General features: G+C 39.7%; 15 protein-coding genes across 17 annotated transcripts in view; 9 read left to right on the top strand and 6 right to left on the bottom strand.

Annotated features, from left to right (window-relative positions):
• Window positions 1-51,300: 51,300 nt before the first annotated feature.
• LOC115564957 (uncharacterized) lies at window positions 51,301-71,279 on the top strand. 2 transcript variants are annotated; one of them, XM_030389849.2, is made up of 6 exons: window positions 51,302-51,616; window positions 61,376-61,432; window positions 61,560-62,136; window positions 62,196-62,346; window positions 70,705-70,821; window positions 70,905-71,279. In XM_030389849.2, the coding sequence occupies exons 1-6, from the start codon at window positions 51,611-51,613 to the stop codon at window positions 71,020-71,022; spliced, it is 1,026 nt and encodes a 341-aa protein (XP_030245709.1). In that variant the 5' UTR covers window positions 51,302-51,610; the 3' UTR covers window positions 71,023-71,279. The 2 variants fall into 2 exon arrangements, with proteins under 2 accessions (XP_030245711.1, XP_030245709.1); XM_030389851.2 differs by lacking the exons at window positions 70,705-70,821; window positions 70,905-71,279 and adding an exon at window positions 63,501-63,589 and having other exon boundaries at window positions 51,301-51,616.
• Window positions 64,660-68,661, bottom strand: LOC149090615 (uncharacterized). Its single transcript, XM_089263899.1, has 2 exons — window positions 68,169-68,661; window positions 64,660-67,471 (listed from the first exon to the last, which is right to left on the bottom strand). Exons 1-2 carry the CDS (start codon window positions 68,335-68,337, stop codon window positions 65,247-65,249), a joined length of 2,394 nt encoding a protein of 797 aa, XP_089120025.1. The 5' UTR covers window positions 68,338-68,661; the 3' UTR covers window positions 64,660-65,246.
• LOC108658669 (uncharacterized) lies at window positions 71,270-72,408 on the bottom strand. Its single transcript, XM_018111322.3, has one exon. The coding sequence runs from the start codon at window positions 72,170-72,172 to the stop codon at window positions 71,465-71,467; it is 708 nt and encodes a 235-aa protein (XP_017966811.1). The 5' UTR covers window positions 72,173-72,408; the 3' UTR covers window positions 71,270-71,464.
• An 836-nt stretch (window positions 72,409-73,244) lies between these two features.
• Cdk7 (Cyclin-dependent kinase 7) lies at window positions 73,245-74,487 on the bottom strand. The gene is made up of 2 exons (XM_030389176.2): window positions 74,316-74,487; window positions 73,245-74,247 (listed from the first exon to the last, which is right to left on the bottom strand). Exons 1-2 carry the CDS (start codon window positions 74,379-74,381, stop codon window positions 73,264-73,266), a joined length of 1,050 nt encoding a protein of 349 aa, XP_030245036.1. The 5' UTR covers window positions 74,382-74,487; the 3' UTR covers window positions 73,245-73,263.
• A 122-nt stretch (window positions 74,488-74,609) lies between these two features.
• Ran (RAN, member RAS oncogene family) lies at window positions 74,610-78,493 on the top strand. Its single transcript, XM_030389174.2, has 3 exons — window positions 74,610-74,793; window positions 76,791-77,308; window positions 78,173-78,493. Exons 2-3 carry the CDS (start codon window positions 76,874-76,876, stop codon window positions 78,386-78,388), a joined length of 651 nt encoding a protein of 216 aa, XP_030245034.1. The 5' UTR covers window positions 74,610-74,793; window positions 76,791-76,873; the 3' UTR covers window positions 78,389-78,493.
• Window positions 78,494-79,734: 1,241 nt separating this feature from the next.
• Window positions 79,735-80,436, bottom strand: LOC115564628 (uncharacterized). The gene is made up of 3 exons (XM_030389177.2): window positions 80,280-80,436; window positions 80,033-80,195; window positions 79,735-79,957 (listed from the first exon to the last, which is right to left on the bottom strand). The coding sequence occupies exons 1-3, from the start codon at window positions 80,344-80,346 to the stop codon at window positions 79,876-79,878; spliced, it is 312 nt and encodes a 103-aa protein (XP_030245037.1). The 5' UTR covers window positions 80,347-80,436; the 3' UTR covers window positions 79,735-79,875.
• Window positions 80,437-82,486: 2,050 nt separating this feature from the next.
• On the bottom strand, window positions 82,487-84,047 carry LOC115564626 (uncharacterized). The gene is made up of 3 exons (XM_030389175.2): window positions 83,823-84,047; window positions 83,623-83,755; window positions 82,487-82,706 (listed from the first exon to the last, which is right to left on the bottom strand). The coding sequence occupies exons 1-3, from the start codon at window positions 83,962-83,964 to the stop codon at window positions 82,574-82,576; spliced, it is 408 nt and encodes a 135-aa protein (XP_030245035.2). The 5' UTR covers window positions 83,965-84,047; the 3' UTR covers window positions 82,487-82,573.
• Window positions 84,048-86,931: 2,884 nt separating this feature from the next.
• On the top strand, window positions 86,932-87,595 carry LOC115564623 (uncharacterized). The gene is made up of 3 exons (XM_030389172.2): window positions 86,932-87,123; window positions 87,199-87,331; window positions 87,394-87,595. Exons 1-3 carry the CDS (start codon window positions 87,018-87,020, stop codon window positions 87,494-87,496), a joined length of 342 nt encoding a protein of 113 aa, XP_030245032.1. The 5' UTR covers window positions 86,932-87,017; the 3' UTR covers window positions 87,497-87,595.
• An 891-nt stretch (window positions 87,596-88,486) lies between these two features.
• ssp7 (short spindle 7) lies at window positions 88,487-89,032 on the top strand. The gene is made up of 3 exons (XM_030389173.2): window positions 88,487-88,640; window positions 88,713-88,818; window positions 88,880-89,032. Exons 1-3 carry the CDS (start codon window positions 88,574-88,576, stop codon window positions 88,992-88,994), a joined length of 288 nt encoding a protein of 95 aa, XP_030245033.1. The 5' UTR covers window positions 88,487-88,573; the 3' UTR covers window positions 88,995-89,032.
• A 1,150-nt stretch (window positions 89,033-90,182) lies between these two features.
• On the bottom strand, window positions 90,183-91,825 carry CDK2AP1 (CDK2-associated protein 1). Its single transcript, XM_030389183.2, has 2 exons — window positions 91,673-91,825; window positions 90,183-91,596 (listed from the first exon to the last, which is right to left on the bottom strand). The coding sequence occupies exon 2, from the start codon at window positions 91,573-91,575 to the stop codon at window positions 90,673-90,675; it is 903 nt and encodes a 300-aa protein (XP_030245043.1). The 5' UTR covers window positions 91,576-91,596; window positions 91,673-91,825; the 3' UTR covers window positions 90,183-90,672.
• Window positions 91,826-92,104: 279 nt separating this feature from the next.
• On the top strand, window positions 92,105-105,202 carry Klp10A (kinesin-like protein 10A). 2 transcript variants are annotated; one of them, XM_089263274.1, is made up of 5 exons: window positions 92,105-92,358; window positions 93,770-95,112; window positions 97,888-98,134; window positions 98,221-99,009; window positions 101,820-102,062. In XM_089263274.1, the coding sequence occupies exons 2-5, from the start codon at window positions 93,983-93,985 to the stop codon at window positions 101,898-101,900; spliced, it is 2,247 nt and encodes a 748-aa protein (XP_089119400.1). In that variant the 5' UTR covers window positions 92,105-92,358; window positions 93,770-93,982; the 3' UTR covers window positions 101,901-102,062. The 2 variants fall into 2 exon arrangements, with proteins under 2 accessions (XP_089119400.1, XP_030245038.1); XM_030389178.2 differs by lacking the exon at window positions 101,820-102,062 and adding an exon at window positions 102,771-105,202 and having other exon boundaries at window positions 92,106-92,358.
• Window positions 99,889-101,765, top strand: LOC149090614 (uncharacterized). Its single transcript, XM_089263277.1, has one exon. It carries the CDS (start codon window positions 100,533-100,535, stop codon window positions 101,544-101,546), a length of 1,014 nt encoding a protein of 337 aa, XP_089119403.1. The 5' UTR covers window positions 99,889-100,532; the 3' UTR covers window positions 101,547-101,765.
• A 562-nt stretch (window positions 105,203-105,764) lies between the features above and the next one.
• On the top strand, window positions 105,765-129,264 carry Unc-76 (fasciculation and elongation protein Unc-76). The gene is made up of 5 exons (XM_089263275.1): window positions 105,765-106,885; window positions 126,084-126,544; window positions 126,608-126,823; window positions 126,917-127,006; window positions 127,967-129,264. Exons 1-5 carry the CDS (start codon window positions 106,344-106,346, stop codon window positions 128,047-128,049), a joined length of 1,392 nt encoding a protein of 463 aa, XP_089119401.1. The 5' UTR covers window positions 105,765-106,343; the 3' UTR covers window positions 128,050-129,264.
• A 1,554-nt stretch (window positions 129,265-130,818) lies between these two features.
• LOC115564876 (tyrosine-protein phosphatase non-receptor type 11) lies at window positions 130,819-131,978 on the top strand. The gene is made up of 3 exons (XM_030389644.2): window positions 130,819-130,993; window positions 131,574-131,761; window positions 131,848-131,978. Exons 1-3 carry the CDS (start codon window positions 130,872-130,874, stop codon window positions 131,976-131,978), a joined length of 441 nt encoding a protein of 146 aa, XP_030245504.2. The 5' UTR covers window positions 130,819-130,871.
• A 10,249-nt stretch (window positions 131,979-142,227) lies between these two features.
• The window catches only part of csw (protein tyrosine phosphatase non-receptor type corkscrew), a 16,834-nt gene continuing 15,735 nt past the window's right edge, over window positions 142,228-143,326 (top strand). Inside the window, exon 1 of the mRNA XM_018109324.3 lies at window positions 142,228-143,007. Coding sequence (XP_017964813.1) covers window positions 142,319-143,007 — 689 coding nt within the window. The 5' untranslated portion in view covers window positions 142,228-142,318. The remainder of the gene's footprint in view (window positions 143,008-143,326) is intronic.

The raw sequence follows: 143,326 nt of genomic DNA, 5'->3' as shown, positions 1-143,326 counted from the left end.
ATGGGAAATCAGGGTATAATGGTTTTGTTAAAGGTATGCAACAGGCAGAAGGAGGCGTGGCTGACCAAATAAAGTGTATATATTCTTGATTAGGGCGACGAGCTGAGTTAGCCCTGTCCGTCGGTCCGTATGCCTGAACGCGTCGATCTCAGAAGATATAAGAGCTAGAGACTTGAAATTCTATTCCAAGGTCCGTGTATACCACGCGCATATCGAGCTTTGCTTCAAAAATCGATAACTTGTCCCGTTATTTTGTTATCGAAACATGATCGAATACATTATTGGCAGTGACCACGGGCTTCAACGTGGCAATAATTTTGTTACGACATTCGTGTTGAGACTGTCTTCTTTTTGATATTTTGGTGGTTCGGAGTCTGTCCCTGCAATAGGTAGAGCCGCAGTAGCGGTGGCAGCGGAAAGTCTGTGTAATCATATATAATAACTACATCTATAAATATAAATTAATGCAGAATCATTAGAATATCAGCTGCGTCTGTGTCAGGGTCCAGGGTATCTCCAAGTCGAGCTTACTTACTTTTTACTTACTTGTTTTTTATTAAAGCTTTCATTTTTTTCTTTTTATTTGTGTGCGTTTCTTGGCTCATTAGTGTGCATTGCTTGTGTTGGGACAACTCGTCTGCCTCACTCTCCCCTCTCTTTCTCGCCCTCTGCCGCCTCTTGCTTTGAACATTTGTTGCTGTCACTGTTTATTGCATTATTTCACGTCCCTGGAGCATTTTATAATTTGATTTCAAGTTGTGCAACTCTTGGAAGTGCTAAAAATATTTGTATACAGATATGATGCATATGTGTGTATATATGTTCTTGATCCGTATTACCTGAATACTTGATATAAGCCTCTGCTCTAGTCATTCTTGCCCATTTTACTTTCTTCTTATTTGCTTTCACTCTTAAGATCATTCCTCATAATACTTTACATAAATCTATCGTACATACATACATTATATAATAGTAAACTTATATAATACTCTGAAAACATGATATATCTGTCTTTGTATATCTAGCTTTACCTATTAATAATATTATTTATAGATAAGGGTAAGGGTCTATATGCATTAATAGATATATATATCTACATATGAAGGTCGGCACATTAATATCTTCCTCTACCTCTCTCTCTCTATCTCTCTCTCTCTCTCTCTCTCTCTTTCTCTCTCTCTCTCTCTCCCTTTCTCACTCCCTGATACTACTCTCCCTCTTTCTCATACTAATATGTCAATTTCTTGTTCTATATACAGCAAGTGCTTCCACCTGACTTCCTTAAGTGCACTCAATCTTCGGCTTGCCATTGATCCTAATATCCCATATTTCTTGTACTTTTGCTAATTTCTTTTCATTTTCTTGGCTCTTCGTTCCCCCCTCCCCCCTTGCCTGAGCAGCGGCTGCTTGCCACATTTTGCAATTTGATTAATTTATGTTGCACGTTGCTGGGGCTAAGAGCGACGCCTGCAGTGCCAATTAGAGCCGAGAGCCACAAGCCACCACGAGCACAGCCTTTCACCTACTACACCTACTACATATACATATACATATAGCTTAGGCACCCCCTCCCTCCTCCCTTTGCGCCGCACTGCTTGCGGCTCACGCCCTTGGGAGTGTAATCGATAAGTGGGACGCTCGATGCTCGCATTGGTGCCGGCGCTACTTGAGCTGTCATCAAAAGCTGCTCAATTTTTGATTTTGATTTTGATTTCGGTTATTGTGAGTCGGGCCACGCATTGCTCTAGCCAGCCATCAGCTGGTGCCCGCTCCCTGCCAGTCGCACCCTGCACAATCGCTGATTGCGCGTACAACAACAACAGCAGCAACAACAACAACAACAACAGCAACGAAATATCCCCTTTTGGCGCGTTTATCAATTTCCGTCATCAACAGCGACGATGGCATCCACATTATTGTTGTTGTTGCTCCTGCTCCTGCTGCTCCCGCTGCTCCTGCTGGCTGCTGCATGGGTCGCCCGCACGGCCTGCCGGGATCTGTTTCTGTGCCTTAATGTTATCCCTTTTTGCCATTGCCTCCGGCCAACGTCAAGTGTCGTTGTACAGCGCATATCCTGTCTACTTCCTGTCCGGCCCTGCCGTCCCCCCTCCACCAGCTGCCTTGCTGCGTTCAAGGAATACCATTTCTTCGCTTTACTACTCTTTACATTTCTGTTTCGCCCTTTCCTCCTTGTTCCCTTTCTTCTTTGTATACCCTCGCCCAAAAAGATGTCCCGCAAAGTGCTGACGACGCCTCGCGCAGAGCACAAAGAGCTGATTAGACTGGGGCGCTAGGTATGAATGTGAATGGGAGTAATGTGATTGAAATCAATCAATCAATCAATCAATCAGCCCATTGGAGTGGGAATTTACATTCAGTTACAAGCAAAGTCAGGAAACTTTACTTTACTTTACTTTAGATTCCCTTGAGGCGTAATATTACAGGGTATTCATGGATTCAAACTGCCCTGTTTGACATCACACTCATGTCCATCTACAGGGTATCTCACAGTCAGCCACTGCTCCCGTTTCATTTCTCCTAGGCATTCGTGCCTCTTATTGTCTTGTTGTTCGCCTCATAACTGCTGCGCCCTCTGCCAGGACACGTCGCCAGCTGGCCGCTATTAGCCTCAGCTTTGGCTCAGATCGATCCTGGGGGAGCTCTTAAAGTGGTTTCTGCGTTCAGCCCGCCCCTGGCACATTGTTGCCGGCTGCTGCAGCTTCACCTCAGCGTGGCCTTTTGTGCATAACGCGCTTGTGCTTTATCCACTTGAACTCTTTCATTTTTTCCTCCTCTCTTTTTCTATCTATTAAATCATGATTGGCTACAATTTACACACACAAGTGGGCGACTCAAGACGGGAGATGGTCGTTGGGCGGTGGGCGGTGGGTGGTAGGTGGTAGCATGGGCGCAGTTGAAGAGTTTAGCTGGATTCCGTTTGGCGACAAACGACTTTAAGCGCTGCGCCAAGGGCTGCCATGTGCTTCAAATCGTCCGGGGTATCAACAGCGGGCTCAACAATATCCACTTCAGCGCCAAGGTTATGACTGCCTCAGGGGCAGCTATACCGAGCATTTTCTTCTTCGCATACGCTGCCCCACTACGGGGCCACAACTCTAAGTCCATCATAATGTTATATAGAATTGCCTTATATGTGCATATATTAGATTCTTTACTTTCAAGCGGAGATTTGTCTTCCTATGCAACCCAAGTTGAGCTGCAGATCTAAGACAGTTTGTGATGACTATATTAGAATCTTACCTTTATCTACCTTTCTCTGCACTTCACTCGCTGAACTTCTATCTCTCTGATCCACTATAAAGACACCTGTTTCTTTCTTAAGATACCTCAATATTTAACTTTGATTGATATCGCTCTACAATAGTATTGGGTTCCTCTTGGTATGGCTAGTTTTTATATCATACTACAACAGCATGGAGCTCCTCTCTTTAGAATTGACTGGGAAGGGACAATTTTTAGGACTACCAAATGCTGAAACGTCCTAGGCATCATGGTAAAAGCTAACATCGTGTAGCTCAATCTAAAGATAAGAACTCATCGGGTCGATCTCTCTTTCTCTCTTACTCTCTATCTCTCTCTCTCTCTTACTATCTCTCTCTCTCTATCCCTCTCTCTCTCTCTCTTTCTCTCTCTTACTCTCTCTCTTACTCTCTCTCTTACTCTCTCTCTCTCTCTCTCTCTCTCTCTCTCTCTCTCTCTCTCTCTCCCTAACCACCTTCCGCAAAGGACACTCAGTATTCGTCTATGCAAGAAGCTTCCCTTGGATACTTTTCGTTGTCCCTACTGCAAATACGTCGGACTAGTTGCCCGCTTCCCCTGTCCCTGGCAGGAGTTATATCCGCTGGCTCATGCTCAGCCTAAACCACAGCGGCTGTTCGGGCTGGTTACACCACATTCATTGGCTGACATTCAGTCATGCGTCGCTTTGCGTTATTCATTTTGGCCTCGACTCTGGCTCTGGATTTGATTTGGTTTCGCTCCGAGTTTGAGTTTTGGTTTGGGGCGACATTGAAATGCCAACGGTAGAGGTTCCATTTCGTTGCTCTGATTGCTTCTGCCAGCGCTTTTAAGCAAATTCGTGAGCAGCGACGGCTCCTCACTGCCAAAAAAAAGAGGAAAAGAAAAGAACCCAATGCGGTGACAATTCACGAGGAACTGCAGCTGTTTACCACTTCCTGTCAGCTGTCACTCCACAGAAATCGTTGCTCCGATTGAGATATGTCAGTGCGTTATGCATACGCCTTGGTTATATTATGCATTACCTCCTGACAATATTTAATGGATCAACTACCTCTCTCTCTCTGTCTTACTCACTGGATGTCCCACTCTCTCTCACACTTGGTCTTATTCAATCTTTCTCTCTCTCTCTCTCTGTCTCTCCCTCTCAGTTATGGCAACAATTCTAAACAACAGTGGATGCTACAATAATAAGCCAATCAATCAAACCGTCAATTCAAATGAACCAGTTCCGGAGGAACAGCGAAAATCTTGTTAGATTTGTGTTTGAGCTAGACGAACATTGAAATATAAGAATTACTATATGTTTGCTCTTAAATGAATTGTAGATGTGCTAGAAATACTAGAAATTATTTTCAGACTATGAAGTTCATAAGAAAATAATTAAAATATCATAAATAAACGGAAATTGTGATATTTAATGGAAGGAATATTAAACAGAAGATATACATTGTAGGCTGTGCAGACTGTTATTAATATATAAATGTATCAATATTGAACCAGATCCAAAAGTGAACTAGTTCCAGTTCAATTTCATGGCAATACACAAAATTATCGATAGCTTGAAACTTGATCATACTAGAGAAGGAAATGCAGACCAATTTCAAAGATTACAGACTAAGCTATATGGGTAAACAGATAGTCTGGGCTACAAAAAATCTCGATAAATACGAATGCAGCTCAGCAACTGCTTCGTCTGTTGCCTGTAATTAAATAGCAAAAGGAATCGAAATCGAAGCGCCGCAAGAAATGTGAATAAAAACGCATAAATAATAATCAATGCTGACAGCAACACATGCAGGAAGAGCAAAAACTGAACAGAGAAAGAGACAGAGAGAGAGAGAGAGAGACAGAGAGTGCAAATAGAAAATGGAAAATGGAAAAACTTCATCGTAAAATGCAACATTTAAAATAATTTTCACAGCATTTTGCTTGATTTTCAAATCGACTTGAACAATAAATAATAAATGTGTGCATAAAATGCATGCGAGCTGTGTTTGTAGAGTGACAGAGTGAGAGAGAGAGAGGGTGGGAGTGGGAGTGGGTGTGGGTGTGGTAGTGGTAGTGGAGCGAGGCGAGCTGGTTAGCATTCAGCTGGCTGTTGCTGAAATCACATCGCAAATCGCATCTTGTGCTGTAAAATTTATTAAAGCGGAAATTATTCATTGCACGATCGAACGAGCGCTCTGATTGCAACACCAAGTCAACTGTGACAGCCGGGTGTGTGTGTGTGTGTGTGTAGTGAATACACCTACACACACACACACTCAGCTGTAGAGCTGGCGTTGATGTGCCATAATTAGCCTGCAATGTGCCAATGAAATGCGGCAATTGATGGAGACGATTTATTTATTACTCATACGCCACGTGCGACAGGCCAAAATCCGCCTTAGCACAGCTGTGTCTGTGTGTGTGTGCGTGTGTGTGTGTGCGTGCATTTATGAATATGGATTATATTGGCTTTGGCATGCCCAAACCTGTCAACTTGTCAGCCCAACCAATATACCCTGTAGCAGACATCGGCAAGTCGTCATTGGATTACTACTCCTACTACTCTTGGCAACTTGAAAGCAGTCCAAGGCAAGCAGTCAGGCGGGTGGTTCACCTCATGGATAAGCAAGAAAAACAACAACAAAAAACGAATGATATTTATTGAACTGATTCATTAACTGATTTCAATTGCAGTTGCAATTGCTGCGCTTGGGGGCATATTAATTTTGAAATTTATTGACATTGCGCGGGCATTAATATAAATGCTGGACGGACGGACAAGCAGACGGACGGACTAACTGTCTGTTGTATTCATATTAAATATTTAGTGAAGTTTTTATTGCTCGCAGCTATCGCATATATTAAGTGCTTAAATATTGTAATGCGACCGAACGGATGGACATGGATGTGGCTATGCGTGTGTGTGTGTGTGTGTGTGTGTGTGTGTATGCGTATTTCCATGCAAGAAATGAACAATAAAATCAAATGGCATGGAATGAAACGTGAAACATAAAATTGTGGCTGACATTAATAGATGCACACACTAAACCTGAATGTATGTGTGTGTGTGTGTGTGTGCATTGTGTGGTCATTCGTTTCAATTAAACTGCGCACACATTATCACATATGCACACACACACACACACACGCACACACAAATCAAACAGGCTGCAGCTGCCTCTGCAGAGAGCAAGCTCTACTCAATCATCAGATGCATAACAATTGCAACGGGAAACCCCAAAAACCAAAAGTCCAACTGGCCCACCCAGCAAATGCCAAAATGCCATGCAATCGCATAATCCCCACAAGTATACACATATATATATACAACATATACATACATACATACATATATGTATATCATCCTCAATAAGAAACTCTCTGCAATTTTCTTATTGTTCCACTGGCTGTCTGGCATATTATATTGTATTTGCGACGTTTATTACGGTCTGAGTGAACTATGCAAATAATTAAGCCTTTAAGTTCATAATTTGTCTATGATATATTTTGCAAACCATTTCAACTGTTCATTCGTCTATTTTGTCTTCAATTTGCTTTGTTCATCTGGCTGAGAAGAGTTTGCCTTTCATGAGATTTGAATGTTGTTGAGCTTATCAAGTTGCAATGTACAGAAACTTTTGTAAGAACTGTTGATGCCTTTCAAGCTGCTGTAATTTTTGATGTAAGTAAGATTCGCCCCTTGCTAACGAAGTAGAATTACTTTCTATAAACATTTGTAGTTCCTATTATATCTATGCATTATTTCATGAATACTTTGTATTAAGATTATACCCTGAGCCCATTGAAAATGGTAAATCAGGGTATAATGGTTTTGTTAAAGGTATGTAACAGGCAGAAGGAGGCGTGACAGACCCCATAAAGTGTATATATAGCATTAGTATTAGCATTGTCATTTGTATTAGCCTTGTCATTAGTATTAGCATTAACATCAGCATTGACATTAGCATTAGCATTGTTATTAGTATTGGCATTAACATCAGCAATAGCATTAACATTAGCATTATCATTAGCATTAGTATTAACATCAGCATTATCAATAGCATTAGTATTAACATCAGCATTATCATTAGCATTTTCATTAGCATTATGATTAACATCAGCCATACCATTAGCATTGTCATTAGTATTAGCATTAGCATATTCATTAACATTATAATTAGCATTCTCATTATCATCAGCATTAGCATTAGCATTGTCATAAGTATTGGCATCATCTTTATCATTAACATTATCATTACCATCAGCATTAACGATAACATCAGCATTAGCATTAGCATTGTCATTAGTATTAGCATTAGCATTAACATTAGCATACGCATTATCATTAACATTAGTATTAACATCAGCATTATCATCAGTATTAACATTAACATCAGCATTGGCATTAGCATTGTCATTAATATTAGCATTAGCATTGTCATTAACATTATCATTAGCATTCTCAATATCATCAGCATTATCATTAGCATTATCATTAGTATTAGCATTAGCATTAGCACTAACAGCACGGCATTCAACTGTTTCTCTTTTTTCTCACATTTCTGGTAAGTTTTATAGTGTTTCGTGAGGCAGTTCATTGACTTCGCAGAACTGCCTCCTGCACCTGGCTGGTAAATAATAACTTGGCCATTTTTATGGCAGATGCCCCACCCGAAGGGGATGTCACATTGAAATAGTTGCACGCCATTTGGGCGCCATAATTTTAAGTCGCCCTCAACCGAAAAACGTGAAGAAAAAGAACGGGAATACACACGGAGTCAACTGACACAGGACGAGGGAGAGAAAGGGCGGCGGGCCGATGGGGAAGAGCGGGGAACACACTCACATCACATACATAAGTTATGAACTCTGAAGAAGAGTGGTCGCACGAAAAAAAAAAGAGAGAAAAGAAGAAAGAAAGCGAAGAGCAGGGAGAGAACTCGGGTAAAGAGTTTGAAGCACGCGCCAAATGCAAAACGAAGACCAACTCGAAACTCGTGGCCGAAACATCCGCAAGGCCATTATATATGCTGCCCCAGCACTGCGACACCTTTGAGGGGAAGAGGGCCGGGCGCTGGGCACGGAACGGGGTGCCGGATTGAGAGTATGCAGCGTATAAAATATTATTCCACTGGCATTCGCAGCGCCAAGATAAACACACTTCACACACTCTCTGCCGTTTGCCAAAAATAAAATGAAATCAAAACAAGTAAGAAAGCTCTAGTCGAGACTGCTCGACTACGAGATCCCCTGAACCCTACAAGCAACTGATATTTCAAAAATAATTAGCAAACACACACGCACACACACACACACACGCATACATACAAATACACGCACACACACACGCATACAAACAAACACACGCATACACACACTCACATATACAGGCGATTACGCTTGGGTTGCGCTGCAGTGTTGGCAATATAATGAAAACTTATTTAATAATTTAATTTCTAGACGTACGATCGTAATGAAACTTTCAGAACGTAATCATAATGTTAAAATGTATGTGTATACCGAAGCTCAAGTCTCTAGTATTTGATATACGACTTTTACAAAGATGAGGGTGAGGGGGTGGATTTAGGTGTGGGGGGTAAATTTTAACAAAAACCGAAATTGTATAAAATTCATTCTTAATATACATTTTAAATTTGGAGACTCTAGCTTGAAAGATGTAGGAGATATAATTATTTAAGTGATCTTCGATAAGGTTTTTTATCGATAAAAAAATATCGGAATGAGTTATCGTTTTTTAGTGATAAACTCGATCTGCGCGTGATATATACGGACATTTTAAAAAAAAGTTGAAGTCTCTAGCTCTTATATCTTCTGAAATCGACGCGTTCATACATACGGACGGACGGACGGACGGACGGACGGACGGACGGACGGACGGACGGACAGACAGACGGACAGGGCCAAATCGACTCAGCTTGTCGTCCTGATCAAGAATATATATACTTTGTGGGGTCTGCCACGCCTCCTTCTGCCTGTTACATACTTTTAAAAAAACCATTATACCCTGATTTCCCATTTTCAATGGGTTCAGGGTATAAAAATAAAAAGAAAACTGAAAACGGAAAAAATAAGAAAAACAACATTTGTTGCCCAGTTGCAGCTTATTGTGCTGACGCTCTCTCTCTCTCCCACTGTCGCTCTCTCTCTCTCTCTGTCTGTCTGTCGCCATTTGTAAGTTTTGCTTACACTTTGCTGGCCATTACTTTTGGCATTTGCACTTTAATTAAATTGTAAATATTTTGCCCGACTCCGTTTGATGATCTGGGAAATGGGAAATTGAGATGGAGCTGGAGATGGAGATGCAGATGGAAATTGAAATCAAATAAATTGCCCAACATGAATTTACATTTCATTTCTCACGGCTGCCTGCACAACTTGCCCACAACAATTTCCATTTGCTGTGTGCCAAAGGAAAACTCTACTCGAATATATTTCATTCATGGAAAATGCGTCAGGCCTCAAGCAAAACAAAAAAACAAAAAAACAAAAACAAAAAACTAAAAATAACTGAAAATATAAGAAGAAATTCTTGAGCAAAGTCAATTGTTTGCCCATATATCATGAATATTTGAATTTTAAATAACTTGAAAGTGCAAATTTGACTAGGCGAATAAATGACAGAATCTTAATTGCAAATATCAAGCTGCTAGTAAACCTATGCAGAGACAGAAGGAGACAAAGAGAGAGAGAGAGAGAGAGAGAGAGAGAGAGAGATAGTGAGAGAGAGAGGAGCATATACATATATCAAGTTTATTTTATCTACTTGCCTATCCACATTAAAAGTGTTTTATTGAAGCTTGAAGCTAAATGAAATTCACTACAGAATAAAGAGAAGACGAAGCTTAACTCTATAATGAACTCTATTGATAATACCTCAGGCATACAATGAACTTGACGTGGCTAATGAGAAAAGCCAGTTCAGCAATCTATAATCATAATACAGTTCATTTTCCAATTCTAGTTTCGGACTCTGTAACGGCTTCAGCTCTAAGCCTTAACTAGATGTAGGATATCCATATTCCTTATCAGAAGATGCCTATATGAAGACTCACTTGACCAGGAAACTGAAGTTTAAATCAAATATACCTTAACCAGAAAATCGAAAATTAAAAAAAAAAAATGAAAATTAAATAAAAATAAGTAAGGATGCTCTAGAGATACCCTGAGTCCTGCTAGCTAATGCTCTATTGATGCTGCACGCATAAGCCCGCACTCTACTAACTGCGACCACCCCAGGGCTAGCTTAAATACAATTTCACATGAAGAATTGCGAGGCCGAGTTTATGAGCTTGAAAAGAGTTTTATGGCAAGCCCGATAATTCGGGGCTTGTCCCTACTCAGCTCAGTAATCCGACGAGCCCTTTAAAGTACGTAAAAGTTGATTGTTTGGCTAATTAACCCTTAACAGGTCTGGGGCTCCGCCGTATCGCTCTGTGTGATCTGTTCAACTCAGCTCAACTCAACTCAGCTCAGCTCAGCTCAGCTCAGGGCTTAGTTTCAACTTTGAGTTTCGTGAGAGCTGCTCTCAGAATTGTTTTCGATTCGGGCGAACTTTAATTAATTTTACTTTTTATTTAACTTTCGCTTTGCTTTTTTAATCTTAACAAATAAATGTTTTTGTTGTTGTTGCTTTCATTGTCTTGTTCTGAAGAAATTCCCTTCATTAAGGTTAATTTCGCAAAAAATCTGCCTAATTTATAAGATTTATCTGCCGAGGCCTGTCTGTCATCATTTTTGTTTTTTCCATTCTCTTTGTTTTTTTTTTTTTAAATTTTTATTTTGGGTCTGTAACCCCAACATCCGCCCCTAACATCCTGGACATTTATTGTGCTGCTCCTAATATGTTGTCCCTGAATTTCAAATGTCTCTTCCTGTCCCCTTTTCTCCCACTCTCTCGCCCACTATCTGTATCTCTCCCTCTGCAGCTATTCTGTGTCTCATCTCGAGTCTTTATTTTCTGTTATTATGCGCGTTATTTTTGGGTGCCTTTGGCTGAGGCGCAAGTTTTTCGTTGCCCGCCTCCTGCTCCCGCTGCGCATAAATTAATAAAGTGTGTAATTACAAAGTTCATAAACTTCAGATACGCTCATCTGCAATACATGGCCAAAGACAACGACAGCAACACGAACAACACCAGCAACAACACCAGCAACAGCAACAACAACAATAGCAGCAACCGAAACTTGATTTGCAGCACCCCCCGCCAGCCTCGCAGCCTTCTTTCTTTGCCCTTTTCTTTGATACTTATAGCTTCGCCAGGCCATGGGGTGTATATGTTTGAGACTTGAGTTAAGTAAAGTTTGGTCTGATAGACAATGTATTGCACAGTTTATCTGATGTCGATGGAAAGGGGGGAATTATCCTATAACCTCCCTACATAGGAATGCACATTTACTGGATCTAATGAAATTTAAGATAACTTAATGTTGTTTTCTATCGATTTCGAGGACTAACGATTTCTTGACATTATCATCCCGGAATACCCACGCATACAGCATGAAAAATCTAGCTCTAATGAATTTCCAAAATGGATTAGAATTAGATGATATATTGCTGATGTGCTTTATAGACATGACCACGCTCACATATACCTGTGGTACCCCATTCCGATTATGTTATATATGTGAGCTCAGAGAACTGAAGTCTTAATGTCAAGCCATGTCAATTCGATATTTATCGATTATATGTATCGAGTTCTTGCGTACTACATAGTTAACTTAATTTTAGCATACCTAAAAAATTTTCGAGTTTAGATCGAAATTAGCTATATGAATAATATACTTTATGAGCATAACCACGCCCCTTATGCCTATGAGAGCCCTTTGTGATTCGATCACATCATATTTTCATATCAATCTCAATTACAGGGTATTCTAGATGCGACTCTGCGAATTGAGCCACTATTATTTGTACTTTTTATAGTATTTTCCTTTTTCTATGCTGCCTTCTTCTTGTTGTTGCTGCTGCTTTGGCACTCAATTATTTAATTTGGCCAGAAGACGGATACATCGGCTGGCGTTCACCTTTTCTGGCCCAAGGTGCGAATCGTTAGCCATTGTGCATATTTTATGAGCTAATTAACTGCCGCATCGGCCGCAGGCAATTGGCTTAAGCAAGAAGCAGATACACACACACACACAGAGAGAGAGAGTGAGAGAGAGAGAGAGAGAGAGAGAGAGACAGAGAGTGAGAGAGAGTCTCGAGCAATTTGTGGATTATGTTATCAAATTTCTAGCGCGTTATTGTTGTTGCCATAAAGTTGGCAACGCGCTGCGCACGTTTGTTGCGGTTGCCAGCATTTCGTTGTACAGTTGTTTGTCTTGGCCCGAAAAACAACACGAAAGAAGAAACTGCGATTTATGTGAAGCAGACGAAGAAGCAGAAGAAGAAGAAGTCAGTGCACACACGTGTTGTCTGTGTGTGTGTGTGCGTGGGCGTCTGTCTGTGTGTCTGTACACAATTGCTAATTAAGCTGAGCTGAGGCAAACACACACTCACACACACACACACACACACACACACACACACACACACACACACACACACACACACACACTCACACACACACATTCATACTCAACCACAGGCAGGTCTGAGCCGAGTCGAAGATGTTTCGCGCTGCATACGCTGCGGCGGCGCTTGTTAAGAAAAATTGCTCAACTGACACGACTCGGCTTCAACAGCTCCCTCACTGTCTGTGTCTGTGTGTGTGTGTGTGTGTGTGTGTGTCACTGCCTATACCACAACAACAAGCGGCAACAGCTACAGCATCAACAGACACCTCAATCGCCGCACTCTGCCCGCCCCCAGCCCAGAGCCCCAGCCCGACCCGGCCCGCCGGCACACCCCCTTTTGCAGCTACCGCCGTCCGCCCTTGTTGGCCGCCATCGCTGCATGCATGTAAAACATTTCCGTTTTCCGCTACAAAAGTTTCGGCTTTGGCTTTTGTTTAATGCACCCTACGCGCAGCCGAGGGACGGCGACCCGCTTAGTTGGCCTAACTTGTCAGCGCTTGCTAATGCGCCTCAATGAGGAACTTCTCTGGGCCCTCTATGCCCCAGTCACTCTCTCTCTCTCACTCTCTCTCTCACTCTCTCTCTCACTCTCTCTCTCTCTCTCTCTCTCTCTCCTTCTCTTTCTCTCTCTGTGTCTCTCTCTCGCTTACTCCCACTGTTTCTATATACGTCTTTCTGTTTTCTTTCTTTCCGAGTCTCGCTTACTGTCCTCTCTCTCACTTCTTCTTTTCCCAATGATTTTTCAATATATTGTTTGCTATATCTCTATGTTTTGCTCTATCTTTGTCATTCAGTTTTACTTTCTCTCTCTCTCTTTCTCTCTCTCTCTCTCTCTCTCTCTCTCTCTCTCTCTCTCTCTCATCATGCTCATTTTTTTCATATTCTATCTCTCCCTCTTTTTCTTTCAATCTATATCTATGTATTTTTTAAGGTCTCTCTCTCTCGTTCTCTTTCTCTCCTTCTCTCTCTCCTTCTTTATCTATACAACAAATCTCTCACTCTGTTTCTCACTCTCATTTTCTTCTCATTCTTTCTCATCTCATTTGCTCCCTCTATATAACATTCGTTAACTCTCTTCTCGGTCTTGTAGTATCTCGCTCTGTATCTCTCGCCATCTCACTCTCATTATCACTCTCTCACTCTCTATCTACATATTAATTTTTCTCTCACTCTCTACTATATCTCAGTTTTTTTCATTCCAAAAAAGTTACTTTCACTCTCTCTCTGTCTCTGTCTTTGTGTCTGTCTCTGTCTCTCTCCCTCTCAGTTTTCCCTTGCCATCACACACACTCGCTCTTTCTCTTATTTTACTTTCTGTTCTTCTTCATTTCACTCTCCATTCATGTCTTCTTTATTCACTTTCTTATGCATTCTTCTTGAACGTTTTACTGGCAACTCCGCTCACATATTTTTGCATAGAAATTGTATTCTTCAGCAAACCAATTACCTGTCTTGTTTCCTCTCAGGTCTCAAAGGGCAGCTGCCCTCGTCTCTCTCCCTCAGTCCCTCTCTCTCTCTCTCTCTCTCTCTCTTTCTCTTGATTTTCCCTGTTTATGGCAGAGCATTGAAATTTCGACTAGAGCTCATGAAAAATTCATTTCTATTTGTATTTTTTGGCTCCGCTACTGCTCCTGCTGCTGCGGCTCCTCCTGCAGCTGTTGCTGCTGCTGCTGCTATGCGTGGCGCAATTTTTGTTGCTGCTTCCGTTGATGTTGGCGTTTCTGGCTTTTGGCAGGGCGCGCTCAGCGAAACATCGTAAATTTGTATAATTTGAGGTTTTTTTATTTTGCCAAACAGCAACAACATCAGCAGCAGGAGTAGCAGGAGCAGTGGCAGCAGGAGCAGGAGGAGGAACAGTTAACAACGATAAGGACCACGCAGTTGGGGCTTGGCTTTGCCCCACAGCCAGCCGAGATGAGCTATGGCTCCCCTCCGCCTGATCGCCTCCCCTAGCCACACATTTCATCTGCCACGCCCACTGCAGTTGAGTGTGTTTTGGTGCAAATATGTAATTTAAATTAATTTTTGTGTTTCAAGCTTTTCACAGACGACGCCTGTTTATAAAATGTTGCCGCCTTGTCTACACAGCTGCACGGCCCACGCATCCGCTTTGCAGTCAGTACACCTCCTCCCCCCACCGCCCCTTACCCTTCACCGCACATTGTCGACGGCTGCGCCAAACTTTCTTCATATAAAGTTTTGGCCAAGAAAGCAAAGGCAGCTGAAAGGCATTTGCCTAACAGCAGCAGCTGGTGAGATAGGCTGTGGGGGGAGGGGGAGGCGGGGGTTGAGGCGGTGTTTTTGGTCTGTCTATAATCTGTTTGGCTGCAGCCAGCCAAGGGTGGGAGTGTCCGCCGCCCTAGGCAGTGCTCGGCAATTGTAGAATTTTCATAAATTACGCATCATTAATATCTCACGCCCAGCCAGCCACGCCCCAAGCGCCGCCTGGCACGCCCAGTGTCTCGCTAATGCCAGCACTCAAGCAAGTGTCTCTCTCCCTCTCTCTCTCTCTCTCTCTCTCTCTCTATGCATGTGTGTGTGTGTGTGTGTCCGGCGACCGCATATTATTAATAAGCGAACACATTTATCTGCTCGGATTAAGTGCAGTGACTGCGACGTCGACAGTGGCAGCGACAGCGGCAGCGACGCTGGCAGTGCAATCAAAATTATAAATTACATATTAAGGACAACAAGGACTCACAGCAGCAGCTGCAGCTGCTGCAGCAGCAGCGCTAACCATCTGTGCAGCTTACAGCTACTGTTCCATTGCCACTCGTTCCACCTACCGCCCGTTCCGCCCTCTGACCATCAACGTTCTGCGCCATTATCAACGTCATTTGCAACACTTAAACTTTGCATTAATGCAACGCGCTCGGGTTGCGCCACTGACCAGCCACTGTGTCAACTGGCCACGCCCATGCCCACGCCCACGCCCACACGGACACGCAGTCAGCCCTGGTGCTGGCCTGCCATTCGCTTAATTTCGCTCATTCATTTCAAGCGTTTTATGTTGGCCAAGGACATGATGAACGCGAATTATCTCCTTAAAGAGCGCCAGCTGTGCTTCCTCTTGCTTTTAGTTATGTTCCTCTTCTTCTTCTTCTTCTTCTGTTTTTATCATGAAAGTGAAACCAAAGTGATTCTGTGATAAATCAACAGCCGCAATGAACCAGTGGTCGGAGCAAATTATGCAAGGCCTATTACATCATTCATCATTGAATCAGCCATAATAATTATTCAACGATAGCTCAAATCAGGCTTAAAACACTTTTAGCGAGAGAGCTGGCTTGAAATGCTCATTTAAGTTCACAACCGGAACTGGATCCGTAATTAGAATATGCGCTCTTGCAGAAATATATATTAAATACAAAAGTTACATGTACATATATCACTAATAAAATGCAAGTCAGTGCTGGAACCAGTAACGGAACCGGAACTGGAACCGGAACTGGCACCGAAACTGTGAATAATGTTATGATACAATGCTTTCTAAGTACCAAATTTTCTGCTAAGCTCAGCAATTTGAGGAGAACCGGAACCGGAACCGGAACTGGCAGCGGAACTGACACCGAAACTGTGAATAGTGTTGTAATAAATTTAATTATAATCACAGTAAATTGTTTTCTTGCACCAGGTATATAAGCAGATCCGGAACTGGAACCGGAACCAGTACTAGAACTGCTAACGAAACCGGTGTCTAAAACTACGATTTTTTTAAATGGATTTGCAGTCATGCACAGAAATTAGTTCCATAGAACTTATAGAAATAGAACCGGAGTCGGAACTGGAACTACATTGTACAAAAGAACTTAAGCGTAAGCAGCAACCGGAACTACTATAGGATTCGAAAAAAAAGTAAATGAACATCATTAATGGCCAATGAGCTCAATCAAATTCAGAGGCAACACAAATGCTGTGGCTCACTTCAAATGAACTAGTTCTTTTGCGGCAATGCAGGCAACCACACCTAAAACCCTTTTGCGAACCACCACGCAGAAACCTTTGACAGCCGCTGCAAAGCCCACAGAGTCATTAATTGGTTGAGTTCCTTGAGGAAAAACTGAATTTGTGTCCGGAGTTAAGTCGAGCAGCTCAACGGAGACTCAACGCAGACTCAACGGAGGCTCAACTGAGGCAAACGGTTTCCTAGGCGCTGAGCTAATGTGGCAGACGAGGCAAATCCTTTGCGCAAATGCCTTGACGTCAATTCAAATGGATGCAGCTTGAATGGCAGCTGCGCTCCAGTTGAAGTTATGTCCAAATTGCCAGTCAAAGAGTGTGTGTGTGTGTGTGTGTGTGTGTGTGTGTGTGTGCCGGGGTCGACTCAATTACGGCGGCAACTCAGCCGCAGGAGCAGCAATTGGCATCGATGGCAGCGCAAATAGAAATTTAAATGCGTCAGCAAATGGAATACAAAGGACAAACAACAGTTGGGGTCTGAGCTGTATGCTAAGAAGGGGGCTTCCCATTATGGAAGTGTGTAATAAGTCAATGGTACGCACACACACACATACGCACGCACACAGATGCTGATGACAACAACAACAACAAATTGCCAAACAACAAAAGTGACAAAATAAATTAAATTGACTTCGCTTTGTTCAACTGTATGCATGTGTGTGTGTGTGTGTGTGTGTGTGTGTGTGTGTGTGTGTGAGCTCTGTGTATGTGTAGCATTAGTTTTCTCACACACACGCACCAAAACTTGGCAACGCCAGCGACAATTGAGGCACGCACCATGGCAAAGAAAATAAATAAAACAGAAGAAAAAAAAAAAGGGAAGGAGAAAACAGAAAAAGAAAACGAAATGAAATGAAATGCGGAACGTCAAATGTCAGAGAGCGAAACTTGTGAACTAAAAGTTGGAACTAAAGAGGCGGCTCGCAACTGGAGCCCAGCAAAGCCCAGTGGGTCACGTACGGCCAACTGTCGACAGTCAGCGTGTGGATGAGGCCGAGGCCAAACTCAGACTCAATGCGACTGAAGTCGACTGAAGTCGACTTGACTTGACTTGAAGCGACTCAACTAGACTCGACTCGACTTCAGTTTCAGCTCATTTCAAGCTGAACCCAAAGCCGAGAAGGCAGCAAACCAAATTAAAAACCCAACAACAACAACAACAGCTAATGAACAGCAATGGATGCTGACTGAACTGAGAGGCAAATAGTGAATAGTGAGTAGTGAATGCTGAGTAGTGAGTACTGAGTACTGAGTAGTGAATAGTGAATAGTGAATAGCGTTAGGCAGACATGAAACCAGCTGCCCCAGCGAACAAACGAACCGCAACCAAAAACTCAGCCAAGTCAGTTCGTGACTCGACCCACAGGCACAGGCGACAAAAGTGAAGAAGATGTAGTCTACATATGTGTATAGAGAGATAGAGAGAGAAAGAGAACAGACTATAGTTATGCGGAAATAAGAAGAATCTAGAATGTTCTGAAAAGGCTTAGCGTGAGTATGCATTATATAGTGTGAAAGACTCGATTATAATACTCGCTTTTATTATTCACTCAGCTCTGTCTCTGGTCTTTTTAATGAAACTAAATGCTCTTTCTCTTCTGGTAATGGCATTCGCAGTGAGTATCAATGACAGCATAGTCTAATATCGATAGACTTATAGTTGGTTATCGACAGTTAATTAAAGCGCCTCTATTCTCTCGAATCGAGAATCTAAGCTCTTGTTGATCTACCATAGTATAATAATGATTGGATCTATTGGAAAATTGATTTAAGTACAGTTTAAATAGATCAATTTCATCTATATAATATAAGCTATTCTATGTACATTTATCGAATCAATCGTATCGCTTCCATATATAACAATATATATGTCGGGTATTTCTGTAGATTGGATAATTTTGTGGAGTGCAGCGTCTTCCTGCACTGTTGCCCTTCTTCCTCTTGCTAATCCACTCTCTGCCTTTTCGCTAGCACACTCGATAACATCCAGCGCGGCAACCTCCTCAGCACCACACTCGATATTAGTGTTAACTAACATCTCACTCAATCAATATTACCCAATAGTATGCATGAGCCGATATATCGATATGATATGCCATTCGAATTATATCAACTCCGGGATATACATATGTATATATTTCAGATCAAATTCCCATTTCCATTCCCATTGCTTTCCATTTCGTTTTCGACAAGTCTGTCGCCTGTGCCGTCTCTGTCTGTTGTCTATTATGTACACGTACACCTGTGTTTGCACGTGTATTTAGCATATGTGTACATGCATGCATGTGCCTGTGTGTGTGTGTGTTTATGTGTCTGCATGCTTGAGTATTTGCGGCTGCTTTTCCGTTACTTTACATTGACTTCCGCAGCAGCAGTTGGCGCCGCATGCCAAAACCGCCAAAGCGCCAAGCGCCAAGCGCTGCTCCAGACAGACGGATCCTTTTCCATTGCCCATTGCCTTCACCTGAACAGAACCACTGCTGTAAATCGTTGACTGACTGGCTGACTGCTACTCCTGCTACTCCTGCTACTGCTGCTGCTGCTGCTATTCCTGCTACTGCTGCTGCTGCTGCTACTTGTGCTCCCACTCCTGCTCCTGCTGATGTCAGTTAACAAAGACGCTGCCATTGTCGTTGCTGTTGCTGTTGTGCTTGTAGCTATTGCTGTTGTTGTCACAGCATGTTAGACACAAACACAGAGCAGCAGATACTCTCTCTGCATGTGTGTGTGTGTGTGTGCGTGCGTGCGTGCGTGTGTGTGTGAGCTAGGTAGCGCCACTTCATCGGCTTCATTCAAGTTGTTACTTTGCGCGCCTTTGCTCCTGACAACTGACATCGAGTAGCTTTGCGTGTTGCTGCTGCTGCTGCTGTTGTTGTTGCTGCTGTTGTTGTTGTTGCTGTTGCTGCTGTTGTTATTGTGTTTGCTGCTATTGCTGTGCTTATTGTCACACGACAAAAGCTGACGTGTCATCATTATCTATTGTTTCACTGCGATGCTTTGTTGCTGCTGCTGCTGCTGGTGTTGTTGTTGCTGTAGCTGTTGCCAATAGCTCACACACGCCAGCAACATAGTTGCTGGCAACATTTGGCAGCAATTGCTGTGGCTGTGGCTGCTGTTGTTGACATTGCTATTGCCTTTGGCTGCCTGCCCGCTGGCCTGTTTCGACTGCCCTTGCCGGGCGCAACGCGGCGTATACGTAATCCGCTGCAGTCGACGCGTTTCTTACTGCCTTATAGCTTGATCAACTGAAGTTGGCAAACTCAATTGAATTCCAGGCAAAAACATTTTAATTTTCTCCTCCTCCTTCTCCTCCTGTCACATATTGATGGCAAACTTGCAGCTGGCACTGTGCTAGATTTCCGCCCCAAGTTCATATTGCTATGTCCATCTGAAGTTCAATCTTCGAATCGATATGCGCTCATACGAATAATGCCTTGTTTATCCATTTGTTTGGCACTTTGATTTATTTGTTTTATGGCTCTTTTTGCTTTTCCTCAACTCCAGCCACACAATTAACGCAGTTGCTGGGAGAAACAGTTGAGAAACAAGTCGAGTCCATAAACAAAAAAAATCGTTGCCTACATTTGGGCGCAACGCTCGAAGATGAAAGCAAAAATCTAATTTACTACTTGAAATATGCAAATGCAGCTACTGCTGCTTGTTGCTGTTGCTGCTGCTGTTGTTGTTGTTGTTGTCCGTGTTGTTTGGGGGAATTAAATTTGCTGTCAATTGTTGGCCGTGGGCCAGCAGCAATTCAAAAGTTTGCACTCGCCTTTTTTTTAAGGCATTTTGCTTTCTTAATTTTAATTTCATAATGCAAAAATTTATGATTGCGCACACACAAAGCGTGAGAGAGAGAGAGAGAGAGAGGGGGGGGGGGGGGTGGGGGGAGGTGCGACGAGGCTGCCAAAATACACACAGAGAGAGAAAGAGAGAGAGGGAGAGAGCAAGAGCGAGAGAGAGCAGCGTGCGTCTAACAAATTTCATTTGTGTGTTTTGGTCAGCAAGCAAGTGCAAAGTGCCACAGCATCAAAATTATTACAGTTACTCTATACATAAATGTGTGTATGTGTGTGTGTGTGTGTGTGTGTGTGTGTGTGTGTGTGTGAGTGTATATATATTTTATATATGTATTGGCTGCGACTTTATAATGTTTTCATTCGATTTGACGCACGTCAGCTGCAGAGAGCAGAGGGCAAACAGCTAAGGCAACGAGAGCTAAGCAGCCATACCTGCAACAGCAACAGCAGCAACAGCAACAGCAACAGCAGCAACAACATCGACTCTAACAATTGCAAGCAATAAATTTATAGCAGCTCTACTAACAACAACAACAACAACAACAACAACTACAGTTGCTGGCAACTTTTCAGTTGACGCATCATTTTCCAACTTCGTGTTGCAGCTAATGCTGCAGCAGCTGTTGCTGTTGTTGCTGCAATTGTTGCTGTTGCTGTTGCTGCTGCTCCTGCTTTATTATAATTTAAAGACAAGCGCCAGCCACGCCCACTGGCTGCCTGCTGTTTTGTTTGTTTGTTTGTTTGATGCAGCAAAACTTCAAGCTGAACGCCTCCTTGTCATTGTCATTGCCAGCCAGACGTTGCGCTGTCTCTCTCAGTGTGTGTGCGTGTGTGCGTGTGTGTGTGTGTGCGTGTGTGTGTATCTAGCTGACAGCAACTACGACAATCAACTTCTGTGTGCTGCGCATTTATTTGTTTTGTGTCAGTTTCGGTTACGTAAGTAAATTAATTAATTTTCAATTGCTTTAAATAAACAAACAGTTTGCCAATAGCAATGGCAACAACAGCAACAACAACAACAACAACAACAAGTCGAACAACAAACAGCAATAGGAAGTCGGCGTGAAGCGAAAGATAACAGCATGTTCCAACACTATCTGGCAATATTTGTATGCGGTTGCTTTGATGGCGTTGCCACTTGATGGCAATTGCCTTACAATCGATTGCTCACTTATCGACATGTGTGAGCAAACACATGCATATGTGTAGAGGCAATGACAGAATTGACAATCAAAGCATCTACAATTCATACTATTAAAACTGTTTATGTGTCAGTCTATCGATTGCCTTAAAGTTTAATGCGATAACGATAAATCAATTTAACTAAATATTTGTTAATCGATGACTTGATTAAATGTGGTACTCAATAGCTTTGACACATTAACATTATTAGCCTCAAGTAAACTATATTCATTTAAGTTATCGATTGTCATAGCTGTCCCACTTATCGATAACACTTGCAGCTCGTGAACAAGAAATACTTAAATTGATATTTAAATACCAGTCTAACCATTGCTAATCTATTATGGTGCTCTATTGGTACTCAATTTAGCTATTAATGTTTATCGATAACAGTAATATATTGCATTTAGCTTAAATATATCAAAGCAATGCAATTTCTGTAACAGCCTCAAAAGTTCTTATTATGGTTCAGGCTAGAAACATTATCGAAAATAGCATTGATAGTGCTTAAATTGATATCGATAATTAGCATTCGTCTTGAAAATGATATATTGCTGCCTATTAATGCATTTTTAGTTTTTATTCTTATAAAGAGTCGGCTAGTAAGTAAAACATACAGAAATACCCACAGAAACGTATAGAAAATATTCCTAAAAACCTATCGATAACAGCTGAATTCCTTATAAACTACTCAACAGCTATATGTTTATATTTTATGCACTATGTGTATATTTATATTTATGTATATATACTTCCAGCAGCTACCATTGAGTCCGCGACATTCTCTGCCCGCTCTGCTCTCGGCCGGCTAGGATATTTCATAAACCTGACGCGGGTAGAGCAAACTTTGGGCAGCAAACTTTAACTTGCAACTTGTTTCAACTTTAAAGAGGAATTTGTCATAATGATATGGAACCAAAGAGACGTCACGCTATCTCGCTCATCCATCCAGGTTCGTGCTCCTGTTCGGCAACTGTCTGTTCTACCCCACTCTCTCTCTCTCTCTCTCTCTCTCTCTCTCTCTGTCTCTGTCACTGTCATTCGCTGGCTGTTTAAGCACTCAACGCACTATATACCCGTTATGGCTCAATTCGTCAGGCAATTAAGCTTCAGGACGTTAAAGCAAAGACCAGAACAAAAAAAAAAATGAAAATGAAGATGTGTGTAGCTCAAGTATTTCAACAGATTTAAGCAGACAGAAAGCCCCTCTCCCCCCGTCGTAGTACCCATTGAGCTAGCAGTTTCTTCAAGTTGTCGAATTTGTTCGCAAAGTGTTTGTTTAATTAGCAAATAAAGCGGAAATCTGCCTACGCGAGGACTACAGCAGTAACGGCCCGTCTGTCTCTCTGTCTGCCCGTCTGTCTGTTGGCCATTTCTCTTAGCTCTTTGAGCTGGCCAAGAGCGTTTTTCTCTTAGCTGGCAAAGCTTTTCAAACTCACCACGAAATTGAGCGAGCGCCGAGCACTGCGCAGGCCTGAAAGCAATCACGACTCGTTAGCTCTCTCACCTTCTGGCCCGCTCTCGCTGCCCTCTCTGTGGCAGCCCTTTGGCTTTGGCGTCCTGCCCCAAAACGTTGCGTGGCAAAGCTGTTTTACATTTAAATGGCAACTGTGGCGACAGCGGCTTCTCTTGTCTTTGTTGCAATTGTCTTGCGGCGACGGCACCAGCAGCAGCTGCCACAGGCGCAGAGTGGGGCAGATGCGGGGCAAATGCGGGGCCGGGCCGCGGCAAGACACCAGCAAGTGGGTCACTGGGCCAGCAATCAACAAACAGTCGGCACGCCAATCGCACAGCAACTCTTCCGCTGTGCTGACGTCACAAAGGCATTCTTCTTTTCTTTTCTTTTTCCACTTTTTTTTTTCTTTTTTTGCTCCTTGAGGCCTTAAGGCAGCAACCGCCCACACAACCCCACTCGACCACCCACAGCTTAGCTAATTGCGCACGCGTAGCATGCCACAGCCGAGATGTCGGCGAGAGGAAGAAGCAGAGCTAGAAGTGCAAGCTCAAAGCGATCATACGAGAAGTTCCCACAGCAAATGGAGATGAAGCTCAAGGTAGACACAAAATTCTTCTGAATGGGTTCATTGGCTGTAGCTCTTTCTTTCTCTCTCTTTATATATCTCTCTCTCTCACTTTCTTTCCTTCTCTCTCTCATTGCCTTAGCATGGTGATCAGGTACTGCAGCTTCTCGCTTAAGCTCGTTTTGGACATCGTTTTTTTTACGGGATTCCTTTTAACATTTATCACACTTCTCTTCAGCTTCCGTCTAGATTTTATCTTTTCTCGAAAGAGAAGTTCTCGCTACGTATTTTCTTTTCCTCTTCACAATATCTTTTTGTCTTCAACTTCTCCCTACAGCTTCTCTCTACTGCATCTCTCTTTAGCTTCTCCTAAGAACCGCTCGCTGCCCCTTTCATTGTCAGCTTCTCTCTTCAGCTTCTCACCAGCTTCTTAGCTTCTTTCTCCACTTTCTTTCTGCAGCTTCTCTCTGCACCTTATATTATCAACTTACCTCTTCAGCTTCTGTCTAGAGCTTCTGTTTCATCATCTGCCTATAGCTTCCCCCTTCAACTCCTCTCTGTAGCATCTCTCTGCGCTCTCTCTAAAGTTCCAGCTTCCCTCTGCTCTATAGTTTCTCTATAGACCTTCTCCCTAGAGTGTCTCCCTTCACCGGTTCTGTTAAGCTTCTCTGTTCATTGTGTCTGTTTAGTTTTTACCTAGAACTTCTTTCTTTACCATTTTTTCTAGAACTTCCCTCCTTATCATCTTTATCATTTACTATATATAAATAGTGAAGCTACAGAGATAAGTTGGCAAAAGAGGAGTGTCTCTATAGTTTCACTCAGATTTTCAGTCATTCTCAGAGTCATCTCAATTAGCTTGCACTTCTCTATCCGCTTCTCTCTGGTCAGATAATTGACATCAAGCAAATGGCGATTCGCCGGTAACAACATACAGTTACTGTTATTATTAACTGCATCGCCCGTAATGCTGTCTCTTAATATTACAATTATTGCTCAACTGCATAATTAGCTGACCAGCGTTAGTTAAACGAGTTCATTAGCTCCACTGCCACTGACATGAATTGTTGTTTTATTTTTGCCCGTTTAAGGGGTATACGGAGAGGTATATAGAGGTACATAAATGGCATTAAGCATTATGAGGTGACATGTAGAAAAAATATGAGAAATAAAAACAAAAGCCAGGAGCTAATAAAATAATAATTTAAATATTTTTTCAAGCAATAAAATTTTAAGAAAAATATATGTATATTTACGCATTATATAATATATATAAAATTTTTTTTTTTTTTTGTTTGCCAACATTTGCTCACCTTAAATTATTTACTTCAAAGTTTTGCTCCAATTTAATGCAGGGTAATCCGCGACTCGAGTAAACTTTGCAACAACAAAAATATAAAATCAACTTTTTTATGATTTTTTTTTTATGATTAACTTGTTGTTGTAGTTGTTGTTGCACAAAATGCGGTGCAAAGTGGCAAGCGACAACTTTTTTTACAGCATTTTCTTTTTTATTTATTTATTTATTTTTTATATGTATGTATGTATGTATAATTTTTATGCTGTTTTTATTTTTATTCATTTTTTTGTTTTGTTTTTTTTGTTATTTTTGCGCGACAGTCGTCGGCGACATTTACGTTGTTTTTTTATTATTGCTGCCGTCTGTAAGGTTGCAGATTTTGTTGTTGTTGTTGTTGTTATTGTTGTTGCTGTTTTTCCATACCCTCGAGCTATTGTTAATGTCTAAGAGCGAGGTCGATTGGCTGGATGAATTTATCTATCTATCAATATATTTACATGTCCATCTAGTAATCCATCTATCTAACACAATCCACTATCATCTACATCCATATACTATGTATCTATATACCTATAAACATAGTCGGCTCATCTATATATCTATAATTACTAGATCTATCCGATCGACACTATCTAGCGTATCGATAGCATCTATATCTAGCTACGAGCTAATCTATCTACTAGAGCTAGCTTTATCTATCTATCTATCTATCTATCTATCGATCTATTCTATCTATCTATCTATCTACTATCAGCGATCTATCATAGATCACTATCTATCTGATCTATCTACTATCGATCTATCTACTATCTATCTATACATCGTACGTATCTACGATCTGCTATCTATGAGCGACTAGCGAGGTCGATCTATCGATCGAGCGAGCGAGCGATCGATCTAGCGAGCGAGCGAGCGAGCGAGCGAGCTAGCGAGCTAGCTAGCGATCGAGCGATCTATCGAGCGAGCGAGCGAGCGCTAGCGATCGAGCGAGCGAGAGAGCGAGCGAGAGCGAGCGAGCGGGCGGGCGGCGAGCGATAGAGAGAGAGCGAGCGAGCGAGCGATCGAGCGAGCGAGCGAGCGAGCGAGCGGGCGAGCTAGAGCTAGAGCTAGCGATATCTATCTCTCGAGCGAGCTATCTAGATATAGATCTATCTATCTTATCTATCTATCTATCTATCTATATATCTATCTATCTATCTATCTATCTATCTATCTATCTATCTATCTATCTATGTATCGATATATATATATCCATCTATCTATCTATCAATAAATATATATCCATCTATCTTTCTATCCATTTCTCCATCTATCTATCTATCTATCTTGACTGCCTAAGTGGCAAATCGCTACAGACAAACTGCTATACATCGATAAATATCGATATATATGTATATATAGATCATTTGTACACACATTTTCATATACAAAGCCATAGTCAAGCCATTCACCGCCGATTGCCAGCTAAAGGGTATGTATAAGGCTGGTACGACTTGGGTATATATATTTTTTTATTTTCATTTTCGTTTTCTTTTATTTTCTGGTATTATTAAATTGATGTTGCGCGCAATTTTAAGCACTGCCAGCAGCAGCAACAGCCGCAACGGCAGCCGCAGCAGCGGCAACAGCTAAGCAAATGCAAATTTAAAATGGCGTCGCTGGATAACAGCAGCAATAACAGGAGGATAAGAGCAGAAAGGAGAGCGTGTTGCGGGCCACAGGATGCAACAAGGACAACGACAACAACGACAGCAACAACGACAACAATGCGATGCATGGAAATTAGCGCCAAGGCAACGGCCAAGCAAACAACAGCAACAAAAGCCCGAGATTAGGCGTCGCACAAATGAAAGAAGCACACAAACAGAGCTTGCCCACTGATGGACAACAACAGCAGAACAGTGCAGAGCACCGCAGAGTAGGCGTGGCCCGGTGGCAGGCTGGGGGGCAGGATGCGTTGGCTGCGATTGTAGGTGTGGTAAAAGCCTCTGTTGACTGACGCCAAGAGGAATTGTTGCTCTGCATAATTGATGTTTGCTCGCATGAGTGGGCAGGGGCGAACGGATGGCGGCCAAACAGGGGAAGGGTAGGGGAGAAAAGCGAAACAAAAAGAAACGAATGGAAAATTGCGACAAGTGCGTAAGGACTGTGAGCAAACAGAAGCAGTGGACATCGAGGCGCAACAGTGCCAGATGCCGAGCCGACTTGAGAGGCCTTTAAGTGTTGCATAATGGAAACAACACCGATGATTCGCGCCACACATCGATAAATGACAGCCGCAATAATGGGCCACTCAATCGAACGATAAATGGAAGCAGCACAGAAAAGAACACTCATGGACTGATGACTCACTCTGCTTATCGATAAAAGGAAACAACACTTATGAATCACTCTATATATATCGATAAATGACAGCTGCAATAATTGACAGCAACGATAAATAAAGAACACACAGCGTGTCGATAAATGGCTGATGGTGTGTATCGATAAGGACAGATAACACTCACTCCGTATATCGATAAATGACAGCAACAATAATTAGGCACTCCATCGAACGATAAATGAAAGCTGCACAAATAATTCAGTATGCTTATCGATAAAAGGGCACAATACCGATGACTCACGCTGCTTATCGATAAAAGGAAACAACAACTATGAATCACTCTATGTATCGATATATGACAGCAGCAATAATTGACAGCAACGATAAATAAAGAACACGCAGCGTGTCGATAAGTGGCTGATGATGTGTATCGATAAGGACAGATAACACTCACTCCGTATATCGATAAATGACAGCAACAATAATTAGGCACTCCATCGAACGATAAATGAAAGCTACACAGATAACGCAGTGTGCTTATCGATAAATGGGCACAATACCGAAGACTCACTTTGCTTATCGATAAAAGGACACAACACTTATGAATCACTCTATATATCGATAAATGACAGCAGCAATAATGATTCAATCAACAGAACGATAAATGAAAGCAACACTGATGACTCACTCTGTGTATCGATAAATGGAAACTGATGACTGATGATATACTCTACATATCGATAAATGAGTATACATGGGAATGCGCATAAGAGAATGACATTAAGTATATCATCTATAAGTTAAATGTTCGAAATACTTGCAATGTTACCTTTGATATATGTATGTTAAGAAAGTGATATATGTATATATTTAGTGATAGGATTTTTTACAGTTTTATCTTAATTAGTTGCGTTACTCTAATGCAGAAGTCTTTGCTTTACCTTTCGAATTGTATTTAATGCTTTTCTTTTTTCCCTTATAGCAGTATAGCTAAGCATCGATAACATTATGGGCATGTATCGATAATTAACTACAGTACAATTCCCTCGAATTGCTATTAGTCTACTAGAAACTTGAAATAAATATCCATAGCTTCTAATCATGTGTAGAGGCCATGCATAGAATACGCAGCGTATACGCAATATTTTGGCTGGCAAATTATATATATATTATAATATTTGAAATTTACGAACTATCTTTGATATGCCAGAAATCATAGCTATACTCTATATTGTATATCAAATGAGCATTACTAATCTTGGATTATCACAAATTCGATTGAGGTATTTTATCATTGCTGACCAATCGAACTGTATATCCATCTATCCATCTATTTATCTGCCTGTCCATTTTCTCTAATCGAATTCAGACTAATCCCCACATTAAGAGTATATCGCAGTTGCTCTCACTTAACGAGCAACAGCTGCTGTGATGCGAGCAACTGCTGCGTCGGTTGCGACGGAAAGGCAAATCAAATTGTCGCCTATTAGCGCAATTAGCTGAGACATCGGCTCAATGCCGAAATGGCGCACGGAGTTGCCGCAAATGCGTGGCAGGCGTGCAGGCAGAGCATTCCACGGGGCCCAGACCCCAGCCACCCAGCATATGCCCCAAAAGAACTGGGACAACGGTGCGTATGAAAGAGCAAAGCAGCAAACAGAAGAAAATTAATACAAAGAGTTATGCGGGCAACGAACTGAGTGTGTGTGTGCTGTGTGTGTGTGTGTGTGTGTGTGTGTGTGTGTGTGTGTGTGCGTGTGTGCTCTACTGGCAAATTGACAACAGAACAAAACATGCAAACTCTGCTTCAATTTGATGAGCATTATTAAAAATTAATCAGAAAATTTGCATTTATTTATAAACAGCACATACACTTCTGTCTCTCTCACTCTGCCCTTCTCTCTCTCTCTCTCTCTCTCTCTCTCTCTCTCTCTCTTTCTCTCTCTCTCCCGCTCTTTGCCTACTTTATCTGGTAATATGCAAGTGAAACTGAAACTGATGTAGACATTTACTGAAAATTACGTAAATTAAATTTGTTTTTATAACGGACAGACGCTTAACTGTGCCACACACACACACACACACACACACACATACAGCTGCAACTGAAAAGGGCAGCTTAATAAGTAGCAGCCACATACGCAACCCAAAACAAAATGAAATGAACAAAACTTCTTCGCTCCGTAGTCGTCGACCCATGGCGCAGAAAGGTGGCTGGGCAATGGAGCCGGATGGGGGCGGATGGGCGTGTCGGGTCGTATAGGCTACCCGGGCAAAGGGACTACAAAGTAATAAGCCCCACAACGGGAGGCGCCAGACCTTGGGTCATGCCCAAGCGCCCTGGTAATAATGTGGTAAACTGAGCAAATGCCTCAGCTTCTGTGTGTGTGTGAGTGTGTGCTGGTGTTGGTGTTGCGTATTTTGACTGCCGCGATTGTTAACAAATATGCGTAACATAAGAAACGCACCAAAAACACACAGATTATGCAATGCCAAAAAAAAAATAAGAGTACATGGCTTAAAGCTTTAATAGGCCAACAAATAATCAAGTGAACGCGGCTCAAATGACAGGGGACAACTCGAGTGGAATCAGAGCTTTAGTCTGTATTACTTTAAAGCGAAGCATGGCATTGGATGTGATATATGAAACTGTTTTAAAGTATTTACACATAGCATAATCAAGAGATTGATTGTCTCAAGAGAGGCAAAGGGAAATGTCGTTTAATCGGTTTCTAAAGAGTAGAAGAAACTGGGAAGGAAAACTGTTGGCCCATTGAATATTTCGCATTTTGATTGGCATTAAGTTGAGGCAATATAACTAAATCAAGTAAGAAACCTAAATAATCTGGAAAAGTAGTGCGCATAGAACCTTTTGGATCTATCCTAAAACAAGAAAAAGTAAGTAACAGATCTCCTACACAATAAATGTGAAGACTACAACTGAAAGATCATTCAAATTTCGCTTAAAAGGCGATATCATGTTATCGATTATTATCGATAATAAGTAAATGGGCTGATTTATTGAAAATATGATACTGCCCACGCCAGACCGTCCATTTTCAATGGATTCTGGGTATAATTAAAGCTTTATATATGTACATATGTATGTATTTCCAGTTGTACTTCCATACAAAAGACTTTACTTACACTTACTAGCCGCTGAGTCTCATTTAGGTAAATTCCTTGCCTTTAACATTTAACATACTTTAATTATATTTTACATAGAGTACAAGTTTATGAATAGTGAATTGGGCTCAGACTCCGAGTTTAATAATACAAATTCCAAATGGAAAATTCTCAATTTCTTTTCTTTAAACTGAAAGCGACTGAATTTGATTTTGAGCTAGGCTAAATGTAATTAGAAATCTGTGTAAACATTTTCCCTTGAATTTCGCCTTTTGCCTTTGTACAAATATTTCAACACTTGCCCCGAACCGTCTCGGTTCGGCTTTGTCATTGGCTGCGAGTGCGAGAGTTTATTGCCATAAATTACTTAATTTGTTTACCTCTTCACAATTGAAAGCCCATCGAACGTGTCTACATTTAAGCCAATGCCCCGAAAGAAAAAAAAAGTCAAAGTCTCGAACCCGAAAAACAGTGATGTAAAAGATTTTCTTTGGGTGGTGCTTGGGTGAGGGATGTAGATGGGGCTGAGGCTGGGTCGAGCTGAAGAGTTGAAGGGCTCGTTTGTAACTTTCAATGTCGTTTATTCAACGGCCGCCGCTTCCTGCTACCACCGAAAAAAAAAAAACAAACTTGACCCGTTGAGTATTACCGACTGCCGTATACTGATTCGCGGCCCAAGCGCTGCCACGCCCCCGATTGAAAGATATATGTTATGTTGGTGAAGCAGAGTGGCAGACAACCGTACGGACAGCCTGACGGACATTGCATGAAGCCAATATACTCGCTTCACTTTCGGGAAGGAGTATAAAAAAAACGAGAATAGCTGGCAAAAGTTTCATTTACGGGCAACAACAACAACAACAACATGGCAAATGCCCAGCGCAAATATCAATGATATGTTTGCTAAAAAACACGACAGGCCGTCGCCTGGTCCGGCGTAGGCGTCGCCTCCAGTTGGAGAATGATTTCGACTCCGTTGTATACCCTACTTGGGTGCGAGCATGCCGGCAGGCAGCAGCAGGAGGCGTGGCTACATGAACCAGACATCCGTATGTAACCAAGATCTTTGTACAAGATATGTTGTAACGCCCCTCAATCCCTTAGCCAGCACGATGATTTTGTGAAAAGTAACGGGTATTTGGTAGTCGGCCACAGCTGTAGTGCTGTAGTACTTCTGGTTTGTTATCCTCTTTATTTTGCACGGATAGGTCATGTAGTACAGTCCATCTGGCCTTCAGTCGCAGCTGGCAAAGTTTTTGGCACAATTGGGTCAGGGGTCCTTTGGGCCGAGCGTTTGTTTCTTAGCCAACATTACGTGGTTCGCTGTTAACCAAAAACCGAAAACCCAAACGGCAGCCCAGCCCAGACCTCAATCCAATCCAGTCAAGTAAACAAACAACCAACTCAGCCCAGCTCGACCAATAATTGTAAATTAAAATTTAAACGAATGTTCAGAGAGAGAGAGAGCGAGAGAGAGAGAGAGAGAGAGAGAGAGAGAGAGAGAGAGAGAGGAAGAGATGGGACAGGCTGTATACTGATTCCAAGAAGGTTTCTCATATTTATTTAGAGTTAAGGAAATGTCTAAAGATTCTTCAGGTCTTAAGAGTTATCGATATTTGTAATGATGTATATATATATCATTTACTCTATAGACCTATGTACACGATACGTATCATATTATGTATATACATATGAATGTACAATATTAAATATTATATGTTTGTTTATGTGCTTTGACCAAACAAGAGTGATACTATTTTCGATAACTCCGTTGTAGCAACTGTGCAAGTCATCGATAACACTTGACTTCTATATGTACATACATATGTACATCCAAATATATGTATAGACATATATATACATATAGATCCCATTAAAAATTAAAATGCAGACTTGTTTATCTCTCGTTTTCTGTATTATCTTCCACCCACCTTTGCTCACATCTCTTGCTATCTGACTTGTTCTCCCCAATTCTCTTTCCTCCCACCAATATTATACCCTGAGCCTATTGAAAATTGGAAATCTGGGTATGCTGTAACAGGCAGACGAAGGCCCCATAAAGTATATGTATTCTTGATCAGGACGACGAGCTGAGTGTCAAAACATTATGAAAACGTTTTGAAAGTTTCATTGAGACAGTCCGTCTAAACAAATTATTCAACAAATAAGTTCAGTCCAAGCTCAGTCGCTGCTTACTGCGCAGCTAGTAGAATACGGAGGCTTATGCGTGCGTGTGGATACATGTGTATGTGTGTGTGCATAAAAGAAGTGCAGAATCATTAGAATATCAACTGGCAGGGTATCTCCTAGTCGAGCAGTCTCGACTAGAGCAGCCTTACTTGTTTGTGGTTGTTTTTTGTTTGTTATTTTTTTCGCTTTGCTTATGAAAATGGATTGAACTCACCAAGGGGCGCCACTTAATACGATGCGGCTCAGTTTCAACTGCTCGCATTATGACCTGTGTATCCATTATTGCTGCCATTGTTGTTGTTGTTGTAGCAGTTGTTGTTGTTGCTGTTGCTGCTGCTGCTGCGGGTTCTGCCTGCTTTTGGCCTGCCTAATAGCTAACGTTTCATCTAATTCTCAGCCTCGTTGCCAGACGCTTTTGTTCGCATTTCGCTAATGTATTTTTACCAACAACAACAACAATGCATAATGCCGCCATATAGCAAACAGCGGGTTATCAAAAGCTCAGAGCTAGCTCCAGTCGTTGACGCAGACTCTGGCGCAGCCACAGCCGCAGCTGGATTGCGCACAGTGGTGCAAGAGTTATTTGATAAGCAATACCTGAAGGAGAGAAAAACTATGCAAATTGCGTTTGTAATTCTCTAATATGAAAAGTCAAATATTTTAAAATGAAAGAAATTAGAAGCATTGCAGCTTGCAATGCAAAGCTCACGAATAACTGTTGTGCGCTGCTCAATATCTCCATCTCTTTCAGTCACACTCTCAGAAAAAGAAACGCAGAGAGCATAATTGTGTGCCAGTCTCTCTAACGGTGCTCAGAGTCGCGCTTTGCATCGCTTCTTTAACGAGCTCATTCGCGATCGGCTAGAAAACGTTTTTGTTGTTCTTTCGCTTTGTTTCGCTCGCAGCAAAAAGTCTTTGTGCATGTGTTGGCATGCATGCAAATTCGGCGTACGTCAACTGTGTGTGTGTGCATGTGTATTTGAATATGCAGACGCTTGCATTGAACTCACTGCGAGCGTCAATCGTGCCATCTCTCTCTAGCCCATGCTCGTTAAAGGAGCGAGACACGAGTAGCGCAACTCAAGGCGCTCAACACAAAACAAAAACGAAAACAACCGAAGTCTGCTGCTCAGTACGTAAGCGAGAGCGAGTGAGCATGATATTTTTTCGGTGAATTTCGCAAATGAAGCGTAAGTAATCAAACGAACAACTATTATTTGCAATTCATTTCTTTTCAATTAAACATAATTTATTAAAATTATTTTCAAACATTTTATTTAATGTTAACTATTTTGAGGAGTGTTCAATTTATTTATTTTGATCAATACATTTTTGACTTCAGCCCACTGTTCCTTAAATAGAACAAACACACATACACATAAATGCCGACATACAAATCGACTTATAGCTATGTAGATATGGCTGGGGAGCTCTAGACGGCTTAGCTCTAGAATGGGCAAAGAGTTGAAAGTACAATTGATTCCATCAGCTGCAAGTGCCGGCTAATGCCTGTTCTTAAGTCACGACTGGGATAGCTCTATCCAGCTGCATCTCTCTCTCTCTCTCTCTTCCACACAGCTGGCTATTCGTAGCATCCACCCAACGCCCACCCAGCCATTGCATGTCATCAATGAATTTATCAATTGCAATTCGCTTCGATTCGATTGTGTGTGAAAATTCACACTCGGCTCTAGTTTGCGTGACAAATTTGCGATCGACGGCGCTAGATGGGCGTGGCACCATATAAATCAATTAGCATTAAGGCAAACAGAGCCAGAAGAGAAGCGAATGACTTGAACTATTTCTATAGAGAAGTTGAAATTGATAATGCGAAAGTGAATAATGTGAGTGTGAATGTGAATGTGAGTGTGAATGTGAGTGTGAATACAAGTAAACAAGCTCAAAGGTCACTTGATTGCATCAAGTTGAGTTCAGTTAAAAGCAACTGCACCACCAACAGCAGCCACCTGCAGCGGCACCACCAACAGCAGCTCTCAACGGCAACGATAATAATAATGATAATAATAATAATGACATTATCATGAAACATCGCGGCAACAACAATTAACGATAATCTAGAAAATCTAGAAGAAAAGAAACCCATTTTAGCTGATAGAGCTCGACTGCAAATACCCTGGAGAGAAAAGCAGGCACGAATAAGGATCTAGGGTATCTATAGTTCAATTAAATAGAAACTATAGATACCTTGCTTTAACCATACAGCTAGCCTAGAACACCATATAATGTCTATGAAATACCCTGTTTAATTTTGTAAATACTATAGAATAGAGACTACGAGATATTCGTAGAAAGAACAAGCTCAAATAAATGAAAAACGTTGTAAAATACACAAATGATTAGCTTTATGATACCCTTTAAATAGTATTCCATATATGAAAATCAATAGCTTTACTACTTTATAGGAAAAATCTCAACGAAAAAGCAGCAGAGCACAATAGAAAATTTATAGGGTATCTTCTAGTTGTATCAAACTGTCTGTCAAGTCAATAAAGTCGCGATTATAAACAAATATTTAATAGTTTCCATTTTAAAAAAAAAATATATATATATCAATAATAATATGCCCTACCTACCGTCAATTTTCCAGGGTATACAGCCTTTATGTGGCTCTTTTTATAGCGTTGTTTCTTTTCATTTTATGTTTCGCTTGGCTTTTGCCCTGTGTTTCTTTTTATTTTTTTTTTTTTTTTGGTACGGCAAGGCGGTGCCCACTGAAGAGGCGTACGCATGTGTGAGGACATCAAGTGGCAGGAGCAAAGATGCTCGTGAGAGCCCGGCATGGAAAGTCACTTGGCATCGGAAAATCATTGAACCTGCCCAGGCGGACTAATGGCCCAAATGGTAATCGCTGCTGCTGCTGCTGCTGCTGCTTCTGCTGCTGCTGCAGAAATCCCATCAAGTTTTCCCGTTTTGCCAACGAGCCGCCTCTGCCTCTTGCCTCTGACCTCTTGCCTCTGAGCCGCTATCAGACGCATTTCCAAGGATATTGATTGCAAAATACTCACGTATTCATTACCAGACAAACAACTCAACTCGAATTGAATTCAATAAAAAAAAAAAAGAGTTCCCTAACCACGTTTGCGACTAATTGATGAACAGCAATATCTTAAAGCGAATCGTTTTCCCTGCTGAACTCTATAGACATGAGGCTTAAATGGAGTTGCAATGGCCTTAGTGAAGGGATAAATCCATGCAAAGTTGTCCAATTATAGAGCCAGGCAACTATTAACAGAGCACACTGCACATAAGGTAGTTAACATAGAGTTAACATGGATCTAGGCACTGCCAGTTGCACAGTTGAACAGTTGCAATAAAGTTCGTTTGCAGCTTAAAGCCCTAAAGCCTTGAAGTCAACTCCATTGGGTTGTACTTGAGCTATTCGAAATTTTACATTTCACTGCCAGAGCCGAGTCGAGGCCTAATTGAAATGCCAGCTTTCTGAGTCGTGTCCGTTTTTTGGCTCGGATTGCAACTGCATGTTGAGCCGCATAAATTGCACCCAGGCCCCAAGTTATGTGGTTGCAATGTCACTCAGCTGGCTGTTGCTGCAACGGCAACGGCAACAGCAACAGCAACTGCAGCAGCAACTGCAGCTGACAGCAACTGTTCCTGATTAGCCATTGGTGCATGCTATTTCGCCCGCTCGCCGACTGATGTGCATTCAAATTGCCTGCAACAGCAGCTGCCTTATAAGCTGGCCCAATCCCAGCCGTGAAGAGAGGACTGAAATAGCAGCAACTGGACAGCAGCAACTGGGCTAAAACACCTCAAAGTAAACAAATTCTCAGTGTGCGCACTAATAAAAACGCAAACAGTGATCGGACCCCAATGTCCTGGATTACCGACCGTCCAGCATCTGCCGCAGTTGCTGTTCCTGTTCATAGGGATGACAGCGGGCCTCGCTCCGATGCTATTAAGAGGAACAACAGCAGCAGCAACAGCAGCAGCAGCAACATCGGCCCTAGAGCCAGCTCCATCAAATCATAGCTCATTAAGAGGCAGAGTAAGTAAGAGTAAGCAACAGCGTGAGTGATTGACTATAAAATACCCTGTATGTACCTCTGCCCTAGCCTAAACCTCGTAAGCTTTACTCATAACTTGATGAATATGGAATTAGTCGAAAATGGGAAAGCAGGGCTTATGATGATATCGATATTTATCGAAATTAACAATCAAGTTCGCAAAAATATAACAAAAACTACAGTATATATAATATACAATATATAATAAGCCTTTTATTATTAGCTATCGATAATTATCGATTTGTGACAAGTGTATTATTCCGATAATAATCGATGTTAACATAGCAAGTATTATAATTCTGTGTAGAAGAGGTAAAGAACTATCAATAGTGGGCATAATTGACAACCGGCGATAGGAAATTCTAAGATAGTTCTATCGATAATTCTTTACATCTATCTTCCAGTGCCCATAAAGCGAAAATAACTAAAAAAAAAAAAAACATAATAGATATATGAATGTACATACATATGGAAACATGAACAAATATTCGTAAATCGATAATTATCGATAGCTCATAACAAGACATAACATTTAAATTGATTGAGTTGTAGCAGGGCAGCTGATGCTCCTCATCTGTTTTATCTTAACATTCAATAACAAGTGAACAGCTTTATCATAAATTGCTTTATAAGAGGGAAACGATTGCAAAAAATATATACATACATACATATGTATGTATGTATGTATACAATAGCAAAAGGCCATCAGAACAAAGCGGGCAAAAGAGAGGCAGCGAGAGAGAGAGGGAGGAGATACACAGTTAAGTGGAGATAAAGCTATTCATATGTATATGTGAGACGCTGATACGCAAACCGAAGCGAAGCAGCGCCCACACACACACACACACAGAGCAGGAGAGAGAGAGAGAGAGAGAGAGAGAGATGGAGGGAGCGTCCAGCTGAATACAGAAACCAAATACACTTAGGCGCAAAGTAGCGGCATTTATGCGTGTGTGCGTACCTCAACAGGCAACTGCTCGTTGAAACTGAAGCCCGATTTAATAGTGGGTAAAGTGCCTGAAACGAATGAAGTGCCTCAGCAGAGGTAGAGGCGGAGGTAGAGGCGGAGGTAGAGGCGGAGGTAGGGGCAGAGGCTGTGCGGGACGGTGTTTGGGCATTGAGCTTTTGAGCTGCATCAACTACGCAAACGGAAAGCGATTTTCATTCGCCTTAAATTCGCAACCAAAATCGAACAAATTATAACTGATTGCCGACTATTAGATACCCTTGGATATTCGAAGCAACTCACTTGAACTTAGGAGTCAGCTAACTATATATAAGTCCATATCATATAACTATTATATAAGTCCATATCATCGACTTGACATCAATTCTGTTTCAGTCTTGTTTCAATATCTTAAACTTTCCTCTATCAATATCCGAAACAAACTTTTTCGAGAACTGACCAAAGGCATTTCAGTTCGAACTTAACTCTGAATTAGTTAGTGAGCAGACATGTATTGACTAGGCAATGTTGGTTCCTTGCGACTCTAATCAGAACTATGTCTTATACATGAATCTATCATAACTGTAAAGCTGATTCGGAAATCTTCATTCCGAATGATGTCAACAATATAGTTCGAATTCGTTCGTAGAACGAATGAAATCCAATTCTTGCGCAACGACTTTCTTACTTCAGGTCCCGCCTCGCCGTCTAAAGCAATATTAAATGTATTTCTGTTCTAATACCCTAAGCAAACTACCTACGCTATGCGCTTCTTCTTTTATTTTGATTACATTTCCATGAGTTTCAACGGAATCTCATCTCAGCGTGGCGATGATATTGCACCCGATTACTATAGATTAGTTAAAGTATTTCTCAAAATGCTCGAGTTTATTTGGTAGACGCTCTATCGACTCTGCCCCCCCTCCAACAATCCTCATTTGTGTTCGTTGCGGAAATGTTGAAATGCTTAGCCTCAGCCTCACCCTCCCGCCCAGCAGCCTCTCTCTCGATTTTCGGGCAATTGACGTTAATCCCGTGATTTGTGCAACTTTCAAATTTCGTTGATTTCTTTGCCCGGCGCTTTTATGACAGCCGCGTTTGGCTTATCTATAAATTAGTGCATGGCCGACTACAAATCAGCGCCCGCAATCTCAGCTCCTTTGTGGGCTTGTCCAGTTGCCCGGGCAAATGCAAAATCTATGCCAATTTATGTAAATCAAAGTTTAAATAAATGTTCGAAGCCCTCGCACCGAGATACCGAAACAGAAACAGAAACCGCACCAGACGAAACCCCAACCAGAGCAAAGACCAGACCAGGCCAGACTCAACCAGACGTAACCAGACCAGACCAGACCAGACCGTACCAGAGCCCGAACCAAGGACAATTCCAGACACCGAAAGAAACTTATTTGAACAGACGTTGCGGAAGTGCGGGTAAGCTGGTGTCTCAGCCGAGCGAAAGACGGACCACCACCAGAGGAGGAACCCTGTAAAAAAAGAGGAAATACCACTGGGAGGGGGACGGTGCCGTGCTTTGCTTGTTTGCCAGCCGCATAATTCAATTGGCGTCGTCTACGGCCAAAAAAGAGCAGCATAGGAGTGAAAAACAAGCAGGACTTGGCCCAAGCGCGACACTAAACGACCAGGCGATACCCTGTAAAGTGAAGAGAACTAGATACTAATACAGAGGAAATCCAGTACAATTCAGCAAAGTTATCGATAACTGTTAGTATCAAAATGATGACAGAAAATCAAATAAATATTGGCATGAAAACAATTTGTTGTCGATTAATGAGAAAGTAAAATATCTATATAAAATCGATATAAATCGAAACAGAATATATCGATATATATCAAACTTTACTTATTTTATTAACGAGTATGTCATCTGATTTAATGCTTCGATAGCTATCTTCTTCCCACAGACTATTAGTTATCGATAGTTATCGATATGTATATACACCTTGGGTCACTTGCCCCATGTGCTGGGTATGAAAAACTGAGCCAAAACAGAGCAGCCACAAGACAAGAGAAGAAGGACACGCCAGGACATGCAGACAAATGGACGGCCAGACAATGGGACATCTGCCTGCTGCTGCTGCTGCTGCTGCTGCTGGTCGCAACGTTTTCTTATGCCGCTGTCACCTACGTTACCGGCTATCGAATTTCCTTTGGCATAGAAATCAATGCAGCTGTCGTAGTGCTGTACTAACTGCTGCTCCCACTCCTGCTCCTGCTCCCGCTCCTGCTGGGGCTGGTCCTCTAGCCGGCATTCCGTTTCCACAAAAAAAAAATCAAATAAAGATAAAGGACACACCATTGTTATGGCAATAGAACATTTTCATATTATCATTTGATGCGACTTTAACCGATTTGATTTCCGCCCAAGAGGCTTACGGGCTGAAATTTGAGCTCACCCCACTAACGAAGGCCCCACATTCCCAGCCAAGCCATTTTAGACACCTCAAGAATGCTGCCTGACTTTGATAAGAACATGATGTAACTCATCTAGGAATATTATTTTTTGTATCTTGATTCAGTAAAGTTATGAAATAGGAGATCTCAGATATTAGATAGGAGTTTATGAACTTGCAATTATCTGTTTACAAAGGTAATTGATAATTTTACTTGTATTTTCATTTAATTGATCTATTTTTATTATATTTTATATATTTTAATTCGCTTTAGTTTAACTGCATTCCTTAAATTAACAACTTTAACTTTCAAGCGAAACTTGTTTATGTAGCGCCATCTGTCGACGCATTTGCGCAAGCTTTTGCCTTTATAGCAGCTTTTAAGCTGTGGTTTGTGCCTTCGCTATTGCGATTGCGAGGTTAGCTTTTCGAGTGGAGAGTTTGCTGTTAGCCAAGAGAAAAACCAGTTAAGTATAAGTAATGCATAAAATTTAAAAGTATTAATTACAATTTTACTTTTTTTTTTTTTAATTCTAGTAAAATATGTAAAATTAATACAAGTATTATTTTTAATAATAATCAAAATATTACAATTTTATAGGTAATAAAAATATATTATGTCAATAATAATAAAAATAGCACAATAAAATATTATTTTTAATAATAATAAAAGAAGTACAGTTTTATAAAAAATCGGTTTTATTTTATTTTATTTATTTTTCATTATAATTATTTTACTTTTGCTTTTGCACTCTCTCATCAACTAATATTTCATTGTCTTTGTCTCTTTCTCTCTACTTCCCTCTCTCTGTATTGTCTCTACTTCTCTTTTATCTGCATCTCTGTCTTTCTATTTTCTTGCTATATTACCTTCGATTACCTTAAACGATCCTTATGCACATTAGGACCTTATAACGAGTGCCCCACCAATTACCACTCACCCAATCAATGGCCACGCCCTGTTTACCCTGCTCAATATGCAAACGTTTCACACTCATTGGTAAAAAATGTATGTACTTTTTTTATCATTGGCCATTTTGGTAATACTCTAATCCCAGCTATGAAAAAGTCCAAAGACAATTGCGTGTCGAGAGCTGCGCAAATAAACAAATCATGAAATCAGCACAGAAATAATAATCACTTATCGCCTCGCATTATTCGAAAGTTCATTCACACAAATATTCACAATTATTCAATGATCGACAATAACAAAAATCCTTTCCATACAATTCGACTATTCGACTGGGATCATCGAGCTTTGACAGCTGCTTTGCAACAAATTGTGAAATTTGCAAATTTATTGCGGTTGCTTAAGCAATCTAGGCAATATTTTAAGAGATATTCAATTTGTAATAATAATAAAAAGCGAGATGAGGTCATTCGGATGAAATTTTGAATCAACCTTGTTCATCTATAGATCTATTTATCTAAAAATTCATAAGAATATCTGCTAAAATATCTCTCTTTCTCTGGCTCTCTCTCTATCTCTTTCTTTCTTATCTAAAAATTCATAACAATATCTCCTACAATCTCTCTTTCACTGACTCTCTCTATCTCTTTCTTTCTGTGACCCTCTCAGTCTTTTAGGTTTCTCTGCCTCTATCCCTCTCTCTCTCTCTCGCTCTCGCTCTTCCCCTCTCTCTTTCTCACTCGCTTGCTGTGTTTGCCTTTCTCTTTTCATTAATGTCTTTGTCTCGATCTATCGCTAGCCTCTTCTTCATTCTCTGTCTCTCAGTCACGCACTCTCTCCCTTCCTCTTTCACTCTCTTCGTTTCTATCTCTCTCCTCCTCCTCTCTCTCTGTCTCTTGTCTTTTCTTTTCTCTCATTTCCCTCTGTATTTCCTTATCTCTCTCTCTCTCTCTCTCTCTCTCTCTCGCTGTCTCTTGTATTTCCTTCTCGCTCAGTATCTCCCCATCTTTCCTTATATATATAGTTCTCTCTCTCTCTCTCTCTCTCTCTACTTACATTTCTATCGTTTTTCCTCCCTCTCTCCCCTCTCTCTCTCTCTTTCTGTCTCTTGCATTTCCTTCTCTCTCCTTTCTCTCCATCTTTTCTTATACATACAAATATATATATCCCTCTCTCTCTCTCTCTTACATATAATACAAACGTTCATCATTAATCATATATATTGCTTTACAATCCATACGAACTCCATATAGATTTTCGCTCAGTGCACAGATCGAAACATGTCCCCGAGCAGTGGCCTGTCAATGCGTAGTCAACGAGTCAAAACAATTTGCTAATTGCAATCAGAATTACGACTATCAGCAATAAAGACAAATTAACCCCAAAATGACTAGACAATATCAGCAATCCAAACAGATATATGCATACATACATACATATATATGTATATATGTATATATTTCTTCGACAATTGGCGATTAGGTCATACACAGATTGAATCCTGTTCAACTGTACGGGCACTCAATCAAACGTACCGACAGGGAACTCTCAGTTAAAGTAATACGAAATGCATCCATATATCATATGGCCATTTATCATCTAGTCTATGCTATACTATGTATGTTGATGTCGTTATAACGTATCAAAAGTTGAATGCGCCTCCAAACAGAAGCTAATCAAAACAATGCGCAAAATACATCAACAGCAACAACAACAACGACAGCAACAATAACAACAACAGCAACAACAACAACAGCAACAACAACAACAACAACAACGACAGCTACAACAACAGCAACAGCTTCACAAAAGCAGCTCAGACAAAACGTTTTTGATGCTCTATCAAATGCTATTACAACTTTATAAATCACTTTGATATATGGGAAAAATATAATATGTATATGTATATTTGATACATATAATATATATATATTTGAGAGATCTGTTTAAGGAATAGCAGACAATTAAAAATTAATCATAATAAAATAAAAATAAATAAAATAAATAAATAAATAAAGAAAAATAAATAAAAAAATAAAAATAAAAAATAAAATAAAAAATAAATAAATTAAAATAACAATAAAATAAATAAAAAATAAATAAATAAAATAAATAAAATAAATAAAATAAATAAAATAAATAAAATAAATAAAATAAATAAAATAAATAAAATAAATAAAATAAATAAAATAAATAAAAATAAATAATAAAAATAAAAAAATATAAATAAATAAATAAAATAAAAATAATTCAAAAAAATAAAATAATTAAAACAAATAAAATTAATAAATAAATATTAAAAAATAAAATTATTTTTAATTCTTAAAATTAATTTGTTGAAGATTATGATCAAAATCAAAAAAAAATTATTACCGAGCAATTTGTATACAAAAATCAAAGCATAACTTTTATTTCTATTTGATAAATTTATATTAAAAATTAAAAATAAGTATTATAACTTAACTATCATTATAAAAATTGAAAATTTAATTTAATTATTATAATGAATTTTTATGATAAAAATAAAAATAATTATTACAGAGCAATTTTTATATAAAAATCAAAATCAAAGCATAACACTTATTTTCAATTTATTTTAAAGTTTTTTATTAAAAATTCAAAATAAATATTGTGGCTTAACTTTTATTATAAGAGTTGAAAATTGAATTGAAATATCTCTTGAACTAAAGTTTCGTAATTGCTATCGCCCTGAAGGTAATCCTCATCAGTTCCTCTGCACCAGATGCCATCTCTATATACTCACATTTAATAATCCCATACAGCACACGATCGAGTTAGAGTATTTACAAGTGCGACGCATCGATCAATCAATGGAATTCACTTTTGAGTTTGTTTTTTTTTTTTTTTTTTTCCCTCTGTCTAAAGTTTTGACAGTGATACCCAGCATTCGCTTAGAGTGTGTGTGTGGGGGGGGCTGGCAGGGGTAACGTCTTGGCAGGTGCTCAATAGTCAAGCGAGCATAAATAATTAATATACAAATGAATTGAATGTGCGGCAAAGTAGTCGACTAGGCAATGCCCTATAATCAGTCAAACAATAGAGAACAAAATAAAGTAGAGTAAAAATTTCCATTCGAAGCCCCAGTAAAGTAAACAAGCGAGCATTACCGACTGCCGAATACCCATTAACAGCCCAAAGTCAAATTTTTCGAACTGTCACGCCCCCAAAACAGCATACATACGTATATATATACAATATATCATTTCAAAAGCAGCTTAGCTCTAAGACGGTAGAAAATATCGGTTTTTTTTACGATGGACCATGCCCCCAATGGGCGTTGCTATATTCGTCATATCTCAGACTCTCATTCCACATTCAGCCATTGGCATACAGCTGCTACCCCTTGACAGTCACTTCTAGTTTACAGGGTATTCAAAAATTAAATAAAATAACAAATATGAAAACAAAATTTGCAGCTTAATCGTTTCGAAACGCTCTGGCATGTCACAAAAAAAAAAAAAAACAATTGTCCGAAAATAAACGGAATGCTGGGGGCGGCTACGGTGTCGCCGGTCACATGGGGGCGTGGCATGATTGACTATTAGCCATAGTGATTGTTGTCAGCGGCAGCTGCCAAATTAACAATAAATATACGAGCAACACTTTCATTCAATTCAATCAACAAGCGACGGCATTTGAGGCACACACAAACACAAAAATATCTGGGAACTTTTGATTACGATAGTTTGTGGTCATAAATATTCGTGAACTCTGAAGTTCCCTTTTTGTTTGTTTGCTTTTAATTTTTTGTTTCCATTCCCTTCAGTCGTTCTATAAAAGTTGTGATCTGGTTTTTTGCTCGACTTGCTCAGGGCACTTTAAGGCCTCAGTTCTGCGCCTCAGTAATATTTTTTCTATAGCCTGCACCCATTAAAAGTGGCAGAGCTGGGTATGATGGGCTTCTTGAAATGCGTGTAACAGGCAGATGGAGGCGTGGCACACCCCCAAGTACGTCGATATACCCTTGTCTATGTGTGCATCCATCCCATCGTCCGTTCATCTATCCGTCCATGGGAGCACATGCTTTCCGTCAGGAGCACATGCCTGGAAAGGTCTAGGTAATCTCGTAGTCGAGCAGCCTCAACTACAGCCCTCTTAATAGTTTTCTCTATATTTTTCAGGCATCTTCTTCCTTGTGACTTTCCGTCTTGCCCCCTTCCTCCGGTCTGTCCGTCTCTCTTTTCACTCTTCTGTCTGTCCGTCCTTTTCTTGGACTGCCTATTTAGCTCTCTATCCGTCCATCTCTAGGTTTGCTGTCCCTCCACTCGCTCACCTCTTTGCCCTTCTATGCCACTGTCCGTCCGTCTGAATGTTCGCCTGTCCGTCCGCCTGTTCGTCCGTCTGTCTGCCTACCTTTCCATCCATCCGTCTGCTCTATCTTTCTGTCTGTTTCTATGCTTACCCATTCTACTGTCCGTCCGTCCGTCATTCCTTCCATTTGCTCACCTGCCCATTTTTCCATTCATACGTCCGTAACTCTGTCCGTCTTGCCATCCGCCCATCCGTCCGTAAGTTCATGCGCCTATCCGCCCGCCTATACCAGTATCGACTCCAACTGAAAGCAATATCTATATTTTACCCATTCGTATCGTCACAATCACCCAGTTTCGCAGCTGCAACTCTATTGACTGACCCGACCAAATGGATTAATAAATTATTTCGACCGCCCATCGGTGAATATCGATTTTGAGGCAATTCAACTATATTTAGACCACAAACTAGTATTAACCGGTCTGGCTAGTATCTATGGGGCTTACAGTAAGAGAGCAAATAAAGGGCAGACGAGGATAAAACAGAGAGTCACCATAAGATGACTTAAAGAGAGGAAATAGAGCTATTTCAACTTGAAGAAACTACATACGGAGTACCTAGACTATATCTGGAATATATAAGAGAAGATATTTACTTTAAAAAATAAAAAAATAAAAATCTTGAATATACTAAGATTGTCTTATGATATTTCTTTGAATTTGGCCTTCTAATTCCATACGGAATTTAAGAAATCAAACAACTCTTGAAAGTACTCTTATTACTCTACTAGGATTGTCTTTAATCTATTCTAATATTCCTAAATTTGGTCGCTTAATTCCATTTAACAGCATCATCCCGAAAAAAATACAAACATTTTGATGAAATTTCACTCTAAAATGTTTATTTCCCGCTTTTTTCGGGACTTCTTTATCGCTTTCGTTAAGAGATTAAGCATAATTAATGAGCTGACATCAAATTGAGGCGAGGAAATCGGAAATCTGATATCTGCGCAAAAAACGTCAAATGCAATTTTCAATCAAATTTCTCTTCTTTTTTTTTATATTTTTGGCTATGACACATTATTTCTTGACGATGATAATTTTAATAAAAATAATAATGCAAAAAAATAAAAAAAAATGTCTTATCATAGTCATAAATGTCAGCACCCTGCGGGTATCTCGCTCTCTCTCTCTCTCTCTCTCTCTCTCTCTCTCTCTCTCTCTCTGTGTGTGTGTGGGTGTCCTATTTTAGCAACTCTTGACTGAGAGGGGGCAGCCGCGAGGGCTCGAGCTCAGGATAAAACACTTTTGCATAACTAAATGCCCTGCAATCTGTATCATCTCTTCAGCTGACATATACACACACTGACACACACACACACACACTTGTGTATTTTTTGGCTCTTAGGTTTCGGCTTTAGTTTATATGACATTTCTCTTTTCTTTTTTTGTGTTTTGTCAACGTTTTGGATACCCTGTAAACATAGGGTATACCTAGTATATCCAGAAATTATGTACATCTATAGTTAGACAATAGAATAAAAGGCTAATTTGGGAGTCTCTAAACGCCTTATGCTAGATTCAGTTGTATAATATAGTAGTTACTGTAGAATCCGGGTATTACGGATATAGGGGTGGGGGGTAAATTTTAACAAAAACCGAAATTCGAGAAAATATATATGAATATAAATTTACAATTTTGGCGACTCCAGCTCTAAAGATGTACCAGATATAAATTTATTATTGATTTGCGATAATGTTTTTAATCGATAACAAAATAACGGAACAAGTTATCGATTTTTGAGGCAAAACTCGATATGTGCGCGTTATACATAGGACATGTAGGGGTATGATCAACAGTTCACAGAACTCATGGATTGAGAAATGAGAAGCATCTCCTGATAATTGTGAGGCTATAAGAAAAGAGCGCATATTAACTGTAAATGTACAGCAGCAGAGGAACATCTCTATAGAGCGTGGCCATACAGTCCATATAGCTCGTGGAATGTGCTCATTCTGGGCATAAGAAAAGATATTCTAGATATTTCTCATTTACAGGGCATCTGCACGTCGAGCATGCCCAGTCAGCTGGCTTTTGGTTGGTTTGTTAAAGCAGCGAGAGCAACTTGTTAGTTTGTTGTTTCATTCTTTCATTTTATTTATTTTTTAGTTGTGTAGCTGCTTAGCTACATACCCACACACACACACACGCACACACCTGTACGCTTAGTTAAAGCCAGATGTTATGCATATGTATGCGTATTATTTAGTTGGAGATGTTTTTGCGCTTTTTTGCGGTCGCTTTGCTGTGTTAATGACACTTACAAAACACACACATGCACACACACACACATGCACGCACATACTTAGCATTAGACAGGCGAAGGCGGCCATTTCAGCTGCCACGCCCACCGGCGCGTAACAACAACAACAACAACAACGTGCAGGAATAAGAGCACGCCGCATATTTGAAATTAAATTACTTGCAAAAAAGCGTGTAAATTGCCAGTGAATGACGCATCCCTGCCACAAGACCAACCCGGGCCAACCCCCCCCCTCCCCCCTCCCCCGACCCCTTCCACTACTCCGCGCCTTCCTGCCTCAGCAAGCCGCCCAAAAGCCAGCTCGCCCTTCCGGCAGCACCTATGCCCCTTGACGCCCACAGTCACGCCTCTGCAGCAGCCTCTATCTAATGCTAAGCCTAAGTCTGCTGCTGTTGTTGTTGTTGTTGTTGTTGTTGTGCTTTTGCTCGCTTTGCCATTTTTTTTCCCCTCTTTTATGTTTGTTTTCATTTTTTTGGCACTTTGCGGGCCAACGGGGCGTATGCGTAATGTGCTTGGCTCTGAAGTGCGCCAATGCAGCCGTCAACAAGGAATGTGCGTGTGTGTGCGTGAGTGTGTGTGTGTGTGTGTGTGTGCTAAGTCAAGTATGGACGCTAATTACACGTTCGATGCCTTTGGCGCCCATGGAAATCGTCTCCGGCTCGACTTTCGCTTTTGCTGGGCAAATGTTGTCTCCGGCAGCTTCAGACGCATTCTTTCGTCTTTTCTAGCCAATTGTGGGCAATGCAGGCCGCCGTGCATGCGTGGCCGCAAAACGCAGCTGCAGCCGTAGCCGGAGCCGGAGACACTGGCGTTAGTCATCAAGTCGAGCATTAAATGAGTCTCTCAAGAGGGAGAGCGGTTCAGGAAGACTACGAGAGAGAGAGAGAGAAAAAGAGAGAGAGAGTGAGACTTTCGCACTTCCCTCTGCTCTGTTAACTGTTAACAGCCGCTCTCATGTCTCTGCATGTCCTGCGCACTCGTCGAACAGCTGTTCATGGCGCACAGTGCTGCCCATGTGCGCAATGGAAGTGTTATACATGCAAACTGTTATACAGCCGACTCGCGCGCAATTCGAACTGAAATGAATTCGATTTGGTGCGAATAAACTAAATAGTTCGTTGAACCCAGCGCTCTTAGTGCTGGGCACGATTCGGAGTACGCAGAATTACGTTTACATTTTGTCGGCGTCTTATCTAAAGCCCCAAGTCACGATTTCAATTTGCTAAGCGGCCCCAAAATCGATCTATTGATTCCATATTCAGCACTCAAAGTGGACGACATAAATCAAAATCTGCTGTGACAAAATGCGACATAAATAAGCCAGCGGACAGAGGCGTCCCAAAGAGGGGGAGAATCTCAGATGTGCGTTATATATAAAATTAAAAAGAAATAAATATATTGCTAAAAATATAAAATATTAAATATAAAATAAAAAATAAAATTAAAAAATATAAAATATAAAATATAAAATATAAGATAAGAATATATACAGAGTATAAGATATAAATATAAAATCTAAAATATAAATATAAAAATATAAATCTCAAAATATAAATAAATATAAACTATAAAATATAAAATATAAAATATAAAATATAAAATATAAAATATAAAATATAAAATATAAAATATAAAATATAAAATATAAAATATAAAATATAAAATATAAAATATAAAAGATAAAATATAAAATATAAAATATAAAATATAAAAAATATAAAATACAAAATATAAAATATATCACAGTTTATATATGTATATTGTGCTCCCCCTATGCAGACGCCACTGCCCTAAGCTACTACATTCCCCTCTCTCTTTCTCACTCCGTCTTTCTCTGGGTCTCGCGCTCTCTTTCACAGTGGCTTAATGTCTCGCCGCTTGCGGAAATACTTGGCCAAGGCTGTCAGCGAAACTGTGGCCCTTTTGGCATGCGTAGCATGTAAGTGGCCTCCACTTGCCGGATGATTAATCAGTCGACAGCCTGACAATTAGCCGCGCTGACAGACGGACGCCCAGGGCTCGGCTCGGCTCGACTCGGCTGGGCTCGGTAACCAGACCAGAAACCCAATTCCAGGCATTGACTCAATCCAATCATCACAGCACTGCACAACCCACACACATGGACGTGCCAGCGCCTTCACCCCTCACGGCCCTCGCCCCTAACATTGCCTCTGCTGCCGTCAGGCAATGTTGGTCTAGTCCCTATGCGAGCAGAACTCAAACCCGATTGCAAGTGCCAAGCGAAGAGCGCACAAAGCAGACGCAACAATTGCAGCAGAGACGGAGAGAGAGAGAGACAGAAAGACAGAGAGAGAAAGAGCTGCATACGCAGCTATTTAGAGATGCGCAACTGGCGGATAATCGTGGAAGGAAAACGTGCGCAAGTCTTAAACGATTTTGTATATCAAAATAAACTATTAAATATAAATGAAAAAATAATTACTGAATATTGATATAGCTAAAGATTATCTATAGCTTAAAGAACTGCCAGTATATAGGCATCGGACAGGAAATGAAAAAAAAAGAGAGAAGAAAGAGAAATATGAAAAAGAAAGAAAAAGAAAGAAGAAAGAAGAAAGAAGAAAGAAGAAAAAGAATAATAAAGAATAATAAAGAAGAAAGAAGAAAGAAGAAAGAATAAGAAAGAAGAAAGAAGAAAGAAGAAAGAAGAAAATAAGAAATAAGAAGAAAGAAGAAAGAAGAAAGAAGAAAGAAGAAAGAAGAAAGAAGAAAGAAGAAAGAAGAAAGAAGAAAGAAGAAAAAGAAGAAGAAGAAGAAAAAGAAGAAAGAAGAAATAAGAAAGAAGAAAGAATAAAGAAGAAATAAGAAAGAAGAAAGAAGAAAGAATAATAAGAAATAAAGAATAAGAAAGAAGAAAGAAGAAAGAATAAGAAGAAATAAGAAGAAAAGAATAAGAAAAGAAGAAAATAAGAAATAAGAAATAAGAAATAATAAGAAAAGAAATAAGAAATAATAAATAATAAATAATAAAGAATAAAAAGATAATAAATAATAAATAATAAATAATAAATAATAAATAATAAATAATAAATAATAAATAATAAATAATAAATAATAAATAATAAATAATAAATAATAAAATAATAAAAATAATAAAATAATAAATAATAAATAATAAATAATAAATAATAAATAATAAATAATAAATAATAAATAATAAATAATAAATAATGAATAATAAATAATAAATAATAAATCATAAATCATAAATAATAAATCATATATCACAAATAATAATAATAATTCATAAAAAATATGAGTTAATCAAAATAGGAATTAAATTAAAATGAACTAAAAAATAAAAAATAAAACACTTTTTAGCTATTTAATATCTCAAAAGCTTTACTCTACACACACAATGCATGCAGCTGTGCGTCAACAATTCGCTGTGACTGTGACGCCCTTAGCATAGCGATAAAAATCACAGCTGAGCGCATCTCCAATGCGAAAGGCAGCATAAGCGAAGCGCTGACATCGACGGCGACGCAGCCAACGCCAACGCCAACGACAACGTCGACAACGACAACGACAACGCCAACGGCGACTGCGCATGCGTAGCGTAAAGCAGAGACATTGACAGCGCGCAGCAGCGGCAGCGGCAGCCGCAGCAGAGCCAATGGCAGCGACGCCTCGCGAGCCGCGACGTTGAATTCGATTTTAGATATAAGACGGGACTCGGAAGCGTATTTACCTTTGAGTGTTGCGCAAACGCAAAGCACGCGCCGGCCACACACTGCCCAAATCCAACTCCAACTCCATTTCCAATTCCAATTCCAATACGAATTGCAAATCCAATTTGAATCGTTCCGAATTTACCATATCAACTGTAGCTTCAGTTCCAGCTGCGCTTCCAGTTGTCGTGCTTACATTCCACTACAGTGCGTGCGTTTTCCAGTGCTTAGAAACATATTTGAAGCTCGCTTATTCCTTTTTTTTTTTTCAATATTATTTTAAAAAGTGCAAAGTGAAAAAAATTAAAAGAAAATTTGCTGCTATGAAGGTAAAGTTAAAAGAAAAAGAAATAATAAAAAAAAAACAAACAAAACAAAAATATTTTGAATCACAATTTTTACAATTCGCCAAATACGTGCGTGCGTGCCTGGAAGACCTTGAAAAAATTAATTTTTAAATTTTGTTCACATCAAAAAATAATTGTAAAAAAAAATGCATAAAATGTAAAGTGCAGAAAATATTTTGGTTTTTATTTCGTTATTTTTATATTTGTGGTGCATTTATTTTTTATTTATGTTTTTTATGTGATTTTATTTGACATTTTTTGCAATAAACATAAATTTTTGCTTAATCGAAAACAAGACAAAAATGTGAAAAAGACAAGAAATTAAATTTTACATTTTTTAAACTTTATTAAACCTATTTAAATTAAATTTTGTAATATGAACAAGAGTAATTTGAATTGTGTTTATAAATTAAAAACAATTCATAAAAGAGTTTCATAAAAATAAGAATGAAAAGCTAAAGTTTGGTTAGGTTCCACTGACCAAGGTTAAGTTTTAGCTTATAATTTCTTAAATGAGTTGTGTTCATTAAACCTATAAATTTTTATTCACATTAGTTTCTCAAATGAGTTCTAAAGAGAACTTTAATAAGTCTATATGGGGGAAGCTTAGGCTATCACTGCTTTACCATAAATTTAACAGACTTTCTAGCATGGAATTGAGCAAAGTTCGAACTTTTAACGCAATCTCTAGCATTTGCTTCCTTGAGTCTTGCTCCAATTGTGTCAGGCAATAGTACTTATATGCCAATATTTAGAAGAGAGTTCTGTCGATGTCCAAAACCAAATTTGATTCAGTTATCTTCGTAGTCAACTGCGAGCAGTATTGAGAATGCCTTCGACTGCCTTCAGTGCGGCTGTCAAAAGCGTTCAAAGTCAACACAATTGGAAAAGCACCCGAGTGGCATACTAAAGAGTCACAGCTCTGTGTGTGTTGGTGTGTGTGTGGGTGTACGTATGTGTGTGTGAGTGTGCAATGTGCAGTGTATAGAATACCGCAACACCAAGCAATGCCAAGCGATAAGCATTATCGCTTCTATTTGGGTTTACGAGTGGAAAGAATCAGTGAAAAACATTTGGGAATCTTGCCAACGGGCGTACTCGACTGTGCCATGCTCTCTTAAACTTGCTCAAGCAAACAGAGCCTATGCCTAATCTACACTTGAAAAATAAACAAGGGATATACTATATAAAATATATATAAAATTTGAAAATAGAACTAGTATGCTCTCCTTGCAGTTGATGTACAGTGTATTAAAGAGATTCAACTGATGAAATTCTTAAGAGAAATGGAATAAGATTCGAGAACTATTTTATAAAAACACATGATACTAATATACCCACTTTGAAATTTCTACAAAGTATATCCAATACACTTTCTAAGCGAAAACGAATGAGTCCACATTTCTAGATAATTCAAGTCTTAAGGTACCCAACAACAATTAGTTGCCAAAAAGCCAATACACTCGCTTTGCAATTCGAATAGAGTGTATCCGTCACCTGTGATAGTATTGTCAACTCTTTGGGCCGGGCCGGGCCGGGCTGGGGTTTAATGTGCTGCTCCAATCGCAGCAAACAGCGATTTGTGCATTTCAATGAGCTCTTAATTGTAATTAAACAAATTGTTTTTCTTTTTCTCCCTCCTTCTTTTTTTTGGCTCTGACTCAAGCGGTTTTAGCCAGAAGCCAAATCGGTAAGCAGTCAAAATAATGCTCGAATGCTCGATAATCGCATTGACTAAACGAAAACAAACGGCAAAAAAAAAAAAAAAATGAAAAGAAAAGAAAAAACAAACTCAATTTATGTACATCACGTCGCGCTCATTGTTCATGTTCCAGGGTATCTAGAGGGATATCGGGGCGCTACATTGGGCAATGCAATCGCCACCAAACGCGCCCGATTTTGGCTGAACATTTTTGAAAAGAAAGCAAAAGTTATAAATATTTCGGATTTTTTTTTTTTCACTTTACTTTTATGTTGACCTATTCGGGAAATTATTATTTAGTCATCGGCATTGCGCAAGAAAATTTATGAAATTTACATTTTACTTTCTATGTCTAGAGCCATGGAAGTACGATCCCAATCTATAGAAAATACTTTGAAATTGTCTTCGATAAACATGGAATTCAAATCAAAAAATCATCTATATTTTAGATATAGTTTTGTATTATTTTAGCTATATAATCTATGCTTAATTTTATATATATTACAGCTTCTTCTGGATGGAATCTTCAATTTACATTCAAATAATTTTGATAACACACTAAACGTATGCTAATTGGAATTCCAATCAGACGTTTACATATGTAAACAGCGAATCAGACAACTTTCAGTTAGACTAATTGGCGAAAAGAGCGTTGAACTTGGCAAGCCATGGAAAATTATGAATCTGTAAATAGCTGATCATGTTTACTGCCCATTCTGTTATACACAGATATAACAGTCTCATTGAATCGCAATGTCAGCGTTATCTTTAGCATACATGAATGTTATAACATGTATAACAGTTTTATGAAATTTATACACTTAGTCCAGCTCAATTAAAATGTGTTGGGCATTCTTTAGTGGACAAAATTTGGTATAACACTTACTGTTATACATGTGTATAACAGTTTCTACTTTTGACAATTTACTTCGCTGACATTCTTGCTGCAAATCTTAAGTCATGAGTCAGTAAAATAACTTAAATGCTGTTATACAAACGTATAACAGATTTATGGCGTTGGCATATGTCTGCTAAGAATAGCACTCGATCAACTTAGAGTGGATAAAGCTTAATGAATGACTAGTCCAGTTAGTTGGATCATCTAGACGAGTTGGATCTCTCTCTCTCTCTCTCTCTCTCTCTCCTTCTCTCTCTCTCTCTTTCTCTCTCTCTCTCTTCCGCTTAGCCACATTCGCTTGACCTTGACCACATAATCCGAGCGTTAAAATCGCAGTGTCAGTTATCATCTTGCTGCATCTCATTTAAAAGGCGTCTCTCATGCTCCGCTTATATAAGTACTGTATACATACATATACATATGTGTGTGTGTGTGTGTGTACTTTGATTTTAAATACCGGACAGGACGCCAGAGTTAAGCAAGGGTCATCAATTGTGGTTAACAACAACAGCGACAGTAAATGCAACAACTTGTTTCTGATTTAAAGCTGATATTGTTCCCACGCTAACAGCTGGCGCTTCTGCTTCATCATCATCTGGACAGGGCTAAGCTGCAGTCAAAAGCTATTTACCAGATATATGTATATATATTCTAATTTTCTAATTGTTGCAATTGTTAAAAACTTTTATTTATTAGCGGTTTTGGGCCAAAAGTAAAAACAAGTAAAAATTAATTCGATGCTAAATGTATTCCAATTGGCACATTGACACATTTTTTTTGCCTTGAACAACATGTTTGTACACACATATCGTAGTGGTTGAGGGATTGTTAGGTTTTTAGATCAAGCGATCGATCGTTGGACCGATCGATCGATCCATTTGACAATCGATGTCAGCGGCATTTGTCAGACCGTTCGATTTCATTATAAAATTTACGCATGTTTGATGGATATGCCACAGCACAGCATATAGCAGCAGTTCGTGTGTGTAACCACCGAATATTACGTGATTCGCATAGCAGATATACTCACACATACACATATGCATATATCTAGATACATATATGCACACAGTCAATGGCCAAGCGGGCGACAAGAAACTCTTCGAATTCCATTCGAACTGCAAGTTGTTGATAAAGGCTCAAGAAATTTATAGTCTGGGACTATTCTCAATGTCCTCTATAAGACACTTAAGTCTATAGATCTGTCTTCTATTTTACATTCAATATAAAAACTATTTGAAGACAATATTAATAATGCATCCCTATGGAAGGATAAGATTTACTTCAATAAAGTATGATTGTCAAGTCATCGATAGATAATGACAGCTGTTCACATATATCGATCTACAATTATAGATATATTTGCAAATTTATTATATTAAGAATCTATTATGAACTGATCTACATTACCTTAAAACTTTAAATAGATCTAAAGCCCATCAATATGTTATTGATTATACAAGAGATCAACTTCCATGCTTATCGATAAATATATAGATAGTCAACAATGATAAAAAATCGTTTGTTGAGCAAAGTTCCAATGAACCAGAAATTAATCCTTAATGCAAGTTATATACATAGATCAACATAAATCTCGAGCCCTGTTGCCACCTTTAGCTGCTTTTAGGTAGAAGATGCTTAAAAAAATAGCAGAAAATGTGTGCAAAAATTCGAATAAAAATTCCAGAACTCCCACTGTCCGCTGTTTTCGATTTTTCCCGCAATTGACTTTTCAAAAATGACAGATTTAATGAGAAAAAAGTTGATTTGGCAGCACTGATCTCGAGATATGTGCAATATATTACACTTACTTCGTCTTTAACAGTTGAACGAACGTGTTAAATCAAGCCTATTTTGATGGACATTTACAGTCGCAGCTGAATTATTTACTACCAATTTATTAATGAGCTCATCAGGTCCATTAGTCGCATTAATAGGGCTCCATCTATATGTATATATAGATATTGTATGCAAATTTATCTTTATTTTTGATCAGTTGTTTATCTCGTTTCTTTCGTTGTTCGTTTGTTGTTGTTGTTGTTGTTGTTGTTGTTGTTGGCTTTGTTCCAGTTGTTGATCTGTGCCAATTCTTGAGTGGAACGTGGGCGTCTTTCTCTTTTCTAACCATTTGATGTTGACCTATCCAGAACCAATCCCATTTAAAAACGTAAGCGATTCCAATTAGTGAAACACCTTAATTAATTCGCTCGGCTCTACGACAAAGAAATTTTGATAACAAACACGAACATAGCAAATGGCAGAAAAAACAAATCCCCCATAAAAAAATAAATAAATAAAAATAAAAATAAAATACAAAACTGATTCCGTATTTCAATTTGTAATTCAATTTCGACCTCGAAAACAAAATTTATATATAAATAAATTGGTTTCCCTAAAAAAAAAAAAGAAAAGAAAACGCCAACAATTTGTCAAACATAAATAAAAATCGTGACTAGTCCAAAAGTTTCAATCATGCGTAATGGCAATGGTAATTATACGATTTTTATGGATTTTATGTGGCTTTTGTTTTTTTTTTTTTTTTGTTTATTTTTTTTTTTTTTTGTTTTTTGTTTTTTTGTGGCAATAAATTATTAGGGAAACCCATATATAGCATACGAGCTGTCTATGTGCTATGAATTTTTTTTCCTATTCTATAATCAGCAAAGTTAATTAGTTACTAGAGATAGACTAGGACTAAGTGGTTAGGGTTTGATCAGTGATGTGTATAGGTCTAGTGGGAGGTTTCGAATTATTTTGCTAATGAAGATATTGTTGACGAGTCATGGGTTGCTGTTTCTGTCTCGGTGCTCCATATTGGCTTGGTTTAGTCTGGAAATTTTCTAGTTGAGCCAAGGAACTTCAAAGTAGTCAGTGATTCCCTTTGGTTGAGGGGAGTAGCTGAGCATTGGAGATAGTTCTTAGCGCTTTGCTTTGAAATTTCTCTATGATATTTCAGTTGGAATCGCTGTTAGTACCCCAGATCCAGAGGACTCCACGTGGTCTATTAGATTACTAGCTTTGTCCCACTGTCTCAGTGTAGATCCACAGATATTTCTTCAATCTTATATTGAGCTATTCACTTTTGTTAATTAGATGGGTGAAATTGTCTAAAATATCATGTAGATGGATAATACATAGAATACCAAAAATAAAATACCTTTTAATCTTTTTTACTATATGCCAACTTCTGTTGCTGTTGCCCCTTATGTTGGTCAGCCCCCTTAACGAATTTTTGCTCCTCATTCTCCACTTTAAATATATTTTAAATATATTTCATAAAAACTCTACGCCCCGGTTGTTGTTGTCACGTTTGTGCATCGATTGCGCAAGTCTCTCAAAAAAAAAAAAAAAATTCGTAATTTATATTGTTTTTGCTTTGGCTCTTTTTTTTCTGGGTTAACATGTAAAATCGGGACCTGTCAATTACACAACACCCGAAAACCAAAAACGCGGAGCACCGCAAAAGTCAACACAGACAAAAAATTAAATTAATTTCGTATGCCCAAGAGAAAAACAACAATTAAACAACAGCAACAACAACAACAACAGAGGCAGACGCAGCTCCTTTGGCAATTTGCTTAAATTACAACTTAATTTCTGAATTGATTTTCAATTTTTTGCCGGCATTCGACGCCCAAATAAAAAAAAAAATATTTCGTGCATTTTAATTTGCTGTACAATTATTTTAAGCGCTGTCGCTGTGGGGGTCAGCCAAAAAGCAGCGCGCCAGCACGACCGCAGGATACCCTATACAAGGAATTTAATGGCGTGAAATGGGCTTGGGTGGGAGTCATGTTGAGCTTCATGATATTTGGTATATGTCAGGATCAGAAGAAATGCTTGAGGAGCGCATTTCAAGAGAGATTCCTCTAGGGTCTTACGAATATTGACATACTTGGTGAGCTCCAGACAGAAAACACTTAGAAATAAATGATGTTTAGACAATTTTATCAACTAGGTATAACACACAAAACTCGTTTTGCATACGCTGAGGCCAATTCCTATTTGAATCTACCAACCCATCCATAACAAATAAGAGAGAACTCTTGACAGTTTGAAGAACTGAAGCTCCCATAATTCTTCGCTACTTGTATGGCTATGTTATGGACATTCATTTCTTGAAGAGCTGATGCTCCCATAATTCTTCGCTACTTTTATGGCTATGTTATGGACATTCATTTGTTGTAGAGCCCATTTTTAAGGGGTTCAGGGCACTACTAGTGCAACAGTTCTTCAACATAACTCATAACGTCAACTATTTCCAATTCATCGAATTTCTCCACTAACCGATGAAACAGCTTACAGATCCAGCTCAATCCAATATGAGCTGAAGAATATGAGAATATGAGCTGGGAAGAATACAAGGAGTTTATGGATGATTCCATGTATTCTTCCCAGAAATGTCTAGTCCTAGGTAGTGTTGGGTAGTGTTCAGTTCTATAGATATAAGGAGTATAAATACAGTAGAATCCGGTTATAAAGACGCTAAAGGGGTCTTTATAGCCGGAAAACGCTATAAACATTTAAGGCTGTTCTTAAAGTTGTTATAATTGGATTCTACTGTATATCCATATATCTACTCACATAGTTTCATACATATATCCTCTTTGACTCAGGTCTTGAGATTCCTATGAAGCTAAGCCTTTAGATTCGACTGCTTCAGCTATTTAACTTGCAGTTTTTTTAGTCATTAGGGTTCGACGTGTTTATTTTTGTTCCCCCTGGTGTTTTACTTCAGCTTCTAGGGCGTTAAATTTAGGGCAGTTAATCGCTTACTTGGTTGCGCTTTCAATTTGCCTGCCGACTGCCGCACGGAGCTGCCCCATTGTTTGCAACAGCATGCAACACGCCCAATTAAACACACACACACACAGAGAGAAAGAGAGGGCGAGAGAGAGTGAGAGAGAGAGAGAAAAAGGTAGAGCCAGTTCGTCTGGCTGTTTATTGATTTCTGTAGCACACGCTCCATCGTCACCAATTAAAATTCAAGTGCTCAAGCCTAATTGCATGCCAAAAGTTAAAGCAAGCGCAAAAATTTAGCTGCCAACTGAAAAGGCGCTGACTGCCTCACAGATTCCATTGATGGAATCCGCCCTACGAACTACGAGAGTGCCATAGTTGAAGCTTGATTTAACTCAAAATGTACGCTAAAAACGTACTTGCATTCCCAATTTCAGTGAGTTTACCTCAAACAGATCCTGAGATACTCTGGGTTTCTTGGAGTAAATGTAAACGCATATGTTAGATATAGCAGTAAATATTTTATATAGGTTTTTAATTATTAAGTATATATCCAAAATAAGGCCTTTACTACTCAAAATCCTTATAGCTTAAGTAAAAGGAAACCCCTATACCAAAATTCAGCAACTAAACTAAGCAAGATCCGTAGATAGACTATAATATATCTATGGACTTGGCATAATCACATCTCTTATAGGGAATAAAAGTATCTATGCATACTACTTAGCATAACTCTCTACATATGCCCAATATTGAATATGCCCCAATCCCTGTAGATCCTGAGCTCTGATCCATCCAAGCTTTCTTTGTTTATCTCTAAATATTTGTCGAAATCCTTGTCCCCTATCACTTGACATCTGTGAACTGTGTTTCGGGCATTCTGCTGCGCTTGGTTGATTTATGCAAATTATGCTCATTATGAATACAGAATTTCGGATAGCGATGATACGTGTTGGCTGCTTAGTTGTTGTTGAACATCAATAAATGCGAGAGGTACACCTATATATATATTTTCTTTTAGAGAGCCATCAAAGGGGGCCGGTCCAGACATTGATCTCAGGTGTCAGGCATTCATGCTATGCGCCCATCAAATCGGCAAAAACCCGTTCTGGCCAGGGACCAGATCCAAGCCCTGCATTCCCTTGGCCGGGGCGTGTCCCCGGCTGTGCGTAAACTAGATGAGGCCATAAAAATGTTCGCAGCAGCAGCAGCAGCAGCACAAAAGGCAAAAATTAAAATACAAAAATATAAACAGATCGCGAGCATTGACAAACATCAGGAGATAAACCAAGAACTGCAAAAATATATACATATATATTTTTATATATGAGTGAAAAAAAAAATGAAGTAAACGCAGACTATGAAAAGAGGCAAATCAGGTGGATGTCCTTGTCCGCAATGGCACAGTGGGCTGAAAGCGACAAATAAAGCAATGAAATATGCACTGGCAGAAGTGGAGCCAAGTCAAGATATCGATATGGAAATATTTAGATAGAGAATAGCTACTAGAAACTGTTATAATATACAATATTCCCAACTAAACTTTCAACCAAAAGCCATAATAATCGAGCTTAAATATCTGTATATATATATACATATATCTATTTCATTATATATACTTGCATACTATATCTTGATAGGTATATATATAGATAAAATATCAAATCCCTATCCCCATGAATCCCATACCCATGAAAATATAGTAGATAAAGTTTAATACCTATATCCATACATACATATATATCTATAAAGATATAGTATGTGGATATATATTATATATACTACTACTATATATTGAAATACATATATATTAATGAATATATAAACATTGTCTTGGGCGAAAGTTGAGTCGGTATGGTCGGTATATCTATTGAGTCGCTATCAGTAGAGGTATAAGACCTCAAGTTTAAGCTGCCTTTTTGCTTCGTATACTCTATATTAACACATTTAGATTTTATGTAAAGCAAAGTCGATATATCGCATAAGCTAACTGATTTGATAAGAAGTTTACCGAATTTAGTTAATAAATCATGGCAAAAACTCCTCTATATGTGATTTGTAGTAGCTGAACTTAGATAAAAGAACTCGAAAAGAAATTTTTTAGTTTTTAATTTGTAAAACTTTGAGAACAGAACTTGATCAAATAATTTCCATGAATGGATGAAATAATATATTTTATTTATTTATTAACAAGATAAAGCTAATGCAAAATGAAAGCTAACTTAAGTTTGGGCTTCAGGGAGTAATATATATCTCATTATTAGATTTCAGTTATATAAAGTTACAGTATTTGCCGTAACTTTTCCGGTATATAGCCCACTGTGCGGTAAACCCGTTTGTGGCAGCGAATGCCAACGAATTTATGCGCCGTCTGTTAACTGTCTCCTGTGTTGCCTTGCAGATGCGCCTCCGCTCGACTGGACCCAGTGCCAAGATGTACACAATTCTAGTTGGACTGGTGAGTATGCCAAATAGTCCTGGCCAAAGTCAGACAGAGAGAGAGAGAGAGAGAGAGAGAGAGAGAGAGAGAGAGAGAGAGAGAGAGAGAGAGAGGCAAACAGTTGTAAATGCAAAACAATTGACAGGCGACGCTGTTGCCCGCGGTGCTGGGACATGGAAGGTTAATGGATCCACCGGCACGGAATGCAATGTGGCGCTTCGGCTATCCCAATCCGGTTAACTACAATGACAACGAGCTCTTCTGCGGCGGCTATGCGGTGCAGTGGGAGCAGAACAGCGGACGCTGCGGCGTCTGCGGCGATGCGTACCATGTGAAGTCGCCGCGACCGCACGAGGCGGGTGGGGAGTACGCCAAGGGCATTATCTCCCGCTACTATACGGCTGGCCAGGAGATCGACGTGGAGGTGGAGCTGACGGCCAATCACTATGGCCGCTTCGAGATGTATCTCTGTCCCAACAACAATCCGCGACAGGAGGCCACGCAGGAGTGCTTCGACCGGTATCCGCTGTTCATTTCGGGCAGTCGGGAGCACCGTTTCCTCATACCGCGCGACACCAAGAAGAAGGACATCTTCCGCTATCGCGTCCGGCTGCCGCCGTACGTCACCTGCACCCAGTGCGTCCTGCAATGGACCTACTACACGGCCAACATGTGGGGCACCTGCTCCAATGGCACCGAGGCCGTTGGCTGTGGCAAGGCGGGTGAGTTCTCCATTCTTCCATTCTTCCCCATCGGCGACTCATCCTTCTGGCATTTGCAGAAACATTCCGTAACTGTGCGGACATCGCCATCATCTCGAATACCGGCGGCGGCGTACCGCCCATCTTTGTCAACAATAGGTCGCCCTACCTGCTGTACTACCGGGACTACCGGGCACCCGACGATAACAATGTGTTCCCCTTGATTGTGCGGTAAGTGTGCCGATGGTAACCGATGTCTTGAATGTCACATAACCGATTCATAACCGGTTTAATGTTTATTTATACATAACCGACGCACTACCGGCTGAATATGTTTTGTACATAACCGGTTCACTAAAAATAGGGGTGTACCGTACTGGGTGAAAATATGTCTGTACGTAACCGGTTCATTACCGATTGAAAATCTGTTTGTACATAACCGGTTCATTAACCGCTAAATGTATATTTGTACATAACCGGTTCATTTCCGCTTAAAAATCGAGTTGTATGTATCCAATTCATTACCGGTTGAAAATATATTCTTACATCGTTTCAACTATATGTATCTATATCTATAGATTTTTAGCCAATTGAAAATATTTGAATAACCGATTCAGAACCGTAGTATCCATAATCGAAGTAAGTTTGTAATTATACTACTAACGCTAGTCGATTCGAATCATAACCGATTCAAAATATAGCGACTTGTGGCATTTGATCAATTTACAATCAAAAATCTACTCAAGCCGCCATTTAAATTCCTGGGTGGATTACAGTATAGCCTTCCGATATTTGCAATCGATTGATAACGATTAAGAAATTCACAGCTAGCTTTTGCAAACAGTCCATTAACAATTAATAACCGATTCGTATGGGACAACCCGGTTCATACCAGTCCTGCAAGCCATGGTAAATTGACACTGATATACCCAACGGCATAGGCTATGAAATCATTTGCCTCCTAATTTTATTTTTAATTATATATTTAGAAAATAATCTTTGCTATAATTTTATTCTTTCACTTACTTAACCGATTCGCTTTTGCTTTATTTTTCACTATCTTCGCTTTTAATTTAACCTTGTCTTTCTATTCTGCACTTCGTTAAGCAAATATTCTTTTGAATATATATAGCTATCTACTCCTCTCTATATATAATAGCTATCTACTCTACAGAGTCTCTTTAACCGTTTCAGTTAGATTACAAATCTTCACTCCCTGCTTTCTATAATCTTTTATTGCTTTTACCAACGCCAACTCTTCAAGGCCTATGCAGTCTCTATCATAACCGTTTCCGCTTCCTTAACCGCTATCAAATTCAAGTTTTTACACTATTCCCGATTGGATATAAACACATTTCTAACTTTTGCTTTGCATTTCCATTTAGCAATGCCACGCGGCATGCGCGCAAACGCAAACCACCAACCGCTTAACCGCTTACCCGCTAAATAAACACAAATAAATATAGACACAACAGTATAAAAAAAAATACCGCTAAAATCCGCTTACCCGACACAAAACCAAGTTTTCCTAGCTAAAGCAGCGCTGCACCAGGTCTACACGAAACGGGTAAAGGTCAACTGTAAATTATAGAGCTAAGATGCAAATACCGGTTATGGTGCCACAACACACGCTCAACACACACACACGCACACGCACAACATGCCCACAACACACACACACACACACATACACATGCATAACTATACTTTAGCTGTATATAAAGAAAATGCTTGAAATAAACTTATTTTTCTCAAATTTATATAACTCGTTTTATACAATTGTTTTTTGCTTGTCCAAGTGGAAACGGTTAACCGTTTTGAGTTGTTAAATCTTTCAGCAGGTATTCGATTAAATCAATATATTTATTATATATACTGCTTTTGTTGTAAAGACTGAAACGCTAACGGTTTACCGCTGCATCAAATGACATAGCCTTATTTTTAAGTCGAAACGGTTATGGGCCAAAAGCCGTAATGCTGTAAATGGAATAGAAGAATGGATTAAAGTTATATGAAAAAAAATAAAAAATGAATGTCAAATGTTGATAAAACATTGACTAGAGTCGAGCTAGCTAGGGCTTAGCACCTTTAGCCTTTTAGCCTTTTTTGATTATAGTAAGAATCAGAGTCGTTTCGATTAATCCAAGGGTAGTCCGATATTTAATTGTAAAATTGTATTGCTAAAATAGCTATATATATTTGACTTTAAATTGAAATCACAAAAATCATAGCTAAAAAAAAATCAGCTAACATTTAAGCAGCTGAAAATTGAATGCAAATTCTAGCTAGATATCCTAAATTTCTTGCTCAAAGAACCTTTGTATATACATTCTTTTTACATAGGTATATTTTGTAGTTTTTTCCCTTTTTTAACAGACTAAAGTGCTCTCAGATATTCTGCCAAATATGCTATTTAAAGCTAACTTTCAAGCTAAGTAACAAAAATTGTAGCTAAAACAAACCGGTTAGGACTTAAGATGCAATATATAGCTAGCTAGATTTTCCTATAATTTGCCAAAGCACCAATGAAAGTTTTTATGTATATTTTTCATTGACTTTTATTTTAGCCTTTTTAAGCTTTTTTTTGGCTATAATCTTCGAATCGTTTCGCTTCGTTTCGAAATCATAAAGCCAAATTTTCTTATGAATATACACATTAAATTTTATTAACATTCGAGCCTTGATCCTTAACCCTTTACCCCAGGCCTTGGCCGGCCTTTGTACAGTAAAATGAAGGCACAACAAATATGGAAAGCAAATTGAGAAAACCAGAAAATAAATATATACATATATATATATAATATATACATATATATAGATATTTGATGTCTATATATAGATAGATATGTATATATATATATATGAGCTCGCGCGTGTCGTGGGGGTGGCCGGGGTAGTTGTAATGCGACCCCAAAATCAAATTCGGAATCCGTTAAAGCCAAATGCCGCTCGCAATTCGTTCGGGAACCCATTGCCCTGCATCCCCTGAAGGTTCCCATGGCGGCGCACCCCTTTGTCGTTGTTTTTGGCAATAAAGTCAAAAGAATAAAGAAAATAAAATTCGTGGTTAAAACGAGCTAAGGCCGCCCGCACTCCGCCCGGACACCGTACGGCGTACGGCTGGCTGCGATTCAGCAGCGTACATCCGGATAGGTGAAGGCCATGATGAGCACCAAGAAGACGGCCACCTGAACGATGCCCACCAGGACGGTCTTGAGCAGCTGCGTCTGGATGCGTGGCTCCAGCTCATGGCCGGGCGTCTTCAGAGGCGTCACCCGACGATGAGAGGCGCGTTTACGGATCTTCGACGGCGACGGGCTAATCTCCTTGGGCATTTGTTGCTCGACGGGAGCCGGCTGCTCATCCTTGTCTGGTAGTGCAACTGGAACTTCAATAGCATCAGCAGCAAGTGGAGTGGCGGCAGCTTGAGCAGCACTACCAACAGCACTCTCAGCACCCTTTGCATCTTCTGTTGCTGCAGCTGCGGCTGCTTCCTCACTAGTTGAGGTCAGTATGCGCTTCATGTCCTCAGTCGACCACGCCTTGTTCTTGCTTGAGCGCACCGAGAGGCGATTGTAGGGCGGCATCTTGAACGGTAGCTGGCTGCCCAGCGGAATCTGCTGGGTGCAGGCACCGCCGCCCGTCTCCCTCGCCGATGTGGGGGCTGGCGTGTGCCCGGAACGGACCATGTGCTGGAGCTCCCCATAGCCAAGGATGCTGTTGAAGAACATGGCGTCCTGTTCGAGCAAGTTGAAGGGACGCGTCGGCGACAGTGGACGCAGCTGCTGGAGCAGCACATTCGGATTCTCGCGCAGCATGCGGAACGAGGTGCGCTGCAGTCCGCCGCCCTCGGCCAGCGGCATGTAGAAGCACTGCAGCTCGTCGGCGGTCTTCAGCTCCGTCAGGGTCTTCGTCTCGATGCGGTACTCACGGGCGTACCCAAAGCTGCGCGCACGGCAGGCGATCCTGGCCCGCTGCCAGGCCACCGCCAGCTGCTCGAGACGACGCCAGGCCAGCTGAACGATGGGCAGCGGCTCGCGGCCGGCCAGCGTGAGCGTGGAGCGTGGCGTGTAGAACAGCATCGAGTCGCTGTCGACGGTCCTGAAGCTGAGGCCGCTGCCCCTGGCGCTGAATTGATTGTTGGCGCGCAGCGTCGCCTCCAGCTTCTCGCCCAGCTGCTGCAGCAGCTTGATCTCGCGCTGCAGTGTCGGTATATTCTGCCAGACCATTTCGATATCAATTTTGGGCTTCAGTTGCTTCCGCTGCTGCTTATTCTCCTGCTCCTTCTGCTCCTGCTCGTCCTGTTCGACCACGTCCGTTTGCAGTGCCCGCTCGGCGAGGTGGAGCAGATGCTGCTGACGGTGGCGCACATCGTTCAAATGTGTCTGTAGCTCCAGCTCCTGCTCATTCTCATGCTCGCCGTCCATGTCCAGGTCAGGGTCCAGGTCCTGGCATCTGGTGCTGCTGCCATAGCTAAACGGATCGCTGTCCATCTCGATCAAGTTATCGTTAGGAAAGTCGCCCTCCTCCTGCTGCTCCTGCTGCGGCTGCTCCTGATCGACGCTGTCTATATTGTCGCCGCTGTTGCGCAACGGATGCACCATGAACAGCTCCTTCACCTGCTTCACGGGCTTGCACAGATAGACGAAGCTCTGGTTCTGCTCCTGTGGCAGCTGCGATACCTTCAGCTTGCCCAGCTCGTTGCTGCTGTTGTTCAAGCTGCTGCTGCTGCTGCTGCTGCCGCTGCCACTGCCGCTGCTGGCGCTGTTGGCGCTGTTGGCGCTGCTGTTGCTACTGCGGCTGCTGCTGCTGCTGTCGCCCATCACCAGCGGCTGTGCCTTTCGCTGCGGCTGCGGTGTCAACAGTGACGTAGGGTCTACCACCTGATCCAGCTCCTGGTCCTGGTCCTGGTCCTGGTCTAACTCGAATTCCAGCTCCAGCTCCCGCTCCAGCTTCCTCTGCAGCTCCAGCTCCAGCTGCTTCTGCTGCTGCAGCTGTTTCTGCTGTTGCTTCTGCTGCTGCTGTTGCTGCTGTGTCTGTTGCTGCTTTGGCTGCGTTGCTGTCTTCTTCTTGATGGGCGACCTGCTGCGCCCAAATGCCACTCGGTTGCTCCCGATGATGGTAGTGACGGTAGTGGCTGCGGTGACGGTGTTGTGAATGCTTGAAATATTGCTGAAGTTGTTGTTATTGTTGTTGTTGGTGGTGGCGAGCTTGGCCACGCGCGGCAGGAATTGTCCACGTCCGGGAGCTGCACGTCGAATGGCATTCGGCTCGATAGCAACAGTTGTTGTATTGCCCAAGGGTCGATTGACAGTACTTAGATTGGTCAGGCGCTTGGTACGGTTTCCAGTAGTAGCTGCGAGGGAAAGTATTAGATGTGGATAGTTAGATGATGAGGTATTGGAATATTCCGTGGAAGTAGGGACAGTACTCAAGAAGTAGGAGATATTCGAAGCCCTGTTTCAGTAATATCAGACTTCTTATGGATCACTCACACATATGAGATCTACACTATGGAATATTAGCTACTGAAGTAGCTTTGTTCTAGATGTACCAAGTACCTGGTACCAAGATGTACCAAGCTAATCTGTGCATTTGCCAAAGTCCTGTAAGATCTGTAGTTTTCAAGAATGTAGAAAGTTTCCAAAATAAGAAGTATTCACTATCTGCATACAAATCACCAGCATTTGCATAGCAAATTTCGACTCTTACTACCATGATTACGAGCTGTTACGGTATACGGAACCGGGACTAGTCGAAAAAGAGAATTTTGCACACGGTACGGCATACATTATTTCATATTTAAGCTCTACAGCACGAAGAAAGGCTAAGAAGGGAAGAAGAAACATTGGTAGATCACCTAAGCCCATCATTATACAAGGTCTGCCATATTTTCTGCCTTAATAGTTAGAGATGTAAGGTCCGCTTTTACAGTTTATTCCAAACCTGACACAGACACTGATAGACAGACCCTAAGGAAACCTATTGAAACGCTAAGAACGGCTTACTTTCCACAAGGTAACTCGAAATTCATATTCAGATGTACGGCTTACCATTTGGAGTACGCTGCATTAGTTCTGTCCGGGTGTAGGTGGTCTTGCGGCCTGTGCCCAAGGTAGTTCCCATGCCGGCCTGAGGACCGGCCACTTGTAGCACCTGGGGCAGCCCATCGTTCTCCCGGTCGTTTCGCAGATGACTGAACCGTGCTCGATTCATTGTCATACCTTAGTTCCTCGCCGATTTGATCATCAACCGTTTCTTTTGCCTGTTTTTGTGTTTCGGTTGGATTTTCGCTTTACTTTGTGATTTTAAGGTTCGTTGGTTTTCCCTGCCAACGATCTATCGCTTCTTAAGTGTGCGTGTGTGTCTGTATCTGTGTCTGTGTGTGCGTACGTGTCACTATGTGTATATGGGAAAATCGACTCTGTCCAAAAGAAAAACGTGTTACTGATCGATGAAAAATATTTTTAGTCCGGAGCTCAATTGATATCCATATCGAAACGAATGTATACACACTGTGAAAGCAAAGGCAAATGCTACAGGCTCCTGGTTGACATTTCGTATGTCTCCAAAGGGATGTAGATCTATGCTTTAAGGCAGATCGCCTCTAGCAGAGTTGTGCTCATCGAGTTGTTTACGTTATGGCGTTATGGTAATATAAGCACCCTCATTCAGATGGTTTCCTATGAGCCTTATGAGGCTACATAGATCCCCCGGAGAGCTATTTTCATTGATATTTGTTTTAGTAGATGTAGCTGCTCTACCTTGTAGCTATAGCAGCTCTGCCAGAAGCTCTACCGAGCTTATTTCTTAATATAATTGGAGAGCACGCTGCTGCTTTACCGCATATGATAATCGAGTATGCAGGGAGACATTTTGGACAATGTTATATAAACTTTGTTCTTCCCCAGAGCTAGATCTAGCTCTTTTATCTTCATGCCCCATTTAACAAGCAGTTTAGGGTATTTCTCCATGCTCCATGCTCTATTATTTACTATGTTTTATGTCTACCGTTGATGTCAACGTTAAATCAGAGAGACTCACTACGTTTGGGCAACCAAACGTATCCTAGTCCTGCTCAGATCTATATAAGTTTAGTCCGACTTTTAAGTTAACTCTACCAAGAATATTGTACTAAAACAAGATTGGGGAATTCTCAAAAGTTTCAAGAAATACTTCTATAAATATGTAATGTAGAATTTGGTCAGCTAAAGTCGTTGCCCCCAAATATATCTATAAAATATGCAAATATTCAAAAATGTAAATTTCTGTTATATTCATTCAACACATTTTATGCGCCATGGATATTATCTAGTTGGAAGGCAATCATAGAAGCTATGGTGGAGTTGAGTAGCGCGTTATGCGTAGAGCTTCGCGTTGCAACATCTCGTACTGTTGGTCCAGAAGACTTGAATCGTCACTCGGCGCTAGCGAAAGGCTGGTCTTCCTTGTTGGGCGTGCCGCCCGCTGGGTCCGTTGAGCCGGTTGACTCGGTTCCCTCGGTCGCCGGGCCTCGTAAAGGTTGGAGATGTGACAGCAGTTCGGCTGGGCTCGACCAAACGGATAGATGCTGCTAACGGGCCCCGGCACAAAGACGGGCTGCAATCGATTCGGCTTCTTGTGCGAACGTAGCTCGTTCCAGTGTTGGCGATGCAGTTCCTGCCTCTTGAGATCTTCTGCGAAACGCCTTTCAGGCATGACAAAAAGTCTCAGAGAATAAGGATCTTTTGGGGAATACTAAGAATTTTAAAAATTATACGAATGCCTGAAATTACAAACTCGGCCTGCTCTAAGCAAATCTAGAGGGCAACAAATTGAAGTGAAGTCAAAAGTTCTTCTACTATTGCTGATTTCTCTTATAATTCGCAACTGGTTCAAGTCCAATGCAGAGTAGAGCTCCGGTTACTCTTCTTTGGAATATATTTTGTAGTAGTTTCAAGCAAAGTAAAACTAAAATATATTTAAGAAAATATATTTTTAGACCAAAGTCTTAACTTATATTCCCTCAATTCATTTATAAAATACAAGTTTATCTTAAATATATAAATATATACTATATTTTTATTTTTAAATACAGTGTACATATGCTAGAATCTATTACAGATTTTTTGGTATATTAGAGTATACTTTGTATAGTCTTAAAAAAAATGGAATATGATTTTTTTTTTTTTCTATAATTGTATAATGAGTATATATATTTTCTATAATTGTATAATGAGTGTATATTATGTATATATATTTATATGTATATAATATATTTTTTTAAGTTACACAAAATATACTAAAATATATTTTCGAATTTCTGGTATTTTTATATATAATATTATTTAATAAATATATACTAGGATTAAAAAAATATATATATTATAATAACACATACATATTTATGATTAGTGCTTACATCTATTGCAGTACTTAAGTATATTTAGTGTTTTTACCATACAAAAATTAAGCCTCTATTCATATTTTCATATTTAACGATTCCTCAATCAGTTTCTTCAAGTTCAAGATGAAACTATAATCCTATAAAACCTATAATCATTTTTTTTTTGCACTCTCCTTTGCTCTCCACATTCGTAAACGTTGCAGCGATCAAAAGTGCATTGGTGCTCCGGCCTTCCGTATGCTGCCCGGCATCGACAATTGGTGCGAGATCAATTGCTTGCGCTATCCGCCCAATTGCCCGGAGACTGCCTGCCACTGTCCGTAAGTATAACTCCCTCTCTCTCTCTCGCTCTCCCTCTCTTTCTCAGTACCTCTGCTGATGCGCTCTTTCTCTTTCGTTGCAGGCAAGAGTGCGTGGCCATTGGCGAGCTGGAGGGACGTGAAGGCGCCGATACCTACTGCATGGACGAATGCCTCAATTACAAATCGGAATGCCCGCGCGATAGGTGTCGTTGTTTCTAGAAGGAGAGAGAGAGAGATGGAGAGAGGGAGATACAAACACACACACACACACATAGAAACAGAGACAGAGAGAGAGTGCGAGTGCGAGAGCGAGGTATACCAATTAGCTGTGCTGCTGCCCCATTGCCAGATGAAGAAAAAGTTTTGACGAAATGTAATTGAAATTGATAGATCCATTTGAATGCGAATATATCTAGATATATGTATATCCAGATATCCGTGGACATATATATTAAAGCGATGAATGTGAATGTGAATATCAAGAGTTTTATTGAATTTTTCTATGTATACTATTCCATGTACATCTATCTATTATCCATTTAGAGACGGCCTAGGCTGGTTTTTACTTTTTTTTTTTTGGTTTTTTTTTTGTTTTTTTTTTTGTTTTGTTTTTGCTGATGGGCTCCTTGGTCAGCTGGCGTGTGGCTCACTTGCGCTCTATTCAGTCCTCGTAGAGGAATGGACGCGTGAAGGCCTCCAGCAGATCGCGTTGCTCTCTGAGGCGTCGCAGCTCCGACATGGGATCCGCCGTTGAGATGCGACGCACACGGAACAGCGTGGACACCGTTCCAGCGATTTGACTCCAACGTTCGCTGGCCCGTGATCGCATCACGTTGGCGCACAGATAATGATTGCGTCGCTCCTCCAGTGGCTGGCGGGTGGCGCGAGCATAGTTCGCTGCAGCAGCTCCGGCAGCAGCTGCCGACATGCGGCCGGTTCCGGTTCCAGTAGCGGGTCCAGGTCCGGTTGCGGCTGTACCGGATCCAGTGCCTGGCAATGGTAGACTTTTTGCCGCTAATCCCGGTGCCATTTTGAATGGCTCGCTGCGTATAAGGACCTCGGCCAGCTCCTCGCGAGCATCGTCCTCGGAATCCTCGAGCGGCAGAGCCGCACAGCTGCCGCAACTGACATCGCTAACGTGGGCAAAACTGGACGCAATGCGTCTCAGCGAGGCCGTTGGGGGCGGTGCAGCCGAGGTCGGATGGACAGCGTTCTGAATGGGATTTGACTCGGAGCCGGAGCCATGGGCGCGACTGCGCAATCGGCCCAAATTCATATTGGATAGCTTGTTGCCATAGCTAGTGCGCAGCTCGGCCCGCTGGCGTCGCGCCTCCTCGGAGCCAATTGCCAACTTCTTGCCCAGCGGCATGCTCCTGCTGCTGCTCCTGCTGCTGCTACTATCGCACCTATTCCCTGTTCCCGGGATGCTGCCGCTGCTGCTGCTCCTGCTGCTGCCTCTTTTGCCAAATTTAGTATCAATTGATACGTACCCAAAAACTTTTGCCGAAATGTACGCTGTGAATTTTGATCAGAGACTGCTCAGTTTCAGCTCCATTCCAGCCGCCAGCCACAGCAAATCCAAGGCCAGCCTCGATTGCATGTTGTCCAGCTCCAAGTTCTATCCACCTTTCAAAACAAATGGGAAATGTGTTGTGAGAGTCGAAGTGGATTCAACTTGCCTCAAAGTGAACGTAGAATTAGAAGTAGAAGTAGAAGGAGGAGAAGAAGAAGTAGAAGTAGAAGGAGGAGAAGAAGAAGTAGAAGTAGAAGTAGAAGTAGAAGTAGAAGTAGAAGTAGAAGTAGAAGTAGAAGTAGAAGTAGAAGTAGAAGTAGAAGTAGAAGTAGAAGTAGAAGTAGAAGTAGAAGTAGAAGTAGAAGTAGAAGTAGAAGTAGAAGTAGAAGTAGAAGTAGAAGTAGAAGTAGAAGTAGAAGTAGAAGTAGAAGTAGAAGTAGAAGTAGAAGTAGAAGTAGAAGTAGAAGTAGAAGTAGAAGTAGAAGTAGAAGTAGAAGTAGAAGTAGAAGTAGAAGTAGAAGTAGAAGTAGAAGTAGAAGTAGAAGTAGAAGTAGAAGAAGTAGAAATAGAGAAGAGAAACAAAACAAGTAAGAACGTTGCAGTCGGGCGTTACCGACTGCGGAATACTCATTCACCCCCATCACCCCACCAGCAATTTAGTAGCCATCTCGATTTGCCATTGAAAGTAAATTGAAAAAAAAAAAAAATAAACAAGTAAAAGTCAGAAGGCAGAAGAGAAGCTTTGAGAGCTTATCGGGATATGATTAGATGGACGCTGGGCTCCATTTACTGCTAATCACATGCATGCACATATATTATACAATTTTTACTAAATGATAACGATTCGGTACTTTTAAAAAATATATAGCATATGTATAATATATGAATTGTAAACGTGTGTAAACGTGTAAAAATCTAGTTAAATTAGAAGTGAATGCAATAATCGCTTAGAACATCAACTTTTTCTTCTGAGGCAAAAAGTTGGTGCGAACTGTCGTTTCGACCAATTTACGTTTGAGTGCGGGCCTCTCGTGGTTGGCGCCCTCCTTGAGGGCCAATATGGAGGATGGCATGGGCAGCTTGGGGCCAACGGTGGGCGCGGGCTTATTGCGAAAATAGGGCATGCTCAGCGCCTCCCGGCACGAGCAGCGCCTGAGGGGATTCATGGCAAAAAGGCGCCGCATCAGTGTGATCATATCATTGCCGGCGGCTGTGAAGATGTTCGGCAGGGGTGTGCCCACAAAGTGTCTGAACTGCAGATAGTCGTGCAGTTTAGTGATATACGGCCATTCGGCTTCTGTGGGTGTACCCAAGACGCTGAATATGCGCGTCAACTGATCCAGATCTGAGTCGCCGGGCAGAAAGGGTACACGCAACATCAGCTCAGCCAGTATGCAGCCAACGGCCCACATGTCCACACCGGTTCCATACTGACGGGCACCAAAGAGCAGCTCCGGCGAGCGATACCAGCGAGTGACCACATGGTGGGTATAGATGCGATTGGGCGATCCAAAACTCTTGGCTAGACCGAAATCACCGATTTTTAAGACGCCATCGCTGTTCACTAGTAAATTATTGGGCTTAAGATCACGATGCAGGATCCAATTGACGTGCAGATATTCGAGGCCGCGAAGCGTCATGATCGCATATGCCTTGATGTTCGCCTGTGTGAGTATGATTTTGGTGTCCTTGATGATGACCTCAAGGTCAGTGTCCATGAAATCAAAGACAAGCGATACATTCGACAGCTGGCCAAAGACATCGACGAGTCCAATGATGTTCTCGTGCTGCAGCTCTTGCAGTAACTTAATTTCGCGCAATGCTGTACGATTGATGCCATCGCGTGCCTCTTCACGGCTGCCCTTCTTAATCTTCTTAACGGCCACAATTTGGCTGGTGACGGTGTCGCGCGCCTTGTACACAATGGCGAACTACAACAAAATGATAGTTAACTTCACATGTGCGTATATTCAAAATGCATATATTTGGGATTGCCTACCTGGCCCTCGCCAAGAAAGGACAGCTTGGCATAGCGATCCTTTTTGTCATCGCCCAGTGGCAGCATTTGAGCGTTTATTCATATAATATAATACAACAAACGTTAAGTTGCGGAATTCGCCCAGCGAACTGGCGAATACGCTACCAGTTTGTTAGCAGTTTGTGAAATTATATCGATAAGCCGCATTATGGCGATGATTCGAATTATACCGATGTGCCGGTTTGTAGCGATTGCCCAAATTGCATCGATGTGTCATATCGATAGGCATGTACCAATTGCTATCGAAAATTAGTGCAAAAAGCACGGTCGCAATGAAGCGGCCACTGAAAAGTCTGCACATCGATATGTTAAGTCGGCATGACTGCCTAATTAATCCATAATAGAAGCAATACCGCAGTCATTTGTGTCCGTGCTGTTGAAAGAAACATTAAGTTCGTGTTCTCTTTGCTAATTGTTGAAACAGAAAGAAGGCCCGCATGTAAGTAAACCGAAAATCAGCTATAAACGTTAGGAAGTGTTTTGTAAATGACATACAGTGGAATTTTCGCAAAGCTTCTCGAAAGGCATTTGATGACGCCGTCGTGAAAACTATCGGTGTATGATGGTCTGGGGATTCTCTCTGCCTACATGTATTCATTTCAATTCAATTGAACATTCATATCTGCGTGTGTGCATGCATGCACATGCATAATTACCTAAATAACACTCGAGCTCGCCCATTTGCAGAAACTGCTACTAGCCAACTTACTATTTGGCTAGAGTTTGAATTTTTGTTTGTTTAGAAGGCCGGCGACACGACGTGGTGAAGCCGCGTGCACTTAGCTCAGATTCGGAACTTTGTGGGCCATCCCAATGTGTACCACATTGAGACGTATTCACATTTACAGCAAGAGTGAACAAACATCATTACGCATAATTTGTTCATTTGCAAACGCCAAATGTCTGATATACTCGAAAGAGTAACCCAGCAAATAATTGAGGTTAAAAACGAAAACGAAAATTTTGCGTCATGTTTCAGACTAGCGCGTGTATTGGCGTCTGTCAGCCGTATGTGTGAGTTGTGTATGTGCCCGCTTGTGAATGTGTATGTGAATGTTTGTCTGCAATAGCCCAAGTGTGTATATACAGGTGTGTGGGCCTATGCGCTACCATTTGTTATTCGGCAGTATAAATAATAATACGGCGCTCGCCCAAACATTTGCATTGCTTTGCTTCACATCTGCATTAACTGTGCATCGGCACTTGGCTTGCTCACATCCATATTCCCTTTGTGCGTTTACATTTTGGCGCGCTTTAGTTGCGTCCATGCAGCCACTGGCTCGCTCGCACACACAGCATGCTGCGCTGCTCTGGCTCTCGTTCTTGTTCTTGTTATAGTTTAGCATCTGCATGTGTGCCTGTGTGCTGCGTCTGTGCCCAAGCCACTTACACGCATTCATACGTATACATATACGCATATGCATATGTATGTGTGCGCTGATTCAGCTGAGAAGAAACGCATTTCATCGAAATCTGTAATTTATGCTCGTGTGACACTGGATTTGTTTTCGTTTGACTCACACTTCACATGCGGAATTGCGTATATTGGCATCTCTGAATTCATTAAGCAGCATGAAATTGTGCATATGTATGTATGTGTATGCGTAGGCGTTTTTGCTGTATTAAGATCTACGCTAATATGAAACTTAAACTCCGCTTCGGGCCAGAATCACATCTCTTTTGGCTAAACATATTGAAAATTATTCTTTAATTCGTAATTAGTTGATGTTTATTTGCTTGAAATTTCAAAGTAGATTTACATATAAACAATGTTTGCTAGATCTTGATAGCATTTTTGCTGTAAAATGTTTCTTCTTGTGTTATGCTCAAAACTACATACATATATATGTATAAGGGTTGCAGTTGTGAGCAACGAACGTATCATTCAACTATTTACGCTTACATAAATACGACAAGAGCAACAACAGCAGCGGCAGCGTCACGGCATTGTCGCATGCTACCTGCCTGCACACAAAACACACATACATACACACACACACACACACACACACACACACACACACACACACACACACACACATACATACACATACATACATACTCATTCGCATGACGGCAGCTGCAGTTTTGTTGCCCTATGGTTCGCTCTCTTGCAGTGGCTGCTTCCTTCCGTTCTCTCGCTCTCTCCCTCTCTCGAACAGCTGTTGTTGTCCTTTGGCGCGCTTTACAGCTACCTTTGCCGCTCCTGCTGTGACCTTTACATTTCCTATCTGGTGCGCAGCCCGCACAATTCGCAGTCGCATTGCGCTCCTCGCACGCTTAACATCAGCCTCGAAGTGTGAAGAAATAGTTTCCCAATTTTTTTTATATTTTTTTTTTATCTCGTTTAATCTGTAACAATTGTGTTCTCTATCAAATCAAATCATTGCAATCGTGACGAAAACTAATTGAAGAATATTTGATTATTGTACGCAGCAGTCAGGAAATCAGCAGCAGTGGAGAGCAGAGCATAAGTGTAGCAGAAAAACACGCAGAAGAACGAATTAAACAGCATAAACATGGCTCAGGAAGGACAGGATATGCCCACATTCAAGTGCGTGCTGGTCGGCGATGGCGGCACTGGCAAGACAACGTTCGTCAAACGTCACATGACCGGCGAATTCGAGAAGAAATATGTGGCCACACTGGGCGTGGAGGTGCATCCATTGATCTTCCATACCAATCGCGGTGCGATCCGTTTCAATGTATGGGACACAGCTGGCCAGGAGAAATTTGGCGGACTACGCGATGGCTATTACATTCAGGGCCAATGCGCTGTCATCATGTTCGATGTAACATCGCGTGTCACCTACAAGAATGTGCCCAACTGGCACAGAGATCTGGTGCGGGTCTGCGAGAATATACCCATTGTCCTCTGTGGCAACAAGGTCGATATCAAGGATCGCAAGGTCAAAGCCAAAAGCATCGTGTTTCACCGAAAGAAAAACTTGCAGGTAAGTTTTCTTTATTTGAATCTTATCGAGCTCAATTTTTTTAAATTAATCGGTTCATTTTCTCTTTTGGCATGAGTAAAAGGCAATAAACTGTGAATTAGACAGAGACGGAGCATTGCCGAAAGGGAAAGAGAGAATGCTGCATAGTCTAGAACAGTCTAGAGATAGATCAGACATATTATTAGAGAATGTGATATATTGTTATCTAGCAACTATTGTGAAACATGATAGAAATGTGTTCGGCTCTTGAATGTTATTAGCTCATATAGTAGAAGCTTATGTTACTGTACCCCTGTTATCCCTTCCTGTCAAACATAATGAAGTCAAGTCGCCAAGTCAGCTCGAATGTGGAGTCTCTAGATTGAATACCAAGAATTACGAGATAAGAGATTAGTTGAATGTATATAAACAGTAATCAGAAATTAAGGCAAGACTTCTGAATCAGGAATACATACAGCAATCATAATATGAGATGTAGATCTAGATGCTATAAATAGACATTTATAAATAGATAATAGATGTGCAGAAAATGTTTCTGGAATCCATTAAATATAACTGTAAATGAATGAGATATATATCGAATCGAAAGCAAGAAATGCATATAAATAAACAGAAATCAGAATCGCAAACCAAATATTGAGAATTTTCTAGTTTTTATATAATGTCAAATGCATTTGTTTTTAAGCAAATCAGATTAGATCAGTAGAATATGTATGGATACTACCATTGAATATGACTAGATAATAGAATCCATAAAAATTGCAAAAATTGTATTCCATATAAGACTAAGCTATATGTTCTATATGCCTTTCCATTTGCTCTACCTTGACTAATTCCTATCCTTTTATCCTTATCTACTTTCAGTACTACGATATCTCTGCCAAGTCGAATTACAACTTTGAGAAACCATTCCTTTGGCTGGCCCGAAAGCTGGTCGGTGATCCAAATCTGGAATTCGTAGCAATGCCGGCGCTGCTGCCACCGGAGGTCAAAATGGATAAAGACTGGCAGCTCCAGATCGAGCGTGATTTGCAGGAGGCGCAGGCGACCGCCTTGCCTGATGAGGATGAGGATCTATAAGCATATTAGTTTACAAATGAATTCAAAACAAAATATAATTGAGAGAAAAAAGAAAAAAAAAAAAAAACCAACTTACAAACTAAGTAAAAAGAAAAAAAGAATAAACGGAAATTTTGGAAAGAACAACAACTAGATCAACATCAGAACAACATAAGCAGAAAATGGAACGCTGGGATTAAATATAAGGAGTTGTACATCGACACTACACACACACACACATACACATACAGCAGCCAGCACACACACATAGAGAGAGAGAAAGTTTGTGTATTACAGGGTTTGTTCCCGAAAATATTATCATGTTGATAATACAGCTCTTAGTTTTTTTTTTTTTTTTTTTTTTTTCCTTATATATAATCTTAATTTCGGATTTCACTCATTAACTTTTGGTTTGAACTTCGGCTAGCCTCTTTTGTGACACACCCACAAAACTTACGCGTTGGCCAGAAGCTAGCCAAGGAAAATGAGAGAAGCCTAAGAAAGCATGATACCCCAGAAGGCAGAGAATAAAAACAAATAAAACAACAACACAACAATGAAATATTAATTAAGCAAATTGTGGATGGCATCAAATTTTCATCTTAGCTAAATTGTGAAATTTAGAAACCTTAAATAGGTTACACTGCAACAACAATAACAACATCAACAGTAGGATTGACAGCAAAGCACACAAGAACAACAAATTATTAAGATTAAAATGGATGAATATAAAGCTAAGACTAATAAAAGTGTAAACACAAAGAACTTGAATTAGAATTTTGTAACTGAAGCTATTTGATTGGGGAGAACTTTGAATGTATGTAGAACTGTTGTCCAAAGCCCATTGTCTGGGTTTCATTGTAGCAAATATTGATTGATTGTAATTGTATTAGAGATGGGTTTAGAGATTGGTTAATGCAATATGTGTAATTATCCCAGTTTCTATTTAGTTTTACCTTAAGTTAGATGGAAGTGAAGTCTGTATAATCCCTATTTTCTATTTTGCTTAATACTAAGTTGGGTTGTTGCCTGTTCGATTGATGATGATTGAGAGGAACTTGTGCAGCCCAAACACATACTATCTTACGTAACACTAAGTTCAGCTGCTGAAATTGGAAGGACCTAACAACACAGTTCGTATAACACTAAACTTATCACTAGGCTGCTTGATTTATGTAGATTGATTGAAGGAGAGTAGAGAGACTTGTATGAGCTCTTGATTGATGCAGATTGACAGGGTGATTGATTGATTGGCACAGCAAGGACACTTTAAGCAACCTAAACTAAACTCGTACAGACCAAAACATATATTTGATGTAACACTATGTTTATCTCTTGACTGGATTGATTGGAGTAAGAGGAGCGCGTTTTGAGATAAAAGACAAACGTTTTATTGCATATTTGTGTTGAATGCTAAGCACAATTGTGATTGTCTAGCTGTGGATTGATAACTTGATTGATTAACATTGAAATCGATTGATGCAGGCGCAGAGGAGCTGAACGTCTGTCTAGGGGCACTTGACGCAGCAGGCGGGAAAGACGCCCGTGTAGCGCTGCTTGTTGTGGCAGGTGACTTTCTGGTCGCTGCACCTGTTGATCAGACGGATTAGATTAAAGCACTCCCCATAGAGGTATGTATATATATATATCGAAATCTGTACTCACTCCTCGACGACGGTCTTGAACGTGTCCGAGCAGATGGCGCGCTTTAGGCACTTGCCCTCCTTGCCGAAATCAACATAGTCCTGGCCCTTCTTCAGCAACGGCAAATACTTGAGAAACACCGTCTCGTCCTCTGCGTTGCGGTAGGTGCACACCGGTTCGCTCACTGTAGAAAGAAATCGGGATCAATATAGTCCATTAGTTTGACTTTGCTATGGGATCGTGCAGCTCTCGGGTCGGCGGGCCTCACATTTGTGCGACATCACCAGCTGCAACAGCAGCAACATCAGACCAACTATTGCCCAGGCGTGACGCATCTTTTGTTTATTGGATCTTCGGATCGACTAAAGCCCATCGGCTCAACCTGTTTGCTATATATACCCTCAACTAGATCCAGCAACTGATGCGCAAATTTACAATTCTAATTTGCGAAACAGACACACACACACACACACACACACATACACACACACACACACAAGAAAATAAAAGTAACAATGCCAAGCTGCGGCTTTCCAGACTCGAACTGTGCGCTACAAAGAGCTCTATCATTAAGATTCCCTTGTGCTTTTGGGAACAGCTATACTGGAAGGATATTTCTTATTTATATTAAATCTCTTTTAGCAATTTGTATTTGAATTTACAATAATAATAAAAATAAGATTTTTTTTTTTATTTTGGTAAAGTTTTTTGTACCAATCCTAGTTTTAAATAATAGTTTTAAATAAAATTTTTATATAAATATATATATTTTTGATCTATTTTATAATGAATTAATTCAAATTAAATTATAAATTCTAGCTGTGTAGAAATTTATTAAAAGGTTTCATTTATTTTTTTTATTTATTTTTTTTTTTTTTTTAATAAAATATTTTGAAATGAAATCTTTTAATAAATTTCTACACAGCTACAAAAATTCTAATTTTTAATTTAATTTGAATTGATTCATCTTAAAATAGATCAACAAAAATATATATTTATATAAAAAATTTATTTAAAACTAGGAATTTGTACAAAAAACTTTTTTTAATTTCATTTTAATTAATTCATTTTAAAAAAGATTAAAAATTAAAAAAATATAAATATAAAAATTTTATTTAAAACTAGGAATTTTTACAAAAAACTGTACCAAAAAAATGTCTACAATTTTTTTTTTGTTTTTTCTAGAAAATTTGATCTGATGTATTAAAATATTTTCAGTATTTCATTTCATTTTAATAAAGTTGAAAATCTGAAATCTTAATAATTGACCTTAAACCTTAAAAAAATTACGCCAAAACTTAACCTAAATTTTATTTATTTAATTCTCGCTTGAGCCTTTTCAAATGCGATCTTTTAAACTTGGCGTTATTGTATGGTATTACTGATTTCACTAGAATAAACAAAAGCACAGTTAATGGATTTATTTTTTAAGAGATCTAGAGAAAGAATTTTCAAGTCTCTTTCTCTTATAGCTATTGAGATCGACGCGTTCAAACATACGCACAGATAGATAGACTTACAGATGGACAGCGCTGAGTCGACTAAGCTGTCGTCCTTATCCCGACTATATATACTTTATGGGGCCTACCACACCTCCTTTCGGCTGTTGCATAGAGTTCAGTATAAGCAATAATATACTGATTTCCCATTTTCGATGGGTTCTACAGAAGTGCAATCCATTTTTTTCCGACTCAAATATTTTCTGCCTGTTTTTATGGTAATTCTTACTTTGAAAAATAATCATATGCTATTCAAATCTTGTAATAGATGGAATTCTTGGGGTTTAGAGCCCTGGCGAACCGTTTTACAGCGCATTTGGGATCTTAGGTCGTTGGTTCTCCGATCTGGCTCTGATTTGCTGCTAGCACAATTCGCATTTGAATTGTTTAATTGTTCACTATTTAGTCGGTCTCCTTCGGCCGTCCCCTCGGTAGATGCACGACCGCCGCTTGGTCCGCTCAGCTCTGATTGAGTTAATTGCGTTTAAAGTTGATTTTCTGATGCTTTCTTTCCATTCGACTCATCTGTTGAGCTGCCCTTAAAAAGCGTAAAAGTGCAGCCTATAAACACTAATTGAATGAATAATACTTGAACTACATTTGAGTTATTGACAAATAGAGCTGACTTTCAGGGGGTATATACCAGTATATAGCTGAGAGATAAGCGAGGGTGAGTGTCGAATACTATAATATCTCTATTATGCGTGGGGCTTTAGAAGAGTTGACCTTGACATAGATCAGCTGGGAGCGTATTTGATGAGCTCTTACTCTATAATATATTACAAGAAAGATCTTTAATTTGATCGCGCAGTTTCGTATATTCAATTTTCGAATCATCTCCCGGAGAACAGATCTCGCCTATCAATTATTTGATATTCCCTTGGAAAGGCTGTAACTAAGTTTTAAGTATATATAAATAATATTTATATATTTATCATATATAGATGTATTATGCATGTTTCACAATCAACAGCTGTTTCAAGACCAATTGAAAAACTGAAAGTTTATTTTAAGGTATTTGTAATACATAGGTATAAAATATGATATGCGTTTGATATGTTTATCAATTTAAAGGCTTTATGTCATTCGTATCCGGTTTCTGGCAAATCAACTTGGGGCAGCAATGCGGATAAATGCGACTCATATCGGAACCAATTTTACAGTTCTTCTCTGGCACCAGATTGTGTCGACCGCAACTATGAATGAAACATAGAGCATATAGTAGGGAGTTCATTTGAGAGAGAGAGAGAGAGAGAGAGAGAGAGAGATAAAGAAAGAAGGAAAGACGATTAGCAAGAGAGAGAGAGAGACGACAGCTTTGTAGTCGATAAAGTTTAGGTATATTAGTTGAAATGTTTTACAGGTAATACTTGTATTTTAAGAAATATAAATCTAAATAGGTAGATGGATATATTTAGATAGAAATATATAGATAGATAGATAAATAGATATTTAGACACACACATAGATGTTTAGGTAGATACGTAGATGGATAGATAGATAGATATATATAGAGGAAGATAGGAACATTGATAGGTAGATAGATGAAGAGATTGTTGGATAGACAGATGGAAAGATTGATAGAAGGATAGATTATTATATAGATAGATTGATAGATGGATAGATTATTAGATGGATAGATTGATGGATCGATAGATAGAGAGATTGACAGGCTAAGAGATTGATAGATGGATAGATTGATAGATGGATAGATTATTAGATGGATAGATTGATGGATCGATAGATAGAGAGATTGACAGGCTAAGAGATTGATAGATGGATAGATAGACTAATAGATTGATAGATAGACTAATAGATTAATAGATGGATAGATTAATAGATAGATAGATAGAGAAAGACAGATTGGCAGAATGATAGATAGATACATAGACATACATAAACCGTCTTTCCCACATACATAGATGTACATATAGAGTTATATATAATATTATATATGATGATATTCATATACATATGTAGTACGTCATATAAAAAAGTATACATGATATATCATGTATGTATAAATACGATGTATGACTTTGATATACAGCCTTGCATATATAAGTAAAACAAGACTATATTACAAACACATCTCGTATATAGGGGACTTACAATTCAATTTCCAGCACATAGTCCGGTCGACAGAAGAAGGACTTGCAGTGGCCCTCGCGGTTGATGGGCTTGTAGGACTGGTACTTGGGTATGGGCTGCTTCAGCTCTTCAAAGTAACATTGTCCCGGATAATCTAAATAGATATTATTAGATCTCCATCTCTCATTCTCCCTCTCTCCCTCTCTCTCTCTCTCTCTCACCTGGATGTATGGCACTGGGGCGATATCTGAGATCGGCAGTGCAATCGGCACAGAGCAAAGCCAACAGCAGCAGAGGCAGCAGCAGCATTTCGATGCCATGAGAGCCAATGCCCCAACCAGATCTTATGGGTATTACCACCATGGCAGCGAACACAAAGCCAAAGGATGGAGGCAAAGATAAAGTTGTTCAGCGGACGCCGAACGTGCGACTGAGTCAATTGCAATTAATTGTTGTTGCTTTTATATAAAATTAATTAATAAAGCTCGGCTGTAACTGTATCTGTGTATCTATGTATCTCTGTCGCTGTATCCGAATATGGGGCATACATACATATGCTGTAGCTTTTGTCTTTCTTGTGTCATTGTTGTTGTTGTTGTTGTTGTTGTTGTTGCTTTTGATCTAGTTTGCATTAATTAAGCACAAGCCGCCAGCCCTGAAAGCGAGAGTCCATTGAAGCGGGGGCGTCAACAACTAAATATACTACTTGAATGAGTGAATACTACGAGTGAGCGAGGTTGGCATGCGCGACGGGCAGATACCCTGCACGACCAGGGAGATCAAAGAGAGCGAGAGAGACAGAGAGAGTGAGTCTAACTGAAATGTAGTTGATATACCGAATTGAGCAAAAGTTCAGCCAGCGGGCCTGCTCGACTTGCCGATACCCTGTAAAGAGATATAAGCTCGTACAGAACATACGCCATATGTATTAAAACTGTATAATAAACGATTTCTACCATATCCAACTACAGCAGAGCTAAGCCAGTGGACATACTCGACTAGCAGATACCCTGCAAAATAGACAAAAGCATCTTAAATCAACTCTCATTGATTACAAAGCATCAAAAAATGTATTTACTTTAAGAAAAATAATAAGCTAGAGTAAAACTAGAGGGCATAGTCGACTATTAGATACCCTGTTAAATGTAGATGGCTCGTACAACGTGGTTTTCATTTATGAAAACTGAGAGCTAACTACTATCTTGAATTGAGCTAGAGCTGAATTGATATGCCCGACTAGTAGATACCCTGTTGGGAGAAAAAAGTTGATTAAGTAGGCTTTGATTGATTATAAAGCAAACCAAAAAGTTATTTACCATTAAAAAATAAAATTGACATAGTCATGCTCGACTATGAAATACCCTGTTACATGACAATAGCTCACTAAAGCGTAAGATAATGATTGAAGTGCAATGTAAATCACCTAGAGTAGAGTAAATCATGACGCATCATGCTCATTAGCATGATCGTCTTCCAGGCATCTCATTTAATGTGAGAGTTTGTTAGATCTTGGATATAAACGAAATCGAGATAAACTTGAGCAAGCGATGCAATATAGAAATAAGCTCGACTAACAGTTGCCCTGTTGCTCGCCTTCAGAATGATTAAATACAGGTTTTATTTTCAACAGACCTCACTTGATTCGCTTACACCGCTTATAGAGGCATAACGGGCATATATGGTGACTATATGTTAAATAAATGAAAGCGAAAATCTGTATAAAAAAAAATCATTTAGAGCCAAGTCAACTATGGCGGGAAAAAAGCTAAATTGGCTGCACTGCCGCTGTCCCAGTTGCTTTGCCAAGGTCAACCAAGTCTTATCAGCTTTATTTATATATGTTTATATATAAAGTATATAAACATATGCGTACCTTGATTTTCGACTGTTTAATTTTGAATGGGATTTACAAGTATAAACGCCCATTGAGCTAACTTTTGGTATAGCTCTGGCCTTGAAGAAGAAAGCTGAGGCTGCAGAAAAAAGGGGAATGAACAGCAAGGCTGATATAAATAGAGCGTATGAAGAGGGGGAGCGAGAGAGAGAGAGAGAGAGAAAGAGAGAGAGAGAGAGAGAGGGAAAGGCTCTATTTTATAAATCATAGTCATTCTTCTGTCTCTTGCGCAAAAGCCTATATACCCGTTCTAGCCAATTATTAAGATCTTTGGGTATAAAACAGCAAAAAAGAAAAAACAACAATGGGAAATCCGGCATCAATAACAGGTCGATGAGAGAATAGAAAAAATGCTCAAAGTTTTATTATGATTTATAGGCATTCATCACCCGAACAATGTGAATGTACATACATACATATACATATATGTATATAGATATACATATAAGTATATATTAGTATATATTTATAGAATAGGTATCGTACAAATTGTTTGTTAAGAGAGTTAGGGAGACGAAAATGCAAATGTGTTGTGTGAATATAGAAACTAATAGATTTAGAATAGATCTAGAGAGTATCAAAGAGGGAAAGAGAGAGCAAGATATAATAAAAATAATCAATAGTCGAGTATTGACAGAATTATGAGTAATCTGAATTGTTCAAATTGTCCCTCCCTCTCTCGCTCTCTCGCTCTCTCCCTCTCTCTCTCTCTCTCTCTCTCTCTCTCTCTCTCTCTCTCTCTTAGTCTTTGCCTATTTTGTATCGGTATTTCTCTATTGTCTCTCTCTTATATCTCACTTTCGATTTGTGTGTCTTTACTTAGCTCTCTCTCTCTCGCTTCATATCTCTCTCTTTCTCTCTCTCTCTGTCTCTCTCTCTCTCTCTCTCTCCCTAAACCTCTTCTTATCTATGTCTCTACGTCTCTGCCTCTTGCCCTCTCTTTTGCTGTCTTTATAATTCCTTCTCTGTCTCTCTCTCTCTCTCTTTCTTTCTCTCCCGTTATCTGTCCTTACGAGTCTCTCTTAGACTCTCTCTCCACTTTGTCTTTCATTTAGTCTCTCAGTCTCCCTCTCTCTTTCCCTCCCTTTATCTATCGCTCTCTCTTTTTCTTTCTATCTCCATCCATTCTGTCTCTCTCTGTCTCCCTCTCACTCACACGCATTCTTTCCCTCTCTTCTGCTTGATTCATAAACTAGAAACTATTTTATGCAAACAAACACAATAGAATTATCAAAAGGCTAAGGCCCAGTGAGCATTACGAGACTAAACCGTGTTACATTATATTTTATACTATATCCATATACGTATACCTATACACACAAAGATACATATGTAAACAATATTTTCGCAACAAACAAACAAAACTCGGAGAACAGCAGCAAATTAAAATGAGAATGAGAAAAACAAAAACAAAACGATTTAAAGAGCCGATAAGTTGAGCTGACGATGCTCAGTGTCACATCTGTTGCCTTATAAAGCGAAAGTTCCCACTGTCGAGCCGCAGCTGAGCTGGAACTTGAAGATGCGCAAACTGGAAATATGCTGGATTCCAATTGGAATATGCCTAATGCTGGCGGGCGAGCTGCAAGGCTTCAGCACACAGTACAGGGGCAATACGAAGCATCCGAGTGAGTCTCTGGATCACAGATCATATGTATATATGTATGTATGTATGTATATTTATGTATGTATATCCACTTTAGCTCTACCGGAGCATTGCTTCTATGCGGAACTGAAGCTGGCCGTGCCCCGCAATGGAACCGTCTATCCCGTCGATGTGTTTGACTTTTGCGCCAAGGTCTATTGCCGGGAGGACTATGTGCTCATGATCAAGCAGTGAGTCGCGGCATCTATAGGCTACTATATCTTATATCTAATCGACTTCTATATATCTTTAGCTGTGATCGCATGCAACTGGCGGACGGCTGTTATTTCACGCCCAACGACTATACGAAGCCTTATCCGGATTGCTGTGCCATGCGCATCTGTCCAAGCCAATGATGATATATCCCCTATCCAATTAGAATCTATGTATATATGTATATTATATTATACAAATTATATTTATATTACAAAATAACAGGACTTCAAAGACTTTTAAAGTGAACATTCCAATTGAATTATATCTAGGCACATAGATCTTATTGGATGTGTGTATAATTTCTCTTATAGGTTCTATCTATTGGCAATTTCTATTGAATTGACCCGATAATTGCTAATCCAATTGAGTTTACCCTACATTAAAATAAGCTGTAAATTATTTATATTCATTAATCAGGTGCTAATTGGAGGTGATTAGAAGTCTCAAACTGTATTTAAGCGATTCCGTGTTATTGAACGACACAATTCCAATTAGAATAAATGTGCAACTGATCAAATTAGTTCAACAAATTATTTTTGGTATTCCAATAACTGAACTTATATTTTCCAATTGGAAACCTGATTATATATTGGATATAGCCCAAAGAAGTGCATGTAAATTGAATTGACACATTTAGCTTAAAGCTAAGTGACAAGCGGTTGGCTCTTCCAATTGGCGTGCCATTGTCTGATTAGATGAGTGACAGACAGACGCAGGCAATTGAGTAGAATTGTAAAGCTCGCCTGAGATATCTCGAGAAACGCTCAAATCTGACACAGAAAAACGCATTTTTAATGGGCATACAAATAGGTAAATATATATGATGCGAAGATCATGTGAAAGATGTCCAATTGGAAGTATATATACACACACATATACAGGTAAATTTCAAATTTCAGTGCGAGACTTCGAGGTACCGAACTGTAAAGGAAATACCCAAATTTAACAACAGATGGCTTCCATAGAAATATTATGGATTTTTAATCTATATAAATCTATATAAATCCGTTTCAATAATTTGTTTTTAGTCGCAATAAAGTCTATCAGCGACTCGAGCGACCTCTGCTAAATCGTTGCCCAGGTCAGAGATGCTAATCAATCTGATAAACCAGACACTATATAGCTGATAGCTCTAGAGCTATATAATTGACGGAGCTCGAAGGCAGATCATGCAGTTTCAACTCAAATTTTGAGCTTTACGTTAACTATTTCCCATTATGAAGACGGAGACAATTGTCCTGCTTATTGTGGTGCTGGGCGCCCACTCGCTGCTGGTGCTGGGCGGTAAGTCGTGGCTGAGTTGCTCTTCAGGATTTCAATAAACCTACATACATATATGGATTACATTCTTATTAGATTGCCTATTTGGTGGAATGAATTTGAAGGCGGAGGAGAGCTATTCGCTGCCAGGAGAGTGCGTGCAGTTCACCTGTCAGGCAGGTGGTGCTATGACGGGCAAAATGTAAGTGAACTTTTGTGCACAACTGTATGTATACCCTGTAAAATTTGTTTCCCTCTGATAGCTGCCCATCAGTGGGCAGTCTAAGATGGCCCTGCAAGATGGTCGAGGATACCAAAAAACCGTTTCCCCTATGCTGTCCGTACATCGATTGTGGAGAGAAGGATTTAAGACTATAGAGAAGGATACAAAATTAATAAATGCAAAAACCGTAACATTTTCAAAAGTTTCATAATCAACAAGTCTGGCTACACGCAACGATTGTCACAATGTCGATAAGTTCTGTTAGATCGAATGGCCTCAGTTTCGATATGTTTTGATTGCATATTGCACGAATGCACTAAAAAATACCGAATCACAAAAATGATTTAAATAACAATGCCAAGATGTTTTTTTGCCAAATTTGAATTGAATAACTGAGATATCATGCATTTATCTGTCAAAAAGACGATCTGTCAGCACGCCTAGGCCCAAATGTCTGAGCTTCTATTTAGTTTCCATTGTAAATTCGTAAAGGAAATTACTTTTCATAGTTTTTCATTTTTTTACAAAACCAGAATTTTTTTTTTAAATTTGTAACCGTAAATAAGTTTCGAATTTTAACAAAACAGATACAATTACCATTAAAATTACACCAACAACATGTGTCTTGACTGCAAGTCCTAAAAAGGTAAATACAAACTCTTATATATTATCTGTATTCTTTGCTTTTATTTTATAAAAACCAAAAAAATCAGTTTATTCGATTCTTCGGCTTGGTATACACGCTTGAACTTATTATATATGCTCGTATATAGATATATCTGTATATATATATATGTATATATGATTTGCAGACAGATCCGTACTCTATATAACAAATGTATATTATGCATATATGGGCATCTATATATATCTAAAATATCCGTGCAATTTGTCCTGATGTATATGCATACATACATATATGTATGTATATGTATGTATGCATGTATGCATTTCGAGTGTCCTATTTTTAAAGCTGTACAACATCAACGTTTGGAACACACAATACACGCAGGTGAAACTTAGCCTAGGCTTATGCATAAGGATATATATATGCATATAGATATAGCTATATATATATGCATATACATATATATTTATATATATATCGAAAATGCGAAGCTATTTGTGGCTCGCTTCAAATCTGTATACATATATGAGATATATACTTATATATATATTGTATATAACATACACACATACATATGTATATATATATAACCTGAGCTAGTCTAAACATTTTTAACTATGGTCCGACGGCAATCCATTTGCCAATTTTGTAGATCTTCGAAAGAAACAAAACAAAATAAAAATAATGCAAGAACTAAATTGAAAACATAAAAGAGTTAGAATTCGCTATTGTTTAATAATGAAATATTATAATCATAATAGTTTTACACTTAAATAATAATTGAAAGCATTAATCAGTTAAAGCTAACGAGCGCAGTCAATAGCTCGCTATCCGTCACTTTAACAAATTACTTTTAGCAGGCACAGTGAAAGCAAATATCATAGCCAAAACATCGACGGCCTTGAGCATGCTGTGCTTGGAGTCGATTTGGTCACGGATCGATCTCAAATAGACGACAACATCGCTCAAGGTTCTCCTTCGATTCATGAAATTGCAACGTAAAAGTAATAGAAGAAGGAAAGAATAGAATCGTTACAAGAGTCTGGTCACACTTAAATGCTAGATTCCTTTTCACCATGCCCATGTTGAGTGCGTGTCTTGTGTAGTGCAATGTAGAGTTCTCTGATTGTAGTGTTGTGTGTAGTAATCTAGTGTGTAGCTTAATCGGGTGACTTTAGCTGCGGCATGCCGCACTCCTCCTCCTCTCATTGACGGGCCGCACGCTCCGTTTCCATGAGGCACTCGCGCACCAGGATGCGGGCATGGACAATGCCACGCTTCAGTCGCTCCGTCGAGCTTCGCGATCCCGTATATGTGGGACGTATATCACGGCCCATCTCCTCGATCACCGCCAGCAACTGGGCGTACTTGCTCAGGCCATTGCTGCCGACACTGCCCGCTGCCGGCAGATTGGCGGTGGAGGTCAGCGGTGTGGTGATGTTCGCCGACGTCTGAGTGGTCACCACTGCCGGCGACGTGGATGGGGGCGGGTATTTGAGCTGGGATTGTGTCAGATTCAGGCCGAGATTAAGGTTAACAGCATTCCCATTGCCGTTTGCATTGCTGTTGTTGTTGATGTTATTATTGTTACTGTTGTTGTTATTGTTGCTATTCGTGCCGGTGCTAGAGAGATTGCGACCATTGCTGGCCGCTGCTATGTTGGCCAGGGATAGAGCCGCCGCCGCTGCTGCAGCGGCAGAGGAAGCGGACGGCGTGGCAGTGGTGTTCGATTGCTTCTGGAGCAGGGCGAGCTGAGCCTGCAGAAATTGCGGCGAGTATTGCAATGCGGCAACGGCGGCCGCAGCAGCTGCGGTTGCTGCAGCGCTACTCGATGCATTTCGATCACGTTTACTGCCACCGCCGCCGCTGATGGCGTTGCTATTGCCGCCGTTGTTCACATAGTCACTGTTGCTGGCAGCGCTGCCAGCGCTGTTGTTGCCGCCGCTGCGCGAATGATGTATAGCAGAGATTTGAATTTGTGGCTGCTGCTCGCGCTGTTCGCGCTGCTGCTGATAGTTGTAGAAATTTTGCACCTGCGAGCGCGGTATTGGTGTCACTGTGACGTCACTTAGCTTCGATTCGACAGCCTGTATGTCCATGATGTCCATTCTGCTGCTTCGCTGCTGTTGCTGCTGCTGTTGGTATTGGTATTGCAGTCAATTGCTAGTGCATGTCATTTAGTTAATCTTAATTGTTAGTACTAACCGTATACGATTTGCAAATGAGACGCGTTTTATGTTGTGCAAAATTTTTACGCTTAGATTTTTCGTTGCAATAATTTACGCTTTCTACGCACAAACAAATCTATTGCAACCACCACAAACAAACATGTACACAGGGTTAGCGTTTTTTCTGATATCGGCATATCGATATATATTCGTGTATGCACTTGTCGTTTTATGAAATGCCGAGAAATACCAAAACATACCAGACGTCTTGTTAAGCAGCTGTTGCACTTAAAGTTAGTTGAATTGACTTGAGTATGCATATGTAAAGACTTCTATTGCTAGTCCTTTTTAAAATGCTTCGAAAAAATAATTGTAAAAATAATGCTTACTTTTGTTGCGTACGCATTTTATATACTTATTTGATTCTAACGGACAGCCGTGTGTCGGCGCACCAGTGCTGTAAAATACACGCTATGACTGGCTGGCACTAAAAGAAGAGAAAGAAAAAAAAAAACAATGGCGAAGCAAACTCTGAACTAAAATTCTGTTGTTGACATCTGGTCGCTTTGTAAATTAATTTCGAACACACTCTTGTGATATCTAGTTGTGATTAATTCCAAAAAAATATTAAAAAAGAATCTTTTAGTAATTTTATGGATTGTGCTATTAAATAGTTTTTGAAGACGAAGCAGCGCGTGTGTTCAAATCAGCGAGTGTGTCGAGGTGAGCGTATATTACACGTTGTATTTGGTGCAACGCCATCCGCCGCCGCTGTTTCAGTCGCAGTCGCAGCAGAAATAGAAGTTTTGCAAAATTACAATTTCATTTCCGCGTATATGATAGAGATATGCGTGCATGTATTTATGTGTGTGTTTGTTCGTGTGCATGTGCATGAAAGCCCTGATGGCCTGTGAAGCCCAATGTCTTTTGCTACTGTCAATATGCATATGTATGTGTGTGTGCGAATACGAATGTTTTTCTATGTGGGAGCCGCAGCCGTCAGCTACTGCATGACGTAAAGCTATTGCTACTGCTACTGCTGTGGCCGCAACAACAGCGTAACAAGACACATACATACTTATATACATATGTAGTTTATAGAGTGTGTGTGAGTGTATGTGTAATTAGCAACGTAAAGCTGCTGGCATTGATTAGCGGCTGTTTTGAGTGTTTTTGGCACTTTTACACGCGCCTTATATGCATATATGCAGGCATGCATGTATGAGAGAGCCTGCCTCTTTGTGTAAGTGTGCAAGTTACAAATGTATGTGATGCGTGTGAGTTTGTGTCACTGTCGCTATGTGCCGCATACGTTAACAGTGTTGCACAACGCCGCTCTAAGTGCATGCAAAAATCAAATCGGCGCACAAATCACAATTGGGCAAAGCCTAACGCCGCGTCGCTGCACATAAATTTACCAACATACATACATGCATATGTGTAATTCTGTGTGTGTTAGTGACTTGAAAATCTGTGTATGTAAATGCATATGTTTTATTTTGTTGCTGTTATCGATAGCGAAGCGACAGTTGGGCATTTGAATTTTGTGTGAAAACATATACAAAAGCACGCACACGCACACATGCAAAGGCGCGCTGAGCGACGCCGTTTATTTTGCGACCTCGACATAGAAGAAGCCAACGCCAAAGCCAAAGCCAAAGCAGTAGTCGTCATTCCGTAGCAGCGGCAGCAGCAAGGCGGCAAACAGCAGCAGCCATTTTTGATATATTGCTGTCTCGCTTCAGCATTTCGAACGTTGTTATTTGATTTTTAGTTTTTTTATTGTTATTGTTGTTGGAAACCAAGCAGCAGCAGTTGATGTGAGTAAGCGTTGACTGCACTGTCAGTGGAACACAACGTTCAGCAGCATTTGACAATTTGCCTCATTTTCGACTTTTGTACGACCGAACACAATAGAAAATATTTCAAAAAAAAAAAAAAATTTTTTTATATATTTCTAAATTTATAACATTTACAATTCAAGAAAACAAAATTAAGTTTAAATAATTCAAAAAAAGTAATATTTCGCTTAACGGAGTCTGATAAATTGTTTACTCCAATATATATAAATAAGTATGTGTGTTTACGTTTATAGATAATATTGTTAATATAAATTTCTATTCTATCCATGCAGAGAACGATCTAAAGGGAGAAATAAGACGCACACACAATAATCGCGAATCTGGATTTGGATTTAAAATTGATATAAACAACAGCAACAACAAAATATTTATATATATAAAAATCGCAGCAAGGTCTTTAGTAGAAGGCTGAGCAAGTATTAAATACATCAACACAAACAAGAAGAAGACGAACATCATCATCTACAACTGTAAGACCATTATCAATGGACATGATCAACATCGGGCAGAGCGTTAAGATCAAACGCACCGACGGCCGCGTCCATGGTGCCGTTGTATCCAAACTGAATCCATCGGCACGCTGCATCACCGTCGAGTGGTATGAGCGCGGCGAGACAAAGGGCAAGGAGGTGGAGCTAGAGGCCATACTATCACTGAATCCAGAGTTGGCCATGGGCGATCCCAATGAAATGCATCACACAGCGCCAGAGCCCAAAAAGCAGGCCACAGCCCCCAACAATCTCTCACGCAATCCCACACAATCGGCCATTGCCGGCGGCGGTGGCAGCGGTGGCGGCAGCTCAACTGCACGTATGACCATGACCGGCACACAGCTGAACAAGATCAGCGAGGCTAGCAATCGCGAGATGGGCGCACAGTTGGGCAACAGCCAGAGCGTTGGCAACATGACCGCCGCCTCGGTGGGCGCCAGCAATAATAGCAGCAGCGTCGGAGCCACGGGCGGTATGATGCGGCCCCGCTATGCGCACATGCAGCTCAATAGCAATGCACAGACGCGCATCGCATCGGCGGTGTCCAGCAACAGCAACAGCAACAATCTGATGAACGAACGCACCTCGATAACGGCCACAACAGCGGCCGCCTCGGCTGCAGCGGCTGCTGCGGGTGGCGGCGGCGGCGGCGTCGGCGTCGGCGGCAGCACCACAAACAACTCGAATAATTCAACAGCAGCCGGCGCTCGACGCAGCCACGCCCTGAAGGAGGTGGAACGCTTGAAGGAGAATCGTGAGAAGCGTCGCGCTCGCCAGGCCGAGATCAAGGAGGAGAAGGTGGCACTGATGAATCAGGATCCAGGAAATCCCAATTGGGAGACTGCACAAATGATACGCGAATATCAGAATACCCTGGAATTTGTGCCGCTAATGGATGGACAGGTGGTCGACGATCATCAGATTACAGTCTGTGTGCGCAAGCGTCCGCTCAGCCGCAAAGAGATCAATCGCAAGGAGATTGACGTCATATCCGTGCCCCGCAAGGATATGCTCATGGTCCACGAGCCGCGCAACAAAGTCGACCTAACCAAATTCCTAGAGAATCACAAATTCCGTTTCGACTACGCGTTCAACGATACGTGCGACAATGCTATGGTCTACAAGTGAGTACCGAGAATCTCTCTAGAACTATATAGTATATACATCTAAGTTAACTAAAGCATACATATGTGGAATATGAGTTCTTTATGTGAGTTATAGTCTGGAATAGAACATTCGAATTGGTCTTGGGAACAGGGCAATAGTATTAGATGAAACAGGTTAAATATCATATAGAGCTAAACATTAAATATCATATTGAAATTTATCGTATAAATGTAAAGCCAAATAAATAACGAATACAGTGAACATAAAGGATCTCAGGATAGGTTAAAGCTAAACTGATTGAAGAGATTTTCTTAAACCGATATTTTTTTTTTTTATTTCAACAATTTTAATAATTCCTATTGTGTAAATAATAATTTACAAATTTCAATACATTGAGCTCTAATATTCTTGATCATTTAACTATTACTTTTTTTTATTAAATCAGTTTTTATTTGAATATTTTACAAAAATGATTTTTGTTTTTCTATACTCTTTATTTATTTATTTATTTTTTTTTTTTTTTTTAATGAGATCAACATTTCTTAAATGAGTCCTTGAGTTATTAAGATATTTAATGTGATATTTATTATTTTAATATGATTTATTTTATTTGTTTTATTTTATTAGGTTTTTTTAATATAATTTCTGAAAATATTTATTAGTTTTCTAAGTATTTATTTATTTATTTATTTTTATTTATTTTTTTTTTTTATTTAAAAGGGGGATTCATCGCTTCCCTTTCATCTTTGATTCATCTCCTATTTGAAATAATATCATATTGTCTAGTATAATAATTGTTTCTATGCTAACAATTTCTCGCCCAGTTCAAGTGAATATAATTTTTAAGCGCATCGCATTTAATATATGTATCACATACAGTTGCCATAGAAACCATCTCAGAGAACCCGATATGATATGAAAAAAAGCCAACAATTTCCATTGATTAATCATATACGAGTTTTGCTATAACAGATTTCGGTTGATCTGCAAATTAATTTGCTTTTGCATTGAGCTTGGCATATGTGATGTCTCGCTTTATCCTGTGGCCGTCCTTCTCTAGCAGATGGCAAGTAATGCGAACAGCTGTGCGTTCTTCTTATTGTAACTGTTGTTATTTTTGTTGTTGCGTTGGCGACACACGAAATGCGCACAAGTTCAGCTCAATAGCAATAGCAACAGCAACTGACTCACAGAGCGACTCTCACACAGGCAAACGTATCGCACACACATGCACGCACACTTGCTTCGTTAAACCGTTCGCTCCCGAAATAGCCAAGCTGTGCCATTCTTCTTGTTGTTGCTGTGTTTCTTCTTGTTGCTGCTGGTGTTGTTGTTGTTGGTGGTGTATGACTAAACGCAAAAAGCAACTCCATCTGTTTAGTCTGTCCGCCCGTTCGTCTGTTCGTTTGTATGTCTGTCCATTTGCCATCTCGCTCGCTCGGTCGGTCATTCGTTTTGTGTTTCGTTTCGTTTCGTTTAAATTCGCCTCAATGAACTTGGCCGCGTCTCGGCTTTGATTTCTCATCGAAGACGCCGAGCAAAGCAACTGGACACTGACTGAGGCAGAGGGCATATTGGGTTGGCTGCAGCATTTGTTCGCCTGTATTAATGCGCTGCCGACTAGCGTATTGCGCAGTCAGTCAGTGACACATGCGTTTATTTCGGGTGTTCTTTTTGTTGTCTTCTTTCTCTTCAGCTGCTCGGTTCAAAAAGTAACCGTCGTCACAGCAATTTTTTTTCCCAAGTGAATGAATTGAAGCTCATTTCATTTCTTACTTTGTATCTGTCTCTGTCCCTGTCTCGCCTGGGCGGATTAAATGAGGCTTTCGATTAGAGCTGCTGCCGCCGCCTGTTCCTCTCTCTCGTTCTGCCCCTTTGCACCTCACTGCCTTTGGCACACATTTCTAATGCCGCTTCCTTCCGGCTTTTTGCGCATGAGTCAATGGCATTAAAAACTGCTGCGCCACGTACTTAAACTACGGTGAAATTTAATCATTGAATTTGATAAGCGCTGCCGTGTGAGTTTCTGTGTGTGTGTGTGTGTGTGTGTGTGCGTGTGTGTTTACAGCTGTTTAATTATAGCCGCAAACCACATTATGATTTTGTTATACGTAAATATACAAATACATTAATATATTGATGCAATTAGTTTATATTTAACTATTATTTGATATTTACTTTTTATAGCTTTAATTGAAGAATGACAAAGATATTTGCCATGCTTTAAATTTGTAGTATAGATAGCATTATCATAGCATGGAAGGCATATAGCTTCCAATTAACAGATATTTATGGTTTCTTATAGTATATGAAACATAATGGATGACACTTCATTGCTTGAGGCGGTATAGCACAGTAGATTTTATTAGAGAAATATGTAAATACTTAAATATATATTATATATCCTTATAATATGAAATGGAGTTAAAGTTCCTACAGTTGAGCTACAATCATAATGAGTTCTAGGCAAAGCTTAACGAATTATGCTTTCCATAAACTCAACGAAGAAAGCAGCTTTCTGCTGAATTGTATGATATAGGGGATAGCATTTTGATCCTATGACAAGATACAGCTAAACATGAACTTAAGGAACGAGAAAACAAAATTCAAACATGTTAAGAATGTTAGTTCTAAGCAGAAAAGGTTTTCAAAGAACTTAACGAAGAACTTTGACGTAGGATTACTTGTATATAAACACTTTAGCAACACCCTTAGCTAAATTTGTATTATATTGTTTCACATACGTGCAATTTATATACTAATTCTTCTCAATTTTTAACTCTAATTTCCAGATATACTGCTAAACCTTTGGTCAAGACAATTTTCGAGGGGGGTATGGCCACATGCTTCGCCTATGGACAGACTGGCTCGGGCAAAACACACACGATGGGTGGTGAATTCAATGGCAAGGTGCAGGACTGCAAGAACGGCATCTATGCCATGGCCGCCAAGGATGTCTTCGTCACACTGAACGGGCCCCGCTATCGCTCGCTGAATTTGGTCGTTTCGGCCAGTTTCTTTGAAATATACAGCGGCAAGGTGTGAACATACATACATATATAATACATACATATGTATATCTCTCTGATAGTTGGCCAGATATTAATATTGTGTCGTCGTTACAGGTCTTTGATTTGCTCGCTGATAAGCAAAAGCTGCGCGTCCTGGAGGATGGCAAGCAACAGGTACAGGTCGTCGGCCTCACCGAAAAGGTGGTCGACAGCGTCGAGGAGGTACTGAAACTGATACAGCACGGCAATGCGGCACGAACCTCTGGCCAAACATCGGCCAATTCAAATTCATCGCGTTCGCATGCCGTATTTCAAATTGTATTGCGTCCCATGGGCAGCAGCAAAATTCATGGCAAATTCTCATTCATTGACCTGGCGGGCAATGAGCGTGGCGTGGACACATCATCGGCGGATCGCCAGACCCGCATGGAGGGCGCCGAAATCAACAAGTCACTGCTCGCACTGAAGGAGTGCATCCGTGCGTTGGGCAAACAGTCGGCACATTTGCCATTCCGTGTCTCCAAGCTGACGCAGGTGCTGCGTGACTCGTTCATTGGGGAGAAGAGCAAGACGTGCATGATTGCCATGATATCGCCGGGCCTGAGCAGTTGCGAGCATACATTGAACACATTACGCTATGCGGATCGTGTCAAGGAGCTGGTGGTCAAGGATGTGGCCGAGGTCGGGCATGGTGACTGTGAGCCCATCGACATGGACGAGGAGGAGGAGGTCGAGGAGCAACAGCTGGCCGAGCATGGCGTTAACATGGCCCCACAGTCGGCCCATCATCATCATCACCATCAGCATCAGCAATCGCTGCAGCGCGGCCACAACAACAATAACAACAATAGCAAGAACGGAAATGCCGCCAACATGGATCTGGCCATGCTTAGTTCGCTGAGCGTAAGTATATCCCATTCCAAAGATTGTGCAACCAGCTGGCGGCTTGGCCGTCTTGCATATGCCCCAAGCCACAGTTCGTGTGTCCCCTTCCCCTTCGTCGTTTAAGCATAATCTAGTCATTAAGCCTAAGCTAGTTGTATTAGGCATATTTCGTTAGCCTATAGCATTTAAGTTCGACTAGTTATTAGCTGCCTATATTGTAAGATTTAGTTTATTATTAAGTTATAGAAATTTCCGCCAGATGGCGTCATGCATATATCCTACTGATAAGAGCTTTTGCCATAGAGTAGCGAAGTTTTATAAAAATCGCAGCAATTGGCATTGCCTCTGATATTTTAATACTGCACTTCAGCTCAAATGTCGCTGACATGTGCAAATTTCCGCCAGATGGCGTAACTGTTTATTGAATATTTCAGGGAAATATCACAGTTATATATGCAAATTATGATATAGGACTTATTATATGATTAAAAACCATAATTTAGCGTAGTTCATATTACTAACTTCTTTTTCCTAAAAGAATTTAATTTTTAATTTATATATATTTTTCTTATATTATGTATATATTATACCAAGATCTTGCTACCAACTTAAAGCCCAGCTCGGGCGCCATCTAAATTACCTAATTTTTTGCCACCAGATGGCGTATGTATAATATTTGAAAAGTACTTTGTACTTGGTCCCATATCAATATTATATAGAAAGAACTCGTAGATCTCTACGATCTAATCCATTATACTTCCATATTGGTGACTCTATATAATTGCGTGTGATTTCCGCCAGATGGCGTCTTAGATAGTCCCCTATTGATATTATATAGCAAAAACTCGTAGATATCTACGATATAATCCATTATATACCCATATTGATGATTCTCTAGATAGTTGCGTGCGATTTCCGCCAGATGGCGTTGCAGTTACCCCTAATTCAATATCATATAGCGAGAACTCTGTACGATCTAATCCATTATACTTCCATATTGGTGACTTTATATATAATTGCGTGTGACTTCCGCCAGATGGCGTCTTAGATAGTCCCCTATTGATATTATATAGCAAGAACTCTTAGATCTCTACGATCTAATCCATTATATACCCATATTGATGATTCTCTAGATAGTTGCGTGCGATTTCCGCCAGATGGCGTTTCAGTTAATCCCATTTCAACATTATATATCAATCGAATCCCTTCAACTTTGCTCATATTCAGTAGTAGTCATAGAGAGAACTGTCAGAGAGAGGTCGATCTGTCATAGCCGTTGGTAATTCAGTTTCATTGTAAATCGAGCACTCACACCAGTCAAAACAAAACCGAGAGAATATACACTATTGTGTATATTCAGAAAACATTTAGTAAATCTTGAAAATACTCGAGCAATCGTTAGCATCGGACATTTTCGAGTGGTTCTCCAGCTGAATTCATTCCTCCCTCCTGCTTTGTGTGTGGCTGTGAGATCATCTGTCAACTGTCTGTGTGTGTGTGTGTGTGTGTGCGTGTGCGTCCGTGGACAGGGCCCAATCGATATGCAGCGCGCGACCAAGAGCAGCCTGCTGCAGGCCGGCAGCAACATCAGGGGCATTGCCACACCGCGTACAGGACGCGGTGCAGCAGCTGGAGCCGCAGCTGCACCAAAGACGAATCATGCCAAGACTCACGATGCGGGCAAGAAGCCTCAAGTGGCGCAGCGCATGAGCGTCGAAGCGACGCACGCCACAGGAATCGCCGCAGCAGCTGCAGCAGCTAAGCAACGTCAAATCGCCGCCGAGGCAGCAGCCATCAAACGTCACTCGGCGGCATCATCGGCTCTGGCCAGAGATCGTGGACGCAATGCTGCCATGGTGAAGCTGGGAGGAGGAGCAGCCGCCGCTGCTGCCGCATCTGGTGTGGGCAGAGCAGCGGCCACAACAAGTGCCCATAGCAGCGTCAAGGGTCGTGCCGCTCAAGATGCCAAGCCGACGTGGAATCGCAACCAGGATGTCCATGGCAAGCAGATGACCAAGAAGCAGCTACAGCAGCCATCGCAGCCGTCGCAGTCGCCGCAGTCGCTGCCACCGCCACCGCCGTCGTCGCCGAAAAATACAAAGAGGCTGAAGAAACCCCAGCCGGAGCTGAGCTATCCGCAGCCGAGTTTCATGGGTCCGGGTGGCGGGCAGGTGCTCACCAAGCCGCGACGCGCCTACAATACATTCAAGCGTTTCTTTGTGCCGCTGCTGAAGCTGACCACGCCGCTCGACTTCCAGCAGCTGCGTCCGGCCGGGCAGCGCTATCTGCAGAAGCTGCAGCGCCACCAGGCGGAGGAGAAGCGCAACAAGGCCGCGATGCGCCATCTGGTGGAGGCGACGCGTTCGCTGCTGCCGCAGTGGCTGCCACTGGATGAGCTGGTGCCGCCGCCGCCGGAGTTTGCCGACAAAGATGAAGGGGAGCACAATGCCTGGAGATATCGCATCAATCGCACCGACACCGTTACTTTGTGCAGTTTCCCAACACTGGAGCGACAGATGCTGGTGCGCGAATACGCCGGATATCTGCAGTCATAGGAGGCGACACCACGCTGTCAATCCGTCTATCTGTGTGCATGTGGGAGAGAGTGATCCCCTCTCTCTCTCTCTCTCTCTCCATGTGTGTGTGTTTGTGTAAAGCTCAGAGTTAGTTCCCATTCGATTTAGTGTTGTCACGTCCGCTTGTCAAATGTCTGCTGTGAGGCGAGTTTAGTTTAGTCTTCCCCTCTCCCCTGCCCCCTATCCCTTCTCTTCTCCTCCTCTCCCTTTCCTCTTGTGCTCAATTTGATCATTGCCTATTTCTACCTCTAGACTCGTAACCGCCCCAAGCCAAAGCTGCCAAAGCCGTTGGTCAATCGTCCACCTCGAAGCCGCTCATCCACAAGGCCATAATATGTATACATATAATATCATAACTATCTATATCTATAAACGTGTGTGTGCATATGTATGTAGGTATATATATCTATATATGTTTGGCTGAGTATATAGATATATATATATACACATATATATAAAAACAATAGTAAAGACATACGGAACAAAAAAAAAAGAAAAAAAAAAAAAAAAATAATAACACCCAAAAAAAAAAAAATGAAATTCTTTAATATATAGACAAATGGATATAGATATAGGATATATATGTATAGTTAGGCAACGAAATTGTCATATGTACATGTTCCCGTGTATAGCCATAGAAAATGATCTAGATATCTATATCTGTGTACAAGTATATAGAAAGATAAAGATATATATCTATATCATTTTCCTGGTATATATATACATATGGAATTACTTTAAAGCTGTCTCATTCAAAATTCTGGACGGGGGAAAACTAGCGCACAGGCCAGCCCAAGCGAAGTCTGACCCAGATTGGGAGATATATATATATATCTTAAGAACTTTGACAAGCGGAGTAACCAAATTGCATCAATTTCTAGCGTAGTGTGTGCATGTATAGATATACATATATACATATATATATATATCATGTATCATATATTGCAATGTATATCCCATATGTATATATATATATATATGTATGTATATCTATCTCTTTCTATGTGCAGCGAATGTTAAACTGTTAATGAGATCAATAAAAAAAAAATGATTGGCATTCATTTCAACCCAAGTCTAATTATTAAGATAGGAATATTATGTTAATCCTAAGTAATCTAGCGCCTAATATCATAATATTCATGCATGCATATTCACATCCAGCCATAACTATATCAATATCAATATCGTCAATGGATTTTACAGGAACATGAAATGTCCGAGGAGCTGATCGTACAGCATCAGGCTATCGATGATCTGCAACAGACCGAGGAAATGGTCGTTGAATATCATCGCAGCGTGAATGCAACGCTGGAGAATTTCCTAGCCGAATCGAAGGCCTTATATGATTTGACCAATTATGTGGATTACGATCAGGATGCGTATTGTAAGCGTGGCGAGACAATGTTCTCGACCCTATTAGATATTGCCATACAGTGTCGCGATATGATGGCCGAATATCGTGCCAAATTGGCCAAGGAGGAGATGTTGTCCTGTAACTTTAAGCCAACCAATAAGCGTTAAATGCAACACACTCACACACACACACACATACACACAATCAATACCCACACACAACAACAACAACAAGAGCAACATAAGCAGCAGCAGCAACAACACCACCAAGAACTACTACTACAACAACAATAACAACAACAACAACAGCTATGTCAGCTATATAGTATTTTTCATTAACTTTTTTCTTTTGTTTTTTTCTTATTTTCTTTTTAATTTTTGTAACGCCCCACATTAACTTGTTTATTCCAAATTTTGGGTCAACAAATAATATCCTGACATATGTTGTTAACTGGGCAAACACACACACACACACACACACATACGCAACGTCAACACACTCGAACAACGTCAGCTAAAGCTAGTTTTCCCTATGCAAAAATTCGTTTTTGTTTTCGTTCCATTTTTATTATTTTTACTTTTATTTTTTATTTATTTATTCAATACTTTCTTTTTTTTATTATTATTATTTATGTTAAATTTCATTTATCGAGGCATTGTTTCAACTGCACAACAAGAATAATAATAATAATAAAAAGCAAACAAAACAAAACAAAACAACAAAAAAAACTTTCAAAAAGTCAAAAAATCGAATTTTGCATTCATTTGAATAAACGTTAAAGACTTCACACGTTATGCAACACTGAAAAACCACACACACACACACATACACACATGAGCGAACAGCAAGGACCATCCGCAACTCCAGCTGCAGTATTTTTTGTTTATTATTATTTTTTTTTTTTTGCTCGCACTTGAAATCATTTGCGCTCTCGCTCACACACATGGCAAAAGTATGTTCATACAAATAGTAGGGCGACTAAGCACTAAATGTTAGTAAAAAATAATTGATGAACTGAGTATCATGAACTAAATGAATAGCAATATATGTTAATCTTAATAAAAATTGTTTGAAAAACATTTTGAGTTTATCAGTTAAGAACTGCTTTTATTTTTTGTTTTTATCTAACATTTAGTGCTAGGTCGCACTACTATTAAAAAAAAAAAAAAATATATATATATATATATATATATATATATATATATATATATATATATATATATATATATATATTACATCTAGATCAAAATGTGTGTGATTTTTTTGCTTTCCTCTCTTGGTTTTGTGTCAAAAAAGACATTTTTATTATACACAAACAAAAGCAACTAAACACATAATTTATATTTAAATATATAAACTAAAACAAAGAAGAGAAAAAAACACAACTAACTATGAGATTCCATTCATTAATTTTCTTGCTGTCTGATTACATTTAAAACTATTTAATATTTACAAAATGTATTTATTTAAAAAGAAAAAAAAAAAAAAAATAGAAAACAAAAGCAAACTAAAAAGGAAAGAAAAAAATGGCCACAAACTGTATTTAATTTGTATTAATTTATTAAAAAATAATAACAAATCGCACCAAAATCAATTACGTATTTCTAAAAAATATTTGTTACTTCAATTAAATATAGAAAAAAATAGATTTTTTTTTTTTAATATATTAAACTCCTTTTTTTTTTTGCTTAGCTTTAGTTGTTGATGCAAAGAATTTATGGAGACGTCAAACTTTTCCAGTCGATCTTCATTTTATATATATTCTACAAAAGAAAACAAGCTATACATAACTCTGTCTCTCTCTATAGGGTCTTTATAGATTTATAGATCTATTTAAGCAACGACTTTTTGGCAAAGAAAAAAAAACACACTTTTTAAGTGCAGTTGAACAGAACTTTTTTTATTTTAATAAAATTCGTATGCATTTCTTGTTTAGCATTATATATATATAGTTATTTACTAATATTTATTTTATATTTAATGCTTATCTAACAAAGACGATAAAAGACACTGAAGAAAACAAAATAAAACAAAACGAATTAAAAACTGCTTTTAAGAGTAAAGAACAAAATAAACCAATTTATATGGCAGATCTGTTGTAGCTTATCTGTGCTTTCACCTAAGACAATTAACCAAAATTCCCCGCCCAAAAAAAAAAAAAGTGTTTAAAGGAATTTATTAAATTTTGTTATTGATTGCATTTCTCTTAAGAAAATGGGCAGAAACAGGTCCTACTTACTATAAATATAATAAAACAAAAAGAAAAATGAATAAAAGAAAACTAATAGATTTTTTTTAATCCGCAGAAAAACATGTTTTAAACAATTTAAATAAATGAAAAAGTGTGCTTCGATATTACGCAGTATAAAAACAAAAAGAGAAACTAAAAATTAATCTAAAACGTTAGGAATCTGACTCTAATAATGTATTATTAAATATAAATATTAATTTATATTGTAATAAAACTGAATGTAAACAGATCCAAAATGGTTTTATAATTATTTTCACTTAACTGGGTGTTGGAAATTGGAAGGCGGCGCTTTGAAATGAGCGCCAACTGTGCAAGTGCTGCAAAACGATAAAACAATTATCGATATTTTCTATCACTTGTAAAAAAGTGAAATGATAATTTATCATTGGTAAGCATATAAATAGTTACAAAATTATTTACGTATAATAAATGTATATTAATGTATGATACACAATTTTTTTCGTTAGTTGCATATTTAAAATTCAAAATAGTTTATGAATGTGTTTTGGTGGCAGTATCTTTGCAGTATTTCTCGATAAACGATAGCTGTGTGTTTTTACTGCGTATTTCAGCGCTTACAACATACGGTCACATTGATGCCGTGCAGTCTCAAAAAACTTTCGTTGTGTTTTGGTCTGGTCGTTGTCGTCGCGTTGCGCGTTTCGTCCACTCGTATTTGCTCTGTGTTTATTTTATTTGCGTGCGCAACAACAACAACAACAAAAGCAACAGCAACATTTAGCGTTCGTTATTAAATTGTGTTAAGCTAATAAAAACAGTGTTCAAGCGCACGTATTTTTTTTAACAGTTTTTATTTTTTTCGTGTGCGACTAAAACCGGTGCAGAAGCAAAGCAAAAAAATTAAAGAGATTTGCAATCAAAATATACAAACCGAAATACAAATACGAAATACTCTCTGCAGTGGGTGACAAGTGCACAAATAGGGGTTGCAAATTTTTTCCTACTCAGGTGCAAGAGAGAGAGAGAGAGAGAGAGACAGAGAGGACAGGGACTGGAAGTTGGCCGTAACAAAAACAAATCGTAGCTTCATTCTTCCTCTTTGCCAGGCACCTAATTTGAAGCACTCTTCCCCTCCGCCCCCTCGATCACAGTCGGCAATCAAGCAACCAACCGCCCAGAGCCCCTCTCAGCGCTGCGTGTGCCGCGTGCCATGCGTGACCTCGGCACCAAAATGGCCGAGCTTAAATTTGAGGCTCCGTTGGCAAAGTTCGAGGAGACGGACGAATGGGGCGGCTGCGATTTCATCTCCAATCAGAATGCACTGAACGACACGCTGAATCTGAATCTCAGCTCCAATCGGAACCAGAAGGAGGGCAGCGCCAAGCAGCAGCAGCAGCAGGACAAGCTGCGTCTGCTCGAGGATGCGGTCCGTGATGCGCACATCAGCAAGAATGGTGCAACTGGAGCAGTTGGTGGCGCTGGCGCTGGAACTGGAGCTGGCAACATTAGTCCCAATTGCAATACGCAGAATCTTTCGGACCTGGGCTTGACCGATGGCTTGGCCGGGGGCCAGGATAAGCGGGCCGCCGACAATGTGGACAACTTCACGGAGACCTTTGGCGGCAGCTTGGAGGATCTGGTAAACACGTTCGACGAGAAGATTACCAAATGCTTTGGCAACTACGAGGAGAACGTCGAGGAACTGGCACCGGTTCAGGTGCGCAGCCAGGAGGAGATCATGAACGAATGCCAGTAAGTGAACACACTTTTATTGGGATTGAGCTCATTCTGAGCCAGTTCAGTGAACAGTAGAGTAAATGGAGGGGAGCAGATACTGTAAGAGAATTAAAGCGGGAAGAATAGGGAGCCTAGACAAGAGTCACTAAAAGAGGGAAGAGAAATGGTAAAGGTGGAAGAATAGAGGAGCAGGAAGAGCAGAGAAGCAGGAAGAGTATAGGAACTGGAAGAGGAACAATGCATAAAGAGCTTTCAAGCTGGAAGATTAAGAGAATTGGTAAAGAATAGAAGCGAATGATTAAAGAATCTCTATGATGAGGGAATCATTCAAAGAAGTATAGAAGCTTGAAGAGAAACAATGCTGCTAGAGTAGAGATGCCGAAAGAGATTTTAGATCTGAGATCATAGATATTATGATATATATCCGGTTCTTCAAGCTCCGCTCAAGACTCTCAACTAGGAAATCTATTAGCTAGTATTATCAATTGGATTTCCAGCGCTGAGATTCCTTAGGCTAGGCATTATAAATTGTTTATTATCTTTAAGCTTGGCTTAAATTGTCTTTCCAATTGCATTTTCGGTCTTTGAAACGTTGCAACTTTGAGCCGGTTTGCATTCGGCCCGACTCTCCCTCTCTCTCTCTCTCTCTCTCTTGCTCTCACCATCGAGTATATGTTAATAAAATTACATAAAATGCATTCGGCAATGTTTTTGAAATTTGGGCCAAGCGCATGCGCCAGCTAAGCAACCCCTCTGTCCCTGTCTGAACCAACCCTGGCGCCATATAACGACGTAATCCTGTCGACGGGGGGTGGCCGGTGGTCGGCGGGCCAACCATTGTTGGATCGATAAAAGTCTCCGACTGCCTCGTTGTTGCTCTCACTCCGTCTCTCTCTCCCCCTCGCTTGCGTTCTGTCTCTCTCTCGAAGAATTTCTATCTCGAGGCATTTGCTGCAATCCAATTGAATGGATGATGACAACCCTTGACCAGCGTCTAAGCGGAAGCGCAGCCCCAATCCACTTTTATCAAAACAAAACAATTCAATGATAAACCGAGTGTGTGCGGGTGGGGCCAAGTGGGGGCGGGGGAAGTCGCAATCAGCGCTTGTCAAGCAAAGCAATTGCAAAAGCAGAAATTGGCTGCGTTTTCCAGTGCGTAGATCATAAATCATAACAATAATAATAAAAGCAGCGACGTCGACGTCGACGCCGATGCCGGCAACAGCAGCTGGGTTGACCGTTGATAAAAGCACTTGTAAGTGCATTTGCCTGGAAAGTGAAGAGAGCAGGAAATACATGCAGCGCGAATAAGTGAAAGAGAGTGGGAGAGCGGCTGAGTGGCTGAGTGGTCGAGCGAGCAAGCAATCAGTGCTGCCAAGATCTAGATCTATTCTAGCTAAAAAGTTAGCAAAAACGGCTGAATCTTAATTGCAGTTATTAAGCATTTCAATCTTCCCGCTGCTTTCGAACTTTAAAAAAGCTAAGTCTGGCGGGAAAAAACCGATGGGCAACACTATAAGTAAAACTAATTTTGGCTTTTGTTGTTGTTGACGCTGACATCAGTTAATAAATTTGATAATCAGCTGCAACTTAACGAATGTTTAGCTCTCAGCAAGCGTATGTGTGTGTGTGTGAATTAGTGCAAACGCACGCACGCACACACACACATGCATACATATTCATGATTGCAAACAATAATGTGTGTAAATATATAATGATACTGCTGCACGCAAATCTGAATGCAAATCGCTCTCAATTAAGCAAACAAATAATAATAATAATAAAAACACACACCTAAGCACTATTCATCATGCAGCTTTTTATTCATTTAACGAGCATTTTGCATTTTCGCTTGTTTTCACCATATGGGCAGCTATTGAATATGTGCCGCGGTCTCTCTGTCTATCCCGCTCTCGCCCTCTCTAATGCTTTCTATGGCATTCCTTTTGACTTTCGACTTGTTTGTTTTTGTATGAGCTTCCCACACCCTTTGCCCTCGCACTCACACTCACGCTCACACGCTGCACTGCGTTAACTGCTTTGCGGCAGCAGCAACTGTCCTGCTCGCACTGCGTTCGCTGCTGCAGCCTGTGTCATATGAATGCTGCGCTGCTTAACTAACTGTTATTATCGTTCGCTTTTGATTTTACCTCAGTTTTTGTTCTTGTTTACCTGCGCGCATCAAGTGCGTCGAGTGGCCGCACTGCAAGCCAAGCACTTTGTCAATGTTTACGTTAGCGATTACTAAAAATATGCTCTCCCTCTCGCTCTTTTGCTCTCTCTGTGTTGCTCTCAATCGTTCTGTTTTGAACGAAGGTCGAGCATTGTCTTTGCTTATGCATGTGTGTGCGTGTGTGACATTTGACGAAGGTCTCTTCCAAGTCGGGCATTTGCTGCGCATAAAGCTGTCGCTGCCGCGTTGCTGCTGCGGCTGCTGCTGCTGTTGCTTCTGCTACTTCTTCTCACTCTTCTTCTTCTGTCTTGCTGCAGTTGTTTATTATTATTATACATATTTATTTTGTTGGTTAAATTCTCTAGTGCTGCAATATCAACACGTTTAACGCTTTGGCGACTCAACAAAAGCGAAAAGAAAATAAATAAAGAACAAGAACAGCCGCGGCAACGGCAACGGTAACTGCAATGCTTGCGGCTCGGCAAACTTTTTGCGGAATATTTGCGTCGCAATCGCCACATCGACAGCAAAAACAACAATAACTGCACTGAACCAAAGCATGACTTAGAAAAAAGATGTACGCTTGCAAATGACTTGACGGTGTCTGCTCGACTGTTGAATGCACTCTAAGCACAAAAAAAAAAAAAAAAGAAAAAAAAAAAAGAATGGAAACTTTGATTAAAAAAATCTGTTTTCATATTTTAAAAGGAACTTCAGAATTGTTAATTTTAGGCTCATTAATGAGATCTATCACCCTACGCATTGGAACCAATTAATGAACTAGTGAACTCATTTAGTGATTAGTTTGTTCTTTTCTCACTCAATCTGCTGCTCGATTATAAACTAACGTTGTTCATTGAGCTAACTACATGAACTACACCTAAACAAAGTCCATGAGCACTCTAATGTTCAGTTCCATTAGGTAAACAGAGTATTGTGTGGCCTACTACAGTCGCTGGCTATGTTTATTGATTAGCGGAACTTTGAAATAATAAACCTGAGTTGCATGTGATATATGAGATATACCAAATTCGCTTCACACAGCGCTTAAATGGAACCATTAAATGCGAGTTTATTCTGTCGAATTGTTGTTGTTGTTGTTGTTGTTGCATGTGACGTCTACGTAAAAAAAGTCTGTCGCAGTTGTGTGCCACTTAAGCGCTGACCATATGTGCCATGCAATACTGTACAGTGCGCACACATATGGCTCGCACTCGCCAGTTGGTCAAGAGTTTGTGGGCCCCGGCTTTCCGGTTTTGGCTGGCCAGCCAGTTCACAGCGTCACAGCGTGGGACACGCGACATTGCCCCATCACCTCTTAGTCGACCCCCCCCCCCCCCACACACACACACACACTCTAACGTCCCCCTCCCGCCGCAGACATAATTTAATTTGTGACACAACTTTTATTTTCTCTATGATTGCATTTTGCGTTTGCGTTTACTGGAACTGGAATTGGTCATGGAATCGGAACTGGAAGTGGAACTGGAAGTGGCGCAGCTGGCGACCTACTTGTATGCGCCAAAGTTCAATGTCCTGTCGCCAAAATCCTGCCTGCATCTCGGCTCGAGAAATGTGCGACGAAATGGCTAAAAGCAAAAACCCGTTTTATATTCCTTCTTTGGCCAAATCGTAACTGCTGGCCTTTGGCTGCCTTTTGCGGCCATCGCATGATGTGTGGGCCTCCATAAATATGCAACGGCAGAGCGCGCACAGTTCTAGCAGTTGGCCTGCCCCGCGCTTAACCGCATGTTAACATTTAACAGCCAGTTGCGTGTGCTTCATAAATCATTTTCAGATGGCTCAACAGCTCTTTTAGGGGCTCAACTTATTGGTGTTCTCTCTGCATGTTAACATTTGACAGGCAGCTGAGCTTTGTGCTGATGCCGCAGCTCCATCAGTTTGGCATTGTAAATAGACTTCATGTTAACATTTGACAGGCACAAATCATCTCGACAGCGAATTTTTTTATACCCTGAACCCATTGAAAATGGGAAATCGGGGCATAATGGTTTTCTGAAAAGTATGTAACGGGCGGAAGGAATCATCGCAGACTCCATAAAGTATATACATCCGTCCGTCCATATGAACGCCTAGATCTCAGAAGTTATAAGAGCTAGAGAGCTGTAATTTGGTATGCATACTCGTGTATACAATACGCAGTGCAAGTTTGACTTATTGTTTCGATAAATCATCCGATAACTTTTTTTATCGAGAATGATCGAAAAATGTATATTGTTTTTTCAGCCTCATTTGAACACTTCTAGACCTGGAGACTTTAGATTTACTGTGTATATACATATGCTGAATACAAACATTTTGTAATTTACAGATTTTGGATACCACGCCCCCTTTGCCTCCAATTTGTAAATAACGTATTTCAAGTACTAGAGAGTTGTGCTTTAGGATGTACACACATTTTAACGTTATGATTACGTCCTGAAAGTTTCGTGCGTTAGGATGCAGAATGGAAAAGAAGAAGTGCAGAATTGAGGGTTCAGGGTATCCCCTAGTCGAGCAGTCTCGACTAGAGCCTTCTTACTTGTTACATACTCGATTATAGGTCTATTTGATTTGATGCTGTTAATGCTGATGTTAACATTTCAACAAGATGGCTCATTAAATTTGAAAATAACTCTAAACCTATGTAATACCTGTTAAAATTTAACAGGAAATTGACTTTAAGCCGAATTTCTAGCCATAAAACGTACTTAAGGCATCTTTCAATAGTTATCAAAACTCTACTTGTCCAACAGCTTAGCAGGCAGTTAAATATCCTAGTCTTTGCTTAACTGTTACCTTTACAGTTAGTTTCAAACTGCATCTCGCTAATTTTAGCCAAGTTGAGAGCCATTTGTGCGTTCGGTTTAATCAATTATGTAAGGCGACTGCCTGCCCACTATAAATACTCAATTGAGAGCTCATATTACAGCCACAAGGGCGCTGAGCAAGTCAGAGGGAGGAGGGGGGGGGGGGGGGGGGGGGGGGGGGGGGGGGTGGTGTCAGGAACTCTGCTGCTGATGTTAGCCTTGAGGAACACAACACATATCCTGACACGGCGACTGACTGAAATAATAATCAAATTGTATAAATTTAGACGGGGGTAGTTTTTGCAATGGCAACGATAAACAACAAACAGCCCAGCCCTCCGCCCCCCTCGCCGCGCCTCATCCTTAACTGCCTGGCTGGGTCGAGGGTCGTATGAGTCATGCTACAGGAGCACAACATGGCGTATGCGTGTTACGAAAGCAACAGAGCGCGAGGGTAGAGGGAGGGGGCAGAGAGCGGAGTGGGAGAGACAGTGGGAGGCGGCACACATGCAGGAGTTGACAGACCTGCTGTTCGAGCCTTGTTTGTTTTTGTTGTTGTTGTTGTTGTTGTTGTTATTGGGGTTGCTTGAAAGTCATTTCCTGTCCAAGCGCAAAATTCGCCAGGGGACATTAACCTCTTGCACCGAGCGGGAGCTAATTGTTGTGAACTTCACTTGCTATGCGAGAAATCGATCCTGAATAATGCAAACATATAGGCAGATGCAGATACAGATAGAAGATACAGATAGAAGATATTGATAGAAGATACATATAGAAGATACAGATAGAAGATACAGATGGAAGATACAGATTGAAGATTCAGATAGAAGATACAGATAGAAGATGTTGATTGAAGATACAGATAGAAGATACAGGTAGAAGATACAGGTAGAAGATACAGATAGAAGATACAGATAGAAGATACAGATAGAAGATATAGATTGAAGATACAGATAGAAGATACAGGTAGAAGATACAGATAGAAGATCTTGATAGAAGATACAGATAGAAGATATAGATTGAAGATACAGATAGAAGATACAGGTAGAAGATACAGGTAGAAGATACAGATAGAAGATACAGATAGAAGATACAGATAGAAGATATAGATTGAAGATACAGATTGAAGATACAGATTGAAGATACAGATAGAAGATACAGATAGAAGATACAGATAGAAGATATAGATTGAAGATACAGATAGAAGATACAGGTAGAAGATACAGATAGAAGATACAGATAGAAGATACAGATTGAAGATACATATTAAAGATACATATTAAAGATACAAATAGAAGATACTGATAGAAGATGCAGATAGAAGATACAGATAGAAGATATTGATAGAAGATACAGATAGAAGATACAGATTGAAGATACATATTAAAGATACATATTAAAGATACAAATAGAAGATACTGATAGAAGATACAGATAGAAGATGCAGATAGAAGATACAGATTGAAGATACAGATAGAAGATACATATTGAAGATGCATATTAAAGATACAAATAGAAGATACTGATAGAAGATACAGATACAAATACAATATGCCAGCCACAGATACAGATACAAAATGACTAATCAAGTGAGGCTCATACGCCCCAAACAGCGAATCGACAAACCTCTGGCTATTACATCATCAAACAACAACAGCAACAATGAGCAGCAAATGGCATTTGAAATGAGAAGTGTGTGTAGAAAGAGAGAGAGAGAGAGAGAGGAATGTATGGAAAGATAGAAGAGAAGCAGAGAAAAACACAGTCAAGGACAACGCCAAGCCGGCGGCAACGAAACGAAGCCAAAAGCATTTCGTGAATCGTTTGGCATCAATTATATAAATGCCTCGAATTGAAAAAGGGTTTGTGCCAAATTGAATTGGCACTTCATTGGCCGGCACACCCGCTGCGCTCCTCCGCCTCCCCCACGCCCACTGCCATTAGCCGGCCTTGCGGTGATGGCACCGGCAAGCCTCTCATATACGACAATATATGACAAGAGCCGACGAAAGAGCAGCAATTCAATTCAACTCGAAGTTGAAGTGGCTAGCCGAGGGCAAAGAGGTGCTAAGGGAATGTACTTAATATGAATATAGAGATATACATATATATGAGTATATGTGCACATATGTATATAGATATATAAATCTATCTATGTTCATTGAATTGGTCGTAATATTGGCGTACGAATTTCAGTTAATTCTAACTCTACTCCTAGTACCTAATAGATATTACAAACTTCAGCTTGATCTATGTATATGCATATATATATCTCATTCCACTTATAGTCGTATAATTGAACTCAATTGTAATCGCCTTAAAGGCAAAAATTTATAGTATATATGCTCATATACATATATAAATATAATATTTGATCAGATATCATTTCAACATATATATTTAAAATATATTCATGAGCATTTTCACTTGCCTTATTTATGGTTTCTATATTGGGCAATGCGATTAATCATAGTCAGATTGGTTGGGGTCCGACCAAATGGAGTTCAATTTCGGTTACTCTATGAGCAATTTCTTGGCATTCTGTCGACATCGGCGATCGCAAGTGGGATTTATGCTAGGTTGATTGATTGGCCACATAATGATCATTAAGGGGTGACCAAAAAAGGTGTTTTTTTTTGTTTATTTTGCTTTTGCCCGTTTCTTACTCGTTTCGGCCACATTTGCCGTTTGAGCCATTCGCATTTATGGGCCACATAACTGACAACAGTTACGAAGCTCATTTGGGCTCCGCTGCCGCTCGTACCCCCCACTGCCAATGGCCTATTTATAAGCAACAGAAAAAGTGAAAGAGTGACGGAGGGAGAGAGAAAATAGTATTTTAATTAACTATAAAATAAACCACAATTACAACAACAACAACAACAGCAGCAAACAATAACCACATACACATATTAAATAACAGCTAAGCGGATGGTACCGACTGCTTAATACTCGTTCGGTATACAAAAGCAGTAGTATTAGTTGAATAATCTTAAGTAAACCATAATATCATATCATATGATATCAGATTTAGGGAAAAAGATATGGGTTTTTTTTACTCGATTACCAATAGTACGCCCATTGCTACGCCCCTATGGGACGCATAGCACAGGGAAGCCAGCCAAATATCAAATTTCATATAAGAATAGATGCAAATTGTAGCAAACCAATATGCTCACTTTCAGCTTGTGAAGGTGTATGAAAAGAGCAATAGACCGCTGATGATATTTATAGATCTAACTGTAGCGAAGCTTAACTAGGAATACTAAAGAGTTTCTTAGCGAACTAAGCGCTTTTTTGATAAATAATATTGAAAACTATGCGATAAATATTTCATTGTAAAACTAATATAAGTGATATCACTAATATATAATAATATATGTATCTATATGTAAATATAATGTATACATATGTATATGTATATATATGTACATAGCTGGCAAGCTTAATGGGTGCACTGTACATTGGTAACAATGGAGTGAGTATATTAGATATCAGATTGAACCTACTATGTAAGGCTATATCGAAATTGTTCTCATATATCATAGGACAGCAGATTATAGCTACATATATACAAAATACAGCAGATTATATCTACATATACTATATCGGAATACATATACTATATCATTCAATATGCTCTCTCTGTGCACTCCATCGTTTGAGCATAATAGAGTAAAACTTCCGATAGGAAATGCCAGAAATCAGCCTGGAAGTCGCATAAGGAATGGATGAGAATTAGGATATTAGAGTAAAAACTCCGATAGGAAATGCCAGAAATCAGCCTGGAAATCGCATAGCGCCCCTTGGGCATGGATCAGAATATTAGAGTAAAAACTCCGATAGGAAATGCCAGAAATCAGCCTGGAAGTCGCATAAGGAATGCATCAGAATTAGCATATTAGAGTAAAAACTCCTCTAGGAAATGCCAGAAATCAGCCTGGAAGTCGCATAGCGACCCTTGGGAAATCAGAATGTAATGCGACGATCGGTGTCGCTGCTGTTGTCCCCATTATCTGTAACGGTGTTTCTGCATCTCTGTATCATGCACTTTGGTGCCAACGCAAAGTGTGAACAACTAAATTTAGAATGCGCTTTGAAGTGTTTGCCATGCGTGCTTAGTGCGGCTCTCAGTTTTCCCCAAAACGTAATCCAGCATATCATATCTAAATATATATATGGCTATATATGTATCTGTTATATCTATATTTATGCGCATTATTTGTTATTTGATTTAAAATTAATGTCGAGCCATTTGAGCATTATCAACGTTATGTGGGGAACGGCGAAAACTTTCACACTCTTGCACAATGCACAATGAGAAATGTTTGCTACACCCCTCGCTCCCTCTGTCTATCTCTTTCTCTTGCTCTGCGGCTTTATAGCTATTACATGAGGTTCGTAACAATTTGACAATTCTTTTGGGCTCAGTTTCAGTTTGAAGTGGCTCAACTTTTGATTTGATCAGAGATTCATATTATCTAGTTAGACTATACTAGAGTATTGACCCAACGAATATTATAGTTTATGTTTTCTAGAAGTTTATCAATCTTTATTTGCCTCAAAGTCGTTCATTAATGATGCATCAGAAGCCGCTCAGAACTCATTTCCTAAGCAGAGAAGAGCATACAGAGTTTGTCATGTTCCATGGAGCAGTCTGTCCCTCTCTCTCTCTCTCCCTCTCTCCCTCTCTCTGTCTCTATCCCTTTACGACTAATGCCGAAAATAAAACATGTGAATGTAGCGCTGCGCTTGAGTGAAAATTCGTGTGAACGAACCGCAGCGAAGCCCCAATGCCTCGGTTCATTATCGAAGCGGGGGCTTCAACAGCCAACCATGGCTAAAACGTTGCATAAACTATTTAGATTTCAAATACAAGAAGACAACAACAACAGCAACAACAACAACAACAACAACAAAGCGAGCGCATCAATAAAAAACATTTTGAATATTATGCTAATTGGTCCATGGAATGCCTTCTTCATAATTAATCAAGGGAACCAGCTTATTAGACATTGGAATAACGAAAACATATACATATATATATATATTTCGATATATAATTATATTTATGTTGGTGTTTTAATTTAATCAGTTGAATGAGTTTTCTTTATGTCTTTCTCTCGTTTGCTTAGGTATTTGCAATGTTTTTGTTTATGTCTTATTTAATTGGTTCAAGTTTAGTTCTTTAGAGCATTACTTGGAATACTTTAAAGAATTAATGAAAGATTGGGTAGATCAGGTTGAAAGGATGATCGAAGTTAAGGAGAGAGAGAGAGAGAGTAATGGGGGAAGAAATAGGGAAAAGAAGGGAGATTAAGAGAGAGAATGAGGGATGCAGAAGAAAAGAGAGAATGAGGAAAAGAGCAGAAATGAAAAATGAAACAGAGGAACATTGAGAGGGCGAGTGAGAGTGAAAGAACTGTATCTATGAAGAAAGAGAGAGAGAGAGAGAGAGAGAGAGAAAGATAAGGGGAGAGAGAGAAAGAAAACGAGAAAGAAAGAGAGAGAATGTAGGGCGACATTGAACCTAAGTACAGAAAGACAAAGAACGGAAGAGGGTAGTATGAAGATTTCCATATGGAGGGATTGAAAGAAGTTTGGAGCGTATCGGAGAGCGAGAGAGAGAGAGAGAGAGAGAGTAATACAAAGAGAGAGATATATACAGAGAGAGAGATACACGAAGAAGAGAGAGATACAGAGAGAGAGAGATATACAGAGAGAGAGAGACAAATACAGGGAGAAAGGATTAAAGATTAACCCAGAGAGTTTATTATAGAGGACGGGAAGTGTGAGACAGAGTGACAGAGACAACGAAGAGCTGTATATAGAGAGAACAACAGAGGAACATAATGAGAGAAAGAATAAAGAGAGAGCGGGAAAGAGTATATATACATATATAGGAGAGAGACGGAAGCAAAAACTGAGCGGTAGAGAAATGCAATTACATAGAAAGAGAAAGAAGTAAAGAGAGATAGAGAGAGAGAGAATGTATTTTGATAGTAAGGGATAGTATATATATGGAGTGAGAAAACTAAATAAAAGGAAAGCGAAAGAGTAGTATAAAGAGAGAAAAGAGAGACAGCAAACACTGCAACCTGAGAGATAGAGAAAAATAAACAAATATTGAGTAAAGGTATTCCTAGTAAATTGAACCCAAGTTTCTCATATTGAATTTGCATTGAAATTGTTTGTAAGACCAGCGAATCAACGTCGAGAGATGCTGCTAGCAGCTTCTGCTTTTGTGTGTTGGAGTTTTAGAAAGTTGTTGGGAGAGGAGGAAAGTAAAATTAAAATACAAAATAAACTACAGAAATAATAACAATAGACCCGAAAAAAACGAAGGAGGAAGAAGAAGAAAGACATCAAAAAAATGCCATGCACAATTAAATGCAAGACGAACAAAATATCAAAATGAAGAAGAAGAGCAACAACAAGAAGAAGAAGAAAACGTCAAACGTTGCGTGGGCGAAACGAAGCAAAGTCAAGTGAATGAAATGCGACGAGCGTTGGCGCATGAATATTCATCATGATCATGCTAATCATCATGATGATGATCGCAATGATGATGACGATGAAGACGGCGCTGTGTTCGTCTGATTCATCAGTTGGACACAAATTGATTGCGTTATCTAAGTACCGCAATTAAAATTCATTAAAATATTTACGCATTAATTTTTCATATGGCAATTGGACAGCGGAACAATGGAATTGGCCACAATATGGGCGTGGCCGTGAGCTCATTTCGTGGGCGTTGCTGTGCCTAAAAAACATAATGAATCAAGTCTGGATTGCTTTAGGCGGTTGTATTCGACTAGGAGATGTTTCAAGCAGAGTTGGAAAGGCGAAGAGGTGTGGGGGGAGGGGATGGGTGAGGCGTTAGAGGTTATCTTAAATGAGAATTATGCCTGCATTGATGAATTTAGAGCATCAGGCATTAATGTTCCTTGAGTTATGGCTAAAGGAATTCAGTTAAAGAAAATCGATTTTTATCGATAAACGTAAAATGGGCTGTGTTAACGAAAAACACATTATATACTATAGTAAGACTATCTGAAGTCTATCTAATAGTCTTCAAATGAGGCCAAATAAAATTTTCGATTATTCTCTATAAAAATGTTATCGGATGAGTTATCGAATAATTATGATAAACTCGTACTGCGTATGTTATACATGAGTATGTATAAAAAATTTCAGCTCTCTAGCTCTTATAACTTCTGAGATCTCGACGTTCATATGGACGGACGGACGGAAGAACGGACAGACGTACACGGTATATCGACTCAGCTCGTAGCCCTAATCAAGAATATACATAGTTTATGGCGCCTGCCACGCCTCCTTCTGCCTGCTGCATACATTTTCACAAATACTTTATACCCTGATTTCCCATTTTCAATGGGTTCAGGGTATACAAAAAATAATATTTAAAATTTTCGCCGCTGAAACTTAGCTGCTAATTGTCGCTGCACACAAGCTAAACATGTGCCCCATGCATATCAACAGCCACACACACACACACAGAGAGAGAGAGAGAGACGAATGAATTCGATCATATCAGGTCAGGGTTGAGGCAGATAACACTCGTGCAGCATGTCGAAAGTGGAGTTCAGGGTTCAATCGTCTGTTTGTTGGCGTTGATTTCAATGTGTCCGATAAGTGCCTGGAAGATCTACATGAGTACAATGAATAGTGCCACGAGAATGAGACGCTAATCGAATGGGAAAAGCAAAAATTTATGTCTTAATTGCGGTGTTGATGGAAATTTCTATATGATAAGTGTGCCTAGGCGCGATGGAATGGGCGGCATATGGAAAAATTAGGCAAACAATGTGGAGAATGCGTTCAGAACTAATAAGATGAAGAACTAGAAAAAATTCTTATTTTTATTACAATTCTTAGCATTTAAAATTTTTGGGCAATGCAAAAAAAAAAAATAAAAATAAATAAAAAAAATTTAATAGTAATAAAAACTAAGGAAACCATTTTTTTTTTTTTATTAAGAATAATAAGAAAAGAATTTATTAATAAAAAAATAATAATAATAAAAATTAAAAAGTGATTTTTTTGAAATAAAAAAAATATAAAATCATTAAAACTTGCAATTATTATATTATTTAAGTTTATATTTTTTAAGTCTAATATTTAATATTTTAAGATTCTTGCTCGCTCAAAACTAAAAAAAAAATAATAATAATAATAAATAATGTATAATCATAAAATCGCATATAGAACATGCTAGCTGACTATATAATTTCCGTTTGCTCTACAGTAAATCTGTGAACAGCCTCACATGCCTTAATTTTCCTTTTCTTTGTTTACGATCTAAACATTAATGACATCATAGAACATCAACACCGTTATTATACTGGGAAAATTGCTTTAATAATTTCAAGTGAAATTGTTTGAATAGCTAAAGACATCATATATGTACATATATGAGTATAATGTATATAGCGTTTTTTGTCTGGGGCGTCGAGGGGAAATATTATATTATATATCGAGCGATTTTAAGTGCGGACGAATTTTCTTTCGTTGCAAAGGCATTATATGCAAGTGTTACCATACTCAAGACTCTATTATAGGTGTATATTATTAGTAGGATCTATAGGTTTGTTATCGATTCCATATATGCAATTATTACCATACTCTATACTCCATTATAGGTGTTATTAGTAGGATCTATAGGTTTGTTATCGATTCCATATGTGCTCCATATATGTTATTGATCACGCTGGTTCTTGAATAGATTTAGCTTGTAGTCATTTTAGTCTACGTCTATTTAATCTTTTTGCATATGGCAAATGCCTGCACGATCTTGTTTCTATTTATCGATAAGTGCGCATTGGAATTGTTATACATATATCGTATATCGATTGTCAAAGAGAAATCTCGCAGCTTCTTGGACCTTGACATATTTGAAGTAGTGGCAATGGTTGTAGTACCGCTATGCAAGTAATTCCTGTTATCTGCTAGTCGTGCCCTATCTCTATAAGTGGGTCTTACATTAATCGCTTTCAGTTTATTTCATTCACAAATTCATTTGCCAAGTGCACGCAAACGTCGATCGTCGCTCCAAATATTTAGCCCACACAAATTGATATATACAAGAATGTATACATATATGTATGTATGTATGGTATACTATATATATATAGAGATGTGTGTGTGTAAAGACCTACATATAAATGAAATGGCGGCCTCGACACATACCACAGTCTGCCATCCCCATGCATCATTGACGTATGCATATATATAGATATATATATATATACTCGTCATATATATATAGCGATATTGCTGGGGGTATCTGTGGGTGTGTTGTCTGTCTGCACATACATTCACTTACCTGACGCATTTTTCCGAGTGTTGCAAACGATTTGCTCGTTTCGCATCTTTGGCCTTTGCTGTGCTCTTGCTAGCCTTTCTATATATATACCCTGTATATGTGGGTCGTGTAGAGAATATAGAGAGCAAACACATATTGCTTTCACTATAGAACAAATTGTGAATATTATTCAATTAAGATTAATCGCATTTCTTTGATTTACTTTGATTTACGCTCAGTTCTTGTTCTACGTACATTACAGGGTATTTCGTAGTCATGGGTGTGCAGCAGCTTTGCGGTTGTCTTTTCCGTACAGTTTTATTTATTTACTTTGCCATTTGTATACATCAATTGGAAAAATGACTGTGCTATGAATTATATCGATATATATATGTACATATGTATGTATATATATATTACTGTTTCAGCAAGAATCCATCAATTAAGTAAACAAGTTATAGTTGTTCTAGCCTTAGTTCATATGAAAATTATCACTAATTATCGACTGTAGCTTGTAGAGCTGGCAAATGCTAGTTATCGATTATTATTGAACAGCTAACGATTATCGATTGGCAATTGTGGATTGTGACAGTTTATTACCAGCTAACTAATAGAAATCGATGATCGTTTATCGATTTATTCTGCATATTTTACACTCGATTACATTGCTTTTTACATAGATAGTGTGCTATCGGTTATCGATTGTTAGTGAATCATAGAATAAATTGGCTAGCTCTGCTTTACTACGACAATGTACTCTCGTTTGCCGCTCATCAACTATCGATTACCGATAGATGCTCCCCTTCTTAGAGGGGATATCTATTTTAACTCGGACAATTCGATTTGATCCGACCTAAACGCTGCAACGCCAATTCACAGAATTTTATTTTTGTACTCTGTATTTACACAGAACAAATGGCGAAGAGCGCAAAAACATATCGAAAGTCATTTATAAAACCAAACAAGAAATAGCTCATTTCCAGCTAAGCGAAACACGCAGTCGCACGAAATGAGAATGAAACAAAATAAAAATGCAAATGCAAATGAGAAGGAGAAATATAAATACAGACACAAGTGATGTCAAACACGAGGAAATGCCAAAAATTCCTAGCACGAACGTCATCAAATGTTCGAATTTCTCAAACTGAAATTGCAACGAGCTGCGAATGAGCTTCACTCACCGAATGGGATTGGGAGTGGGAGTGGGAGTGGAACACGCTCATGGCTAATCATATGCTCAAGTCTATAATATAGAATGAAATAAGTCGGGTCAGCTCGCTTGATTGATGGGTCAATGGCGTGTGGCAAATTGTTTATTTCTTTGTTAGCGAATAATAGACTCGAGCATAGACTCCGCTTAAGCTGATCTCTTGCAAATATTGACTATGAAAGCTACTCGTTGGATAGAGTAGCTACTCGTTGGCTAGAGAGTAGCTGGCTACTCGTTGGCTAGAGAGTAGCTGGCTACTCGTTGGCTAGAGAGTAGCTGGCTACTCGTTGGCTAGAGAGTAGCTGGCTACTCGTTGGCTAGAGAGTAGCTGGCTACTCGTTGGCTAGAGAGTAGCTGGCTACTCGTTGGCTAGAGAGTAGCTGGCTACTCGTTGATACCGTCTTCTCTGTCGTTTCTCATCAGAATCTCTTAAGTACTTCATATATGTAAATAACGAGTCCACATATTCTCCATTTGTTGAGCTCTCTAACACAGCTCTCGAGCTACAACTACATTATGCTCAACTTGATCAACTTCATTATCGCCGAAGGCAGCGGAGATTGTGCTGTTAAGGCGCTCAAGTGTGAAATGCTCATCATCGGGAACATCATCAGCATTGGGCTAATTAGCTAATTAACGAGACACCCAGAGCAATTGCTCAAATGTGGAGCATGAATAATTACGAGCAGAGGCAGCCGACAATTGCAGGGTAACATAAAACCGAAATGCTGACAATTAAATGATTGGCATTGATCGTGAAATTTGATAGCAACTGTGCCACGCATCTCTCTCTCTCTCCCTCTCTCTCTCTCTCTCTCTCTCTCTCTCTGTCTCTATCTATCTCAAAGGCAGACAAACTGTCTGACAAACTGCGCATCAATGTGCGAGTGGAGAAAGAGTCTGGGCAAATTGCCAATTGCAATTTGAGACATAAATTTGCATATCCTGGGCACTGCCTCGATAAAGGGTATGTTGTTTCCAACAGCAACTCTTCACAGTTGACTCTACATTACATGTATCATAACATCTATTGCCAGTTTTCCCCTAAGAGGTATCTCAAGTCGAGCATATTGAACTGTCTCTGGTCGGGCTGGCTTTCATTTCTGCTCTGATTAGTAATCTGTAATTCTATATTACCGTGGAGCATTGCCTTTATCAACTGATGATTGCTTTTCCTTTGTAATTTGTACAGGGTATTCCCAGCCTAACAACTGTTTTCATATCATTTCCATTCAGCTTTGTCTTGATTACAATCTGAAATAGCTCCTCAATTGAAGACACAACTCAACTTGGCTTTCTGAGAAAAATATTCGCTATCTCTTACTGTCTCTTGTTTCATTCTCAATTGCTCAATTAGAGTTCTGGTCTGTTTCACTTCCTGCTGTTCCTTTGCAGCAGCTGTTTTCGGTGAAATCTCAAGTGCAAACAGTTTGCAGGGAATTTACTAGTTTGGCATTCATTTTGGTTTGCATTTAAAAGAATTCCTACAGCCGCTTTGCTGTTTCATTCCGATTGTTTCACTGTTCAATTTAGATTAAATATTTACTTTGCTGTTTCATTCCAATTGTTTCACTATTTAATTTAGATTAAATATTTACTTTGCTGTTTCATTCCAATTGTTTCACTATTCAATTTAGATTAAATATTTACTTTGCTGTTTCATTCCAATTGTTTCACTATTTAATTTAGATTAAATATTTACTTTGCTGTTTCATTCCAATTGTTTCACTATTCAATTTAGATTAAATATTTACTTTGCGGTTTCATTCCAATTGTTTCACTATTCACTTTAGATTAAATATTTACTTTACTGTTTCATTCCAATTGTTTCACTGTTCAATTTAGATTAAATATTTACAGCTCTTAGTCACAGTTATTTCTCTGTTTCATTACCCAATTGTGTCGTTACATGTTCCAATTCGGCTATTCCAGCTATTAGCTATGCTTCTCAGACTGCACTAAAGCACTTACAGTGGATTTAATCAGACTGAGACTGAACGATAGACAGATTCCCTTACTGTTTCATTGCCAAACGTTCCCACTTGGCTGGCTTCACTTCTCCATCTCAACTGCCATCTTAATTGCATCCCATTAGCATGGCACGGCGCGTCGGGGCCTGCCTAATGGGGCATTTTATCAGGCGCTTAGCCGAGACAGCAACCAGTGCAAGGCAGCGAGCCACCCATGCTGCACCACCCAGCCAACCTAAACGCTGCCAGCTCCTCGTCCCGCTTAAGCCGTCGCCAAGGCACTTCTCAGTTTATTGTGCCACTTTTTTTTGCCTTTGCTGCCCTTTTCTTTGTCTTTAGCGGCTGTAAGTGGCAGCACATTGCACCACACGAGTGGTGGCAGTCGTTGCCGCCTCTTGTTGCTCTTGGAGTGGGCGGCATTCACTCGTCCGGAATAAATAGCCAACGAAATTCCGTCGGGCGCCGCCACAGAGGCCATTAAAAAATGTGCATTTCAATTTATGCAACCACCCAGCGAACACCGCCCACCGCCCACCGTCGCACTACCCCAAAAAAACGTTGACCCAGTGCTGCGAAATGGGAAAAACAAGTAAAAATAAACGAAAACTAAAACTAAATCTCTGTGGGGCATTATTTAAGCACTTTTTAAATAGTATTACCCGAATTGCTGAGAGAAATTCCATTTGCATGTGCTACAGATGGAAGATATAGCATCTAAATGTGCATATATAAATATGTATGTATATTCCCAGTCAGGGCTGATCGTCTATCTGTTGCCTATCTGTGTAATTTTTAGAGCAAATGTATGGGGATTACTGATTTCAAGACCTTTTTCCTACCCTTTAATCTGTGTTTTTGTTTTAATTCTGCTGGATTTTCCCTTTTTCTATCTCTCTGTTCACTTTTTCTTATCTTATTTCTCTCACTCTCTCGTTCCTTCTCATATTATTTCGATCTATCTGTCGTTTTCCATCTTAAACTTGCGCTCTCTTTCTTTGTTTCTTACTTTATATTATTCTGTCGTCCTCCTTCGTCCCCCTTTTTTGCTGTCTATGTGATTGAATCTCTCGCTCTCCCTACTATCTGTCTCTATCTTTCTCTTTCTCTATCTCTCTATCTTTCTCTCTCTCTTTCTATCTTTCTCTCTCTCTATCTCTCTATCTCTCTATCGCTCATTCTGCCCGCTTGATCTGTGTATGGATTTATTCTCATCTCTGTAGCTCCTTTTCTTTCGCTCTCCTTTTCTCTTTTACTCTTTATATAACTTTGTCTCTTTATCTTGTTCCCTTTCTCTTTCCGTCTCTCTCACAATCTTTATTATTCACTCTCTCGGTGTCTACTATTTCTTACTCTATATAAGCCATCATTCCCTTATTCCCTCTAGGCCTTCCAATATTATTATTTCATCATTTCCTCATCAATACATGTCTTTTGCCCTCTCTCTCTCTCTTTGTCTCTCACCCTGTCTCTCCCCTCTCTCTCCATCTCTCCATCTTTCTTTCCTCATCTCTCTCTTTCTCTACATCTCCCTCTTTCTTTCACCTCCTCCCTCTTTCTCGCTCATTCTCTCCATCTATTCGAGTGTCGCCAATTCATCAACTGCCCGGAATTTTGGCTCCTTTTCTCGATTGATTCATTTCTTCAACATATATATAACATATATACATATTTACATATATATATTCCAATATCTGATCTTTGCTGTTGCTCATCATCTTCTTACAGAATGTGGTGGACCATCACCGGTAACTTTGGCAATATTCTGCCCATCGACTGGTCCAAGTCGTACACTCGCCAGATGCACATGCCGACCCTCAATCTGGGCCAGGGCCGTACAAAGCAGCAGCAGCAGCAGCAGCGCAATCTACAGCAGCAGCAGCAGCAGCATAATCAGCAACAGAATCAACAGCAACAGCAGCTGGACGCACAGACACCAGTGGATGAGTTCAACGACTTGACCAGCGAGGATGAGGCAGTGGCCAATGATTTGGATATGCATGCATTGATATTGAACGGATTGAACGCGGATGCCGACGATCATCCCATTAAGACCGTGGAGGAGGTGATCAAGGAGATCGACGATATTATGGACGAGGCCGAGAGTCCATTGGATGAGCCCGAGCACTGCGATTCGGAGGTCATTGAGAAGGCACGCGAGGTGCTCGGTGCTCCGCTCTATGCAGAGAGTAAGTGTCTCAATTCAACTGAATCGATTCTCTAGCTAAAGTATCCCACCTCATCTTTCGCAGAGCTGCAATATTTGAGCAGCACACAGCTGAACGAGCTGTATATGGAAATGGAGATGCTCATCCAGGAGCTGAGCGAGACACTGATCAACGAGCTGGCGCTGCGCGACGAGCTCGAGTACGAGAAGGAGCTGAAGAACTCCTTCATATCTCTGCTGCTGGCAGTCCAGAACAAACGTCGGCAATACCATGTCGAGAAGAAGCGCGGCAAATTCCAAGGTATAACTAAATGAGATAGAGATAAAGACAGAGAGAGAGAGAGAGAGAGAGAGAGAATATTTTACTAATCACAATTTGTAACTCTTAATGTAGGCCCGGAGCCCAAATACTTGACTACTGTCATACCCTATCATCTGGAGAATGGCACACCAAACAATCAATCGTTGCAAGTTTTGATCAAAAGTAAGTGGAATGAGGAGCAGTCAAAACTATTGGAAACCACGAAACATTAGGCTTTACAGAGGAGATTTAGATATAAGAAACAACTTGTTTTATATAATCTATGAGACTTTATATGTATGTAGAGATCAGTTGTATGTAACCTAAGAGATCTGTTGTAACATATTTTAAGTGCATAGGCAATTATTGATTTGTAAGCTATAGAGCTATAGAGGCTAAGGGATTATAGAGCTTAGCAAGCATATAGATGGAAGCTGGTTTTATCTAGTTCGCCCTATTAAAGTCGTTGCCATTCACATAATTTTGTAAAACATAGCTATATAAACATGGCTACTTCCAGGAACTCCTAGATAGTAGACAAATGTTGAGTGCTTAACTAATGGCATACGATGTATTTTATGGCAATATCCCATAGATTGCATATGTATATATTATTCTGCTTATCAAAAAATGAACTGAGCTCAAAGATAATTTGATTGTTAATATAACTGTTTATAATAGCTAATATATATATATAATACTGTATGTATTTGAGGCAAGAATGCTTGAATAATGGAGTAGTTATCGTTGTGCATATATAGATATATAAAGATTCTTTGTCCATATATCGTGTATCAGGGATATAGCTTAACATTTGCCATGCTATGTTATTAGAGATGAACTCTTTAGGCAGAGCCTAGCTATAGAGAAATATAATAGCTAGAACTAAACTAAGTTATATGTGCTGTTAAATGATAGATTTGATAAATTATGAGAGTCAAATGCAAAGAATGAAGAATAAAGTTAATGGGCAGAGAAAGTGTTAGAGAAAATAGAGCTTCAGTATTCCATTGTTAGACAACTAATTCCAAGGACTACCGAGAACTACACACCTTACCTGAACATATCATATCATATCACAATATATCTGAATATAATAACTAATCTCGTCTCTCTCTCTTTCTCTCTCCTTCGCTTTTACAGTACTCAAGGCCATCAATGAGGACAGTCCAACAGTGCCGACGCTCTTGACGGATTACATCTTGAAGGTGCTCTGTCCCACATAAATACGCACTGCAGCCACAACAAAACAGCAAAAGCAACAATAACAACAGCAACAACAAAATATATAAAAAAAAAAAATATACGCTCTATCTCTCTGTCTGTGTTTATACGAGTATATATTATATTATATTATATTACATTTAAATGTTTAGTTGATATTATCTTTAACTAAAATATATATACTATATATGTAACATATGCGAATAACATGTTCGCTATGATCCACAAAGACCCACTAAAACTGAGGCCCTCTCGCTATTCGCATGCTAAAAACCAAGAACGAACGGGAGAGTTTATTGCATAAATATAGAGAAAGCGAATGCTTTTTATGCAGAGCTCGCAGTGCACGCAATACTAAAAATGATGAACAAAAAACAAAACACATACAACTTTAACTAAATATAATTGAAAAAAAAAAAAAAAAAACAGAAATATTTCATATATTTACCATATTTCCAATGCGAAATTTAAGCTTCACAAATAATAAGAGATAACAAAAAATTGTAATAGTTAGCGTATATACATATATAGATATATCTATGTGTATGTATGTATTGTAATGCCATACCACAACAACAACAAGAACAACATTTAGAAGACATATATAGAACTACAAGTATATATATATATATATATGGATATATATTATATATCTGCATAATGTGTTTGTTGCTAGATTTGAAAACAGTTTAGCTTAAGTAAAAAGCAAATACACCTCTATATATATATATATATATATGCATATATATGTTTAATTAAGGAACAGATCAAGTCTCTACATATATATTTATATATAACTGTTAACTGCTTTTTTGGCTCTTTGCTCGATTTCCAACGAGTTTTGCATTTTATGCATTTTGCTAAATCATCTAAAAGCTCTGCATCAGGCTTATAATTATCATGATTATGATTATTATTATTATTAAAATAATCATTATTGCTATAAATATTCGTACTGTATATTGTCAGCGCTAATTGTTTTTATTTTATTTTTTTTGTATTTTTTTGCAATTTTAAATGAATTTGCATTAAGCTCCTAAAAGTCTATATTGAATATACTACGTTTATGATTAGAATTATATTTATTTTTTATGCTCAAGGCGTGTGTCATAAAAACAAAAGCTTTTGTTTCATTAAAAATGTAATTTTATTTTTAAAATATTTCGCTGTGTTATTTACTTTTTATTTTTACTCAATATATTTAATAATAATAAAAATAATAGTAAAAAACTGAAAAAAAGAAAATAAGTTTAACAAACTACTAATATAAAAACTATATATATAAATATAATAAAAATAAAAGAAAAAAAACAAATAAATATTTAAAAATTGAGTCAGGCGCACATTGCTTTTATTTTATTAATTATACGAGTATAATTATGTTAAAATATTATAAATATAAATAAAAAACAAACATAAATTAAACAAATGCACATACATATAGCATATATATGACAGTCCAACAACAAAAACAACATTTATATCATGTTTCACACCTCACATACAACAAAAACTAAAACACAAAAAAAAAAAAAAAACAAAAAAAAAACGAAAAACAAATCAAAGAATTTAGTTTACTTCGGTTAACCGAAGACGGAATACCTTTTTTCGAAAGCTACTTTTGAGACATTTTTGGTAGGTGTGGCACCACAATTAATGCAAATCTTAGGTACCTTTGATAAAACAAAAAATTTAAATAAATAAAAAAACCAAAGCTAAAACATAATCTAAAAGACATACAACAGATAAAATAACTGCATAAATGTTTACACTATATATACAAATATATATATATATGTATGTATATATATATGATTCTGATTATATATATATATACATATAAACTCGCTTATAAAAATTAAAAAAAAAAATGATTTAAATAAATATTTATTAAAAAAGCAAAACTTTGTTTAAGGTCTCAAGAAGTTTTGCATAATAAAAGCTAAATAGAGCAAAAACAAGAATGCGTGTCGTGCAAATGTATTTGTAAATTTGATTGAAAAGTTAAAAATATGCAGATTTATTTGATAAATTAGTAAAAACAAAAAAGTATAAATGCAAAAGGAAAGCAAACTAACAAAGTAAACATATATAAATCTATATGTATATGTATACATGCAATGCAATGCTCTATATACAAAAGGTAACTTTTAAATTGCTTAAATAAAAACAAAAATACAAAAGCCAACCAAAAACTCTTGTCTCAATTTCCAATTAGAGTCGGCGGAACGAGCACATTGTGTATCAATGTTGTCCAACCCGTGCACAGGCCCAATGGCAGTTACAATAGTTATCGACTTGCTGCCACAATTTGAATATAAACACAAGCAACTATTTTCAAGGACATAACCAACGATATATGCACACAAAATATATAGCAGAAAGCACTGTTTGAGTTAATTTAAATTCAAATTAATTAAAATATACCACGGCACAACTTATTTTGTGCATTTGTTCACAAGTTATTTAAACAATCGCGCAATATGGTCAGTGTGTACACACTAGCTACGGCCTACCGCAGCACCGATGGTTGGCTGATTGACATCGATAACAGTCGTGCTCGATAGCTCCCATCACTACGATAAATAGCCTTGCCTATCCATAGTTTTTTTTTTGTATCCAAACAGTAAAAATAAGTTTAATCAGAAGCATACACACATAAGTTTAGTTTTTTTTTTCGTTAAGTGTAAAATTTATTTATTTTTTAAGTGCGCGTTTAATAAGAAAATGTCATCGCGAAGGTAAATCCAATAGGAAAAAGACAATGTACACACACGTACAAACACATGCAAACACGAACATACACACACACATTCACACATACATGTACATTGCCACACACATATGGGCCATGTACACATCTATATACACACAAGCACATACACATGCAATTCCGCACACGCACACACACATGCACATAGATACACTCTGGGTCTATTTACATATGTATGTATAAGTATATACAAAAAAGTAAAAAAAAAAACCAAAGCAGCGAGCGAAAAAAAAAAACGAAACATTGAGATAAAAAGTGCAACAAAGTGCTGAAAGTAAATTGTACTCCTCGCCCCCCTACAAACATCGCCCCCTCCTCGCCTGCGCCGGCACAAAATTTGCAAAAAGTATCGCCTGGCTACAGCTACAGCTGTTGCTGTCTGCCACCTCTGCTGCTGCTGCCCCTGCCTCTGCCTGTGCCTCTGTTGCTGCTACTGCTGCTGCTTTCAATGCTGCTGGTTGTTATTGCCGCTGTTGCTGCTACTGTCACGGAGCATCAGCGCATCAAGAGGGGGAGACAGGGGCATGGCATGGCAGGTGGCTGGGTCAGAGGCGTTTTGCTGTAGTTGCGGCCAGCCTTATGTATATTGTGCCATGTTAGAGATGTGCTCACGTGCTCACTCTACGATCGCGCGACTCACGCAACCGAGCATCACTCCATTCATTTTCGTGTCACGAATAAGCGACAGAACTCTAGCTTATGATATATTTTTGATCTTTATATTGCATTGCTATAATTTGACCTCTATTTCAGATGGTTCCACCCAACAATATCGGGCTTAGAAGCTGAAAAACTATTACAGGAACAAGGTTACGACGGTTCATACCTAGCGCGTCTATCATCCTCGAATCCGGGCGCCTTTACACTTTCCGTGCGTCGCGGCAACGAGGTAACACACATTAAAATCCAAAATAATGGTGATTTCTTTGATCTTTATGGCGGTAAGTGGACAACAACAAGAAGAAAGTTAACTAGAGAAAAAATTAATGAATACTAAATTCTAAAACCTATGCGCTACCTGTTACAGGTGAAAAGTTCGCCACATTGCCGGAGCTGGTACAATACTACAGTGAGAATGGGGAGCTGAAGGAGAAGAATGGCCAGGCCATTGAGCTGAAGCATGCGCTCATCTGTGCCGAGCCCACAACGGAAAGGTAAGTGGAGGAGCAAACCTGACCTGAACTGAGCTAAGCAAAAGCTGGCCAAACGGTTCCCAAATAATAGCTGCACTTTCGGCACGCGTAACATACGTTAACAGCTGCTTCTGTTTACATTATGTTATCAATCTACCAAACGCGCAGCTGATGGCGCTAACGATGTCGCCATGCTGTCTATAATACAAATGTACATGCACACAGCACACTCTCTCACACATATGTATGCATGCGCCTGCGTGTATATGTGTGCATTTTGTATATTTGTATTTATGCGTTCTTTGCATACTTATGCTGTTGCTCGCAATTTATTTGACCCATTTCGAATTTGCTGAACGAAATATTTGAATATGGCGAATGCATTCATACATATTTATGGGCTGACGTCTTGTATCTATTAATAGATACATATCTCCTAATATATACGTATGTATGTATGTATAAATGTGTATGTACATATGCATATAGACTTTTGGTAACTAAATGCATTGTCTAGTTGAAAAGATATTCGACTTCAAGTGGAATTTGGAAATGGGAGTATGTACATACATACATACATATATGCATATTTATAACTTACATACAATATTCGTATGTGGATGTTTAACGTCAAAGGATATTTGAATTATAAGCAACATAACCTCAATAAAATTAGAGCTATTCAAACATATAGTATATACAATGTGTATATAAACCCGTTAAGACTTTCTTTAGCTGAATTTCTGTACAAGTTTTTGATTAAACAATCTATTGGCACAAGCAATTCGACACGTTGCTTGGCCTATAATTAAATGAATAAACATTACGCAAATTGTTGTTGCCAAAAGGTGGACTTTTTTTTTTGTATGGTGAGCGTAAAAAAATAACTCACGCACGATCGCGCACGCGACGTTCGCAAGAACTCGCGCTGTCTGCCTCGTTAACAGACGCGTGCAAATGTTAACAGGCGCGTGCAGCATTAAGAGCGACCTGTTAAAGGCGCCGCATAACTGTCGAACTGCTAAAAAGTAAAGTTAATTTTTAAAATGCGTCTTAAGGTCAGAAATAAACAAATCTATAGTATGTGCTCATATATTTATTTATTTATTCTATGTATGTATGCATATGTATGTATAAGTGTGGATGAGTGTGCATGAGTGTGTGTTTGTGTGCACACCTAACAGACTTTGTTCATAAATGCGTTGCATTGTTGTGTTTGCTGTTTGCAGTAAACACACAAACACGCACACATACATATGTGTGTATGTATGTACATGTACATGTGTGCATATGTATGCACGCACAGACACAGAGATATTTTTGTTATTTATTGCTTATTAACATTTTTTGTGCGACTGTCAAATATTTTATTACCACTCAGCGCAGCTTTTGCAGCATGCGCGCTCTCCCCCCCCGCTCACATCTGACTCTTCACTCGTTGCGCTCTCTCCGCTCTCGCTCTCTCCTCGTTCCACCCTTCACTTCGGCTTCTTTGTTCGTTGCGTTTGGCAAACGATCGATTGTGCGACGCAATTTGTTGTTGTGTGCGCATTGTTGTTGCCCCTTTTCCGCATCCTAACGGTCAGCCACCTTCGTCCTCTTCTTCTGTTTGTTTCTTTGCTTAATTTAATCGGCCACGCCCACTGACTTTGACCGTCTGCCTCCTTTGGCTAATTTCGTTGTGCGAGCACTTAAAAATACTCACAGCTGAGAACTGGAAGTCCAAATCTGTTCGATTGCGCTTTTAAACTGTGTTAAGTGTGTGCACATCTCTGACGCCTCAACGTCTGCACACACACACACACGCGTGTGGGTATACATGCGCCTATATACTCTTCTCTTTCTGCCTTACAGCAATTGCCTCGGCTGCTGCGTTCCACACCCAAAATGCAATATTTGGCATTGTGACGTTCTGTGGGTCGAATTATTCGATATATTGTTGATTGTTTGGTTATTTTTATAATCTCGCATATATATATATATATATATATATATATGTACATCGTTTTTTGGCTTTATTTATAAATCGAGCTTGTGTAATCGGATCAATTTGGCCGTGCACCACCTCACTTTGATTTGTACCCTTAACTGATATAATTACACCGCCCTCTGGCGCCTTTCGTCAGTCGCACGTGACGTATTCAGCCCGTTGACGTCCGATTTCAATTTCGTATTACTCCGAAATTAGTTAACAATATTGTCAGGCAACGTCTAAGTGTATGTTTACTTCCTGATGTGTTAGATCATATCGAAAGCCAGTAATTCAGAGAGTAAGGTCCAGTCAAGCCTCTTCTTCTTCATCTGTGTTGCTCTCTCTCTCTTTCTCTTTGTCTTTGTGTGTGTGTTTTTCCCTCTCTGTCTGTGCCTCTATCTCTTTTCCGTATTATGTGTATGTCTCTCTTTTGTTAGCTTGATCTTTATATCTTACATTCCTTCGGTCTCTCTCTATCTCACTCTGTCTCTCTTTTTCTGTGTGTCTTATTTTCCTTTTTCTACTTCTGTCTCGCTTTTTCCCTCTTCTCTCCATACCGATCTGCTTCTAATTACCCTTTCCTTGCCAGCTCTGTGATATGATGTAATCAAGATAAGATTTTTATTGGCAATCAGAAAGGACTTACAAAGCATTTCGACTCTCTGAAACTTTGTTCTTTGCGCAGTTCTTTTAATCTTCGTTTGCTGATTCCCAAAGAAACGTCATTAATATGGAATGTGTTTCTGATGAGATTTTTATCAGATTATTCTGACGCTCAGCTTTATTTTGAATTCAACTCAAATCTATTTACAGATGCTATAGATGGGATGAAAGAGATCATCGAGCTATATTCGATATTATAGTGATATTTCTAGAAATGGAAAATCAGTTAGGTACCTCGTCGATTACCCTTCCGTACATACCCACACCCTCGAAGGGTTCCCCAAACACAGCCCATGAATTACATGTTTCCATATTAATTAGAAAATTAATTAATTATAATTGAGCTTTTAAAATTTCCACCGCTTCGTGCTATAAATCAACCTGAAAAGTATTCACAAATGCGTTGCGTAAAGTGTAATAGAATTTCGCCGATCCCTAGCATGGCTCATATGGGCCCCTAGCTTGACCTTCGAGAGAAAATGTAACTGAACTCGTAAAAATAGCATTCAGGTGCAAACGATTATACAATGCTCGTTGATTGTACAACAACATGTGAGTTTATTACCATATCCACATACTCGGCTAATCAGATCGCCTATGGATGGATCTATAGAGCAGGTCAGTTGGAGCTTGATGAGTTTGATGAGTCTGGATCTGTAATTACAAAGGAAACATTTTGGTTTTCTTCATGCTAGCCACACCTACATCCAGTGTATCTCTATAAATATGTATAGCTGATCCATAGAGTGGATAAAATGTGGAGTGGCATATCCAGGGAATTTTTGATATTTATTTTGAAGATCAAACTGTGGGAGATATATAAGTCGATTTGTTATATTTGTCACGTTCTGCGAGAATATCTGACAATATCCACTTGCCATTTTTATATAGAGCGTATCACCAGAGTATAAACTTCCAGATTTCTCTGGGCTATATAATATAAATCGAATTGTCAAGCAAGCAATAAACGTAGCCAAAAAACTGTTGGCACTTCACACTAGATGAGGCTAGGGGGGAAAAAGGAGCATCAAAGCAGAGCAAAACTAATATACTCTCTCTAGGATTTCCTTGAGCGGGCATTGAAACAGTTTGAACAGCATCAAGTGTAACGCGCATTAGAATTAATTCGCTGAACTTTAATTGTTGCAATTTAATGCGATAATTGTTGGCTTTCTTTTCGCAATGTATACCTGGATGTATCTATGTATATATATTTAGCTATAGATAGTATATATGTATATAGTTACTGTATAGTTCAGAGTTGAGCTACTTGACGGCTGGCAATCATCAATTAAGCTTTCGATTTGTTTTTGTTTTTGGCGTGCTCGGTAATGGGTCGTTGAATGTAAACACCTGTAGGCCCTCTCCATATATATATATATATATAATGTGCCGCCCAGTTGGCACGCCCCACCACCCTCCCACAGTGTGTAAGTGCTTGAAATGCTAAATGCTTTCAATTTTTCGCCATTAAGACAAGCCTACACAAATGCTTCTATAAATTATGCCAGGCACGTTAGCCGATTCTAAAGCTAACTCGATGTATATAGGTATATATAGTATATCCCTGTCGGTACTTTCGTATCGCTGTATTGAAATCTGTATCTCAGTGGCTGCGAGTGTTGTTCGGAGTGTCTTTATAGACACTTTAATCGCTTCATATGGCATCTCATTTTGTTTTGATGCCTACAATTGTGCTCATTTCAAGCACGCCACGAACCACGCCACGCCCCTTCTCCCCGGGCGATCCATTTGATAATTGTGCGGTGCGTGTCAGCAGTCACATAGACCACTTTGTTGACATACTAACATCCTGATCGTCAACCGGTGCATCGGAATTTTATCATCCATATGTATTTGGCCCCATTTACCTGTCGCATTCCGCGATAACAAAATGCGAATGATTTCAGTACATTTTTTTTGTTGTTTTCTTTTGCAACAGCATCTGCTGATCACATGATCACACGATCACGATCAGTCTATTAAAGTACGTCTAATGATCCATTTGCTAGATATTGACAAACGATCTAACCTGACTGACAAGCCACTTGAAGTAAATATATAGCAAAGACTTGTATAAGATCTGTTAATCCCACTCTAAAAGATTGTAAATCACTATTCAAAAGATCGTAAATCACGTATTATTAAATCTATAGTTGTAATCTATATAGATATATCCTGTTTCAATAGGATCTTTGAACCACTTTGCTTCTAGAACTCTCTGAGTGTTACAAAGTAGAGCCAACGCAAAAACCACTCTGATTATCTAAGTCGTACATTTAAATGAGTTAGTTCGAAGTTTGTGATTTTTCTGTTATTAGATTCTTAGATTAATGTAAGCGTATGACCGAGGCTTCAAGTGTGCTTCCCTGAAGCTAAGTGCTATTGCGATTGGAGCCAAGTGCTAAATATCGAATGAGAAATCGAATGCGTGCGCACGAAGTCCAGACAGTTAGATGCTTACATATGAGTCTGATATGATGTATATATGGATAGAGCGAGAGGGCAGGGGAGACAGAGTGGAAGAGGGGGCAGAGAGACGTGCATAAATTGTATCCTAAATGGCTCGACAACACGATTTAAACCGCACGGCACGAACGTGCGACTAACCGCAAATGGACAACTGGACAAAGGCACCAAGATCGCGGATAGGGCAGCTGTAGGGGTTGGGGCAGGGGCAGGGGCAGGGGTAGGGGTAGAGATACGGTAGCAGCGGCATAGGCGGCATGCACATGATTATCGATTCAGGTAAATCCCTCACACGAATTCGGTACGGAAAAACGTGCGATCATTGGCGAAAGGTTGTCCTTCACATAGAATATATGTATAATAATTGAACTCATAGACCCGGAAGAGAAAGCAAATATGTTCTCAGCTCGAATCTGTATTATTTATACAGCACATATGTGTGTGTGTGTGTGTGTGTGTATGTCCATACATCTGGAATCGCTTTTCATTTCTCCCCCAGGGAGCTGACCTGGTTTACATTCATTTCGTAATTGTGCTCACGTACGTAGTCGAAAATTTCTCGTATTCATATTGTGTTGCTAGCTGCTAATAATAGTTATTTCTGTACAAGCCCATAATTCAAATCGAGATAATGAAGTGCGCGCAAAATATAACCAAAAAAAAAATTGAAAATCTTCGCTGCCTGACATGTGATATACCCTGCAGGGAGAGAAAGGAAAACCCTTGCAAATTACAGAGTATAGCTGGACTGTGAACACTTAATGAGCAGCACTTTATAAATAGCACGATCCCATAGGCTTATTATTAGGTAAACACTACGTTATCGGAGTATATGAATTATATGTGATCTACATATATAAAACCATATGCTAATTTATTACATTTACACCCTCATTACTGTCTAAATGATTTATGGGATCTATATGATATGCATGCACATAGAACATAGAGATCACATAGGTCACATAGATCATGATCTCTATGATCTATGTAATCTACACAATCTGTATGACCTATATGGTCTATAAAGTCGCTTTTATCTATCTAATAATATATGTACATATTCTCTACATTTGATCTACACATAATCTACATATGAATTTCGAATGTTGTACGTACTATCTATAAAGAATTCACATGTGAAATACATATGATGTAAATTTGATCTAAGTATGATTTACATATGATCAACAAGCGATCTAGAATTGATCTACATATGATTTACATATGATCTGTATCTGATTTAGAAGTGATCTGCATAATATCTACATGTACTACCTATAATTTACATACGATCTATATATGAACTATATACAATTAATGTGTGATCTATATATAATCTATTCAGATCTATAAATAGGTGACTTCCACAGTAGGTCAAAGTCTGGACCAACTATCGGCCAGAACAATCTGAAAAGTAAAAGCAGCTGTTGGACAACATCCCACTCTTAATTGGCAAAACAAATGTTCGGAAGAACAAATGTTTTTTAGGCTAAGCTTAAGTCGAGTGCAGGGTAGCCGTTAGTTAGTAAGCTCCATTCTCAACTAGTTGCTGTTTTAGGACTTTGCTCGACAACTTTTTGACTCACTCGGCGCAGTCATGCATTGATTCACAATGTTTATGCTGACTATGCTCGGATCTGACTGTGACTCAGTCAATGGCGACTTATGCGGGGCTCGATCGAGATTATGTTAGAGATTCGTTGGCTAAATTGCCAGGTATATCCTTTATTTTTGGGCATCTCTGTTGCTTAGCTGAGTTGAACTTGACTACGGCTAATAACCCCGGACACATTTACATCTTCCATTACCGTTCTCAATGCCAAGTCCCATTGAGCAGAGGGCCTCTCCAGAGCCATATACAATGCGAGCATATATGTATGTATATGCGCATGCCCATAAACAATTGGTAATTGGGGAGCTGGCAGCTGGGCAACGGGGCATTTTGGGGAACGAGTATCGTTTATCGGGTGTGGGGTGCGGGGTATTTCGACTCTGGACATTCGAATACGCCGCATAGTTTCGCGACGCGCATATTAAATGCCAAACATTTGCGCACAATACTAAATTGTTATTAAACAATAAATTATGTTTATATACATTTTTATGGGCTCGCTTCTGGTACCCAGTCCCTGTATGTATAAAACAGGGTATAGCTTAGCTTGGCAAGCGAATGTGACATTTAGTTAGAACTGATTTTGCTAAAGCTATCTCCATGAATTTAGAATTTTCGCTTATCAATGGATTTTTCACTTCGACAGGGTATACAACTCACAAATATTCGAGTGCAGGGTATTTGAATGGTCACATACGTTCATGTAAATTGCCTGTTGACTATTATTCTTTGTTACTGGACAATATTTTAGGGGCAAACCAAGGTCGAGCTAATACCTAGAGCAATGTAGAATAGAATATAGAATATAGAATATAGAATGTAGAATATGGAATATAGAATATAGAATGTAGAATATAGAATATAGAATATAGAATATAGAGCATATAGAACTATAGATATAGAATCTAGAATCTAGAATATAGAATATAGAATATAGAATATAGAATATAGAATATAGAATGTAGAATATAGAATATAGAATATAGAATATAGAATATAGAATATAGAATATAGAATATAGAATATAGAATATAGAATATAGAATATATAATATAGAATATAGAATACAGACTATATGTAAAACATGTGATTCATATTCCCACAAGGCACACCCTATAATTACCATGTAATATATATGAAAATTAAAATGAGTGTGCATCAACTCTATTGTGGCTAAGCCTATGGATCATCACTTCATCCAGATCATTCTAGGATTACATCGATGAATGCTGCTCAAAATGTTCCAGAACAATGTTAATATCATCGCTTGAGTTTGGTCTGGCTGTAAGTCGAGTCTTTAGTGCTTTGTTTTTCTTTCCACCGTCTGTTTATTACCTTTAGCATGGCCGATTAATGTGATTTGTTGTTGTTGTTTCTGCTGCTGTGGATGTTGTTTGAGACTTTGAAACATTTACGTTTGACGTTGTTCCAACGAAATTGATGATGAGACGATCGTAACCAAGCGGTTTGTCATCACCGAACAACCCCCACAGAGCGGCCCAAACGATCGCCAGTCCCCCAATGCCCTGTTCTCAGTTATTGTCGATGTTGTTGTTGATGTTGTTGTCGTTGCTGTTCGAATGGCACTTGGCACTGGGAATTGTTGCTGTTGTGTGGCTTGGGAGGGGGGCTGTCGCACGTCGTTGTCATGAGAAACGAAAATTGGCTGCCAAATATGCGCAGCACGTTCGCCTCTGACGTCTGCGCCTGCGCCATAGAAGAGTTGCCCGCCCCATCCCTCTCGCACACACACGCATTAAGTGCCTAACTTTACTCCCTGCCTCTCCCACTTAGTCCCTCTCTCTCTCTCCCACTCTCTCTCTCTGTCTCTCGCTATAACAAAATTCCCAAAGACGCAACACGAAAAATTGCCCGCATTGTTATTCGGTTTCAATTTCATTTCCGGTGGCAGGTAACAGGCGGCGCTTACATGCTGCTATACCATCCACACACACACACATGCTTAGCTTAAGGCGAATTCGGATTCTGATTCATTTGCCTGAGCTGAGTTGCTGTTGACTGGCATTCAAATAGCTGCTAACTAAGTACAGTAAAAATGTCGCGTATGTCAGCAGTTCAGTTAAGTTAGTCACACTTCGCAACGCCCCCACTGACCCCGCCCACGCTCTCGACCCAGCCACTGGGCTGACTAAAAGTAAAAGTGACTTCGCCGCCCGATGGTCAACTTTCAAACGGTTCTTGCTCACACAGATGAAAGCTTTCACTGTGTGCTGGTCTTAGCTATGCACTTTCAAATAACTGCATTAGCCAAGCAGTGCAAGAAAAAACAACAACAAGCAGCGGCTAAAAACAATAACAAATAAAGCGCGCTGACGCCAACGCCCCCACAAAGAAGGCAATGTCTGTGCTTACATTTTACAAACGTTGACATGTTATGGACCATAAGATCGAGACGAGTTCGAGTTTTGTTGTTGTTGGCTGACTCGGTCGGGCTTTTGTGCATTTAAAACAAAAAGCGTCGCACGCAACCAGGCAACATTCATTCATGCACGAGCACACGATCTGAGCGCTTAGAACAGCGGCAGAGCGCAAAAGCAGCAGAAGCATTTAACAAAAGCAATAACAACAGGCAACGCAAATCTCAGCAGCAGCAGTAGCAGCAGCAGCGAACACGAATACTACGAACGACTGAGAGAAGAGCGAAGTAAAGACGAAGACGTCGACGAGCGCAGCGGCAGCAACCAAAACAAGCAGCAGCAGCAGCGACGACGTAGACAAAGAGTAGAGCCGAAGCCAAGACGAAGACGACGACGACGACGACGGCGGTACGAAGCATACGAAGCCAAGCGACAGACTTGAGCAAAAAGCTTAGCACTTGGCTGCTGGAGCTTCATTCTCGAGTTGCGGCTCAGCGGCTAAACAACACGAAAAGTGCTTCGAGGTTGAGAACACATAGAAGTGAAGCGCGTGCTTCCAAGCAAGCAGTGCAAGCAGGCCACCGCCATCGTTAAAGCAGTGTTACAGTGCGTGGGCGGCTGTCTTAATTGCAATTTTGCAATAAGACAAAAAAAAAAAAAGCAGAAAAAAAGGCAAACAAAGAACTTTACTGAATTAACATAATTCAATAATTTTTATTGAATACGCCATAAATTATTATGCCTTCGGCGGGCTTCGTTTTGGAGCATTTAATTGCGGCACAAACGCGACTGGACAACAAGGCGGCAACTGCAGCGGCCAAGCTACAATCACCAAAAGCAACAAAAGCAACAACAGCAGCAACAACAACAACAGCAACAACTGCAGCCAAGGAGAAGCAATTTTTGTCGGTCCTAAAGAAATTTGTGCAATAAAACGAACCGAGATTTTCATTTGCATATGCAAAATATTTATACTATTTTCTCATACTAGAACAAGAATAATAAGAACAACATTTAAAGTGCATTTGTGTTCATTAATCTGGTGCTTACATAAAACAACAACAGCAAGAACTCTCGCGTTTTTCTCAACGTGCAAAAGTTGATGTATTTGTGTGTGTGTGCGTTTTTTTTTTACTGTACAATATTTTATTTTATTGTTTTTTTTTTTTTGTTTTCTGTTTGTTGGTGCTCGCATTGTTGCGTTTAAACAAGTGTTGTTCGGAATTAATTGTAAATGAAATATTGAATAGACGGCAGCTAGCAACAAAATGCTGTTCAATAAGTGCCTCGAGAAATTGTCCAGTTCGCTGGGACATGTGGTGCATCATAAGCTGCACGAGAAGCAGGTCTACAACAGCAATGACGACAACAACAACAACAACAACAACAGTAATATGTACAACAAACAACGCAACTTTGAGTACGAGAGAGCGATACAGGCGCATTATGGCAATGGAAGGACGCGCAGCAACTCCAAGTCAAAGGCCAGCAAAAGTCACAAGACAAAGGCAACAACAACAACAACAACAATGACAGGAGAAACAACAACAACTGAGTGCAAAAATTGCATGAGCAACGACGAGATGGCCCTGATTATCAGAGGCGTTGCCCACAACAACAACAGCTACAACAACAACAACAACAACAACAAGAACAATCAACACAAATACAACAGAGCAAACAGACGTCGTCCCACCTCAACGGGCGCCTCGTCTAGCTGCTCCTCGACCGAGTCGCTGCCTCAGCTGCAGCTAGCCACGCCGCGTGGCAGCAACAGCAGCGCCAGCAGCAGCGGCAGCAACAGTAGCGATGGCCATGCCTACTACTACTCATCAAATCCCGTAACGCCCACATCCTGGTCCAGTTCACCGCCGAACTTTGCGCCGCACCGCTTTGGCGGCTCCAGCGGCACACTGGCGCTCCTGGCGGTGATGCGCGTCCAACTCTATGGCTACAAGTAAGTGCAGCGATGCGCGGGAGGTGGGGGCGTGCCATGGGGGCGGCGTACGCGCATTAGCAACAATTTATTTTTTAATCATCTTGTTTTTTTTTTTGGAGGCGCGTGTGGGACACAAATTAAATTAGATATTGTTGTTGCCAGCAACAGTAACAACAACAACAACAACAACAATAAATTGTCATGTGTCTAAAATTGCTACGCAAATGAGTAAATATTGAAGTTAAACAACAACAGCAACAACAACAACTAGAGACTGAGTGGGGCTAGTGACATTATAATGGATATGTGACACAACACACATACACACACACACACA

Source organism: Drosophila navojoa, chromosome X (genome assembly GCF_054131105.1).
Source record: "Drosophila navojoa isolate 15081-1374.11 chromosome X, UAZ_NAV_1.0, whole genome shotgun sequence".
Lineage (NCBI taxonomy): Eukaryota > Metazoa > Arthropoda > Insecta > Diptera > Drosophilidae > Drosophila > Drosophila navojoa.
The sequence above is the reverse complement of the archived record's forward strand: the minus strand, read 5'-3'. Positions and strand labels throughout refer to the sequence as shown.

Coding starts and splice junctions, on each gene's coding strand:
- LOC115564957 (XM_030389849.2), top strand. Junction 61,433..61,559: donor ACACAATTCTAGTTGGACTG/GTGAGTATGCCA, acceptor AACAATTGACAG/GCGACGCTGTTGCCCGCGGT. Junction 62,347..70,704: donor GTGTTCCCCTTGATTGTGCG/GTAAGTGTGCCG, acceptor TAAACGTTGCAG/CGATCAAAAGTGCATTGGTG.
- LOC149090615 (XM_089263899.1), bottom strand. CDS start 68,337: ATGACAATGAATCGAGCACGGTTCAGTCATCTGCGAAACGACCGGGAG. Junction 67,472..68,168: donor AATGCAGCGTACTCCAAATG/GTAAGCCGTACA, acceptor TTTCCCTCGCAG/CTACTACTGGAAACCGTACC.
- LOC108658669 (XM_018111322.3), bottom strand. CDS start 72,172: ATGCCGCTGGGCAAGAAGTTGGCAATTGGCTCCGAGGAGGCGCGACGC.
- Cdk7 (XM_030389176.2), bottom strand. CDS start 74,381: ATGCTGCCACTGGGCGATGACAAAAAGGATCGCTATGCCAAGCTGTCC. Junction 74,248..74,315: donor CCTTTCTTGGCGAGGGCCAG/GTAGGCAATCCC, acceptor ATTTTGTTGTAG/TTCGCCATTGTGTACAAGGC.
- Ran (XM_030389174.2), top strand. CDS start 76,874: ATGGCTCAGGAAGGACAGGATATGCCCACATTCAAGTGCGTGCTGGTC. Junction 77,309..78,172: donor ACCGAAAGAAAAACTTGCAG/GTAAGTTTTCTT, acceptor ATCTACTTTCAG/TACTACGATATCTCTGCCAA.
- LOC115564628 (XM_030389177.2), bottom strand. CDS start 80,346: ATGCGTCACGCCTGGGCAATAGTTGGTCTGATGTTGCTGCTGTTGCAG. Junction 80,196..80,279: donor GCTGGTGATGTCGCACAAAT/GTGAGGCCCGCC, acceptor TTCTTTCTACAG/TGAGCGAACCGGTGTGCACC. Junction 79,958..80,032: donor TTCAAGACCGTCGTCGAGGA/GTGAGTACAGAT, acceptor TCTGATCAACAG/GTGCAGCGACCAGAAAGTCA.
- LOC115564626 (XM_030389175.2), bottom strand. CDS start 83,964: ATGGTGGTAATACCCATAAGATCTGGTTGGGGCATTGGCTCTCATGGC. Junction 83,756..83,822: donor CCCCAGTGCCATACATCCAG/GTGAGAGAGAGA, acceptor ATATCTATTTAG/ATTATCCGGGACAATGTTAC. Junction 82,707..83,622: donor TATGTGCTGGAAATTGAATT/GTAAGTCCCCTA, acceptor TTTCATTCATAG/TTGCGGTCGACACAATCTGG.
- LOC115564623 (XM_030389172.2), top strand. CDS start 87,018: ATGCGCAAACTGGAAATATGCTGGATTCCAATTGGAATATGCCTAATG. Junction 87,124..87,198: donor GGGCAATACGAAGCATCCGA/GTGAGTCTCTGG, acceptor TATCCACTTTAG/CTCTACCGGAGCATTGCTTC. Junction 87,332..87,393: donor TATGTGCTCATGATCAAGCA/GTGAGTCGCGGC, acceptor ATATATCTTTAG/CTGTGATCGCATGCAACTGG.
- ssp7 (XM_030389173.2), top strand. CDS start 88,574: ATGAAGACGGAGACAATTGTCCTGCTTATTGTGGTGCTGGGCGCCCAC. Junction 88,641..88,712: donor CTCGCTGCTGGTGCTGGGCG/GTAAGTCGTGGC, acceptor CATTCTTATTAG/ATTGCCTATTTGGTGGAATG. Junction 88,819..88,879: donor GGTGCTATGACGGGCAAAAT/GTAAGTGAACTT, acceptor TCCCTCTGATAG/CTGCCCATCAGTGGGCAGTC.
- CDK2AP1 (XM_030389183.2), bottom strand. CDS start 91,575: ATGGACATCATGGACATACAGGCTGTCGAATCGAAGCTAAGTGACGTC.
- Klp10A (XM_030389178.2), top strand. CDS start 93,983: ATGGACATGATCAACATCGGGCAGAGCGTTAAGATCAAACGCACCGAC. Junction 95,113..97,887: donor GACAATGCTATGGTCTACAA/GTGAGTACCGAG, acceptor TCTAATTTCCAG/ATATACTGCTAAACCTTTGG. Junction 98,135..98,220: donor TTGAAATATACAGCGGCAAG/GTGTGAACATAC, acceptor TCGTCGTTACAG/GTCTTTGATTTGCTCGCTGA.
- LOC149090614 (XM_089263277.1), top strand. CDS start 100,533: ATGCAGCGCGCGACCAAGAGCAGCCTGCTGCAGGCCGGCAGCAACATC.
- Unc-76 (XM_089263275.1), top strand. CDS start 106,344: ATGCGTGACCTCGGCACCAAAATGGCCGAGCTTAAATTTGAGGCTCCG. Junction 126,545..126,607: donor TGCTCCGCTCTATGCAGAGA/GTAAGTGTCTCA, acceptor CATCTTTCGCAG/AGCTGCAATATTTGAGCAGC. Junction 127,007..127,966: donor GTTGCAAGTTTTGATCAAAA/GTAAGTGGAATG, acceptor TCGCTTTTACAG/TACTCAAGGCCATCAATGAG.
- LOC115564876 (XM_030389644.2), top strand. CDS start 130,872: ATGTACATTGCCACACACATATGGGCCATGTACACATCTATATACACA. Junction 130,994..131,573: donor CTCTGGGTCTATTTACATAT/GTATGTATAAGT, acceptor CCTCTATTTCAG/ATGGTTCCACCCAACAATAT. Junction 131,762..131,847: donor TTTCTTTGATCTTTATGGCG/GTAAGTGGACAA, acceptor TACCTGTTACAG/GTGAAAAGTTCGCCACATTG.